At 57.8% G+C, this 138,073-nt stretch overlaps 3 protein-coding genes across 6 annotated transcripts; 2 read left to right on the plus strand and 1 right to left on the minus strand.

Annotated features, from left to right (window-relative positions):
* The first annotated feature begins 24,756 nt into the window (after positions 1–24,756).
* Positions 24,757–85,605, plus strand: NKD1 (NKD inhibitor of Wnt signaling pathway 1). The gene is made up of 10 exons (XM_090260653.1): positions 24,757–24,932; positions 25,060–25,095; positions 25,747–25,880; positions 65,842–65,908; positions 79,826–79,932; positions 81,289–81,384; positions 82,442–82,589; positions 83,002–83,086; positions 84,265–84,392; positions 85,035–85,605. The coding sequence occupies exons 1-10, from the start codon at positions 24,908–24,910 to the stop codon at positions 85,595–85,597; spliced, it is 1,389 nt and encodes a 462-aa protein (XP_090116779.1). The 5' UTR covers positions 24,757–24,907; the 3' UTR covers positions 85,598–85,605.
* Positions 85,606–102,498: 16,893 nt separating this feature from the next.
* On the minus strand, positions 102,499–111,825 carry SNX20 (sorting nexin 20). Its single transcript, XM_090259669.1, has 4 exons — positions 111,708–111,825; positions 107,981–108,118; positions 106,500–106,657; positions 102,499–105,413 (listed from the first exon to the last, which is right to left on the minus strand). The coding sequence occupies exons 1-4, from the start codon at positions 111,754–111,756 to the stop codon at positions 104,748–104,750; spliced, it is 1,011 nt and encodes a 336-aa protein (XP_090115795.1). The 5' UTR covers positions 111,757–111,825; the 3' UTR covers positions 102,499–104,747.
* Positions 111,826–118,293: 6,468 nt separating this feature from the next.
* Positions 118,294–136,990, plus strand: NOD2 (nucleotide binding oligomerization domain containing 2). Of its 4 annotated transcripts, XM_090261138.1 has the most exons (11): positions 119,646–120,112; positions 121,246–121,351; positions 123,798–125,616; positions 128,579–128,662; positions 128,876–128,959; positions 129,987–130,070; positions 131,831–131,914; positions 132,393–132,476; positions 134,255–134,338; positions 134,993–135,076; positions 136,853–136,990. In XM_090261138.1, the coding sequence occupies exons 1-11, from the start codon at positions 119,654–119,656 to the stop codon at positions 136,923–136,925; spliced, it is 3,045 nt and encodes a 1,014-aa protein (XP_090117264.1). In that variant the 5' UTR covers positions 119,646–119,653; the 3' UTR covers positions 136,926–136,990. The 4 variants fall into 4 exon arrangements, with proteins under 4 accessions (XP_090117262.1, XP_090117261.1, XP_090117263.1 ...); XM_090261136.1 differs by lacking the exons at positions 134,255–134,338; positions 134,993–135,076; positions 136,853–136,990 and adding an exon at positions 118,294–118,736 and having other exon boundaries at positions 132,393–132,637; XM_090261135.1 differs by lacking the exons at positions 134,255–134,338; positions 134,993–135,076; positions 136,853–136,990 and adding an exon at positions 118,294–118,731 and having other exon boundaries at positions 132,393–132,637.
* Positions 136,991–138,073: the final 1,083 nt, after the last annotated feature.

Raw genomic sequence — 138,073 nt, forward strand, 5'->3', positions numbered from 1 at the left:
TCTGAGCCCATAGTGACACCCGGAGACCAAGGGCCCACAGCTCCCACCTCCAGAGACTCCCCCTGCGTGGGGCTTTGAGAGGAAGGAGCAGGGAACCACTGACCATCCCTCCCCTCTGGGCTGTTCGGGCCGGGTTTCTGGCTGAGCTCCTCTCAGAAGCCTGGCTCACAGAGCCCTGGAAATGCGTGTTTGGGAGGGAAACACAGACACGCAGTTAATTGTGGCGTCCTGCTCGGCGCCGCCCTGATTGAGGCAGGTCCCGATGGGGGCCAAGATTTAATGCTCTCTTTTCTAGTGCTTGGTGGCAAGGGGACGGCCCTGTGCTCTCCCCTCCTTCTGATGTGTCCCGTCTGGCTGGCGGAGGGCCGGGTGGGGAGGGGAGCCTGGCTGGCTGGCAGACAAACGAGAAAGGCCGTCTAGGCCCCAGTGGGGGGACAGAGCTGCGCTCCCAGGACAGGGGGCTGGACAGGTGGGGGTCAGTGTGAAGGGCAGTAATGTCAATCTGGGCTCTCTCCTCCTGGGAGGAGGTGGGTGGGGTGGCAAGATCCCACTTGGAAGAGAAGCGTTAGGCCTCTCTTGGCTCTGGGGCCTTCCAGGAAGTAGAAAACGGCCCCCAGATGGCCCTGGGGACACAGCTGGCCAGGAATGCAATCAGCTCCTGATGTCTGGCTTCATGACCCCCACGATGGAAATAAAACAGGGAGGGCAGATCTGCCAAAAAGTATATTAAAAACATCATAGACTTCCTTCGGAAACCAGCAGAATTTCTTTTATTATCCACAACATAGAGTTGTCCAGCCCATTATTATAGAATTCGTTGGATCACAGAGCTGGCGGGGACAGAAACAAAATCATTCCATACTGTCTGTGAAGAAAACGAGGCCAGGAGAGAAGTGCCGGTCCCAAGATCCCAGAGTGTGGCAGACCGATACAAGCGATAGCTGGCAAACAGATGCCACCTCAAGGCCCCATGCTGACTTACTGGGGGACTGAAGGATAGGATCCTGAGTCCTTTTTCTGGCTCAGCAGAGAACAGACTCTTGATTGATTAATGATGCCTGCCACGGGCACTGGCGGAGGCGTGGTGGTACTTGTGCCAAGTTTTTGCCACCCCTGCCTGCCCAGCTGTCAGAGGGATGCTCTGGCATGGGTCCCAAAGGCAGGCGGTCTTGGAAGGCTTGGGCTGGAAAGAAGCCGAAAGCCAGAAGAGGGCTGGTGAGAGCGAAAGGAAATTGGGGGTGCTCCTCCATGAACTGCCATCGCGCCACCGTGAGGGACTGACGGTCGGGATTGTACAATGGGAGTTTTCACGGTGTTCTGTGACACTCGGGCCGTGTCTCCGCAGTCCTGCCTGTAGAGAGGGCACACACACACCGCATGGGCTTCCAGGAGCTGGCCTTCCTGTGACGACACTTCCATTGGGGGCTGAAGGTAGTCTAATCGCGTAGTGCCTTCGCAAGGGAGGAAGGAAAGTCCACTGTCCACAGAGAAGACACAGAGGGAGATCCTTTTTTCTTTCTCATTTCTTGGACTTCCTCGGGCGGAGGAGGGGCGCTGGACCTCATAGAAACCTTCCAGAAATGCCTCCCTTTGGAATTAGCGTGCGAGGGGGTTCATGTCCTCGGGACTGGCTGCCCTGCTGGGCACAGCATCTACATGTAAGGGACCAAAGATGTGACTGCTCAGAGCCTGGCCCACGTGGAGAGAGGCTGCGGCCCCTGCGGCATTTTTCTGATGTTTCTGAATCCCCACTGGGAATCGTTTTCCCTTTTCCATCCCAAATATGGGCTGGGGCTCTGGAAGGCGTGGGAGAACTAATCTGGGGTGAGTGTAAACACTTCCATGCCAGTGGCAGCCTGGCCAGCAGGAATTCCAGGCCCTCCGAGAAGTCTGCCAGCCTCGCGCTGGACTTTGGCTGGGACCCTCTGCTGTAGCTACTTTTAGCTGGGAACATTTTTTTCCCAGACTCTAGAAGGCCACACTGGAGGGTCTGAGATTTTCTCAACAGAGACCCCAAACTGACTCGTGGCATTTTTACCCTGCGTTGGCCATGTACCAGCCTGCCTCCAAAATGTCCTCTTCTGCGTGGTGGAACCTACCTACTTGTTAAGGTTCAGAGCTGTGTTGGCAAGTAAGCCTGGCTCTCTCCCAGGGTCTACCTCTTATTGACTGTGAGCCAATCACTGAACATGTTGGAGTCTGCTTCCTCACCTGTAATAGTCGTACCTACCTGGAGAGCTATGCGGAGGGCCAGACGAGATAATGATGCACAGGAGAACACTTGCTCATGGCAGGGCTTGTATCCGTCAGTCCAGATGCAGCTGTGCTGCAGTAACAAACACCCCCCAATGCTCAGTGGCGTACCACCACAGAAGTTTCTTTTTGGCTCTTACAAAGTTTGCTGTAGGTCCAGGTCACATCTCAGGGCAGTGTTTCCCCCACATGATCCAGAAGATCATATCCTGGCTCTACCATGTCATCAGGAAGCCTCCCTGTTCACTGTGACACGGAAGAAGAGATTAGCTAAAGAATTGGGCAGAACACTCTTGCTCCCAATTTTTGGCCAGAACGATCACATACCTCCATCCAACAGGAGCGTTGGGATATATAATTTTCTTCATGTCCAGGAAGGAAAAATGGACCAGATATTGGGAGCACTTATAATGCCTCTCATTAGCTTCCTGCCTTTATTTTCAACAAGGCACAGATAGATGAAAAGATAAGTGTATTTTCTCAGTTCTTCAGGAGCAGGGCAGTCCTCTGCATTTTGTAGAAGGCTTCCTCCACCGCGTTTCTGTAGTCTCCTGGGGAAGATGTTTTCCCTGGCTGTGGGAGCAGAGGGAATAAAGTCTGGGACCTACTGGGTGGCTGGACAGGCTAGTGTCAGAACCACCTGACTACAGAGGAATCGCCCTGCACCAGGCCCCCAAGGAGGGCGGAACGTGAGGCTGGCCCCTCAGCAGTTCTTTGTGGATAGGAAGCAGGACCTTCCCTGTGCTTAGCCTCAAGCCAAACATTTTTTTCGCTGCCACTCACATGACCATTTTTAGCACCCTGGTTTTACAGATGAGGAATCCGAGGCTCAGCGAGGTGAGCTCTCCTGCCAAAGTCATGCAGCCATGATGCAAGGCGGGGGGCGGGGGTTGGCTTGAGGAGGGGGTCAGGGATGCCAGTCATCCCTCATCCTTTTTGCTCATGTTACGGCCAAGCAGGCAAAACCAAGGGCGTTGTCTGCAAAACACCCAATGCGGCAGCATGAGAGAGGCCATGGCGAAAATCCGAGGTGCTCACAGGAGTTTCTTGTGGATTAAATTAATTAAATTAAGTTAAATTTAAAAAGAAGATTTAACTTTTCAGTGTAGAAGCAGCCACTGGCCCCTTCTGAGTGAAAGGGACTTGGAGAGGGTGGGAGGGATTCTGCAGAGTGAGGAGGGGGGTCTTCTCCATGCTGGGGTCTTAGGCTGGCCGAGATCAGGGTCAAAATCTCCTTTCCTTGTTACCCGAGGAACCTGAGAGCCAGAGAGGAGAAGGGTTTGCTCAGGGTCACACCACAGGAAGTGGCAGAGGCAGGTGAGAACTCAGGTGTCCTGATGCCCTGTCCCTCTCTCAGACCACTCCCCCCGCCACACCCCACCACAGCTGTCTTGGGAGCCAAGAGAAAGGGAAGTCTGTAGGCACAAAGCCGGGAGTGACACCCCACCACACTTCAGTCCCCTGAAGTCCCATTTCCTGTAAGGTGACCGATAATATGTTGTCATGGCATTGGTTAGGATTCTAATAAGACATCAAAAAAAAAGTCAAGACCAAGAGGCATAAAGCGGGGGCACCTTGCTTTCTGCGCTTGCTGCCCCTTTGCAGCAACGGCCCTCCCCAGGCTTGCGCTCCGACCTTGAACTAGAGCCTGCTCCTTAGTATGTCCTCGATCTGCCCCCTACGCCCTGAGCTTGGTTTGGCCAGGAACTGAGGTTTGGAACATTCAGGTGTGAGCAGGCAGCGCACAGGGGAGCTGGGGGGAGCTTCCCCCCCACTGGGCGTGCACAGGTGAAGTCGGCAGGTGCAGCACGCCGCGCGGGTGTCTAGCTCTGTGCGCCAGGTGGACTCCCCTCTGTGGCACCCACACTCTCTGCCCTCGGGCTGCGGCCGATGGGAGCTCAGAAGGCGCAAGAGAGCGCAGCGGGGCTGTTCCTGCCTCTCTCCCTGCCAGACCGGAGCTCTTAGCCGGTGGCCTCTCCAGACACCGCCCTCTCTGGTTCGGGCGCCTGCTCTGTTCCTTGTCCTTCTGGGTTCCCTGCTGCTGCTCATCTTAGGGTGCCCACCGCCCCTTTCTGGTTCCCCTTCCCCTGTACATGGTCCCATCACAAACCCCCTCAGTTGGGAGACGCACGTGTTTCCTGCCGGGACCTGACTGGTACAGACAGGAAGAATGGGAGTCAATCCCTGGACCCGGTCTTTTCCGAAGGTCGCGATGTCGTTCTGGCCTCTGAGCCCGGCCGCCAGCCGGGCCCCCCCCCGCGTGCTGGGCCCGTGGAACCCCGCCAGCCTTATTTATTTATTGAACCGCATGCGCGCTCCGTCTCCTCGTGTGTTTAGTGTGTCAGCGTTTCAGTGGGTTCGGACTTCAAGGCTGGGGTTTTGTTGACAATAATGAGATCACCCAGACAATTATCGTTTGATTTTTCAGTTTGCCCGAGAGGGGAGATTAAAGAAAAGTTAAGAAGCGTTGGCTGTTTCCTGTTATCCCTTTGCTGGGAGGGGTAGCGCTGGGGTGGGGGGCTGGGAGGAAGGGAGTCTTTTAACTGCTTAAAAAACGTCCACTCTCGGAGACACTCGGGCTGCCTGCAAGGGGCAGTCGGCAGGGCCCGCTTGGGGTGACCTGAGAGGCGGCAGGAGGCCCCTCCCTCTCCAGGTACTTCCCCTCTTGGGCCTCAGGGGCCAACATCCATCAGCTCCGGAATCCACTCCTCCAGCTTAAACCCGGCAGTGAGAGAGAGGAGACTGGAGTCCAGCAAACATTGATTATTATCATTATTCTTCTTGATAGGGTTATTGTTATTGATTTAGCTCTGCCTCGAACTCATTGACGTGGGATGGCTTCACTCCTCCAACCTCAGTTTCCCCTCTGTGCACTGAGGAATGACGGAAGGAGACCATCCCAACCTGCCTGATCACTGCCCCTTCATTGTGTGGCTGGGGGTTTCACACACCTGGGAAGGGGGTGTGAGAGGGCTGAAGGGACAGGCAGGGGCTGGAGGGACAGGCGGGGACTGGAGGGACAGGCAGGGGCTGGAGCCTTCTCTGCTCCTACTGAGTCCCCAGCCGCAGAAAACGAGCGTTAGCTGGGGGCTTTGGAGCACGTCCCATGGGGTCCCTGGAGAAGCAGGATGCTGGGAAAGGGCAGGGCAGGGCAAGCTGGGGGGTCTGCCCTTCCACCTTTCCATCTTGGCTTCCCCGTGGTGCGCCTCCTCTGAACTACCTCCCTGACTGACAGAACATGGCATTTAGGCTCCGAAAGACCGTCCAGAAAAGACTCCACCCCTGGGAGCGTTCTCGCCCCCCCTTCTGCACCTTAAGCCCTTTCTAGGACACCAGAGTCCCTTCCCCGGAGGTTCTGCCAGTCACTCTGCCACCACCTCCTGTCTCAGGCCCTGCCCCCTCCCCTTTTAGCTCAGCCTGCCTCTGCGGGGTCCCTGCTGCCCCTTCTCTCAGGCTGTCACTCCATGGCTCTGCCCTGCTAGGTATGGGACATTGGAAGGTGATCATCAGGACGAACCTGTATGTCACTGAAAGGGAGACGGGATCTTATAGGGGGGAAAGGGGACATAAAATGTTAAAGCCAGAAGAATGCTAGACAGACGGGGAGACTGAGGCCCAGGGAGAGGAGAAAACCCATCCCCCCGCCTGGCCCAGAGGGAGCAGTAGCCCCTCACTCAGGCCTCGAGCCCCCTACAGCCAGGACGAGGGCCGCGTACTGATTTTTTCATAAAGTTTTTCCTTCTGGGGGTCAGGCCTCCCACATTTGGTGTTGACAGGCCCGTTCTCTTATGAAATCCTGGTGACAGTGAATAGTTGCCGATTCCCTTTCTAAACCTCCTTGCTTGACGTCAAGACACAGATTTTAAAAATTGGCCCCATCCAATTGATTAGCCACCTTTGGGGCAGATTTGACTGTTGGGTGCCAGCCAAAGTCTGGGAACGCCTGCTTCCCAGCACACGGAGGAGGCGCACACCTGCGTTTGCTGAACTCCTCTCCTGACGGGCAGCTCTCTACGTGCCCTGGACGGTGCTTCCAGGGAGCACAGGCTTAGAGAAGCCAGCGCTCACAGCACCCCCCCACCCAGGCTGAAACTGCAGGCGATCCCAGAGCCCCGCCCTGGGCCCCAGTTCACAGTCCTGCCCAGCCACTCACTTCGCTTACATCGCTGCGGGTCAGAAAGGGAAGGACAAGAGATTAGGAGTGATTTTTCACTTTCTGTTGTTGGAAATTTTACAGTGAGCAGAAGAACTTTTATAGCCACCTCCAATAAACCATCTTTGTATTAAAAAGAACATAAGCCCGTAAACCTTTGCTCTCCTATCTTAAAAGTAATAATCGCTCACAGCACAAACTGGGACCCCCAGGGAAGGGCTGAGACCGGCTCCTCCTCTGAGGAAAGGGCCACGGGCAGTCTGGGACTTTGCCTTCCATCCTGGGGACCACTGAGAAGTGAAGGACACAAAGGCAGGTGGCTCGGATATCAAACACCTTTGCTTTGAGAGGCCCGGGGGGCAGACGCTAAGTCTGTCCCCTCCGGGAGCTCCACATGCTCACTCGTCACCGCACCTCCCTGGCAGACCCTGATGCCCGCCCCGTGTGAGCTGTCCTGATACATCTTCTTGGAGTGGAGTCCAAGGGCCACCTGGGGAAGCCAGTCCCAGGAGTGCGGCCATGCCCAGCCTCCCAGGGCAGCTGCGCGTGGCAGACTCCAAGGGGGTTAACTCTTCCTGTTGTTCAGCTCAAAACAGACCTGAGACTCCTGAGCATCTCAAATGACCTGAAATGGTTTCCCAAGCAACTTGGGCAGACACCCGGTGGGGTCCAGAGGCTGTCGGGGGCCCTGGGGCTCAGGCGGGAGGCCTGTGTGCCCTGCTTGGCCTGGCACGGATTCCAGAAGGGCCGCCGGTGCCTGATGCCAAGGGGTGGGCGGAGCAAGCGTGTGCGCACGGTATGGGGTGGGCCAGGCGGGGAGCAAGGGGTCCGGCCTGGGCCTGGAGCATTGTCTGCAGGGGCACGGAGGGAGGTGCTGGCCTGGGGTGACGGGGGACAGAGATGAGCAAGAAGAATGGGGTCATTCTTCTAGAAAGTGGAGCATGCAGAGCTGGGATAACTCAGGGGCAGGGGGTCCTGCTAACTGTTTGTAGGGCAGGGCGGCCTGGAGGTCCGCGCCAGCAGGTGGCCGGGGGTGGGGGGCGGGGTTCACTGCAGGAGCGGCCAGTCCCAGAGGACAGGGGCAGCAGCTGGTGCTGGCATGCCAGGCAGTTCTGCCACCTGTGGGTTTAGGACCTGGGGCCTTCCAGTCATCAACAACAAGGGGCAATGGAGGCCCACAGGGGAGCAAGGACTCTCTCTCCTTAACAAGTTAGTGGCAGAGCTGGGCCCTCAATCCAGGTGACACCGGAAACCTAAGCTTGTGTGCACACAGTGGGGCCTCAGCTTCTCCATCTGAGAAATGGAGCTAAATACAGGCCCCCTGCGGAGCTGATGCAGGCTCCAGGTGTCCCCGACTCCTGAATCCTGTCTCTGCCCCTGCTTGTCCTCTAGGCCCTTCCCAGCCTCCTCTCCTCCTGCCAGCGCCTCCCTTCAGCTTCTTGGGGACACGCATTCGTTCCCTGTTCTCCGTGTCTGGACCCTCATTCCCCAGTGGAGAATTAACCCGGCTGCCAATTCTCACCTCCATTCTCTGCGGCTGCCCTTTCTAGAACACACGTCTGGGAGAAAGGCCTTTCTTCCAGTTCCAGGCACGGCGGATCCACTAAGGAGAGACAGACGGAGCACAACTTCCCAGGGATCTGGGTGACTTGTCTGTCACCTGGGTCAGTGGCTGCTGAGAGTGGGGGGGTGTCTGTGAGGACCCCAGCATTTCTGTGCACCCACTGTGTGCCTGGTATTTTATGGTCATTTAAGCCTCATTAATAAATACCGTGAATGCCATTTATTCCCATTTTACAGATGAGGAAACTGAGGTCCGATTTGCGGAATCTCTTTCCTTTGAATGGTGTGCATACATCTAGCCTGAATCCTCCAGGTCCGCGGCTAGAGATCCATTCCATTTCTCCCTTTGACTCGACACCTTAGGGGCAGGGCCTGGTGACCTCTGGTCTGGGGGCTGGGCAGGCCTTTGTTTGACTGTCACCAGCTCTGTGGGGTCCCAGGGAGAAGAGGGGCTGCTGGATACAGTTCTGAGAATTGTAGAAGCCCCACCATAAGCAACATATAGATGGTCTCCATCACTCGAAAAATTCCCCACCAGCCCCTTTCAGTCAACCCCTGTCCCCACCCCAACCCTGGCACCATGATCGGTCTTCTGTCCCTAAAGTTTTGCCATCTCCAGAATGTCACAGAAATGGAGTCTACACTTGGGAGCCTTTTGGGCTCCTGAGCTTAGCAGAAGGCGTGTGAGATTCAGCAATGTCGGTCCACGTGTAGGCGGGTCTTTCCGTGTATGGCTGATTGCTATTCCATTATGTGGCTATATCACCATTTGTGCACTCCCAGGGGAGAAACATTTGGGTGCTTTCCAGCCTTTGGTGATCATAACTAACCTTATCGTAAATACACACTTACAGATTTTTGAGTGAGTATACATTTTCCTTTCTCTTGGGTCATACCGAGGAGCAGGATGGCGGGGTTGCAGAGCAAATGAATGTTTATAACTTGATAAGAAACTGCCAAATTGTTTCCAACGTGACAGTTGCCTTTTCATATTTGTCAGCACTTACTATTGTCAAATTTTTAAAAATTAGCCAGTCTCCTGGGGGCATAGTGTTATCTTACTGTGGTTTTAATTCGCATTTCCCCAATGACTAATGATGTTAAACATCTTTTAATGTGGTTATTGGCCATCTGTATAACTTCTTTAATGAAGTGTCCAAATCTTTTGTTTAGTTTGTTTTCAATTAGGCTTCAAAAGTAATTTATACGCTCTGGATACAACACAAACTTAAAAAAAAGAATCAGAATCTGTTTATAATGTTTAAAGAGATTTCATGTAAAAGTTGGATTCCTGGTTTTCAAAAAAAAAAAAAAATTGGAAGTTCTGGTAAGGTTGAGCCCAGCGTCCCACGTGGCAACAGTGGCGAGGCTGGGTCGGGCCGGCACCTGCGCAGGGACCGCTTCTTCCAGCCTCTGGCCTCTGGACAAGACCACGTGCTGGGTGTTGGAGTTCGAGACCCTCTGAATAATTCGTTCTCCTCCGTTTGACGCGTAATGGGTGCTGGTCGCATTGACAGCGCTCCCTAGGGCTGAGTTCAGATTTCGCACTGTTTTTCCCCCATCTTCCCCGTTGTTTCTTTCCAAACCCACGTGACTCAAACGACCACTAGACCCCTCCTTCCGCCCCTCGGCTCCTTGACGCTCCCCACCCGACCACCACGGCGTGCCATCCACACGGTAGTTACTGTAGCAGGTGCCCCCCGGAGCCGTGCGCTACCGTACAGGCTGGCACGGTCCTCTGTCCCTGCCCGGCCCGGGACTCGGGTGTCTGCTGTTGGCACACTGGGCGCGCGCATGCTGTGTGGTCGCGGCTGGACCCTGGGGTCGTCTCAGCCCTCTCGGCGTTTGAGTTCACGCTTACAAGTTCACGGCGCAGGGGTGGCTGACCCAGTGCTTCCCACTCCGTAGGGTGCGCTCGAATCCCTTGGAAGGCACGTTGGAACATGCCCAGCGCCACCCCCGGGGAACCTGATTCAGCAGCTCTCGGCGGGAGGGGCGCCCGCGAATGTGTATTTCTCACAAATTCCCAGGTGATGCGGAAGCTGCTGGGCCAGGACCCAGAGCAGGTGGCAGGGAGGGGGGAGAGTGTCCGAGTGGGAGAGGCCGATTTAGGGAGAGGAGGTCATGAGAAGGGAGAGGCTCCCCGGGACCCTCTGGCCTCAGCGTCTTTGTTGCTTTGGGCACATCCGCGTCACCCCTCTCTCCCCTCAGACACCACCACCTGGCTTGTCTGTCGTCCGGTTTCGGCCACCCCAGCGCAGCTTTGCAGACTGGACCCCAACCCACTGCCAGGAGGAAGAATCTGATTGGCCCAGCTTGGGTAAGGTGTCCACTACTGGTCCAATCAGCCGTTTCAAGGAAAGTTGTCGGGGGTGGGGATAAGTGAGGCAGAGGGGTGTAGGGGTGCAGAGGGAGTTCCCGGGGAGCCCTGCAGGAAGGTGTCCTCTGAGCAGGTGCACGGAACCCTGTGGCTCTGAGAGCCATCAGCCATCACACTTGCTCAGGTGTGGGGTCAGGCAGACGCGGGTCTTACTCTGGGCCCCACTGAGTAGCCTTGGGCAAGTCCTTGGGCCTCTGAAGCCTTGGTCTTCTCAGCTGTCAAAGGGAGAGACTAACCTGCCTCACAGGTTGCTGTGGAGAGTAAGTGATGGCTAGTCAGCAGTGTGCGCAGAACAGGCCCCCGGCGTGAACATCAGGTGTGGGGTCCTAGGTCAGGGAAAGACCCCTTGTACGGGCCATGATATCAGAATAAGAGAAGGCAAGTCCACGTTAATTCCCTTTGTCTTGTCATTCTTATTTCTTGAGTCTGTCATTTACCTCTGCATGGCTGTTTGAATGCCTCAGGACCTCAGTTTTTCCATCAGTGAAATGGGCACAATCATCCCCCCCATAACCTCCTGCCTTCTGCAGTGTAGGGCTGAGGCTCTGGAGGGGCCCAGGGATATAAAAGCAGGAACCTCAAGGAAAACAATCATTTATAGGCTTTGTTAAAAAGAAAAAAAGATACCCGAGTGGGACTGAAAACTCAAGTGCCCCAAGGATCACCAACAAACCCTTCAGAAAATTGGTGAGCTCATTCCTTCCATAGAGGCCCGATATTGCGAGATATTCTGATTTTTAAAGAGAAATTAGGAATAAAATATTCTATTCCTTTAAGAATACTTAAATATGTGATTTGTTTTAAAAATCTTTTCATATTTGCATTAATATTTAAATCAAAAATCATCATGGGATCAAACAAGACCTACCGTGCGGCCTCCGGTTGGAGACCCCTCCTCTGAGGCTGGCAGCAAGTTCGGGGTCCACTCTGACTACTGTCCCCTACTCCAGCTTTGGTCTGAGTCTCTGGTCTGCGCCCCTGGTCAGGCCACACGAGCCTCCCCCACCCCTGCCTCCTCCCCGCCTGGTGCCAGGGATGACTTCAGCTGGAAGACAATGGGGCCTTCATGTTCAAAGGCCGGCAAGACGGTTCATCCTCTGTCCTCCACAAACAAACAGGGCAGCTTTGATCTGGACGGGGGGTGGAGGCAGCAGCCCCAATTAGGAGATCAGCCCGTGACTGGGCAACAGCATGTTTGTAATAAAATAAAAGATCTAAGTGGCGGTAATGAAGGGTAATAGAGAAATGCTGTCCCTCGGGGCTCTCTCTGAGCTGCCCATTTGAAGTGGATTAACCGACTGGTGCGGGAGAAGGGACCAGGGGCCATCGCCCTCATCCTGGGTGCCCAGAGCAGGCAGCGTGAACCCGTTTCCTGAAGTTTGCCCCTTCTCCCCTTTGCAGACATGGCCCCTTCCTCCCGGAGCGACCATCCTCCTTCACTTGAGGCGAGTGAGTCAAGACCTGGGCTGTTTCCTGCTAGAAACTTTTGTTCCTTGGAGGCAGGAACCGCGTGCCTTGGGATGGCAGGTCTTCCTCAGAGTTGACACGTACTTGGGCTGGAGGCAGGGGCACAGGGAAGGCACTGAGCTAGTGCCAATGGGGGACCTGCAAGCTTCCCCAGAGCGAGGCACGGGATGGCCGCCATAGCCTGCCAGCTGCTTCGTGTCCATCCTGAAGCTGCCGCTCAGAATACGCGCTGCACCACCCACGAGATGCCATGGCTTAGGGAGACTTCCTGTGATTCCATTTTCTTCATGGTCACGTGGCAAGGCAGTCATTGGTTCTCCACTGAGGACACTGAGGGTCAGAGGGGTTGAATAATATCCCCCAAGCAAGATGGCTCAGCTGGGGACAGGCGTCCTGCTGGGCCCTGAAGCCCTACGGTTCCCACGTCCAGAGGCGACCCTGAACGTGACAGCCTGGTATTGGGTGGGCTAGGGTTTTCTATACATTAACCCATGGAATCCTTGCGCCACCCGATGAGGTGGCTGTAGTGATGGTCACCTGTTTTACAAATGCAGCAGCTGGGGAGGAGTGAGGACCTGCCTGAGTAACTCGCCCGAGGACATTTAGTAAGCAGACGTGTGGGTATTGGAGGTCAAGGAGAGGGGCCCTCAAAGCTCACGATGTTACCTACCCCGCTGTCTTACCCTCATTATTACCTTGTTCTGGCTACTTGGTCTGATGTGGGGTTTCTTTTTCTCACCTTTTAAAAGTGGTGATTCCATTCACCTGAGAAATCCCAGGGAGAGATGTATTCTGTCCCTCGTGTGTCCTTTCCATGCAGGCAGGGACTCCTGGGCAGGAACTTCCCGGATTGATGGCGACCCAAGTCACCCAGCTGGTGTTCCGGGCTCCGTCCAGGGGTGGCAGGAGAAATTTCCACCCTCCCTCCCTGCATGGAGGTCCTGCTTTTGGGGAAACCGTGAGTACTGTCTGGATTTATCTATAATACAGGAATAGAGGGCGGTCCTTTCCCTGACGCGGAATTCCTTCAGCTTTTCCTTTCTTCTTGCTATTAGCTTCAGCTAATTTGGTATGGCTTGACATCCCTTGCTTCTGAACTGCCAGTGAGTAGATGTAATGGGGATATTAACCTTGTTCCTGTCTACTCCGTGGTACTTGAAGTGAGTTTCTTAAAGAAGGCAGGGTGACTCCGAGGAGGGGGCAGTCTCCCATCCTCCTGGTAGAGGGGAGGATTCCAAGGAACGTAGTCCTAAGGTGGTGACTGATTCAGCTCTTGAAACGGGAGATCATGGAGCCTGGGAGGTTGAGTCAGCTCCTGGACAAAGCCAACCCAGGAGGCCACTCTGGAGGCAGCAGTAGAGACACTTGTGTGTTTTTCTTCTCACAGGTCACAGACTTTTGAAATCCATCAAACTTTTGAGTTAGGTTCATAAAGTGCTACCTCTGCCCATGACCAGCCTGACCACAATACTGTGTGTAAATCCAGCCAGGACCCAGGGCACAGTGAACAGGGTCCCTGGCCTCCCCAGCATCCAGAGTGCTGCAGGTGCCTCTGTCAGCGGATTGCAGCTGGCTCTCCCAGCGAGCCTAGGGAGGGCTGTCTGTTTCACTCCACGTGCAGATTCAGATGTTAATCTGGTCCAGAAACACCCTCTCAGACACACCCAGGATAATGGCTGACCAAGTGTCTGGGCATTCTGTGGCTGAGGCAAGTTGACACATGAAATTCACCATCACCACCTCCCACAGGAGCCAAGTCCTTGAAGAAGAGACCGAGAGGTGTCCCACGCCCACTGGCTTGGCATTGCTGGCACAGGGTCTGTGCACAGAGAAAGCCACGTGGCACGCGGTGGGCCACTGCAGGACTTTGCTCGGGTAAATGTGACCGCTCCAGTTTCCTTTTGTCACAGGTGCATAGGTTGCTGGGCTGGCAGGCTCTTTAAAGATGGAGCATCTTCACCCTCCACCCGCCTCTTACGGCTGGGAAGCTGAGGACCTGTCTGAAGTGGCTGCCCCGGCCCTCAGGCCCTGGTCACTTTTGTGTGTCCCTGAGGGGCAGAGTGAGGAGAAGGCTGTGTGTGCCTGCTGACGGGGAGACAGGACACAGGCAATGTGGGCTGTGTGTGTGTGTGTGTGACAGGTATATGTGTGCTGTGCATGTGTGTACGTAGGTGGGTATGAGTGACCCCTACAGAATGACCCCAGGCCAGGGATGCCGAATAGGGGGGTGGGGGCACGGGAGTTGGGCAGGGGCCTAGCAGAGTTGGCTATTTAATGAATAAAACCGCTTCTTTGGGGTCCTAATAGGGAGTGAGAGCCCCACCTGCTTCAGACACACCCACATCCACGCATGCCTCCTGGGGGCCGGCCGTGGGCCCGCTCTGCCCCCAGCTCCCGCAAATGGGTGGGGGGCCGGAAAGCTCAGCCAGGGTCCCCTGCCCATCGGCACTAGGCAAACCCAGGGTCCCGCTCTGCCGGACCGTTTCCAGCCGTGTGCCCTGCTTGGGCTTGGCCGGGCCCTTCGGGGCATAACTTCTGACATCTGCACAGGAAGGGATGTGTCAGGCTGTAGGCGGTTTCCAAACACCATCTTCCACGCCAGCATCTGCCCTCTGGCCTTGGCAAAACCAGAAAAGTGAAGACAATGCAGGAGTTGTTCACCAGTCTGAGTGCATTCAATTGAATGGACCATCCTTTCTTCTGAGATGACGTCTTTCTTCTTTTTGATATTCAAATGCCCTCAAAAGTCAAATTGTAGATGCTGTGTGTGTGTGTGTGTGTGTGTGTGTGAGCGCTCATGTTTTATGCTAAGGAAGAAAACGGCTTGCTAGTGATTGAAATGTGGTCTGAGAATGCCTGCAGGCCTCCCCGACCCTTTCAGGGGGTCTCCAAAGTCAGAACCATCTTCTTCTAATGACCTTGAGCTGTTGGGTGCCTGTTTTGCTGGGTGGACATTTGTGCCGACGGTGCAGGAACTGGTTGGGGTGCCTGCAGTGAGGACCCCCGTGAAGCAGAAAGAGAGACAGCAGCGCTTAGAATGTCCTTAAAGCAGGAACACTGATTGATTGGCTAATTTCTCCATCCTCGGTGTTGTGTGCGACCAGATGCATAAAGCATTTCTCCGGCAGGCTGAGATGTGGTAGTTCTCTTAGGAGAAGCACCTGTGCCGTTGCTTGTGTTGCCAGCTGACTTAGCTGAATACCATTTTCATGCGGGAAAAGAAAAAAAAGACTCACAGAGAAATTATGGTTTTTCACACTTGAATATTGGTAGACAATTTCTTGCAAAGGAATAAAATGTGTCTGGCACCTCAAGGAAAATAATGGAGGGTATTTATTGCCAATGATAAAATTCAAGCTTTCAAAATAACAGTGATCAATGCCTGGGACAGAATGAGCGTTCGTTAGATGCTGTCCTTCCCTCCCCTCTACACTTTATTGCCCTTCTTCCCTCTCTCCTTGGAGGAGATTAGCTGCTGGGTCCTGGCTGGCAAAGTCTCTGAGAATTTTGCTAGAAGAATAGTCCCTCCAAATACAGCAAGTTAAATAAGATAGAAACTTTTTTCTCTTGTGTAGAACGCCAAGTGAAGAAGTAGTCTGGGAGCAGGGTGCTGTTTGACTCCGTAAAGTGGCTCAGGGCTCCAGTGACTTCCATCTCATTTTTTGCTCATCCCCATAGTTGAACCTGCACCCCCACACTGTATCTATGCTCCAGCCTGTGAAAAGGAGGAAGGACGAGGTGAAGGACAAGCATACATCTCTGCTCACATCCCATGCTCATATCCCATGCACACGTGGTGGCCACACATAGCTGCAAGGGAGGCGGTAAAATGGAACGTCTGGCTGGGGGCTGTTCTCTTACTAAAACAAAGAAGGGGGACGTGGATACGGGGGCACAGATAACTGTGTCTACTACAGCAGGAGTGGTGTAGGACCAGGAGAGAAAACTGTGGGGTTGGCAACTATGTGGCACCTATTGGCTCTCAATTTCAAAGAGATTTTCAGGGGAAAGCCCAGAGAGGCTGACAGGGACTGAGCACCCAGGCACTGCTAACTGTCCTTACCTCGTCAATCTGTACATGTGATCTAGACCATGTGGTCTCAGGTTTTTCCCTAACATCTGAACCTGCTAGCTGTGGGGGGGACCCTGAGTTCTAGTCATGAAAGGGTAGAGTCATGAGGACATTCTGCCTTCCTCAGGTAAGATAATGTCCCCCTTCCCACCCCTCCGCCCCCTTTCCTTTGGGGGACTTGTGCCTTGCCATCCAAAATTGTGGTGGGTGTGGGATGCCAATCAACTCCATCTGGCCACAGGATTGGGCACCTAACTCAACGTGGGCCAACCAATCTCCTCTAGTGATTGGCCAAGGTATGTGCACATGACCCAAGGTAGACCAATCCAAACCCTTCCCCGGGATTTTTCTCACTGGCAGAAGCACAGCTAGCTTGCAGAGCGTGGGAGAGAGCAGAGCGTGCCCAGCCCTTCCCAGGCAGCCTGGCAGCAGCGAACCCTCGGCACAGGTTCGCTTCTCAGGCTTCTGCCGCCTTGCCTGGACTGGAGGGCAGGCAGGGCCCCTGTCGGCCTCATTCCCGTGTGCTCTGTACCCAGCCCAGCCCTGGCACATTGGAGGGACCTGGAATCCATTGGCCGAGGGACTGGAGAAATCATTCTGAATGCAGTGGGGGGATTTGGGGGATCTGGGCACCAGGCATCAGTGTAACACCCCGTCTTTTCCCCTTCAGGCGAGAGCTGGAGGCCTGGACAGATACCTGCCTTTCTACGCCCTCCCTGCCCCCAACGGACATTTTCTCCGGGGTAAGTTTACCCAAATAGAGGGCTAAACTAGTGACCACAGGCTGGGTTCTAGCAGGGACACATGTCTCATTGGGTCTAGACCATGACTTAAACATGTGAAATTAGTTGCCAGCATGAAAATTTGGAGATTTCACCTAGAAACCTGGATTTCCAGCTACTCTTGAAAAATTAGAAGATGCAGCAACTCCAGGCCCTCGATAGTCAGTAGCATCAAGCTGCAACTGTCCCTTTAGGCCGGGCATATGCCCCCAAGTCTGTCTGGTTCAGGTAAGGTTGTGACCCCTGGTTCTATGGAGCAAGTGGGCAGCCCCAGTGGCCCTTCGAGTCTCAGTTTTGGCAAATCCCGGCCATGCCAGGGCTTTTGTCTGTGTGATGAGGGTGCTGACCAGAGGGGACCTGTGACCCTGCTCCCCCAGCGTGCCAGTCAGTCCCCAGCGCTCATGGCCAGGCCTCCATTGGCATCCTCCTGCCCACTTTCTCTCCCTCCCCCTACTTCCAGCCCGCCCGCCAGGCTGCGGCATTGTTTTGGGATGCAAACATACACACGTTATTAGAACCGCAGATCAAAGGCGGAGTCCCACGGCCTGCCTCTCAATGGGCCCTTTGTGCAGATGGAAGCCTGTGAGGAGTTAGGACCCAGGCAGAGAGGGAGGGGCTGGGGAAGGGGGCCCAGTACAAAGATACTTGTCACCCAGAGAAGCCTGCAGACGATGATGTTAAAAGCGGCGCCAGGTGGAGGATGTACCCCAGCTCGCTGTTGGAAGATGCAAATGGAGACTTCTCAGGGCTGCGGGGAAGAAAACACGGTCCCTGTGTGTGGTTTCCATGGAAGGGGCAACAATGGCGGCCCCAGCTGCCCTGGCCGGGGGTGGGTGTGATGCGGGCGAAAGCCACGTGGAGCAATAGGGTGGCAGCGACCTCCCCTTGGGCACAGAGGCAGAGGAAACAAAAATGACTTGGTTTGGAGAAGGCTGGAGGAGACACCGTGGGGGACAGTGTTCCCTCTGGCCAGATGGCCCGTTTGCTCAGCCATTCCTGCCCGCAGCAAACATCTCTAAAGCCCCTACTGTGTGAGGCAGGCACAGGCGGGACTGACTCGGGTCCGGGCGGGTGCTCTGCTCTGCCCACCTCACCTGGGGGCGGTGGCATCCCCCCCGGGTCCCGCGTCAGCTGCGCTGGGTGCCCTGAGCGTTCCACACGCATTGTCTCCTCTGTCTCTGGGGCTGGTTTGAACAAAGACGGGCTTTCAGAGTTCAGCTGCTGAGCCAGGAATCCTGCCTGCTGGGGGTGGGGGGAGCAGGTTTGAGAAGGATGAACTGAGAAGGGACTTCTCTAAGAGGGAACCCGAGGATTGCACGGAGGTCACGAGGTCATGGTGGTGCTGAGATGGGGAGGAGATGGGCAGACATGTGTGAGGCCCTGGCTCACCAGGCCCAGGCCCCTGTCCTTGGCCCTCAGTCTGCCCTCACTCTCCAGGGGACCTCATCCCATGCCAGGCTTTCAAATGCCACCTGTATGCCCCTCCCACAGGCTCCCTCCTTCCAGCGGCTCAGGCCAACACCGTGGCACCATCCGTACCTCCCCCCTTTCCCTCTCCCCCACATCCGGTGTGTCACCAACCTCGTCACCTCTAACTCCCAGACTCACCCAGCCTCGGGCTTCTCACCTCCTCCATGGCTGCCACCCTGGTTTGAGCCATTGTCATCGCGTGCCTGGGATGCTGCAGTTACCTCTCCCGCCCGCCCCCCTTCTCCTGGCTTCTTCCTGGTTCCCGGCCACCACCCCCTAATCCAGGCTCGATTCTCAACACAGCAGCCCGGTCGTTTCAGGTCACGATTCTCCTGGAACGGCTCCCTGCTCCCTCCACTGACACTGAAGCCCTCACCGAGGCCCGTGAGGTTCTCACGACTGAGCCTTGTCACCTTCCAACCGCGTCACCTCCTCCTCTGTGAAAGCCTCGCTCCCTCCCTGTGCTCCAGAGCCACTGGCCGCCTGCTTCGCAAATATTCACACACAGGCCCACCGCAGGGCCTTTGCACTTGCTGTTCTCGGTGCCTGGACCTGCTTTCCCCGGTATCTTATGGCTCTTCCTCATTTCCTTTGAGCCTGTGCTCAAAGGCTGCCCCCTCTGCCCCCTCTGCCTAAAGTTGCAAACCCTCCCCGACACGTTTTCTCCTCTTTCCTACTTGATCATCCCCCACCCCCGACACACTACAGACACACCATATATTTCACTGGCTTACTTTTGTCTGCTTAAGGGACGAAGATGACATGACAGCCTGGTGTAAATTCTACCCTCAACAAATCTTGGCTGAATGACTTAATGGAAGAGAAACACTTGTTTCTTGGGCCCCTCTCCCCTGACTCCCTCTGCCCCTCCTCTTCCCCAGTACCGTTACTTGCTCGATGGGGAAGCACATTGTGCGGCCCAGCAGCTGCTGAGAAAGCCTCGCTCGGACTGTGGTTCACACGCCAGCCTCCTCTGGCGCTCACGCGAAATGCTGGACCGCGTGCCAGCAAGCTCCCGGGGGAGACATGTTAGTTCTGCCGAATCGAGGCTGGTTGACCCTGGGCAAGAAACGGGGGCCGGGGGTCTCTCAGGGACCCGGGGTCAGAACACACAGGCAGAACTAACGAGGCCTGGACCTGGGAACAGGCAGTGTCGGGGGTCTCGGCAGCCTCTCTGTCTGTCTCTCTCCACTTGGCTCGCGCGGTCTGCCGCTCCCCGACAGCCACTGCTTCTGCCCTCTGCTTCTTTGTCAGCCCACATGGGCTCCATCAGCTGCTCCAGTCCTGGGACCGTGGAGCCCGGTGCTTCTGAGACCACAAGGAAGAGAGCCCAGGTCCTGGGCCTCGATTCAGATTCTGCGGAGAGATGCTGATTGGTCAGGCTCATGGGTCAGGCATCCAATCAGCTGTGGCTGAGGAGTGAGAGGGCCCGTGGTACCAATATAGTAGCAAGGTTACCTTGAAGCTGTGCTCTGTCGGGTGGAGGTGGGCGCGGGAGGGGGCGGAGGAAGAAGAGGAGGAGGAGGAGGAAGAAGCTGAGCTGGAAGGGAAGGCAGGAGAGACAGGCAAACTGACCACGAGCATCATCACTTCAGTGGCTGGTTTCCCTTGCGCCTTGAGCTGTGGCTCTAAGAAGCTTCTGGCCCCGCGTGGAGCCTTGTGGGTAGCAGGTATTCCATTGCTCAGAGGCCTAGAGGTGCGGAAATCCATTCTAAGACAGAAAAAATGCCCGTCACAGACACATATGGGGGTACGCCTGCAGGGAGCCTTCCCACCCTGCTCTGGCTGCACTGAGTTTCCCTTCATTGGCCTCTTCGGTTAGGTCCCTGCGTTTAGTACCTGGAATCTCTGACTGGTCCAGCAGTTGCCAAAGTGTGTTCCACTTGTTTTAACTTGAACTTTCTAAAAAGACTTCCTTGGTCCGGTGAGTTAATTAAAACAAAAACAGAAACAAAAACCCCAGTTTAGGATGCTCTTCTCTTGGAGAATCGCGAAGCTCGGCTGCCCAATGAAGGCTCTGACAAGTCCCGCAGGAACAGGAACGTGTCTCCCTTTGACCAAGCCAGGGCTGCCCAGAGTTTCCCGTGGAGCCTTTTCCCACAGAACTGGTGTTCGGCAGAACCCGTTCGGGGAAATGCTGATCTACACAACCCTTCCTTCTATTTTACAGATGGGGAGACCGAGTGTGTTGATTAGGTGTAGGCTGACGGCACATAACTGGAAAACGAAGGCTTAAAAAGGTGGAAGTTCCTTTCTTGTGTTTGTAAAAGAAGCCTGAGAATGGGCAGCCTGGTGCCACGCTGGAGGGACTCCCAGGTGAGCTGGGAGGAGCGGGGCAGAGGAGCAGGAACGGAGGAGAGCAGGGGAATGAGGGGGCCGGGTAGGCTCCCTCCCTCCTCCAGCGTCACCTGGGAAACCTGCGTGCCTTCTGAACTTGCTAATATACCCTAGACCCAGGAGGAGTTGGCAGCACCAATGTTCAGTTCAGTCCAGTTCACATTTAGGCTCCAGCAGCTGTCATTGGGGCCTCTTCCCTCTAATACCTGAATAGAGTGGCCTGGGGACCTCACTCCTTGTTCGTCTCATCGCCATGAACTGATCCTGGCTGCCTCTGGCTCCCATCTATTCTCTTGATGATCAGTAGGCCTGTTGCCCTACTGATGATGTGCTGGGCTGTCTTTCTAATGCTTTCATTCTGCCCTGTCCCCTTCCATCCTAACTCAGAGGCGTGGTGAGGATGTTGCTGAGGTTTGGAGTAACTGAGGGTAAGACCAGCATAGAGCTGAGCGGGGGACGTCACCATTGTCCTGAAAATGAATGGGCCACCCCCACCTGTCGCTGCCTGTGCCCCTCCTGAGGCTGTATTTATTTCTCTCTTCTTAGGCTCCACTTCTCTTGAGACCCCTTTCTTCACTTTCCGGGTTGCCATCTCCAAAACTCCTGTGACTTTTCAGGCGGGACAATTTCTCTGCCCGCTCAGCCAAACCGGGTTTCCAGGCCACTGAGCAAGGCCTAGACTCACCAGGGGACTGGAAATAAGCGACTCTGGGGACTGAGCAGAAACCAGCGGAGACTTGGACATTACGTTTTTCTTTAGTACATATACCCGGATCCTATTCTTGGCGGCCTGCCCACTCTCTTGCTGACCACAACACACCCCAGCGCAGGAGGTAAGTGCTGGGTGGGGTCCTCTCGGTCTCCATTGAGCACCTCCTATGGGCAGTGCTGGGTACTGCATCTAGAGATGAACTCAGGCAAGACCCCCACCCCCAAAGCCCAGACTCTAGGAGGAAAATTTAGTTTCAGTGTTCAAAAAAAAAGGAGTGCCAAGAGAAGAAAGGGGGGAGGGGACCTTGCTTATTCAGAGTGGTCCGAGCTCTGCAGGGTAAGAAAGTCAAGGAGGGCTTCCTATAGGAAGTGACATTTGAAGGGGGCCAGATCAGATGGCTTAATCTGGGGACAAGTGTGGGGGTGGCCAGTCAAGGTGATGGGGTGTTTTTTTTCCCCCCAAACCTCCCCGCTCCACATCTGACAGATTTCACCTAAACCAGCCTTGCTAAATCTCAAGCCCCATGAAACCCATTTCTGTTATAATCTCTCTCTTATCTCTTCCTTGCCTTCCTTCCCCATTCTCCTCCCCCAAAGGATGGGAAATCTTCAAAGAAAAAGATGTGTCACTAAGTATACAGCCCAAGAAGTGGGCCAGATAAATTATTAAAACACATAAAAAGACAGTGAGTCGGGAAGCCGGCGGAGACGGATTGGCCACCCCTGGTGGATGGTGGGCTGGTGGCTCCTGGGGAGCCCCCTCCTCAGAGCCCTGGGCAGGCTAAGGCCTCACCACAAGGCCCACCTCTCTGGTTTCTTGCCCAGGGCCAGGTTGTTGTTGATGGTGGTGTGGGTGTCCCCATTCCAATACAGCAAGCGCCGGGCGCCTGCTGGGCTGGGAAGGGCCAGACTGAGGGTAGAGAGGGGCCTGTGTGTCTGGGCTGGACATTGGGGGATTTACTTCCCCCAAGACTCAAACTGGTAACTGCGGAGTTTTAGTCGTTGCTTTTATCTCCTTTTGAACTGTAAAAAGAAATTCCCGAGGGGAAGGGGGGATACTTTTTTTCTCATGAAAGAAGAAAGCCATGACCGATTTAAGGAAGTAACCAACTTTCTGAGCACTGTGAGAAAGAACACTCAGAGTTTTGCTTTGATTTCCATGCACCACCCCGGCACTGGTGGGGCGTGGGGGTGAGAGGGGCCGACAGCGACCCCAACCCCATGCCTTTTCCTTCGGGGGGGCTCTGCGGAGAGGCTCCCACTCTGCTGCAGACACTCAAACCCCCGCCTCCCTCCCACCCTGAACCTGTCAGCCTGCTCCGGCTCTTGCCTTTCCCTGTGCAGCTCAGAGGTTCTCACGCTGGCACTACTGACATTTGGGGCTGGATGCTTCCTTCATTTGGGGGTCTGTCTCCATGAGAGTGAGGACGGTCGGGTTCTGCTCTCTGATGCATCCTAGCTGGCACTGAGTGAGTATTTGTTTCTAGAGTGGAGACTGTCTCACGGCGGAATGTGAAGTTTGGACTGCGTTAGGACAGCCTGACATGGAACGGCATGGCAGCGGGGTCCACAGGCTTGAGTTTAGCTCCTCACCAGGTCACTGGCTGCTGTGTGACCTTGGACCAGGGACTTCACCTACCTGAGCATAGGAGGTCCCCGCCTTTGTAACCAAATACCAGCCTGCATCAGAGAGTGGTGTGTTGTAAGGTCTAGATGTGACTTAGACCAGTGATTTTTAACCCCTTTCACCTCATGGCGCACATAAACTACTAAATTTCTGCAGCACACCAAAAATATATTTTTTGCCGATCTGATAAAAAAATAGGTATAATTTTGACTCTTGTCACACCGGATGGCTATTGTTGTGTTACTTGTGGTCTTTTTTTTTTTTTTTTTTAATTTGGCAATTGAAGGGAAGAGGTCAGTGCCCCTGACTAAAAAGTCAGGTAGTGCATGTTTTAAAAATTCTTGTGGCGCACCAGGTGAAAATTGCTGACTCAGACCATGGCTGGCATGGTACTGGATGAAGAATTGCTGTATAAAATGGACAATAACGTACCTGCTTATAAGACTAGCCTTCATTTTCACCAAAAAGGGTGTCAAAAAAAGGAATTTTGGATGATGGATGAAGATATTTAGGACTCTGGAGGGCTATGCAGCACCTGATGTCCTTCGGAGACATGTAGATGCTCTGGACCTGTGATGGTCAATACAAGGAACAATAGCCTCTGGCTACATGTGGCTACTGGCCACCTGCAGCGAGCTTAGTCTGGGTTCAGAGCACTCTGAGCATAAAATACACAGCGAATTCCAAACATTTAGTGCATAACAAAGAATGTAAAATATCTCATTATATGTTGAATATTTCTGATAAAGTAGATTAAATTATATTTATTAAAATTAATTTCCTCTTTCAACTTTTTTTTGTTTTAACTGTGGCTAACCAGAAAATGTAGAGTTACGGTTGTAGTTCACATTGTCTTTCCATTGGATGGGGCCGCGCCAAGGAGCCGGCAGAAACGGAAGACGTAAGCCTCCACCTTACAGATGCTGAAACTGAGGCTCTCTCGGAGAATTCAGTCCAGGAAACAAAGCTGGCCTCACTCCCAGACCAGGGCTTTCTTTTCCCAGCCCCAGGCTGCCAGGTCCTAGGATGAGCTTAACAGCAGGCCCAGGACGTCCCCAGCAGAGCAGGCATTCTCTCCGAGAACCTCTAAGGTGGGGTGGAACCCCTTGATGTCGCCCTTCCCTCTGCAGAGACCTCCTCAGACAAAACAAACAAGCCCTTGGGTCTGGCAAACTGCAGCGGGGAGCGGAAACCAAGGAAGATCAAAGACCCAGTGGTTACCCCCTTCCGGGCCGCGCAGCTGGCGGCGCGCCCCGACCCCAGGCCTCCTGGCGAGGGGATCCCAGCGATTGGCTAGCAACTCCTGGTTTTCGGACACTTGTCACCGCCAGGAATGGGCTGGGTCCACAACTGGCTGGAGGATCGGTGGGGGGCTTTTCCTGGGCTCTCAAATCAAAACCTAGAGAGCGAAGCAGGGGGCGTGCCACGAGTAATAAACGAACACTTTCTGCAAAGGCAGGTCGTGGGGAGACTGGGAACGGGCGACGCAGCAGGCGTCCTCTCCAGATCTCAGTTTCATGACCTGTAAATTGGAGCCCCTGGGTCCCGCCCAGCCCGCTCCAAGGGAAAATAGAGCGGAGCGAAGGCACAGTACTGATGGCGACGGGAGCGGCTGTCCTAGAGAGGGCAGGACCCAAGAGGGTGTCTGTCCCCATGTGCCTGCTGGCCAGAGCCTCCCACCCGGGTCTCTGACCCAGGGTCTCCAGCGCCTGGCACCCGGCTGGGGGGCGCACGCCGCAGCCTGGAGGGGGCGCTGCGCCAGATCTGCAGCGCCTCGCTGCGCCCCGCCCCCAGCCCTCTGGCCACGCCCCTGCCCCGCCCCCTCGGCGGCCCGCCTCGCCTTTGATGCGCCGCGCCCGGCCAATGGGCGCGCGGGGAGGTGCGGGCCGCGGCGGCGGGCTGGGGGCTCGGCACGCCCGGGCGTCAGTCGGGCCGCGGCGACGGCGGCAGGAGCCAGTCCCGGTGCCGCCTCCGGCTCCGCTCGGCTCTGGGGCTGCTCCGGGAGGCGGCGAGCCAGGCGAGGGGAGGCGAGCCGCGGGGCCGCGGGCCGGGCGCATGGCTTAGGGACGCCCCCGCCCGCCGCGCCCCCAGCATGGGGAAACTTCACTCCAAGCCGGGTCGGTGTCCTTGCCCGCGCGCCGGCCCCCGGCCCCGCCGCCCTCGCCCCCGCGACTGCTAACTCTCTGCTCTCTTTTCTTTCCTGCTCCTGCCTCCGCCGCCGCCGCCGCCGCGCGCGATGTGCAGCCGCCGCCGTGTGCAAGCGCAGGGAGAGCCCGGAAGGTAGGGGCGCGCGGGGCATGGACCCGGGGAATGGATGGAACGGCCTAGCCCGCGGGATCTCGTTACCAGGGCCACCCCCACCCCCAGCGCTGGCCACGAGTCCCACACACCCGCTCCCGGAGCAGCCTTCGGGCCTCCTCTCTGTCCATCTACCCGCTCCCGGTTGTCCTGTGCCCCCTCTTCGGAGCCTCAACCCCTCCTCTCGCGGTCCCCGCCTTTCGCGCTCGCGGCGCCCCCTGTTCAGACTCCCAAACCCCTTCCCCCAAGATTCTGGCCCTCATGCCCTTCTTCCAAGATCTTGGCTCCTGCGCCCACTGCGCCCCTTCTCCTGAACCTCACTCCCCCTCTTCCCCTTACTCCGTGTTCAGTGCGCCCGTCCTCAGACCCTCACCCCGTTTCCTCAGCAGCCCCGGCCTCCGGGGCGCGCTCTTCTGATCCCCAGACTCTTCCTCCTTGGGTACTGCTCTCCCTGCTCGTGGGGCTTCGCTGAACCCCTTCTCCAGATTGCCTGCGCGCGTCTCTCGGATTGTGCCCCAGCTCTGCACCCCCTCCCGGCCCCATTGCCTCTGCTGCGCCGGCTCTCACCCTTCTCTCTCCGTAACTTTCGCCCCGGGGGGCCAGACTCAGGGGCTTGTGTGGTCCCGGCCCCAGGTGACAGCTTCGCTGTGAGTGCTGCATGGGCTCGGAAAGGCATTGAGGAATGGATCGGCCGGCAGCGCTGCCCAGGCGGCAGCTCCGGACCCCGACAGCTGCGGGCGGCGGGCACCGTTGGCAGAGGAACCCGGGTACGATCCCCACGCGCCCAACTTTCACCCCCAGAGATGGGTCTCCATACCCACCCACCCCAACTGGTAGCACCCTCATGGAACAGCACCTAAGTCCAAAAATCCCCTCTGCTGCCCCTGGCTCCACCAACATGACCCTGTACCCCCATACCTTGAGGAACCTTAGAGGTGACATGGGTAGCAGTCTCCTGTCTGGTGGGGGGGCAGAGGGTTTTCTGGGGGAAAGGTCCTAGGTGAGGGGGTGATGCAGGTCCAGTCTGTGCTGGGTCCGGGGAGGGGGGTGGATTTGGGGGCCTGCCCTGACTACCTTGTTTTTGTGGCCAGCATTCAAAGGTGGGCTTAGAGCTGGGGCTGGGAGAGGGAGCAGGCATTGAGGGGTGTCTGAGTGGAGCGCAGGACTGTGCTGGCCTCCGAAGGTGTTTGTACGTCTGCGGCATTTGTCAGTACTGTCTGCCCGGGAACCCCGGCAGAGCAGGCTGCCACCTGGGTGACAGAGCTTGGGGGGCGCTGAGAAGACCTGGTAGACACCCTAGGTCGGCTCACAAGGAGAGAGCACACCTCATTCTGCTATAGCCCAGGCCCGCTCCTGAGGGTCCCTGAGGTTGGAGTTGTTTCTGGGGGAGCGGTCGATGTGACAGGGGGGTGAGTGAGTCCAGGCCCAGATCCTGGCCTGGGACTGGTGTTCACAGATGTCCTCTGAGCTCCGGAGCTCTGCACGGGCTTTCAGATGGTCTGCGTGGAACTCAAGCAAGCCCAGGATCAAAGGATGAATCAACTTTTTGATGTGACATTTAATTTTTTTTCTAACTTAGAGGGGAACAGACCGAGTCTCAGGTCTGGTTAGTTCTTTGGTCTTGCCCACCGGCTGGGGAGGGGCCCGTGGAGTTTTCAGATGTGTGTGTGCTTGAGTGGTGGGACCAGGGCTGCCTCAGCGCGGTGGCGGGGGCCCGGGCCAGGCGGGGAGTCTGCGCTTGAGTGGTGGGACCAGGGCTGCCTCAGCGCGGTGTTGGGGGCCCGGGCCAGGCGGGGAGTCTGCGGCCAAAGCCGACTCTTGTGCACGTAGGAACTAACCTCTGTGTCCCGGAGAAGCTCCCATCTGCTCCGCCACCGCCTCCGCCTACTTAGCTGGGGCTTTCTCTTCCCACTTCTCTTCACCTGTAGGCTGGGATGGAATCGGAGCTGCTGTCCCCCCAGTACAGGCCAACCTTGGGGGGTGGGGGCACTGGAGTCAGGGTCCTTTAAAAGCACCTACAAACTTCCCTGTCTTCCCTTAGCATTTCTGGTTTATGGGCTACATATGTTTTTAAAGCCCAATGAAAATGATCCGATTTAGCCCTATGAACAAATAAATGCATTTGTGGCTCAAGACAGAGGCCAACTGAGTGGATTTCCATTAATCAAGTTTGGGGGTTTTTTCAGCCTGTTTATTTTTACAAAGTATTCCTGTAGAATGACATTTTTTATTTTTTGCAGTCTCCGCCCCCCGCCCCCCGCCTCCCTTTTTTCCTTTCCTAAACTGCCAGGCAGCTTGCTCCACGCTTTAGGGGAAACTTGAAATACAGTGAGGGCTTACTTCAACTGACTTTTATCTTCAAAGCCGTAACAAATGTTACCCGCATGTTTTTGGTGGGTCTCCTTGGCATCCAGTCCTGGAGGATGGGAGGGAGGAGGAAGGAAGGAGAGAAAAACAAAAGTCTGTCGTTTTTAATTAAATAGTAGTGTTCCCAGCGAAAGGAATGTGAGTCAGTAAAAGTTGCCATGGGGGGAAGTGAGGGAGGGTGGGGAGGGGGCCCCAGCTTAGGTCGGTGGCTTTGGTGAAGTCGCGGAATTGTGTTGCCTGGTTCCCCGCCCCCGGGCCGCAGGCAGCATGGGCTAGGGCTCACCCCCTCCCCTTCTTGCCCCCTGTCTCAGGGAAACACTGAGGGGGCATTAATGTTTGTTCAAAGTACTTTTGAAGATGGGAAACACAGAGCCATCGGCATGACATATGTTGGGCGGTGGAGGGTGGGCCCTGGCCCTCAAGATCCTAAGGGGAGGGAACCTCTGCTGCCTCGTAGCTGTGCTTGGTGACTAGGTTTCCACCAGCCCAGGCCCAGCTACTGAGTCTGCAGAGGTGCGGGTGGCGTGTGCCCCCTGGCAGAGGTCAGGGGAGCCCAGCGCAGGGGCCTGCAAGGTGATTTCAGGTGGTGCCTCGAGGAACATTTTTAATCCTACCAGTTACTTTTTTCTCTTATCGGAAGAAAAATAACTAGGACATGAAACCCGTGATTTCGCGGATATTATTGCTTAGGATGGAGCTCCATTGCGAGAGAGAGTCTAAAGTTGACTCCGAGGAAAAGGAGGTGCAAGTGGGCGGAACGGTGACTGTGGGAACAGGATGTGCCAAGTGGGGGAAGCACTGAGGTCCTGGACAGGACCGTGGCGGGCACCCCTGGGGCCGGCTCACTCTCTGTGGCTCCCAGCGGCAGGTGCTCCTGTTAGGTCATCAGGATGCGGGAGGCCTTGGGTTCCAAAGCTGCTCCTTCCAAGTGCCCCCACCACTACGGTGTCTGCCCAGAGGGTGCTGTACTCACCCTTCCTAGAGCCCTTCAGGATGAGGCAGGTGTGGGGGTGCGCAGACGCAGGAGGGGCGCCTTCTTGTCCTCGTCCCCCCTGACAGAGCACGTGAGTGGTTTAGTAAATACATGTTCAGAGTGTGTCTGAGTCCCGTACAAGGTCCTGGGCTGTCAGAGGGGGACCTCGCTGGCCCTAATCTCAGCCTGTCTTCCTGAATACAAAAGTGACGTCAGGCTCTGCCCCAAGAGCTTGTCACCTTGTACAAGCCGTTTTACTTCTGCGTACCTTAGTTAGCTCATCTGTAAAATGGGCGTAAGGAAATTTTCATCCCTAGCAGGGTTATGGCTGATAACTCTGCCCAGCTGGGGGGTTCACTGAGATGCTGGTACAGGGGACGGTGGGGGCCCAGATTGGGAAAGCACCTTATTTATACGCTGTAGACTCACTGGGAGGGATGCAGGCGAAGCCGTGGCTTCTGTTCTCTCCACGGGCCCAAGGAGAACTCCGGGGGCACAGGAGCACAGTGGAGGGGCATAGTGAGGACTGCAAGGTGTGCACGGAGAGCGAAAGAGGACCAACGAAGCGCCCCGTTCGTAGGCCCAGCAACAAGGTCCTCGCCAGAGAGACATGGAAAGGAGCATAATGATCTCCGAAGGATTAAGGGCGACAGTCTTGGCAACAGGAAGCAGTAACAGGCAGGGACAAAAGAAAACCGACGGGAGATGCGGGGTGTGGAAGAAACAGTGTGTGAAATCAGAAAGCTGGATGGCGTAGAGAAAGCGACAGGACGGTACTCGGAGCAGTGGCCCGGGCGGCCGCGTGCGCGCGCGCTTCTGCGGCGTGGACATGTGTGCGCACACGTGTGTGCACATGCATTTAAGACAACCGCCGCCCCAACCCCCCGTCGGCTCTTTTGTTCCTTTTCGTCCAATGCCTGAAGGGAGGCTCTGGAGCAAAGGTGGCTGCCAGGCAGTTTGGAAATTTGATGAAGGGGACACACCGTGCATTTTGTTGTTGGGGGACGGTGGGGAGCCCGCGGGTCCCGATTGGAGGCCGGCCCGGCTGCCGCCCGAGTGCCGGATTCCCGGGGAATTACCCTTGGCTGATACCAGTTGGCACAATTAAAAAGCCCCATGTCTTCACCATATGGAAAGTGTTAGGCCTCCTTACGTGGTTTCAGAGCTATGTGCCGGGAGGTAGGCTTGACATTTGAGGTAGAGCATAAATTAAATATTTGGTGTTTGGAATTAAAAGATGATTTGCTTTGAGGCTGGCAGAGAGGCATCTGGGCCTCCACTTGCTGGTATCTCGGACTTGTCCACGGAGGGTCTTCTCTGCCTGTGGCCCCCAGACCAGCTTCCGAGCCCCGCCTGGGAGCTTTCTTTATACCTGGGGATCAGGGAGGAGGGACGGGGGCTGCCGGAGCTGGGCACAGTGCCAGGTGGGGCTTCTGGTTTCCAATAGGTCTTCGTCCCTTAGGGTGGTGCGTGGTCGGCAAGGTCACGTTCTGGCTGCTTTAATGCGTCTCCATGACGTGGTCTCGGGTAGAGGCTTTGAGGAGAGTCTCGTCCTCCTTTTGAAACTTTTTTTTTTCTTTTAGAAAGAGGCCCGTTCCGTGGGTCAGGCTCTGTGCATATTTTAGTCCCTTGAACTCAGGAAAAGTCCCCCTGCATTCCCATTTTGCGTGAGGTGTAATACACCCAGGGCCAAGTAAAGGCAGGTGACCACCACTGCTGGCCCCACAAGCTCCCAGCACCTGGAGGGTGAGTCATGTCCTCTCCCAGTGGGGACATCAGAAGTGAGGAGAGAATGTGGGCAATGGATGGGCAGAGAGGATTTCTCTTTGTAGCACCACGCTCAGGGACCCACCTGTTCCCCAGAGGATTTCAAACAGCAAGGTCAAACTGTTCAGCAAGGAAAGAATCCCTTTCTGGGCAATGCACCTTCCCTGCGGCAGCCCCAGGGCCCGTAGTGGGTGCTCGTGAGATATCTCCTACATGAAGGAGAGAGTGAATGAATGAATGAATGAATGAAGGATGGATTAGGTCACCATCCCTGCATCCCTGTCCCCCCCCCCCCCTCTTCCCCAGCCCGATGGAACCGGATACAGGAGCAAATGGATTAGGCCTTTTCTTTCAGGCACTCGGCTGTTAATTACGATTCATAATGAATTGTCATTCATTATGAGTTCCCTACCTGTGCCAGGCATGAAGATACGGTACCAGATGACACAGCTGTGGCCCCCATCCTGTGGCTTCCATCTGAAAGAGCGAGCAGGTGAATGGCCATACCGGCCGGCAGCAAACCCCGTGAGAGGCTGTGTGAGGCAGCGTTGGAGCCGAGCCTGGAAGCCAGGGAGGGCGAAGGGGTGGCGGAGCGGGTGGCCCGTGTGCAGGGAGGCGCCCCGGCTCGCGCTTGTCCGTGGACATGGGTGATGGTCGGGTTAGGATCTCCAGAAGGGACTGCAGGTCAAAGTCGCTCCACAGCCTGTGGGGACTGGATGTCTCTCCTGGTGCTCAGTCCTTTTGAAAAGCCCCGCACGTTTGGGACACTTGGCACATTGAAGTACCTGTCCCTCGGGACAGGTGTGTGGTGTGGAGCCGCTGGGCCGTCAGTGTGCTGCCCGGCCTTGGAGCTGGTTGCCGTGGGCTGTCAAGGACTTGGGGGCACTCCTCCAGCTATTTGGATGGATTGGTGGCCCTCATCAACCTGTGTGGGGAGGGGGGTCAGCTGTGAGGAGCCCGATAGCTGGCCCTGGTGGGATGTGGGGGTCCTGGGGGGTGGGGCTGGATGCCCAAGGGCCAGGGCACCAGAGGCAGTGACAGGCCACTCCCAGGGAGACTCACCCGGCCCCAGAACTGCTGTGAGCCCGTTCTAAGGGACCAGGGCCCCTTGCCTTGGTTCACCAGGTGCGTCAGAGAAACGGGGGTGCAAAGGCACCCACACATCAATGGGCCGGGCCATGGCCCACGAGGCCGGCCGGCTCTGGTCAGAGGCCCTCCACCGTCCTCCTGGGCCGAGGGTTCTTGCGGCCTCGCTCGCTGGCTGTGGGTTTGCAGCGTGCTTCGGTTCAGAAACTCTTGGAATTTTTAGGTCGCTTGTTGGATTCCAAAGCAGGCGCTTCTGGCTGCCTCCCTGACTTCCCCTCTCCTTCCCTCACACATGTTCTTTCTGGGGCTCTTGTCTCTCATAGACATTCTTTCTCCTCCCCTTGCTCTCATTCTGCCCCTCCCTCCCCCCTCTCCCCGAGGAAGGAAAAAATTCAGACTCTCACAAACAAAATATCTGCCATTCCATCCGAGGGAGAACTGAGGCAGGAGCCCAGAATATCCTGGAAGGAACGCCAGCGAGAGCTGAAGGCCTCGGTTGTTTAATCTGGAAGGCGGGCTTTGATGTCACCGTGCTCGGTTTATCCTGGGAAGCTGCCTGCTTCTTTATGGCTGGCTTCAGACTCTCCACACGAAGAGTGGCCGCGTTCCTTCGGGGTGGAGGAAAAGCCTGATCACTCCCCAAAGGGCCGGCCTGGTGATGCCGCCGCCGCTGCCAAGCCCAGGTCGGGTGGAGAACCTTTTCCAAACAAGCCTTTCCAGAGACATAAGTAATTCTTTGATAACTTCCCGGGAAAGCAGAGGGGGCTGTTTATCCATGTGGGCACCAGTCACGGGGCTCTGTGAGGAAAGCCTCGGGTCCCCCCGCTGAAGTCATCCTCAGCCCCAGGGAGGTGCCACTCAGGAGCCCTTGCCGCAGGCTCTGCGCGCTGGGCTGTGCCCTGGGGGGGTGTTTGTTTAGAGGGCTCCGTGAAACGGGTCTAGGCCTCCCTTTCTTGCTTGGTGAGCCACGCGGGTTGTGGCCTGTGCGTGTGGCCTTGCGTGTGGCTGACGCCTTTCAGAGGTCTCCAGGTTGCTGGGTGGGCTTCACTGTGGTGTGGCATCAGGAGAAGGGTCCCTCCCTTCTTTGGGGCTTGGGTTTTCCAGCTGATGAGCAGGATAAAACATTTATTATAGTTTAGCAACTATCTATTGAATACACTCTATTGAAGTCATTTGTGCGTCTGTGCAATACATACTGAATACCTAGGTTGGGCCAGGTACACATTTGCTGCATCAATCGAGCATGGTCCTTGCTCCCGTGGAGCTTACACTCTAGCAGGAAGTATTTTTAAAAACAAATTACACAGTCTAAGTTGTGCTATGTGCTTTAAGAACATTTAATGGCAATCGGACCTCATCGGGGTGGCTGTTCATTCCACAAATCTTGGATCGTAGGTAGGGTGCTGGGGAAACTATGAGGATTAGGACATAGTTCCTGCCTTGGAGAACTTAGCATTTAGTGGAACTAAACTTTCCCATCTGGTTGATTTTTCTTATCTTATTGCATTGGTTCCCACCAATGGTTACAATGTTTAATAACCATTAAGAATATATTTGTTGTTTATCCAGGGAAGACAGCTTTCTTCACCTCCTGGCTTGCTGAGGTTGTTAAAACCAGGAATGATTACTGAGTTTTATCAGCTGCTATTGGGGTGCTGCTGGAGCTGCTCATTCTTCCCTAATGTACGGTTTGTAGGCGTGACTGGCATCGCTAGATTTCCTTTTGCGCCCCTGAACTCAATCCTTGTCGTGACAGACTGCTGTCTTAAAGGGTTTCTGTTCTTGATTTACTAATATTTTTTACTTTGGATTTTTGTGTAGATATTCATGTTAGACTGTTTGGCTCCTGGTGTGGGAAGGTGGATACAGAACACGGAAGACAATGTTACGGGAATGTTTGAGGACCCTCTGGGGACACTGAGCATGTAGAGCAGTGAGTGCCACGTGGTCTAGGGTCAGAGGGGGGTCCCACAGATCTGTGATGTAAGCCCCAGGGTGAATGGGGGAGAGGTGGCGGTGAGCAAGGGACTGGGAGGGGGTATGGAGCAGCCGTGTGACTGTTCGCTGGGGGGACCAGCAGCGCGTGGTGAAGATGGCCATTCGTTAGAGATGCTGATTGAAGTTCAGTTGGCTGAAGAGGGGTCCGGACCTGGGCCTGGGGCTTTCTCAGACACCTAACGGAGCTTGGCCTTTGTCTGCAGGGGAGACGAGGGTCAGGCCCTGTGTGAGGGGCCGGCAGGGCAGGGGTGAGCCCCGTGATCTGGGGAAGCTCTCGTGCAGGGAAAGAAGGAATGTGGGGGATGGCTCTCTGTTTTAAAAATACTTTGGAGGATAAAGAGGAATCAAGGGACTCTTCTCTGGGCTCAGTGAGAGATTCTGGAATGTCTACATTGGTCCAGGCACAGCACTTAGTTCTCAGCTGCCATCCAGGGGACCCTTGAGGAAGGATCAGAGACGTCGAATAGGACAGCAGGCAGAACACGGTGGTGGTTAACGAGCAAGGACTCTGGAGCTTGATGTCCTGGGTTCAAATCCCGGCTGCGCCGTTTTCTCACTGTGGTACCTAGGGCATAGTGTCGAACCCCAGGAGAAGAATAGGATGCAGTGAAAGAGATGAAAGAGTGGCTTCCGCTCTGGATGGGGAGGTGACGATAAGCTGTTGAGGCCCAAAGAACACTAGCCAGGCCATGAGAGGTTTGGGGAATGCGTCTCAGACCAGGGGTCTAGGAAGTGCAAAGGCCAGGAGGCACGTTTGCTGCTTAGAGAGAGTCTTCAGCCCACTTCCGGTGCCTGACTGAGGCCGGACTGCAGCCTCTGAGACGCGAGGGCAGAAATCCGGGGTCCCGCAGAGGGACTGGGCAGGGCCTGGGCGTGGAGGGTGCTGAGCCCTTGTCTGCTCCCCCGCAGGTCTTCCTCTCTGATTATGTGATTATTATTATTATTTTTAAAGGTTTTATTTATTTATTTTTAGAGAGAGGGGACGGGAAGAAGAAAGAGAGGGAGAGAAACATCACTGTGTGGTTGCCTCTCGCACGTGCCCCCAACTGGGGACCTGGCCTGCAACCAGGAATGTGCCCTGACTGGGAATCGAACCAGCAACCCTTTGGTTTGCAGGCCAATGCTCAATTCACTGAGCCACACCAGTGAGGGCTTATTATTATTATTTTTACTGATGTCTGTCCACTCCAGCTTCTCTCTTTTCTGTCTCGGGGGGACGGCTGGGGAGAACCTGTCAGTCGCATGGGAGTAGTCAGCCTGGAGCTGGCTGGCTGGCCTGGCCGGTGCCGCTGTGCGCCCTGGCCTTGACTGCAGAGCTGGGGCCCTGCGAGTGTGGGGCAGAGAGCATAAAGGGCCCCTGTTAGCAGGCTGGGCCTGTCCACCCTCAGGCCACAGGTGAGGCCTGGGGAAGACCACAGCCTCCGAGGATGTTTTTCTAACTCGTGAAAGCCACGTGGGCTGGCCCCTTGCACAGAAGCCATGGCTTATGGCAGCTGCACTGAGCAGGCTTGGGGGTGCTGGTTAGGGGTGCCACCCCTTGCCTGGCTTCCAGAGGGAGCCTTGTCCTGGTGCCCTTGGACCTTGACTCAGTTTTTTACCCCTCTTCCCCCAAGTGATCTACATGGACTTTAAAAGCAAAAGGGTGCTGGGAGAAAACCGCCACCAAGCAGGGACAGATTTGCCTTTTCAGTGGGCACTGGGGGCTGCCCTTCCTGCTCCCCGGCCCTGGAAACCCAGGGGCGTGCTGCCTGGGTCAGTGCCGGGCACCTGCCTCCTTCCTCCGGGCTCTGCGGTGCCACTTGCCTCAGCGCCTGGTGCCGGCTCTGTGCTGAGCCCGTGGGTGCGGTCCTGAGTGTCTGCTGCCCGCTGCGCCCCGGGCCGGGCGCTGTCCGTGCCGCTCCGTTCTCACGGCACCGTTGGGGGGCTGGGGCTGTTATGACGAGTCTGCTCCTTATCCAGGCACGCGACCTGGAAGTGGCGTCTTGCTCCAGCCAGACTCAGATCTAGGTTGGTCTGATTTGAGTGCCATCCTAAACCAGACGACATTTTTTTCCCTTAAACTATGTTACAACCCCATTTGTGCTTCACAAAAACCCATTTAGTGACCAGCATTAAAAAACGAAACAGGAAAGAGCACAGCTGTGACAGATCGTCACGTCGGGCAAGAGTAAAGGTTGCTCTGTGTGACTTCCTGTGGAGTTTGCAGACACGGACCGTGGGCGCGGGCAGCCACGTTTGCAGCTGACTAGCTGGATCGATGTAGGTGACCTGTATTTACGTCCTTGCCCAAACCCGTGTGTGCAGAGGCCCGTTATAACACGTGATCCTTCCTGTGGGTCGCCCTCAATGGCTTTGGTCACGGGTGTGGGTGCTGAGCCTGAGTGCCTGGTTTCAAGGCCCGGCCCCGCTTCTCACTAGCTGTGTGACCTTGGCCAAGTTCCCTCACCTCTCATTGCCAAAGTGGTGTTTTGTTTGTTTGTTTGTTTGTTTGTTAGCTCCAGGCCTTTTGGTGCGTTGACTTCTTGGTCAGGACCAATTCTCCCAGGACGGCCGTGCGTGCTTTCTTGCTTAGGGGCCAGGAGAGAATGGGGCAGCCGTGTCCTGGGAGGAGGACGTGGCTGAGTCTTTGGGGGCCGGACAGAGCACTGTGTTGGGAACTCTGAGCCTCGGTGGGGGTGAGGGTGGCTTAGCTAGCAGGTGTCCACCATGACCTCTCCTGGCCTCCGCTTCCTCCTCTCAGAATGTAGTGAAGAAGGGAGGGTGTTTACATTACATTTCGCTGTATCACAAGTGACTCCAAATGACGTCGTCATTTGAGGACCTGCTCCAGGCTGCGCAGGGTGCGTGGGACTGGGCGGCCGTGGCTTGTCTGCGGTCCCCTGTGGTACAGTTACAGTGGCTGGGAAGTTCGGGCCCAGCTGCAGCAGCCCCCCTTGGGCCCTGTGTCCGGGGCCTCGTTTTTCCTCCAGGGGCCTGCGCGCGTGCTTCGCTCGGGCTTCCTTGTAGGATGGTGGCCCCGGGGAAACCGGCTCGTCGTAGGATGGCGGCCCCAGGAGCGCCACCATGGAAACTGCCGGGCCTTTGTAAGGTGAGGACAGGAACTCGCAGTGCCACACTCCCTTGGTTAAAGCCAGTCCTGGGTCCCACCCAGACATCGGGGAAGGGACTACACAGGTGGGGTCACTGGGGGCCATCGACGTCATCTACCAGGGAGGGCATGGTCTCCCGGAGAGGAATTGCCAAGAGGCCGGAGGAGAAAAAGGACTGAATGCTGTTGGTTGGAGTTCGGATCCTGGCGGTCGCAGGTGGGCTGGCAGGGGCTGTCTCGGTGGAGTGATGCCGGTGGTCAGTCTGGAGTGGGTCATAAGGGCACTGAGGAACCCTTGCAGTGAAGAAGCACATACTTGCAGGAGCATCCATGGCTGCGGCACATATTTGGAGGAATGGAAGCTTCATAACAGCTTGCATATCCATCATGGGGACGGGCTTGTGAGCAGTGGTGGGGCCACTCCGTGGGTCTCTCTGCGACAGGTGGGGGGCTGCACACCGACGGGAAGGAGTCCTTGAATGAGCCAAGCAGGAGCTCAGCCTGCGAGTCATGTGGTCCTGGTTTTTGTAGGACTCGAGTCTCTTCGGGCCTGGGCATCTCTGTGTCTGCAGGAACCCAGAGAAGGATCGGGAAGAATGTCCTGTTTAAGGCTGTTCCCCTGGGGTGCGGAGGGGTGGGGGAGGGTAGGGGATCTCACTTTTCACATTATGCATTTCTACACCGTTGACTTCTTTTTCCACGAGCGTGTACTACGTCTGTGTTTTTCCGGAAGAGCATACATTTACAAGCGATGGAGCGATGAGGAGCTAGCTGGTGCAGGGAGCTCTGTGAGAAGCGTCACTGACAGAGGTAGAGCGCGAAGAGTGGGCAGAGGCTTAGGAAGGACTCAGGGTCTGGCCTGAGGACCCCCTACATCTGAAGCTCCTCGGTGCTGTGTAAATGCAGAGACCTCGGGTCCCCGTGCCCCAAAGCACCCAGAATCAGGGTGTCTCTGTACTGGGTGATGGCTGTGCTGACAGGGACCCTATAGGAAAATGGGAGGTGGGGGAAGAGCAGGATGGGGGAGGGCTGAGGCTAGCTGAGGTAGGAATGGCCCTCCCCCCACCTGTAGAGCAGGGCCAGGGGTGGGAATCAATTGAGTGGCCCTTACGGAGGAGCTGGCCCCGTCCTCTCAGTCAGTGGCTCTGTCTCCTGCGTCCTTGCTCAGGGCTGTGGCTCTTGAACTTGCAGGTGGACTTGGAGCTTTACTGACAGGCATTGCCTCTGGCCTCTGTTGCGTGGGCTGCCAGGCCTATCCTTCTACACCGGGGTGGAAGGGGATGTTGAAAGGACTCGGGGACTGGCGCTCTCTACCGGTCCTGCTTCTCTCGGGTCAGCTGCATGCTCAGACAGACTCCCCCCGGCAGCGGAGCCGGCGCCCATCGGTCTGGGCTTCCCCCTCCGGCTGGAAGAGAGAGTCCAGCCGCAGCGGGCGGGGCTCTTGTTGTTTTCATGGCTCACAGACCCATTCCAGAACCAGCCTCTGTGCCTCTGACCATTCTGGGTCACACGGCTGTCATGGAGTGAGGGCTGGGATTAGCCGCCCCCACCCCGAACCTCAAGGGCAGGGAGGTAAGGGGTGGGGGGCTTCCTAAAGAAAAACCACTGCTGAGGGCTGAGGAGAAGGCTGGGAATGCACGCTGGGTGGGCGGTGTGGGCATCTGTGCCCAGCCGGGCTCCTGGAGGAAGGCTCCCTGACCACAGCGCCGGGCCGTACCTGGTCAGCATGGGTGGGGGCCAGGCAGCCCAGCAGGTAGCTGGCCATCTTGGGAGAACCACTCCTTGAGAGTCAATCTTAGAAGAGCCCGGGTGGTTTGCCACCTCCTCCATGCAGCCCACGTGGGTCACAGCCTTTCTTCAAGCTCCTGGCCTGTCCATGAGGATCATAGATCGATGTTTCTTGACCCCCAGTGTGTAGGTAACAAATCCTTTGGGGAGCCCACTAAATTGAATGGTATCCCTCCCCTCAGATAAGTGTGCTTACACCTTTAACTCCAATTTCAAGGCACTCATAGCCCCAAGGTTAAGAGCTCTTGACTTAGTTTGTATGGCTACCTTTTAAAACTCATTTTATTAACCTGTTTCCCTAGGTGGGTCTTCCCCCAGTTGCAGGGGGCACAGAGCTTTGAACCTGGGCTTCAGATCTGGTTTATCCTGAACTGTGTTGATGTTGGGGCTTAGTTTCCCCACCTGTGAAGTGGGGAAAAGAATACCCACCTCCTGGGAGGCATTCCAAGCACGAAATGAAATGATGCACATAGTGACTTATGGCTTGGCCTGCAGTGAGCCCTCAGTGAACGGGCCCCACAGCCTCCGGGGCTGCCTATGGTCTGCGCGATCCCAGGAAGCTCATTCTGTCTGTCCGGGTGCAGGACAGCACCTGGACAGAGCGTGGATGCTTTTCATGGATGAGGAGAAGCCATCTTTGTTTGCTCAGGAATTGCCATGTGATGATTATGTTTTTCCCCTCTTCCAGACGGGGAAACTGAGGCCCGGTCGTTTTCCGTGACTTCATGTCTTGGGGTTCATTTGGGTTAGTTGTGTATGACTTTACACTCTGCCTGGAGGGCACCCCTCACTTACAGTCGGTGCCTCTTGTCGGGACAAGGACAGGCCACAGGTGACAACTCAGCTGGGTGTGACGGCTGCTTGACGGAGTCCCCAGACCCCTGAGTCCCAGCCAGTTGCTCCCCAGCCCACCTGGTGGACCCCAGGTCCAGGGTGGTGGGCACTGCTCTGTAGAAATTTGAACTAGGGCTTCGCTTTGAGAGTATTAAGCCACCAGGTCCCTGGCGCTTACAGCAAATCAATCACTGCGTTACGGAGGGACCGTCAGGGTAGACATGACTTCATGAGCTTGTCAGAGAGCCTGCCTCTTCCATGTTTCACTCTCCAAGATTTTTGACTTTCAGAAAAGGAACCGCAGATAGAGTTACCACGTTTTACAGAAATATTTTTATTGGGCAGAAGATTGCTTTATGGCGAGAGCCAGTTATTTCAGGAGACAAGCAAAGGGCCCTTTATTCCCACGTTCTGCGGGAGGAAAATATTATGCTAGGAAGCCCGCTTCTCGGACGGGACGTTGGAGAGGCCAGGCCACACTTGTGGAGTTGGGAGTGGGTGACATGGGATGGTGTGGGGGTCTCGGGGACCCTGAGCATGCACCCGCTTCCTCTTAACGCCCCTGGGGAGTCAGGGCTTGTTTTGCAGGCAGAGGAAGCCTGAGGTTGCAGAGCAGGGAAGGGAGGTGGTCAGAGCTGGGCTTTGACCTGGGATGCAGGGCAGAGAGAAGAAGGAACTGGGAGGGCTCCCCCCAGGGTGTGAGGTCTCCCACTGGGGAGACAGCAGGCCTGGGGTCAGAGCCGGCCCTGCCATCTGCTGGGGTGACCGCACCCTCACCCGTCTGAGCCTCAGTTTTCCGTGTGTAGGTGGGAGTAACATAGTTGTCAGCGGTAAATGAACCCCTCCATGGCCAGCGCTTACTCGCTGACGCCGTCCATGCTGCCCGTGGGGACTGTCCGAGGCAGGCCGGCCGGCCTTCCCTCATCCACACCCCAGAACCGGCGTGTCCTGTGGCTTCCTTTGCTGGAGCCTTCAAGTGTGCGGGGCTGTTCCCCGAGCCCCATGGGGAGACGTCCGGTCTGACGACACCACGGGCCTCCTTCCTGAGCCTGCGGCCCGTACTTCAGTGCGTGAACGGGACTGTTCTCTCCTGGAAGCGAGGGGAAGAGATACTGGCTTGATGGAACTCAAGGAGGGTGTGTGTGTCCTTTGAGGACCAAGATTTCGTTCTGTCCTCCCTCCGTCGCCGTGGAGGGAGGGCGCCTGCCAGAAGCCCTGTCTGTGTGCGCGCAGCCCTGTGCCTGATAAGGAGCCGGCTCCCCTGCCCCTTTCTCGCTGCTGACCACGCTCCCTTCCAAGTTGGGCCGCGGAGAGAGTGGATTTATTCCGTTCTCTTCCCCACCGCCCTTTCATTATATAGAACGGGAGGGAGAGTTTATCTTGGTCTCGGGGAGATCTATCGTTGCAGCTGGGGAATGGCATCCAAGTTTACAGAATGGAGTCTGGTGCCCGGAGCCTTTGGGTAAATATTTTGGGAAGTTGGATTCCGCCGGCATTAGGGCCCATGGGCTGGGCGGTGGGTGCTTTTCCAGGACAGGGTGGCTGAACTTGGACTCCGCTCGGACAGTGCCTTGCACAGGGGCTACGTCCTGAGGAATCTTAGCACCTAGAATTCCTGTCTCTTAAGACCCCCTTGTGCTGCGCCATCACCCCCCTGCCCGGACATCCATGCATAGTTTCTTCACCTATTGCAAATGCACCTGCCCCCTCTCCATCCTGTTTTCTTCCTTCTCTGTGACCTTTAAGATTCGTTCCCCACACCCCCGCTGTGGCCTTCCCCCAGGGCTGTCCCCCTGGATCCTAAAAGCCTTCACAGCGCTTTGCTGACGCCTCCTGTGTTCTGCCCTGGGTTGACCAAGTCAGACAGGTGCGCCCCAGACAAGACCCATGTTCTCAGGCCTCAGTTTTTCTCATCAGTAAAATGGGATAGCGATAACAGAACCCCCTTTCTAGGGGGAGGGTGGAAAGGGTAATGGGTGGGAAGCCTCAGGACCTGACGGACAGTAGGGTTTGGTAAATATTTCACTCCCCACTTCCTCCCAGATTATAAGCTGCTTGAGGACAGAGGCCAATGTCTATTTAGCTTTGTATCTGCTTGGGAACGTGGCGTTTTGTCTGCAATCCCTGAGATCGCAGTAGGGGGTCCTGCAAGTTTGGAGGGGTGGCGATACTCTGACGGCTCCCTGGCTGGAGAAAGTTCCTCCAGCTTGGGTTTTCAGGCTTGGGGATGATAAACACCGTTGCTCTGCAGAGCAGTTAGAACCCAGGGAACATGCTCCACCAGCGTCAGCCACTGAGCTTCTAATATATGGCTGATTTCAAAGGCTTAATCTGCAGAGAATGAATATATTATAATCTGCAGAGAACGAATATATTATAATTTGCCGTCAATAATTTTTACATTGGTTATATATAATGATATTTTAAATGGCACTATTCTAGATATATTGGCTTAAAGAACATTCTTCAAGTTAATTTCACTTTTTTAAACGGGGCTACTGGAAAAATTAAAGTTACACATACGCTTCCACTCTGTTCCTATTGGGCAGTGCTGGTCTGGAGTCCAGACCCTTCTGGACTTGCCCTGAAGGAGGCTAAAATGGGTTCCTGGGGGCAAAAAAGAAATCTCTCTCCTTTCAGGTATAAAGCGCAGATGTATATGCTGACCTACCTAAACAGATACACAGTGTATCTGTGGTGTTAAGATCTCACGGTGGGGTGATTCGGGAAAGCAGCCTCAATCAGCTCCGTATGGGGCGGGGGGAAGAGAAGGAAGAATGAGGGATCCTGCTCCAGAGACAGCCAGCCCTGAGTCAGAGCCTGGCTTTGCTCAGCTGTGTGACCTTGGGTGAGTTCCTTAACCTCTCTGTGCCTCTGTCGCCTCACCCTAAATGGGAGGAGAAATGAATGCTGCTCAGCTGTCATGTAGGTTAAATAAGAACACCCATGAAACACTTTGCTCGGTACGTGACACGCAGAAAGTAGGTAATGAATAGGACAGTTATTATGGTTATTCACATTAATATGCAATTAATAGTAATATAATTAATATTTGGCATCTGGAGGCCAAACAGGGTAGGGCTTCCACTTCTGGAATTTAGAGTGACCGTAACGTCTGGCAGCCTCAGGTTTTCCACCCGACAGTGTGTTGCTGGGGTGACTGCAGCATCTGTGCAGCGCTGTGTGCTGAGCGTAGATGTGGCCGGGCGCCCTGAGCCAGGATGGGGGGTTTCTGCACCCAGGGCTGCTCGTTGTGGCCCCCACTGGGCTCAGGGCAGGCCCTCCTGGCTGGGTGGGCATCCAGGGGTGAGAGCTGGGCTGGGCTGCGCTGGGCATCACCACCTTCAACAGGAGAGCTGGGAGGAAGGCGGAGGGGGACAGGGGGGCTACCCATTGGCTGCCCGTTGACCGCTTGACACAGACAATTGGATTAAAGGTGCCTTTTAGGGGCTTGGAACTTGTCAGTGCCATGGAGGGTGCAGACTGCAACCTTCCGGTAACAACACCGAAGTCCCTCTTCTGAGGTCACCGTCGGAGAGACACAGATGCCCAGGCTGGTCCTCCTGCGGGAGCAGGTGATGGAGAGGCGCTGGTCCTCAGCGCAGCCGGCCCACAGCTGGTGCACCCAGGGCTGATGCGCGTGGCGGCTTTGGCGGCATTGGCGGAGGAGAGCTTCAGGTGCCCGGAGACCTGGGTCTCCACGGCTTGATAGCTCCCCTTGGTGCCACTCACACACTCTAAGGTACCCTGTCTGAACCTGCCCTCCTCCTTCCCGTGGGACCCATGAGTGCTCCGGGCCTCGGCGGCTCAGACCCGGGGGCTCCATCCACCTGGTACTCAGTCAGAAGCTGGAAGGACCTTCTCCCCAGAGATGGAGAACTTGTACCAATCCTATGATCCGATTCAGTGACTCTCAGATTTGTCCCCTGCTTGCCATCCTGGCCTAAGCGCTCATCATGTCACACTTAGGGGATTCCAGCAGCCTCTGATAGTTTGATAGTTCGGCCAGGCTGCGTGTACGGTGCCAGTGGGGTTTTACAGAATCGTGCTCTGACGTGAATCCCCACTGTGACTTCCGTGACCTTTATGGGATGTGTTGGGTCCCTCCCCAAGTCTGTGAGGCTGAGCACAATTTTCGGCTTTCCCACCTCTCATCCCAGCTGCCCTCCCTCTCACCATGCGGGTTCTGTTTGAACATGTCCATCACACCCCCGCCTCAGGGCCTTTGCACATGCTGTTCCTTCTGCCTGAGATGCTCTTCCCTATACTCTGCCCAGTTCTCCCCACTCATTCTTCAGGGCTCAGCTTCCACATCACCACTTCTGAGCAGGCTTCCCGGAGGCCCCGCTCAGAACCCGTTTCCTTCCTCACTGGTGTTCTTGCTCCTTCCCTCATCCTGGTTCCTTGTCCTCATCCTCGTCCCAGTGCTCGGTACTCAGCCACCAGCGCTCAGTAGTGATCGACTCACGTGGTAACTGAGTGACCGCTCCCTTCCCGCAGCCATGACCCCCGGAGCACAGTGTGGGACACATGGCAGGACCCATTAATGGTGCAGAACGGCCTGGCTTTGCTGTTCGCTTTGGACAAGGCCGCCCCTCCCTTGGCTTCGACCATGGTGCTTGTAAATGGGGAGTAGGACTCAGTCACTTTGAAGTTGCCTCCGTCTGGGACTTCTTAAGGAATTAACCTGCGTTTTGTCTTAGACCCCGTAAGCTACCTGGAAGGCTGGGAGCTGCAGGGTCACGTGCTCCATCCCCTTCCTTTGTGCTCTGGCTGGGCAGGGGCTCGGGGTCTGCTGTGGAACCCTGGGGAACAGAAACCCTCTGTGCACCAACTAGCCTTTCCCTAAAGGTGGGTGCTCAGCACCCCCAAGATTCCTCCTATTAACCAGCCTGGGCGCAGCCTGGCACTAGGGCTTGTGCATGCCTGCCTCAGGCAGACCTGAGTTCAAAGCCAGCCTCTGCCAACCCCAGAGGGTGCTGAGGCCAGGGTGCTGACCTGCCCACACAGGAGGTGGGGTAGGACAGCGGCCCTGGACCTGGGTGAGCTTGAAACTCCTGCCTACCAGTTACGTGACCTTAAAGCAACTTCCCTCATTTTTCCAGGGCCTCAGTCTCCCAGTCTGTACGATGGGGCTAGTGTGACTCTCGCTCTTGGGGCTGGGGTGTGAATTCCGTGGACCTCATGAACCCCTGAGGCCTGGTGGAGACGTGGCACTCAGTAAGGCTGCTCTTGTCGCTGTTAATAAATATTCCTTCACGACTGCATCTTGTGAGGGAGAAGGAGGTAGGATTTGTCCTGGAATTTTTCCCCCCATGGAAAGGTGTTTGTGGTTTTCTTCCTTCTGGAAACCCCCTGCCCTCAGCACCCCCTCTGCGTCCCTCCTTTGTCCCCCCTGCACTCTAACTGGTCACCAGGTAACAGCTTCTCCCCTTGGAGGGTTGCTATGGAGACCTCCTGATGCCAAACGTACTCTGTGGGTAAGGGCATGACCTGTCCCCTCCCGCAGGCCCAGGGGCTGTGGCCACGCGGAGGCTGGGTTTGCAGTCTGGTCCTCCGCCCGCCCCTTGAGCTGCCCTGCAGAGCCAGCCAGTGCTTTCTGGGGTCCCGTTCGACCCACCAGGCCTCTGCCGCACAGGACCTCCCTGCCGGGACTGCCATCTTGGCCTGGGGCTGAGAGAGCGGCCCGTGTTGGCAGCCCTTTGGAATCTGAGACCCTTCGGTGCGCGGCATCCTGGGGGCATTAACACCTTCTCTGAGCCCCACCCCCAAGTTTATTGGGCAGCTATTCCCAAAGCCGCAGAGTAACCTGGGAAATGAAACATACGACTTCTGGGTTCAACCCCGGCGATTCCGATTCAGTAGGTGTCCGAGGCCCCTTGTGAACATGGGCCAGACCCGCCTCCGCCACAGGGACGCAGAGGGGAGGGGTGGTGCCCCGAAGAGAGTCAGGGTGTCATTACCGCAGAGGGGGCGGGGTGCCCAGCTGCACCAACGACAGCTGTTAACTATCTATATCTTGGGTGAGACCCAGGAGTCTCTTTTTAGCAGCACAGACGTGTGTATGCGTATGTCCCGTGTGTATACACATGTCCCGTGTGTATACACACCTCTACGTTTCTAAATTTCACGGGTGACTTATCCCAGCTTTTTGAAAAGAACATTCTCACTCCCATTTTACAGATGGTAAAAGTGAGGCCCTGGGTGACAAGGGACCTTCTTCCAGGACACGGGTGTTGTGTTGAGGCTGGGACTCGATATTGGGTCCTTCCTGCCTCAGGCCCGGCTGGGCTTCCCCGGACTCCCCACTGCCTCTCTTGGGACTCAGTTTTCCCACCTGTCGGTGGGGCACCCTGCACCCGCCTCGGCCACCTCCTGGGCGGGCAGCGCTTGAGCGTGGCAGCTGGTGCGCGTGAGTCACCCCTCCCGACGGAGGGGGACTCCTTGAAGCCAGGACTCGGGGCTGAGGCTCCTGGGAGGGCCTGTTTGGTTTGGGCGACATTTCCGAGTGGTGCGGGGCCCCATGGGCACTCTGTTTGAGCCGACACAGCCCCCCACCCCAGGGACTAAATTTAGGATTCCTCGGCCGGTGGCTGGGCCTCGTCTTGTTTTTGGAAAGTGTCCATTTTGTTCTTCCCCCTGCCGGTGGCTGAAGCTCAGGCACAGCCAGGGGACTGTCCTGCCTGCTTCCCACTCCCACGCTCTGACCTGAATTGATCCTGAGTGGGTCCTGCCCAAGTTCATTAGCAGCTGGCCCCCCAGGCCTGGTGCCCACGGCAGGAGGACCCGCACGCGGGGCGTGCCAGCAGCCGGGGGGGTCCCCTCCCCACCGCGCCGAAGGCAGAGGCCCGCTGACGAAGGCGCGGGCGTTTTCTTTGGCACACAGTGAGCAAATGGCTCCCTTTCCCTTTTCTTCTGAGCCCTGTAAAAATAAAAAGTTAAAAAGACCCTCAAGTTTGAACAGTAAAACCAAATACATGAAACCAAGCTGTTTCCATGAGGGGGCCACGGACTGAACACCCAAGTTTGAAACTTCCTCTCGTCGGAATTTATGGAAGGCTTGGAAACTTTCCCCTTTCCCTTTAAACATCGGAGTTGGCTCGGGGCACTCTTCACAGGCGCAGGCCCGGGGCGCGCACAGCTTGATTTAATACAGCTTGGACACAATAGGGGCTTCTGAGCCCCTCTCTCCAGAGAGACATGGAAAGTCGTTTCATGACACCACTAAGTAGGGTTTTTTTTTTCCTTTAGCCAAGAAGTATATTCTGAGATTTATTAGCTTCTCTACTGCCCTCCCCCCGGTAACCCAGATTTCCACTGGAAGTAAAGGAAGCTTGCTCAGAACAAGCTCTTTAACGAGGGGCTAGAAGGTACGGAAACCGGGCCTGGCGGGGTGTGGGCCCCAGAAGCTCGGCGGTGCCGGGAGGCCGGGGTCACCGTCTTTGCTTCACAGACCAGAACCTCGGGGTCTGGGCCTTGGGAGCCACAGCAGAAGGGTAATTGTATTGTGGGGGGACGGGGCTGATGGGGGTGAGGATGTTGGGGAGGAAAGTGGGCTTTCCTGCAGAGGGAATGTGGGAGAGGGCCTTTGAAAAGCCAGCGATGTTTTGACAGTATCCTCCAGAAGCAGCTTGGATTCCTTATCTGTCTCTGCCTTTGTGTGTGTGGGGGGGGTGCTCCTTACCAGGGATGTGGGGTGCAGTTTGGCCTTTGGGGAGCTAGGGGCCCCCGTGTGGGGACAGGCATTATGTCCTTCCTTGGTTTTCCCTCTGGATGTAGCAGAGGTGCAGCTGGTGGCCTGCACGCTTGTTTGTGGCTCTTCCCGCATTAAAAAATTATTTTTAATTCATTGGTCGCCAGCACTGAAAAACTGGACATTTTACATAAAAATCCAGATAGGAGAGGATGGAAGATCTGAGCACACCAGGTCTCCATTTGGGCACGGCCACCCCTGGGTGCACCCTGTACAGAACAGGGCTTGTCGCCAGGAGCAGGGGACGTTGGCTGTCACAGCCTGGGGGGCGGGCGATGCTGCCGATGTCTGCTAGGCAGAGGCCTGGGGCGCTGCTGAACACCCTGTGGTGCGTGGGCTCTCCCCTTCCCCCCGCTGCACCCATAGTGCCAGGGCTGAGAAACCCTGCCGTGGGGAGCCTGTGAGTTCTTTTTGGCTTCCACGTACACTCCTGGCTTCCGGAAGATTCTGAGTTCCTGAGATGGCTTGCTAGCTCCTTGACTTACTCCTGCTTTGTGTTCAAAGTTGATCCCCATTGGCCCCCAGCCCTTCCAGGAGCTCATTGGGTGGGTGGGCAGAACCTTCTCGGTGTTACAACTTATTCTTCATCGAGGTAGTAGGCATAACTGAGCACCCAGGGGTCTTCAAGTTGCCCTCTCTTTGGAGGCTTCCTGGTGGGCTGCATGTAGGAGGCGGTGGCTGATCTGACACAGCAAGATGTGTTCTTTCTGCGTTGCTGTTGCCTTGAGCTGCCCCTTGGTGAGGATTTGTTTTCTAGACCCATCGCAGTTTTCTTTCTTCCTTCTCCTGATTTGGATTGGGCAACGCTAGTTGTTACAGCAAATAAACCTTGATACTGCCGTGGCTTAACACACTAGAACTTCACGTGTCACTCACGTGCCAGTCTGCAGGAGGGATCTTGGCTGGAAGGTGACCGTTGCCCGCGCAGTGGTTTAGTGGCCCAGGCTCCTTCCATCTTTTGGCTCATTTGTCTGCCAGGGCTTCTGAATCCCCTGGTTCCAGATGGTGGAGGGGGCGTGAGAGCACGGAAAAGCCCTGCCTGCTGCCTGTGGTCCCCGGGTGCGAAGGGGGACGTGGCGCTGTGGTGCGAGGGGCGCTGGGAGACGCAGCCGCCTGCCCGTGGCAGCCCACACTGCCCGGCTCCCCTTGCAGGGGCTGTTGGCACCTGGGCCTCCTCTCCTGCCGACTCCCTCTCCTGGCTGTATCCAGCTCCATGTTCCAGAAGCTTCTGCCTGTTTTCCCACTTGAGTAGTGCCGTCCCTGGCTGGGGGACTCACCCCGGGTTCCAGGTTCCTCCCACTGCTGTGGCTGTCGGTCCCGCTCTGAGAGGCGCGTGAGACCAGCATCCCCTTTCTCGGGGCTCTGAGAAGCCCCGGAGGCCTCGTGCGGGCCCTGGTCCTCCCGGGCGGCTGGAGCTGGCCCGGCTGCAGCACCGGGCCGTGTCTGGGGCTGTGTCCCGGTCCCTTGCTCTCGTGACGCCCCCTCTTGTCCGGGGCTGCACTTGTCTCTGGGGTGCAGGCGTTGCTGTGTCCCTCCGCGGACGTCACTTTACACCCATGAGCCGCGACTGTCCATATTAACAGAGACGAAAGAGGACCCAGGCCATGTGTCACGTGGGCTGGGTGTGCGGAGGCTCCCCTGGGCCCCGCTGTGGGCATGGGCCCCTGCAGCCCAGCCTCTGTGCACAGGCGTTCTGCCTGTCCTGTCCCGGGGACTGCGCCTTCCTTTGTAGGTCTTTCCACATGGGCTTTGTTTCTAATTTTGGTTTGAGAATGGAGACCCTTTCTGGAAGGTGCCTTAGTGCTATGACACCATGATGGGTCCCCCTGCCGGCCTGGCCACTCGGGGTCCCCTCTGTGTGCTGGGCGAATAGCTCACCCCTTCCCACACATGCCGGGGCCCAGTGCTCAGGGCAGGACCTTCCCAGGGGCCACAACTGCATCTTTCGGAAGGAGAGCCGGTGCGTGTGCCAGGTGAACACATGGGACAGCGCCCGAGACAGTGCCAGCCCCAGAGCCGCCAGCTCCGGCTCCCAAGGGCGCCCTGGCCAGATGAGCCTGGGAAATAGGAGAATGAGCAGTTCACTCTCTCCCTTTGGGCAGAAGATGCAAGTGGGTGGTCCAAATCTAGCCCTCAGGAATGCTTTCTTTGACCTACGCATTTAAAAAGAAAATTAAACCAACATTTAAAAATGGGGGATGTTCACTAGGAAGTCCCTCTTTCGGGCTTCTTTTTGGATATCGGCAAGCTGGTAAGGGCGTCCCCGCCTGGCAGTGCGCGTCTGGAGTGGTGTGGCTGGGCCTTCGGACAGGGCGTGGACCCCCAGCCCCCCGCAGCCCCGTGGTGCCCGCCAGTCCTGTTTCTCTCTTCATAGCCTTTCATCATTGTTATTGTGTCTGTTTTCCTGTAGAGATAGGATTTTTTAAAATAAATATTTGTATTTCTGTCAGAGAAAATAATTCTCTCCAAGATTGGGGTGAGGGTAGGGGTGGGGAGGTCAGCCAAGATGGTTCTTTGTCTCAAGAAAAATGAGAGCGCACAGTTCTTCATGGAAAGGAGAGTTTCCGTAGGCTTCCGCCGCAGCGCCTGGCCCGCTGCGCCTGTCGGGCTGTAGCCGGTGACCTCTGCCCCACGCTGACCTATTGCTTCGCACAGGGCACTGTTTCCCAAGTGTGGTGTCTCTCCTGGAATTCTGGGGTGGGGGGGAGGTCCTCCACTCACACAAGTTTGGAAAACAGCAGATGCAACTCCCAAGTAAACAAGCTGCTTTACTGCAGGACTTGTCAGAGCCTTGATTGTGCTAAGGTGCACCGTGAGTCTCAAATAGAGGCTGGCAGTGTAACGCAGTGTTCCGTCCACTTGGTGACCAGTTGCCTAGGCCCGTCCGGCCAGGGAGCCCCGGGGGCTAGAGCTGGAGGGTTTTGTGCCGGTGCTGTCTCGGGCGCTGCCTCCTGCGGTCACTTAGCCTGTGTAGCACATTTATGCGTGGACCTGCTCTCACGCCAGGGGCCACTCAAAGATGCAGACCTGGCCTTTGCAAAGGTCTTGTCTTCTGCCGACTCCCCACTGCGATTCCGAGTCCTTCTTGCTGTGAGGGGCCCCCGCCACTTGCTCAGAAGCAACGGGGTGGAGAGAGCTGGCCGGACAGCCAGTGCCCACTCTCTGTGGTTGGTTTGTGGCTCTGGGTACTTTGTGGGCTTCCACAGAGCGGGTGATTTGTTTTTCTGATCCAGGATGGTGTCGGGCTGTTGTGCAACACCCCTCAGTGGCTGGAGCAGTGGGACCCGGGGAGGGCGGGGCCACTGGAGCTCAGGGAGTCTCCCCGAGCTGCGTGTGCTGTAAGGTACATTGCCTGCCCAGCAACGCGTTTGTATCTCTGTCCGGCCGGTGTAAGGCAGCTTCTGGACCCGATGCCAGCCTTGATCTGCGGAGCTCGCCAGGATGTTTCTGGGAAGGCCAGAGTGCATGGCCCGCCCAAGGATGTCTCAGCTAATTAGTCCATGAGAGCTGCTGGGCCGCAGATCATGAGTTTGGAGCTGTCCGCTAATTAGACCTCGAATGCGACTTTAGTTATCTGATTGAGGGCCCTCCCAGGGCTGCTGTCTCTCCAGCATCCCCTGGGCCTCTCTCCGGAAGGAGATGCTTTTTTGTCCTGGGAGAGACCTGCTCCCTCCCAGAGCCCTGCGGGAGGCTCGATCTTCCAGGCGGCCATTGCCAGGCTGAGGTCTCTGCAGAGCACACGGTAGCCTCACGCCTTCCAGACGTCCTGTGTGTGTGTGCATCCCGGGGGTCAGTGCCATCCCCTGGGCAGCTCACACGTTCCACCTGGATGGGGCCTCAGCAGGGATTCTGGGGTCCCGCCCTGCTGCCTTTGCCTTGGTGTTCACCCCAGAACTGTCTGGATCTGGTGGGAATGCACATTTGTGTAGCCAATGTGCCTGCCATGGGCCCTTCGCAGGCCTGCAGCGCGTGGAGGCAGAAGGTGCACTTCTGCTGCCCCTCCGGCTGTGTGCGGCCATGTGGGTGCTGGGCTGGGTGGGCTGCATGTAGGAGGTGAGAGGTTGTGGCGAATCTGCATGTTCTTTGTCACCTCCCACTGAGAGGTGCGGTTTATCCCCCTACCTGAAGTCTGGGCAGGTCCAGGAGCTACTTTACCCAGTAGAAGGCTCTGGAAGGAAGCCCTGAGAAGGCCTGGCAGCTTCTGCTTCCGGGCTTTTGAGAGCCCCGAGTGGTCATGTGAGCAGTGCAGTGACCTGGCGGGAGGAACCACGAGGAGAGGTCACAGGGACCGACTGAGGCTCCAAGAACGGAGCGGGAGGAAGGCCCAGTTAGCCCAGGGTCTCAGCCGAGCCCGGCCTTCCAGCTATGCCTGCCAAGCGCCCAGACACAGAGTGAGCCGTTTCGGGGGCTCCAGCCCAGCCTCCCTCTGCCGGCCGCCACACAGAGACGCAGGTTCCCCCAGCAGAGGTGACCGGCTAAGCTCGTCCACCCACAGCATCCTGAGAGGGGATGAAGGGTAGGGCACAGGGCGGTAATAAAGCCGCTGAGTTTGGGGGCTGCTGGTTACACAAAAAGAGAGCACCGAACGGAGGTGTAGGTTAACGTCGGCCTGCAGGCTATGTCAGCATCACCCCATGCGTGGAGGAGAGAGCAGGGCAGAGCGAGGAGTGGTTTTGTTTAAGGGACAGTACACAGGTGTGACAGAGGCTGGCGTCATGACCCTAGATGTGCCCGATCCCTTCTTCACAGGGTCATCAGAGGTCTAGGGTTCAGAGCCCAATCTAAATGCACAAGTTGATTGACAGCCTCTTCATGGAAAGCAAACCGTTGATTTAAATGAGCTTCCCATTCCAGGTAGTATCACCGTGCACCTGTTCCTCTCGGGAGGCTTTTCCTGTGTCAGAAGAGAAGGCAGTGAGGGAGGGTATATGTGCGCGTATATGCATATTTACTTGTATACAACTATATTTTTATATAGGTATGTGTATCTGGTTACGTGTTGCTGTGGAACAAGCCACTCCAAGGCTTGGTGGCTTCAGACAGCCCGTCGTGAGTTATTTGTCACATGTCTGCAGGCAGGTTGAGGATTTTTATTGATCTGGGCCGACCTGGGTTAGGTTTGCTCCCGCTTCTGTGGACAGTCAGCGGGTTAACTGGCTGCTGCCTGGTCTAGAAAAGAATTGGCTGGGACACGTTGAGTCCTTCATGAGCATGTCACCTCCCTCCAGCAGGCCAACCTAGGCATTTCCCATCAGCGACAGAGAGGAAGGGGGGCACCCAAGTGGCTTGTCAAGTCCCCGCTTGTATCATGTTTTGTTCTGGTCCCATTGGCTGGGGCACGTCACATGGCTGAGCCCAGTGTCAGTGTGGGAGGGCACCCCCTCGGGGTGGGGACAGATCGGGGCCCTTAATGCCACCGGCCTGCCACCGTGTACCGAGGGGTCTTTCCACTTGCCCACAGGCCCTGGACTTGCCACTTCCCGAAGGTGGGACATGCGTCCTTATTCAGCCTGCCTGTTTTCTCATCTATAAAATGGGCACACTACTAGAAGGCATGTTGCCAGGGACTGAAAAGAAGACACGTGCAAAGCGGCTGGGCCAGTGCCTGGCACAGTGACAGCCCTTGGCCAGTGTGAGCAATGATCGTGATCAGCCTGCTTACCAGTGACCTGAAGTCACAGGCACGTGGTCATTGGTGGCTACTGGGGCGGTGGACCGCTCTTCTTTGGCCTCCATGGATAAGCAAGGGGTCTGTTCCATCTGCAGAGGCCCCATGAGATGGTCTCTCCCGGACTCAGGGCAGCAGGGCCTCCTGGGACCCCAGCCCCATCCTGCAGCCCCACCGTCCCCGAGGGCTCTGGGCTGTCGTCTGTAGGTGGGAATAAGACCAGACACCCAGACCGAGGGTCCCAGACTGAGGGTCCCAGACGGCGGCTTGGTGTCCACAGGCTGGCTGCACAGAGCCGCCTGGAGAAGGGGGCCGGCCGTGGGGCGCTGCGGTGGCATTTGCCCCGCTCCCCTGCTGGGTCACGCAGGCCGCTGCACACGGGAGGTGCTGCTTTGGAGAACAGAGAGGGTTCGTTTTTGTTCCTTTTCCCTCCAAGCTTGGCCTTTCAAGGGATATTGTTCCAGGCTGGGGAAACCTGTCATTAGAATCAGATTTGGACCATGTGGTGCCTGCCACCATTCAGGCACTGAGGGGCCGACAGAGGTGGCCATAGCCCCTCGCTGGCATTTGTACCAAATATGTGGCTGAGACTGGGGCTAGGACATAGGCATTCTCAGGGGCCCCTGCTCAGGCGCTGGCAGGGCCTTGGGGGGAGCACTGGAGTGGGCGCCCCAGCAGCTGGGCTCTGTCAGCCTTGGGGAGATGTGGTCCCTGCCGGCCAAGGAATTCTGGGCCCGAGTCGGGGGAGATGAAGCTGCTTTGGCCGCGCATCCCGGGCCCTGGAAGGATGTGAGCGCCCTGGGCAGCAGGCCCGGCCGGGGCCATGGGGCCGGAATGCCGGGAACTGTGAGCTGGCCTGACTTCTGAGGCCTGGGGAGCTGGCTCTCAGTGGGCCGCGCTGCCTCCCGCCTCCCGCCGCCAGGCTTCTGCCCCGAAGGGCCTCCCTCCTCCCGCGCTGCCCCCGCCTCCCGCCCCCCTCTCTGGGCCCCAGCACCCCCGGGGCCGCACAGTGCGCCTGCCTAACTTCTTCCTCTTCTGTCCAATTAGAATCTGTACTAGCAGTAAAAATAGTGGCCAGAGCGACCGTGGCAACAGCTACCGTCTATCAAGACGCCCCCATGTGGCACAGACGTGCCAGGCCCATGGAGCCCAGCGTTTCCTGGCATCTTCGGCTGTTCCGTGAGCATGCCCAGGCACTCAGCCTCCCTTGGTGTCTCGAGGATGCTTTTGTCCACTGTGTGTGTGTCTATCAGACATGGTGCCCACTAGGTGCCAGGCTCTGGGGGGCTGTGAGTAGCTTCACGCTCCAGACAAGCACCCGGGGGTGGGCCGTTCACATGCGGGGCTGCGATTTCTGCTCCTGCGGTCAGGCGCCGCAACGTCTCCGGCCTCATGCAGGCCTGGCATGTGCCCCATGGCAGAAGCAGAAACACCCACGTGCATCCACCCCTTCTGCCTGGCAACCAAGAAATGCTAAGGACATTCACAAATGGTCATCCCTTTGCGGGGGAGGAGGGGCGGGCCATCCTTCTTTTCGGTTCCAAGCACATCTTTATACTGACCTTTATTTTTATTTATTGCACACACATTTCTATGGAGCTTCTGACAGGCCCGGCGCCGTTCTAAGTGCTTTGCAAATATCACCTAGTTTAATTGTCACTGCTGCTCCCGGAGGTAGAGGGAAGTCTAACACCTTGCCCAGTGTCACAGCTGGCAGGTGACAGCCGAGACGCAAAGCCCAGGCAGCCTGGGGAAGAACCTGGGGCATGTGCCGGCTCCTTGTGGCCCCACTGTGAGCTCCAGGCTGTTAGCACTCCACCCGCTGCAAAATTAACCGGATAGTTATTATTTTTTGAGGCGCGCATTGCGAGGTCCTTGGTGGGCGTGTCACGTAGGGATGTGCTTGTCCATTGTTCCACGCAGGGGCAGGTTTGCTGTTTCTGAGTCTGAGCTGCCCGTCTCTCTGTGGTCCCTGCGCCGCCCACGTCAGGACATTGGGGCCAGAGACCAAAGTGCTGGGCTGAACCAGGGTGCGGAACGGGGAGACATTCAGATCCACAAGTCACCTTGTTGCTCCCCCCAGCACTAGAGCTCCTGAGGCAGGCAGTCCTGAGGGACTGGCCCGTGGCTCTGAGTGGGCAGTGGCCCTCCGGGGTGGCCTGAGACAGAAGTGGGACGGAGGTCGGGGCCTGACTGAACTGGCCCCATCATGAGCCCATGGGGCTGTTGTAGCAGGAAAGCCTTTGGAGACACCTTCTTGCCCTGCCTCCCCCCCCTTTTCCAAGTAGGGAAACTGAGGCCCAATGTGAGGCTCCCCATAACCCCATGAGTCCCCTGAGCAGGGCTGGGAAGGTCGGGCAAGATGCCAGAGGGGTTTGAGTTGGTCGGCAGTAGGGAGCCCCAGAGGGCTGCGGAGCAGGGAGGGGGCCTTGTGAAACTCAGGAAGTTGTGCTGCCACCTTGTTTGGGGCGTGAGCTGCGGGGCTGGTGTGGCAAAGTGTCCTTCAGGTAGCCAACCTCAGGTGGGGAGCCAGACCGCACCAAGAAACCAGGCGGGGAGAGGCTGCCCCCTCTGCTCACACGTGGACACCCTGGGCTGTGTGTGGGACGTCGCTGCCCGGGCTCAGGTTGGAGAGACCCCGCGCACCTGTCCGATTTGCATTCTGGGCAGCGGCTCGGCTGACACTGAGGACAGAGCTGGCCGAGGCTGTCGGAGATGCTGGCCTGGGTTTTGGGCGGGAGCCAGGGCTGGATTCTGGAATAGACAACCGGCCCAGGTCCAGTCCACGTTGGCCCCAGATCAGTGAAAGCCATTACCAGGCCACCGCCTGGGAGCTGCTGAGCTGGGCGAGGCCTCCTGGGGCTGCTGTCCCCAGAGTCACTACCAGCTCTAAGAACATTCTTAGCATATCCTGGCCTGCCAGGGGCGGTGTTACCTCTGCCCAGGCCCCCTACTCCATGGTCCATGCGCCCTGCTCCACAGCTCACCCGGGATGTTTTTATCGACACAGCGAAATTGCAGGACCTGCCGAGAGGAGGGAAAGGAGGGACACATGCTTACTTTTCTGGCCACTGCCTGGGTTCCAGACCCTGGGCCAGTGCTGTCGGGCCTTCAGGGATGAGGAAGAAGTGTACGGTCCCTGTCCTCTTATTTTTTCCAGCCACGACGGGAAGACTGGGGCTCTGTAGTAACCATAATACAGAGCGCGGAGGCCCACAGTGGGCATTGCAGGCGGCCAGCAAACCACACTGAGCCTGGGGCCCCTGATGGCTTCTCCGGCTGAGGCCCCAAGTAGGAATTAGGACGTCAGGGAGCATCCTGGGCAGGGGCAGGGTTGGCGGGAGGGCAGGGAAGCAGGATGGAAGGTGTTGTTTGTGGCGGCAGGTGGAGTTGCCTGGGTTGTGGGGAGGGGTCCTGCTAGTCCATTTACCCATGACAGTTCCAGCCACTCCTGTGGCCCTGCCTGGCGGTTAATATGTCCCCTTTTACTCTCAGAAGTGTCCCAGTTTGGGCACCCCAGACACGGGTGCGAGCATCTTTGTTTTATGCCCAAGGATGTGAGGCTCCCAGAGCTGTGTAAGACCCTGGAATGAGGATGGGGCAGAGCTGGGGTGGGAACGGAGCCTGTCTGACCTGAAAGCGTGGACTTTCCCGTGCCCCATGCTCCATTCCACAGTAAAGTTTGAAGGTAGAGGCAGATGCCACCTACATGTTCTCTGAGCACAGACTTGGTGCCCAGCGTCATGCCAGGGGTGGGTAGGGCGAGGGGAGGCTGGATTGAGCAGGACTCATGCTGTGGTTCATAACAGAAAACAGGCTCAGACTGGTTAAACAAAGGGGGCAATTCAGTGGTTCATTTAATTGAAAAGCCCGAGAGCTTCAGGTGCAGTTTGATCCAGGCGCTTCGGCAATGTTGTCAGGGCGTGTTTTCTGTCGCTTCCCCTCCTGGATCTGTTTTCCTCTGTCTTGGCTTCTTTCTTAGACAGAATCTCCCTGTAAAGAGATAAAATGTTCTCCTTGGTGTCAGATTCCCACCTTCCCATCTCGTTAATGTCAGAATACGAGAACAGACATCCAGAGCTGCCTCTCTGTGGCCTGGCGTGGGTCCTGTGCGCTGACGTGTGGCCAGGGATGTGCAGAGTTCTCATGGGTCAGGCCTGGGATGTGCATCCACCCTTGCAGTCTAAGGGAGACGTCAGCCCTGGCCACACCTCGTGGAGGGGCAGCGCTTCCAGGTGAACTACAGCACACCAATTAAGTCTGAATTTCTGGTAAATATCAAATTTTTATAGAAATATGTCCCAAATACTGCATGGGACATATTTATATTAAGTAAGGATGGAATCTGAAATTCAAATGGGACTGAGCATCCTGTGTGTTTATTGGTGAGCTTATGGAGAGGTGCCTGCCAAGGTCGGTCAAAGTGTTTCCAGGAGCAGGAGGGATGGGAGCTGGGGACGGGGGCGGGGGTGTGTGTTTGTCCAAATCACAGGTGCGCACTGCAGAGGTCACAAGAGGGACCAGGAGCTTCTCTTTAGCCCAAGTCCTCCTGAAGTTACAGCCTGTGAAATCAGCCTTAGGACTATGGGTATTCGTGAGAGCGTCCCTGGGTGGGGGTGAGGTGCTTAGAAAGGGCTTCCTGTACTTGACTTAGGCCCCAGAGACAGGGAGGGGCGTCCCTGAGATGGGGGTGGGGTGAGTGGTGAGTGGGAGAAAATGCCCAGCTCCGCTGGCCTGCCAGGCAGGGCAAGGGATTGTAGCTCCAGGCAGTCTTCCTTCAGCCTGACCGTGCAGGGGGTCTGGGGTAGGATTTGTGCCTCAGAGTGGGTCCTGCCCCCCACCCCCCCCACCCAAGGGCTTTCATTGTCCTGCTCCGGGTGGTCACTGGAGTCCCTCAGGGCCACCTGGGGATGGTGGGGTGGGTTTCCAAAGCAAATCATCTTTACAATCCAGAGCAGCCCCTTTGAGAAGAACCCAGAGCCTTCCCCAGAGAGCGCGGACCACAGAGCGCTGCTGGGGGGCCGCTGCCGAGGGCCTGGGCTGGTGCGCTCCCACGGGCGCTCCCTGGCTCCCGTGGGGTTGAGCAGCCCCCATGCCTGTTTCTGGCCCCCGTGGGGACTGATCTTTTGCAGCCTGGTTCGGATGTTCTGATTCTGAATGTGGCCCTGCCACTCTTGGGCTCTGGGACCCTGGCCACGTCCTGTCCCTTTGTGAGGTCTTGGTTTCCTCGCCTGTACTCCAAGAGGTCCTTAACCCAGAGTTCACACAAAGCATCAATGTGCAGTTTTATTGGCATGACTTTTTTTTTCTGGGAGGGGATCCTCAGAGGGGTTTGGACCTCCCGCAGGTCCAAACCTCTGAGCGAGGGCTCTGGTCTGGCCCCGATGCCCTGGTACACACCGGGTGTCACATCCCAAGAGCCCTGGCCTTGCTCCCGGGAGGCCTGGGTTCCCCCCAGCTGCACCGCATTCTGGAGACTCAGTCTCCTCATCGGTGCAAGGTGGGGCTTGCTCCCTTGTTCACCTTTCTGGGCTGTTGGGTGAGTCAGAGGACCCGGGAGGTCAGGACAGGACGCAGATGGGACGGACGGAGTCCTGCCGTGATGCCTGCTTGCCACCGGGCCCAGGAGCCTCCTCAAACCGCGGCCACGTGACGACTACCAGACCCCATGGCAACAGCTGAATTCGGTGCGCGGCATGGGGGTGGGGGCAGAGCGCTGCCGTCCACCCTGCCCCAGTGACAGCCTGTTCGAATGCCCAGCTGGCCTCCTGCCATTCCTGGGATCAAAGCCTTGTCTGCATTACATGACCACAACACAGGGTCCTGCCAGCCCCCGGCTTCCCACGTGTGCACAGCCAAGAGCGGAGCGAGGCTGGCAGTTCTGGCCGTGGTCTCCTCGTGGCCTGTGTGCACGCGTGGCTGTGGGGCGAGCGGTGGGGCCTGGGGGGCGGAGAAGCCATTGCTTTCACCCTCCTTCCCAGCTGGAATCAGAAAATCGCCCACTTCCCTGGAAAGCTGCAAACCTTACCCCTGAGACCCTTCCAGCCAACCCCCCGCCAACCTCCGTGTGCGTGTCCTCTCTGAAAGTGGCGCCTGCTGGGGTGTGGGGACGAGAGCATCTCATTCCAGCTCATTAGGTAGGAGAAGCAGGAAGCCAAGCCCTCATTCTGGAGCCTGAGAAAATGTCACGCTTCCCAGGGTGTCAGCCGCACGGAGCCCCAGTGGGGCTGGCCTGTGCCCCGGGCAGGGGTGCACACCCTTTCCCCACAGTGAGGTGGCCCGTGCTCTGCGTGGGGACCCTGTTCTCTGGTTGACAGATGACAGCGCTGTCTGTCATAAGCAGCCTGGCTCATAGCCACCCTGCTCAGCAGGGCACACGCGCTGGACCAGGAGCTGCCGGCAGAGGCTGGCCCGGCCGCTGCATGATCAGAGGCACGTGACAGCCCCCCGTGGCCGCTCCTGTTATCAGCGCTCACTGAGCGGCGCTGTGGGTCCACGGCGTGCAGGGTCAGGGGCTGGTGGGGACAGGCCGTGGCAGGCAGTGGCCCACCGGGCCAGTGGCCAGGCAGGAGGGCGGCTGAGGTCACGCCATGCTGCAGGTGCCCTGGAGGCCTCCCGGGGAGGTTGAGGCATTGCCGGGCCCGCCTGTGACTAGGGGTATGGCATCCCTGCACGCAGTGGGATAATAGGGCGGGGGGGGGGGTCCAGGGAGGGGAAATAGCAGCTCCATTGGTGACATGCTGGCCGCCACGCGGGGTGCAGGCCGCCTCATCTCAGCTCCTTCCCTGCACACAGGCCCCCCCACCCCCACCCCCCGGTGCTGTTCCCGTGTCCGGTGAGGAGACGGAGCCTAAACAGGTGGAGTCGTTCGTGTGAGGTCACACGGTAGAAAGCGGAGGACTTGGCGTCAGACCCTCCAGAGAGTCACCTGCCTCAGTTTCCTTATGGGAAAGCACCAGCTCGTAGGGCTGTCGGAGAGCTGAGTGGAGCACTTGGCGCAGGCCAGGCGCTCACTCACGCAGCGCTGGTTACTACTGCCACTGGGTCCTTTACATTTGTGACCTCAGCCATGCCCGTCGGACCCCGGGTTCCCTGCAGACATGCCTTTGAACATGAGCAGGGAAATCAGTGACGCCCGCAGGAGATGGCAGAGCCCCGGGGCCGCCCAGCCTGCGCACAGCCCCCGCGCGATGTGCGCCCAGGGAGGTTGCAGTGTCCCCAGGAGCTGGCCGAGGGCTCTGCCCCAGCTCGCTCACTTGAGAAGAGGTGACTATTCTTTCAGGAAGCAGCCCCTCGAGGCCTCGGCTGGCATTTGGGAGGAGTGGGTCTGTTTCCCTGCCCTCCCCGGGGAGGAGGGGAGCCGCTCCTGGCCTGTCCCTGGAGCCAGGGCCCACGCGTCCTCCCCAGTGCCCCGCCAGCCTCCCCTGCCCGTCCTCGGTGACTGCCTGCGCAACACGGGCTTGCACGTGGCACGGGTCGGGGTCAGCTGTGGAACTCCTGCACTCTGGCTGCCGTGCTGGTGGGTAGAGTGGGTTCTAGCAGCCGGAGAGAGCCCGGGGGGGGGGGGCACACGTGACAGAGGTGCACAGGCTAGAGGCTGGGGACGGGGACACTGAGGACCACTCTCGTGACTCCTGGGTGCAGCCCTAGAGCAGGGCCGGGCGGGTGCCTGGAGCCTCAGGAGGTCTGCACTGGAGGGGACCGTGGGCGTTGCTGTGCCCCTGCCCCGTTCTAGAGGTGAGGAACCCAGGGTGGAGGGGCACTCACCCAGTGGTGCTGCTTCCTCTCCTTAAGTGACCTTGGACCAGTCACGTAATCCCCTGGCTGAGCCTTGGGTCCCCCTTTTGTAAAGTGAGTTATTGTGTGGGGCTTTGTAAGTTAGGTTTGAATAACCCAAGAGTCATATGAATATGCTCATCTTAAAAATTACAACGTTTGTGCCTGGCTGGGTGGCTCGGTGGGTTGGGGTGTCATCCCGTTCACCAAAAGGCTGCAGGTTTGATCCTTGGCCAGGGTGTGTGCAGGAGGCACCTGGTTGATGTTTCTCTCGCACCTCGATGTCTCCCCACCCCCACCCCCACCCCCAGCCCCCCTTTCCTCTTGCTCTAAAATCAGTAAACGTCCTCAGGTGAGGATTAAAAAGTTAGAACAGTTCTGATAAAGCCGAAGTTCCTGACCCCCATTCCCGTCCATCTGTCTCCTCCACCGCTCCCTGGGGGTGACCCCGGCTAGTGTGTGCCTGTGAGTGCTCTCACGGTTCGTGGGCGTGTGACATTCCCGCACGTGTGCACGCAGCGTCAGGCCCCGCCTCCCACGTGGCGTGCGCTCTGCGGGCCGGTGTTTACAGAGCTGCCTGGCTCTTCTGAACCACTGCGTGGTGTCCCGCCGTGTGGACAGGGCAGTTTCCTCTGACGAGCGTCCGGCCTGTTTCTGACTCCCGGTTTGTAGGGACAGCGTAGCCCTCGATACCTCTGACCTTGAACGCGCCTCCCTGGTGCTCACGTGTGAGTGTGGGCCCCGGGTGGACACTGAGGCCTTGCACCGCTGGGCGTCTGCAGGGATAAAATGCAGGAATATTCCCAGCACGGGGCGGAGTAAGGCCCTGCAGGGGGAGGACAGAAGGTCATGCTTGGTGTCCCCACCTTTGCATCTGACACCCCCCTTGGTATTTTGTCTCTTTGACACTAAATCCCCCTTTTACAGAAGAAGAAAATGGGGGCCAGTGGGGTTCCATGAGGCAGCCACTGTCCCTTGGGTCCAGTGGGTTCTGGGAATGGTGGGTCCCTGCCCCCCGCAGCAGAGAGTTGCTCCCAGTTGGGCGTGCCCACCGGGGCGCAGGCTTCCCCAGGACGTGGGCCGGGCTGACGTGCGCAGTGTGCTGGGAAGAGAGAGCTCTCCAGGACGTTCTGGTGCAGCTCCAGGGCAGCCTGCTCGGATGGAAGGGCTCCAGGGTGGCCGGGTCCTGCCTCCCGGCCTTCGTGTCCCCGCCTGGCCGGTCCCAGCCCCGCGCACTCCTGGGACCTCTGAGCTGTACGTGTTCTGTGCGTACCAGGAGTTGCCTTTGAAATCGTGGCACCACCATCTGTTAGCTCTTGGAGCCCAGAAAGACTGACAAAGAGCTGCTGGGGCCGGCGGCGGGGAAGATGTGAAGCTCAGGAGTATGAAGTCGCAAAGACAAAGAGGAAAAACCCCAACTGAACTCCAGCCCGCTCCCCAAGGCCCTGCTTTGATGTGGTTTCCCGTCCCCGAGACCTTATAAGGCTCGGTGCCTGCGATTCTGGGCTCGGGGCTGCGCTGGCTGCACACTCGGCGCCCAGAGGAGCCGGCCTCTGCCTGGGGCCCCGTGTTGGGCGGAGGAGGGCAGTGCGGGGATTCAGGAAGGAGGCCACCAAGCCCAACCCAGGCAGGGCACAGCCTGGCCTCAGGCTGGGTGAGGCAAGCCATCTGGGGATCCAGGAGGCCTTGGATGAGAACTTGGAGCAGAGGCCGAGGCCCACTGTCCTGGACACCAGAGGATAGGGGACCTGGGACCTGGGGGGAGCGCAGATGCGCCCAGTGATGGCGTCTTACAGGGCAATGGTGAAGGGTGTGCGCTCTGGGCCAGGCGGCCTGCCTTTAGCTCCGGCTCTGACACTAGCCGCGTGACCTTGGGCAAGTCATTCACCTCGGTGCCTTAGTTTCCTCATCTGTAAAGTGGGGATAGTAATGGTACTGCCTCACAGGGTTCTCATGAAGACTAAACGCAAAGCACTAAAAATTGCGTGCCAGCCTGGGAGCATGTTTCCGGGTGTCTGTGGGATGCCTTGGGCCTGCTGCGCCTTTCAGTGTCTCCCAGCAATGCTCTGGTGGCCGTCTGACAAAAAGAGTGAAGTAGTCAGCCCTGGCTGGTGTGGCTCAGTGGGCTGAGTGCTGCCTGAGAACTGAAAGGTCGCTGGTTTGATTCCCAGTCAGGGCACAGGCCTGGGCTGTGGGCCAGGTCCCCAGCTGGGGGCGTTCAAGAGGCAGCTGAGCAGTGTAGCTCTCTCACATCGATGTTTCTCCCCCTCTCTGCCTCCCTCCCTTCTCCTCTCTCTAAAAATAAATAAATAAAATTTAAAAGGGGGGGAGAACAGAGAGTAGACGTAATCAGCAATAACCACCGATCTCTTGGGCCCAGTGCTCAGCACTGGACGTTCAGGGGCTCACTGAGTCCTCGCGGGCACCTGAGACATTCTCAGGGCTGCCCGTCCTGGGCGCACGCTGGAGGTCAGTTCCTTCGCCCGGATAACCCAGTTTGTGCAGGCAGAGCTGGGATTAGAACTGTGGTCTCAGCAACTCCAGTTCCGTGCCCCGCCCCCTCTGCAGCCCCTGCGCGGGGTCCCCCTGTGGGGCTCCGTGCTGCAGGCCAGTCCTGGGGATCTGACCCGGGACCTTGCCTGCAGGGCCCCCGCCCAGGGCTCTGCCACGTCCCACACCTAGTGGGGAAGGGCTGTGGGGACCCTCGGAGACCCTCTGGACAGACACGACAACTTGGCCACTGACCCAGAAGAGCTGCCGGCCCAGCTGGTTTTCTTGCACTTTTTAAGGTGTGATCCTTTGTCCCTGGCCAGTGCCAGGGCCCTCGGCCACCTGTGCCCCCACGCCCACAGAGTCCCTGGTTTCACCGTACGAGCCCAGGCGGGGCACTGAAGGAGCCGGCGCGGCTCGGGGCTGTGCCCCTCATGGGCGGGGGAGCCAGAGCCGGCCACCCGGCCTCCTGGAGCACCCCCCGCACACACACAGGGCTGGAGAGAAGCGCTTCCGCTGGGGGCTCTGGTGAGGGGTCCCTGAGCGTGTGGGGAGCCATGTGAGTGACTGTCCTGAGCTTTATTTTCCTGTCTCCCATGGCCCTTGAGCATTGGGGGCACTGATTTTGTGGGAACAAACCTAATGATAAGTATACACGTCCCTTTACAATTTGTAAATCACTTTTATGAGCAGTTATTCCTTGAGAGATGGAGAGAGCAGGGCCGCTGGGACAATGAAAGGATTTGATATGTGTAAGGTGCCTGACAGGGTGCCTGGCACCTAAGAAACACACAGGGAGTACCAGCTGTTGTGCTGCTATTGTGGTGGTTTGTCACCGTGCCCGTTTGGTAGATAAGCAGACTGAGGCTCCGAGAAGGCAGCGGTCGGCCCCAGTCCGGGCGAGGGAGGCGACGCAGGCAGGACGTGAGCCTGGGTCTGGCTCAAGATCCACGTCGCCTCTGGCCTCGCGAGGCAAAGCTTGAGGACCACAGACCCCGCACAGCACGGGCCCTGGGCCGCCAGCTTGTGGGTGAAACAAACGTCTGCTGTCCTGGTGTATCTGCCGTGTTCGGAGACCGCGGGCTGAGGAGCCTTCGAAGGGTGATGGGGGCAGTGCTTCTCAGGCAGCATGGAAGCCGCCATCGGAGGGACACCTGGCGGTGCGTGAGTTGCCCTGCGAGGCATCCCGGTGGGGTCCCAGACGGCTGCGTTGTCCGCGGGTGGAAAGACACGCAGGCTCCAAGGCCGGTGTCTCGGAGGCCCCGCCAGCCTTGCAGGGAGCGGTCGGCGTGGCGGCCAAGGTCTGCACGAGCCCCGCCCACTCTCCAGAAGACCTCAGCACGTAGTGGCCTGCGGTCCCCTTGAAGACGCCACCTGCTCCTGGGAGAAAGTACCGCCTGCCAGCCTTTTGGCGGAGGTGGCCTCCGTCTCCCTCTGCCCTGAATGATCGGCTTTCAATGGCTCCTGGGGCATCCCCGCCACCTAATGATGCCACCTGACTGCGTCCCTTTCCTGTCTTGTCAACTGCAGCTCTGTTGCCACACACAACCAGCCGACGAGTCCGGGAAATGTTCGGTGATGATAATAATGGGCAGAGGAGAGGAGAGAGGCCGCCCTGACTCAGGGACCGAGTAGCCTGGTATTGAAGTCACTGGGGCACCAGGAGTCGGAATGCCCACCTGTGACCCACCTTTAAGAAAGAGTATGCGATGCCCCAGAGCGACTTGAAGGAAGAAAGAGAGCAGAGAAGACCACCCCTGGCCCATAACATGTTTAGCTGTTTGTCTTGAAAACAAAACAAAGCAGGAGAGTTGTCCCCAGCGGTGTTCTGTGGGTGAGATTGATTATACAAAGCATTTTTAAATTTCTAATTTAATTCGTGTGTTCATCAAGGTGAGCACTGGTTTTCTTTTTCAGCATCTAAGGTGCAGGATTGTTGTCCCCCTGACTTTTCAAGGAGGATGCTTTTTCTTTCCCTTTTCGCTTTTTTGTTTTCTTTTTTTGAAAAGGGAAGTTGGTGACAGCCAATGAGTTTGGGCTTTTTTAAAAATCATTTTTCATCCGTGGTTGGGAAAGCGCTGCCACAGTGAAATTATGGGCATCAGGAGGCATAAAAACGTAATTCCCCCCGAAACTCATCACTCCCCGCAAAGAGGAGCGTTTCTCAAAGTGGGTTCCTTGGAAGCCAAATCCCACGTCATGCTTTTGAGACGTAAAACTCCGTGGTCAAACGAGGTTCAAGGCCTGAAGCGTTAGCTACCACATTGTTTGGGTGTTCAGGGTCTGCTGCCTCTGTACACCCTGCAGTAAGGGACCTTGTTTAACTTGGTTTAAAATAATCTTTTTTGATCACAGAACGCTTCCTGGCAGAAAACCAATAAATACAGAAGACGGTTTGACAACCAGTCTTAGTCTCTTGTCTGGAGACATCCCGCTGGGCGGCGGTCAGACAGATGGGACCCTGGTGGGCATCCCGGAACTTTCCCAGCCTGCGGACGGACCAGGCTCCGCTGGCCTGCTGGACGTGGCAGCCTGGGCAGGCAGGGGTGGGGTGGCGTGCGGGGGTGGGGAGAGCCGGACACCGGGAGCTCACGCGACGGGGCCGGGCAGGGCGTGGGCAGGCATCGGGGTAGCTTCCGGAAGGTGTGGGTGTTGGGGAGACGTGGGAGGCATGATTGAAGCCAGAGCACGGAGACGGAGGAGCCGACCCCGGAGCCCCCCGGCCTCTCTTTATTGAATCACCCAGGCGGACGGCGAATCTGGGACCCTCTGATGGGGGAAGGGTGCAGATCTCTTCTGGAGGCCCCTGAGCAGGCACGTGGGCCCGCTCAGAGGGACAGACGAGGGACGCTTTCTGATCTTCTTCTGGGTGGAGGGCAGGACTCTTTCCGACGGGTGGGCGTGGTGCTGTGTGGCGTTCCATGGAGGGCTGCCGGCCAAGAAAGGGACAGTGACGTTTGGAGGGTGATAGGCGCCACCTCATTGGGCCTCAGTTCCCATCAGAACAGCCACAGCAGGGGCCCTGCTGCCTTGTGACCAGCCAGGCACATGTTCATGACACCACCTTTCCTGACCCAGTGCCAGGCACCTACCTGACCCCGATATGCCCTTCATGTCCCTGTCTCGTCTTCTTCCTCCAGGAGCTCGTGGGCGAGGTTTTCAGAGAGACACTCAGTGAGGAGGAAGAGGAAGACTTTCGCCTGGAAGGTACTGGAACCCATTACTTCCTTTGCAGAGGGCAGTGAGGTGGGCAAGGGGCCATCTGGTCTACCGTATGCCCTGCGTCTCCGGAAAACCTGCAGACCGTGCCGAGGACAGGACTCTGGGTAGGGCTGGGGGGTGGAGGGGCGGCTGAGGAGCACGAGGGAGGTGTGACTCCCATAGTCCAGGCCCAGAGTGGAGCCAGGCCACCTGGGCTCACTGAGGGACCTTGGACAGGGTGTTTGTCCTCAGCTTCTCTGCTGGGAGGTGATCATGGCGGCCCCCCGTGGGCCCCTCACGCAGGGTCAGGCGTGTAGCAAGCAGCCCCTAAGGTCGCTGTTGCGTTTCCCAGCTCTCCGTTCGTTCACTCCCCTGGAGCGCGCGTGAGTGTGTGCACACAGACACCCACCAGCCTCACCTCCCGCCTCTTAGCTCAAGCGCCGTGTCGAAGGAAGAATTGGGGCCCCGGAGGACAGGGCTGGCGGCCATGGGCATGCTCGCTTGTCTCTGGACCAGCCGCCGGGCCCGCCTGACTCCGCCTCTGTAGAAAGGGGACGAGGGCCTTCGCCCGCGTGGCTCCCTGAGCTGGCGCCAGGCGTGGACAGCACCTGCCGGCGTGTGCTAAACAGGGCGGCATCTGCGTTTTCTGCTCAGCCTCAGAGGAGAGGCTCCCTGAACTGGGGCCTTCTCATGGCCCTGGGGCCATCTATGCTGGGGAGGGACAGGCAGCTGGCAGGAGGGCTGGGGGGCCCACGCGTCTCTGGGGAGAATCTAGGCCTTGGGGGTCCTGTGGAGCCTTGACAGGAGAGCAGACAGCCCCAGCAGGTTCTCGAGGGCCACCTAGGCCGCCTGAGGGCTGGGACCACACCGGCCTGGACAGCTGTTACAAAGGTAGGACCTCGGGCCCCCAGAGTCCTGTCTGCCCTTTCCTCGGTTCCCCGGTGACGTGTGTGCGCACTGTCCTCTGACAAGCACTGGCTCAGGAGAGTCACTCAGTTGCAGAGGGGAAGGCTGGGGACCCAGGCATCCGTCAAGATTGGCTCCCATAGGAGCAGGTGCTCAATGTCCATAGGTGGACAGCTTCGTCCCGGCTGCGGGGCATTTGCCTGTGCGCCTGGAGGCTGCACCCAGGCGCTCCCCCCGCCCCGGCGGTCACCCTTGTCTCCATGCACGGATGCTGGGACTTGGTGCCTAGAGAAGACCTGGGGAGTCAGGTAGAGGTCTGCAGGGTGTAGACCCTGGGCACTGAGGTGACCCAGACACTGATTCCCTGGAATCCAACACTTACCCCATTTATCCATTCACTTGCTCTTGCCCGGGGTGACTTCCCAGGAAGTCCATTCTCTCGTGCACCCATTTCTCCGTCTGTTCCATCTGTCCAGCCGTCCACCTGTCCGCTCATCTGTCTGTCCATTGTCGTCCCATCCCCTCCTAACCCACACTGACCTGTGACCCAGCCAGCAGCCAGCCGGCCGTCATCTATCACCCACCGGTCACAGCCCGTCCTCTGCCCATCCAGCGCCCATCTAACCACCCATCACCCACCGCTCACCCCTGACTCCAGTTTTCACCCACCCACCTCTCCACCTCTCTCTCTCGCTCTCCATCCTTTATTGAGTCCTGGGCTGGTGTCCAAAATGAGGCCCTTCTCTGCCCACTGAGGCTCAGTCTGAAATCACAGAGCTGGTCTCAGAGGGGCTGTCTTTCTCCGCTACACACAGACAGGAAATGGCCTGCCCCCTCCGAAAGGGAGGGTCACGTTGTCCCACGTCTGCGTTTAGGGAGTGAGCCCTGACGTGGTGAAGCAGGAGGGACACCGGCCTGGGAGCCCATCGACCTGACCCCCTAACAGTTCCGGGCACCCCCTCCCTGCTGCAGTGATGGGTGGGGACGTGGAGCGGGACTCAGTGAGGCTCAGAGGGTGTGGACACCTTTCGGGGACGATGAACTGTGGTGGGGTCGGTGCTTACAAATATGGGTTGATGAACGAGGGGTAAATGCGAGGTGCCAGAGGGTCCTGTCTCCTGTCTGGGACAGGGAGTGAGCTTGGTGGCATCGGGCTGGCTCCTGCTCCCACCCCACTTTCAGCTGCATGTCAGACTTCCGGGCAATCTGGGCACCTTGCCAGTCACGGATGGCATCCAGGCCCGTTGGGGCCACCACTGATGAGGGAGGGGGTTGGGAGCCCCTAGCTTGCCTCAGTCTCCCCACTGGGGGTTGGATTAGGTTGTGGTGGTCAGGTCGTTCCATCCCTTTCTTCAAACAGAAGCTTCCCAGAAGCACAAAGTGTAAAGCAATCAGCGCAGGTTGCAGAAAGGTGCAGTCTGTGGCAGACAGCGTGTTATCTCTTGTGTGAAAAAAGGCCCCAGGCAGGACTCTGCGTTTCCTCTGTGTGTGTGTGTGAGAGAGTACATACCACACGTGTGTATTAGTGCGGAGCTAGAGGCCTGAATTGGGAAGAATGGACCAAGTGGACTGCAGTGCTAACTGCAATGAAGGTTTTCACTTTTACAAGAATGGAATCATGGACTCCTTGTGAAAGGAAAGACTCACGACAGAATTAAACAGTGAAAGCAGAAAGTAAATGAAGCAGGAAGAGAGCTCCTCTGGCTTGGGCCTGGCCGCCCTGCCCAGGAAGGGGCTGGTCCCAGCGACCTGCAGGGCGCGCTCACTGCCCCCTCCAGGTGGGCAACGGGGCTGTGACCGCCGGCCCCGCACGGCTGGGCTGGTGAGTGCAGGTGCTATGAGTCCTGGCCTCCAAGAAGCACCCACCTGGCCTGGAGAGTATGGGGGCGGGGGGCCGGGTGGGGGTCCTGTGGACTTCCCTCTGTGCTGGCCAGCGAGAGCAAGCCGGATCCTGAATCTCTTCTTTGTCTTCCTTTTGGCCAAGTTCATTGCCTCTTGGCAGGAGGGAGGGCTGTTTAAGGGAGGAAAAAAGGCCATCTGAGGCGCGAAGATAAAAAGAAGGCTTTTAGCCCTCCCAGGAGAGGACGGCTTTAGCTCCCGCGTTGTTCTGTAAAGCCGGCCCTAATCCAGCGTCTTAACTGGCCAGCTGGGAGCGTGCGGGATGGGAGATTAAGGCTGGGCTCCGTGCAGGCCAGAGGCTGCTGGGCTCCTTTTGAACTGGGGAGAGAACAAAGTAAACATCAAAAGTCCCAAGCCCAGAGCTGGCTGGGTGTGGCGGGGGCAGCACTGGTGGCTTGAGTGGGGAGAAGGGAAGCGGACCTCTCCCTCCACTGACCCAGCCAGGGATGTGAGGACAGGGGACGGTCAGCCCCACGCTTCGCTCCAGCGGGGCGGACTGTGGCCTGTGACCCGAGGTAACAGTTGGTGCCAGGCCTGTGTGGCAGAGCCATGCCACCCTGAGCAGCCTCCCGGAAGTGCTGGGTCTGGGGGTCTCCTGGCCCAGCTCAGGGTATAGCTTCTATCCCATTCTTGTCAGAGGGAAAGACCCATAAATGGGGCCCCCTTCTCCCTCCCACCGAGTGCTGCCCCGACCCTGCCCCGCGCTTGGCTGACTCCTGCCTCTTACCTCCCAGCCTCTGCCCACTGCCCCTGCTCCCACGCCAGCGTCCCCACCCCAGTGTCCCCACCCCAGTGTCCCCACCTCCAGCGTCCCCATAGCTCCGGTCTTCTGACCTCTCTGCTTGGGGGTGAACACAGGCAGAGTGCAGCCCACATGGCATTTTCTGTAGAAAGCTGACATCACAGAACCCAAAGGAGCCCTCAGAGCCACCGATGGTAGGTGACCCCTTTCTCTGGGGGCCCTGCTGCTTCCTCCCACCCCCACCTCCCGGCCTGGGCTGTGCCTGGCAGAGCCTGTGGCATCTTTGCTCCCCTGGCCACAGGGGTGGCTGTGCCCAGTGCAACTGGTCCTGTCCAGCAGGGCAGCGGTGCTGGGACTGAGACCTGGGGGCCTGTCCCAATGGACACAGCCCTGAACCCTGCCCCCCCCAGCAGAGTGCTCCCCATTATTCTGACTCTGGGGATCTGCAAGGCAGACCCTGTTCCAGCTGGGCTTTCCCGCGACTCACTCTGTGACCGTGGGTGAGCCATTTAACCCCTCTGGGCTTGTTTCCTCATTGGGGACAATCCGAGCACCGCTTCCCCAGGGTTCCTGTGAAGATGGGTCATCTCTGCACTCCCAGAGAGCAGCCGTGGTCCTGAGAAAGTGCCCAGGCAGTGTGAGCTGTTGTGATTCGTGTGGTTTCAGGGGTCCACCTTCCTTGATGAGGGGCCGACCTCACCAAGGAAGGTCCAGATCAGAGAGGACCTGTTTCCAAAGTTTCTCTAACCCTATTAGAGTCTCTGAATGTCTCCTACACCCAGTGTGTGGCCTAGGGCCTGGCATGCCGGAAGTGCTCATAAATACTCACTAGAAGAATAAAGTGAATCCCAGGAAGTCACTGAAGTCAGATGACCCTCTCCCGACCCTCTCCCATGGGCCAGCCAGCTGGACCTATGAGTTCCCTGTGGGCCCCAGGCCAGTCTGTCCAGACGCCCAGGTGTGAGGCCCAGGTGTGGGGACCAGGTGTGGGGACCAGGTGTGAGGCCCAGGTGTGAGGACCAGGTGTGAGACCCAGGTGTGAGGCCCAGGTGTGAGGCCCAGGTGTGGGGTCCAGGTGTGAGGCCCAGGTGTGAGGCCCAGGTGTGGGGCCCAGGTGTGAGATGGCAGAGCTGAGGAGCCCTGGGGGGTGTTTCAGCCCCTTCATTGTTAGTTGGCAAACTAAGGCCAGAGAGGGGGACAACATGCCCAAGGTCACACAGCCGACTGAGAACAGAACTCAGGCCTCAGGGTCCTCCTCATTTGGAGAGTACTGACTGAGCACCCGCTGTGGGTGGGGGGCCCTGCTGGGTGGGCCCTGGGTTCCCAGCTATGAACGAGGCAGGTGGCAGGGTGTTTGGGTGACAGAGGCAGCGGGTGAGTAGGTGATGCAGGGAGTGAGCACGCACATTTCCGGCAGTGGCGTTCTGCAAAGAGGCGAAACGCCAGGCAGGGCTGAGTGTGCCCCGGCCTCTGGGAGGAGGTGGCGTTTTAGCCGAGATACAGGCTCCAGGAGGGAGCCGGTCGTGGGCAGACGTGGAGGCAGAGCAGCATGAAGGGACGAGCAGAACCCCAGCCAAGGTGGAAGGAACTTGGGGCCCCGGGGAACAGAGAGGAGGAGGCCCATGGGCCAGGAGGAGACTCGGGGAGGGGGTGGGGCTGGGTGCTTGGGCTTTATGCTGCTTTTGAGAGAGAAACCCTTGGAAAGGTGCAGGCAGGGGAGGGCCAGATCCTGGCTTCGTGTGGCTTCTGGGACGGGCCACGCGGAGGGAGAGGGAGGCAAAGGAAACAGGTGGCGAATGCAATAGTGTCAGCGAGAGGCCGTGGTGTCCGTCCTGCATGGGAGCCGTGGGGCGGGGGGGAGAGGGTGTGGGGGTGCAGGGGGTGCAGGGGAGAACGGGGCCCCGGGTGCACGTCAGACTTCCTGCTTAAGGAACTAAGAAAATGGTGGTGTCACTTGTGAAGTGGACGATTTTGCAGGTGACAGTCAGGGCTTTCGTTTTCGGACGTGTTGGGCCCAAGACGCCTGGGCTCTGCCAGGAGAGAAGCTGGTGGACAGGTGGCCCCTGAGTCTGGAGTTCAGGGAGCAAGAGGGAGAGAGAGACACGGCTCCACGTGACCCCCCGGGCGCGGCGGATCCCTCGGAGGGGCTGCCGGCAGGTGGTCCCCGGGAGTCTGAGAGGAAGGGGGGGTTCGCTGGAGATCAGCAGGTCCCCGCCCCCCAGTATGGAGGGGGCAGGGGGGCCGCACCCGCGGGCTCCTCTCCCTCCGTTCAGAGCCTGTCCTGCTGGCCTGTCACTCGTGCGACTCCACTCCTCGGCAGTCCCCAGAAGCCCGCGTTTCGGCAGTGACACCAGTTTCTCTCAAGTCTGTTCTTCATAAAAGCTCAGCGTGAGCAGTGGAAATTCTGACTCCTGTCAGATACGGAGGAGGCTTTCATAGTTCCAAGTAGCTCGGGGTCTGGTTTAAAAGTTGCATTTCATCACATGTTTTACCTTGGGCGGGGACAGGGGGGAGTGGAAGGGACACGGTATTTTTAGTCCAAAGAAGGCTTTTTTTCCCTTTCCCTGTCCCTCTCCTGGCATGTCCCCCGCCTCCCTGAACAGATGTCTCCTCTCCGTCCTATTGAACCTCAAAGTAGTGTGGCTATCGGCCTTAAGCTCTGATCAGAAAAAAGGCCCGAGTGCTATTTGTTGGGCTTCCCCCCTCCTTTTCTCCCCTTCCTCTTTCCGCTCAGGCACAAGTGGCCCCTTAGTAAAATCTACAAACAGTAAAATGCAGCCTGGTGGGGGGGGGGGGGGCGGGATGCTGGGGAGACCCTGGGTGGCGTGGCTGGTCTCCGGAAGGGTAGGCATTCACCGGTGGGAGCGGCCGGAAACCACCTCAGCAAGCCCCGCATTGGGCACTTGGCTATTTTAGTGGTGGTGGCTTTTCCTGAAAAGCAGGAGCTCTAAGTGCTGGATTGTTAATTCAGGAGTCTTTTGGTTCTTTTGGATACTCTAGCCAAATTCACTTAAGCCTTGGTTCATGAATTGAAAAATCCTAGGGTAGAACTTTCCAGAAAAGGACTGGTTGGATCCACCCGCACTCACCGCCTCTGTACCTCTCCATCACCCCTCCCCCGCCCTCTGTGACCCCCTCCCCCGAAGGTGGCGAAGGCTGCGACCAGCATTAGGTGCCCACACCCCAGGAGCTCAGCCACACAGGTGAGCGCGGCCAGGGCCCAGGACTTCCCACGGAAGTTCGATTCTTGTTTAGTGACCAAGCTGGGTGTGGGTTTGTGGGTCCCAACTCTCATCCAGGTCTTGGTGGGTGGGGGGAGCTTCTTTAAGAAAAAGAAGACGCAATTCTTTTATATATATTCCACCAAACCCAAATAAACGCCTCAGCCACGCACGCGCCGCTTAGCTGGCTCCAGAGACGCCGCTTCAGCACCCGTGACGTGGCTACGACGCAGGGGAAGGAAGGCAGAACGGGAGGAGACAGCAGACCCAACCGACTGAGGATACAAACGCCGACGTTTGGAAACGGCCTCGGAGCAGCCCTGTGGACTCACTCTGGTTCCCAGGTGGAAGGGGCGTGTGCTGGCGAGGGGTGCAGAAGCTCAGCTCGTTCGCTGGACCATGAACTTGGCTGCTGACCTAGGACCAGCTGCCGTGGCCGTCAGGGTGAGAGACGCGGCGTCGGGCCTGAGGCTGCTGTGGGGTCGGTGCCCTAAACCGCACGGATCGAGGCAGGGGAGAGGCGGCCCCCCTCCGAGGAGGCCCAGGTGCTGTGACCGGAAGGAGAGCGGGGGCGGGACGGGCAGGAACAAGTGTCCGCTACTGTGGTGTGACAAGGCGGGGAGGCCAGCAGCCGGGGCCGGTGGGTGGGATTTTAGTTCTTCTGTGCCTATGCTGTCAGGTTCAAACCCTAGTTCTGTGACGTGTTTCATTTTGATGATGATGATGACGTCTGTCCGCGCTGTATCTGGGGGCCGCAGCGGGAGGGCCCAGCGAACCGAGTGACGGGTGGGGAGCACGGTGTTACCTGGGCACCCCTAACACACCTGCGCGGCGTGGAGACGTGCTTCTCAGAGGTGGGGAGGCTTAAGCTGGAGGCCTGAAGGGTGAGCAGGACTTGGAGAGACAGAAAGCGTATCCTTGGTGGGGACCACTCGTGAGGGCGTGGCAGGGTCAAAAGACAGAAAAAGGCCATTCCGCTGGAGAGACGGGGCTGGGGGCCGGAGCAGGCGCATCCTTTTCAGAAGACCAATGGCCTGGTTGTGTGTGCTTTTTTTATTTTTTAAGATTTTATTTATTTACTTTTAGGGAGAGGAGAAGGGAAAGAGGAAGAGAGGGCTAGAAACATCCATGTGTGGTTGCCTCTTGTGGACCTCCAACCAGGGACCTGGCTCGAAACCCAAGCATGTGCCCCGGCTGGGAATCGAACCAGTGACCCTTAGGTTCGCAGGCTGGCGCTCAATCCACTGAGCCACACCAGCCAGGGCTGCATTTGCTTTTTAAGCTCAGTCTCCTCTTAGGTCAAATGCAAACAGGAACACAAAGGAGTCAGTGACATAGTGGGTGTTCCCACACACGGCTCCGGTGTCTCAGCACCCACGGCAGTGCAGATCCGTGTGTCTCTGAGACCCTTGCTCCCCAAGGACAGCTCAGCACGCAAGGCAAGAAACCATTCGGCCTGGAATGCACACACGATCTCTTTCTCTTTTTACGCACAACAGATTAACCCGCCTAATTATATTTGGCATAGGCTAATATTAAAATTCATCTGCCTTCCCTCTAACAGCTGTCGGGGGGCTGGGGAGTCAGAAGCATCCTGGCAAGCCATCCCGAGACAAAAATATTTGCGGCAGATAATCTGCACGTGGACCATTGAGAAAGGACAGTGGATACGTTAGGGCAGGCGTCCAGCCTCCAGCCAGGAAGCTCTGGCCTGTGTTAAATCTTACGTTGTGGTAGCTGAGCGCCCGCCAGGTACCTGGGCCGAGAGACGTGTCTGCCACGCACATGAGCGTTAGACTCATTTCTGATCTTTGGTGGGGCTGATTTAGTCATAACTGTGCTTCAAATTTGCCTCTTCTTTCCAAGTGTAATGTCAACCAGGCCTTTCTGGATTGTGTTAAAGTAATGGGGCATTTGTTGGTACTGTTCACAGTCTGGATCTCAGCCTAAGAACAGGATTCACGAATAACACACCCCTTTTCCGTCGGCCTCTTCCCCATCCCTGTCCCCAGGCTCAGTCAGGCCAGACTTCAGGGGGCGTTGGTTGTGTGGCTTCCACGCGCCTGCCTGTGGGACTCGGTGCAGTTCAGCACTCCGTGGTGGGTACGTGTGCGGTGCGTGCCACTCGCCGCGGGCAGCGCAGGGCCAGGAGCCAGCGTGGGTGTGGCAGGCCCCTGCGAAGCCATCTGAGGATCCCCGATAGGACGGCCCACAGTACTAGATGGCATGGATTTGGCCAGCACTCTGCTAGCAATAAATAACTTCTGTGCACATTGGAAAAAGGGGCCCCTCCTCAAGACACCTTTTGTCTTCTGTCCAAAAAAGTGTCACGCACAGTCCTCAGATCTGTGCTGCCGAGCACAGCGCACAGCCCGCTTTTCCCCGCCAACCTCCCGATGACCCCGAATGACGCGGTCCCCGAGCTCCGGGGGTGGGGGCTGGAGAAGAGCCCTGGGGTGCTCACCCTGCCTGGGGGTGTTTTAGTCACGACCCCTCTTCTCGTGCTGTTTGGGTGGCACCAGCCGTCAGCAGTCCATGCCTGGTCTCCCGCGCCAGCCCGGTCCTCAGGTCAGCACTGTTTGCCAGGGAAAACAGTCCCTGAAAGTGACCATGGCTCTCCCTGTGGTGTCTGTCCCACAGGAGCCCTAGGTGCTTCCTCCCATCGGGCCCGTGGGTGGGGTGGGGGTTGGAAGTCTAGACCAGGGTCAATGTGGCCCCCGTTCAGGTGCTGCCTCTGTCCCCAGTGTCCCTCAAGCACGCTCTTCCTTCTCTCCCTTTCTCTCCATCCGCCTCCCCCCTTTTTTTTAAACTGGGGGAGGGAAGAGGGAAGAGGCTGTCTTTGATCTCAGTGGAGGAAAGAAGTCTGTTCTGTTCAGGCTTTTGGCTAACACAACAAACAGTGTTTAAAATTTAACTTTGCTTAATTAATTAGTAATTCTGTTTAATGCTGTCTGATCTCCCTCCAAAAGGTATTCTGAAGCTTGAGAAGGGAACATCAAAGGGAGCCGGGTGAGGATGGTCAAGTAATGCGTTTAGTCTGGCAGTTGCTGGGGGTGGAGTGACGCCAGGCTGGGGCGAACGTGGGGGGGCGAGGGGCAGCGTCATCCAGCAAACACAGCCAGCCTGCCCCTCCTCGGGGTTGCACCATGGTGTGAGGCGAGGCGGGGAGCGGTTTCCAAAGAAAAGGGGCTCCACCCGATGCCCCCAGATGCGCTGGAGCTGAGCATTGGTTTTAGGAAAGCAGAGCTGACATTTCCTTTCTTCCGCGGCCGCGGTGTCTGGTCGGGCAGGTGCGTGTTGCATAAGGTGCCCAGTCGGGCAGGTGAGCGGCAGGTGCAATCCAGCCTGCGTCCTGCTGAGCGGGGTGTCCCGGGGAGGGGGGTGAAGGCTGCATTTACCAAGGGCTCTGTGGACTGTGTGTCAGCGTGACTGTGCCCAATAAAACTTTATTTACAAAAACAGGCAGTGGGCGGGCCTTGGCTCATGGGGGTGTGATTTGCCAGTCCTGCTTGATGTCACCCGCAGGTACTGCAGAGGCAAGTGACAGGCTTTGCTTTTTTCCTTCTCTGTCCCTTCGCTTCCTTTTTCTCCTACTTTCTCCTGCCGTCCTTTCCTTTCCAATGAGCAGCATCTCCTGTTGTTGCTGTGACTTGCCACTGAAGAGTTGCCAGGGTCCCCCCGAAATTGTGTCCCCAAAGATTATCTCTGGGAAAACAAACCACTGGGCTGAACAGGAGTGAGAGACGGAACAGGCCCGGAGCCCGATGCCACCGCCCACCTTGAGAGCAGTGTCGTTCTCTCTGCTGAGGTTGGATCGAGGGAGGGAGGGAGGGAGGGATGGGCAGATGGAGGGGCGGTGGTTTGTTCTGCACAGGGGTGAATGTGGGCAGGTGCTGGTTTGGCGCCGCGAGGGCCCAGGTCATGCAGAAGCTTGGCCCCTGCGTCCCAGCCCCTGACTGGCCCGGACGTCTGTGAGGCTTTCTGATCCGCTCTCTGTTACCTCCTCTGGCCGCTGGGCAGGAGACAGTGAGAGGGCGACAGGCCGCCTTTGGTGTGGCTGGGGGTGCTTACTGTCCTTGTTCCTGGCCCCCAGGGCCCCGGGACAGGGTGGCTCCCGGTCCTGCTACCCATCTGTGCCAGCCCCGTTCTGGGAAGGTCCCCCAGTGGGTGTTTGGCTGGTTTTCTGAGCAGGGATGGGATGAGCGACCCGCTGGCAAAGGGAGGACATGTGAAGAGGGTGGGGGTGGGGGTGTTCCCCCCACCCCTGGCGGAGGAGAAGGGAAGAGAGGCAGCGGAGGGCCTGGCAGAGGACAGGCTGCTTCTGTTCAGGAGGCAGGAGGGGCCCCCGAGAAGGAGAGAGCAGGACAGAGGTTTCTTTTCTTTGGGTTTTATCAAGTGGAACTTGAAAGGCAACATTGAACCTGAAGGTGGTTTTCTGATAACTTCCCTTTGAACTTGAAGTTTGGTTTCGATAAGCCTGGCCGGCTTACATCTCTAGCCAGGACCTCTGCGGAGGGAGGCAGCGGCTTTGAAGACGGACTTGGCCTTTGTTTCTCTTTCCTCCTTTTCTTCTCTGCAGCCCTCAGCCCTGCGCTCTGGGGCAGCTGGGGGCCGCTGGGGAACAGAGGATGTCACAGGTCATGACAGCGCTGTGTGCCTCCAGCGGGGCAGCGCTGGGGTGGAGGGACCTTTTGGACTGGGGCTGTCCGCAGGGACTGTGCACAGCTCATTGACATGGTTTGCAAAGCCAGCATTCAGTGAGCGCTCAGTAGGCACTGTCCTCATCGTCCACACCCCGCAGAGCCCTGTGAGGGAGAGCCTGCCTCATCCCCACGTTACAGATGCGGAGACTGAGGCCCAGAGCAGTCAGGTGCATGGCCCCAGGTCACCCAGGTCCGTGGCAGGGTCCCAGTGTGAGTCCAAATGAGCCCCGTCAACCTGGACCCTCCTGCCAAACTCAGCTGCACCCACTGGAAATGCTGGGCGCCCCTGGAGCTCAGACCTTCTCTTAGTGTCGGGGATGGGGCCACACACTCCCCAATGTCTCAGACAAGCCTCTCAGCCTTCTTGCTTTCTTTTAAGTGGGGGTGACCTTCGTGTCTACTGCTTTGTGGCCTGGTAGAAGTGGCGGTGTCCCAGGGTGGTGGCATCTCTGGCCAGCAGGACACCAGCAGACTTAGGCTGGAGGAGTCAGGGCGGCTCAGGCCACGTAGGCTTGGCTGTCTTTGGGTCGTGCGCTAATGGCCCACCTGACTTCCCCGGGCTTGCCGTGACACTCAGGGGGGACACCTCCTGGCCCTTGAGGAGTAGCAGGGAGGAAAGGACTTGGCCGGACCCACTGTCCCAGAAGCAGTTAGTGTCAGTGGTCTTCCCTGATGACACCAGTGGTGAGGGTGCCCAGTGCGCCCCGCCAGGTCCCTAGTCAAGACCCTGATGGCACTAGTGAGCTGCTGCCTTGCTGTGGGGACATCGTGGTCTGGGCAGAGAAGGAAGGAGGCACTGGGGCATGGCTGCTCCAGCCCCAAGGCCCTGCTGGGGTTGGGGGGAGGGGTAGCTGTGGTTGGAGCAGTCTCATCAGTTGTGTCACCACGACCTTCCTGTCCCCGCCTGTCTGGTCTGGTGACCGGGAGCATCCTTATCTTCATCCCCTGCTTCCCCATCCTGTTCCCAACCCTGGGCTGCCTATTTTTGAAGCGATGCTTTTATGTACTTTTGTGTTCTGAGGAAACTTAGCTACCAACTGTGCTGGCCCCCCAAAGGTTGTGTGGGCAGGGGACGTTACCCCTGATGAACGGCTGGGACCCTGCGTGTGGGCTCTGACTCAGTCATAGCGAGTTGGATCCACACATGATCCTCTGGGGAGGGGCCTGTTATCCCCATTTTACAGTTGAGGAAACGGAGCCATCTAGTGCAGGGACATGACCCGCCCTGGGCCACACGCCCTGTCAGGAGGCTCCGCACCCAAGCTGAGAGCCCCTCTGCCCAGGCTGGTGGGAGGCGCCGGGCCTCCTGAACCACCCCAGAAACGGCACGGGGGCCGCGTAGCAGGAGCCAGGCTGCTGGTGTTCCAGGCCGAGCCCCTTCGTGTCCTTGCAGACACTGGGCCTCTCCGTGCCTCGGTTTCCCCATCTGGGAAGTGGAGCCAATACTAGTTACCACCTCCCAGGGTTGCGGCGAGGACTGGGGCACCATGGACAGCCAGTCGTTGGGTCAGCGCTGTGTCAGGCCTGGTGGCCTGAGAGCTGGGACAGGACAGCAGAGTCACTGCCCCAGGGCAGCTGAGTGACCTAAGGAGACGGGTGAGGGCCGTGAACCTGTCCTAGAAGGGCACATGCCCAGGCAGACCCGCGTCCCCTTCTTTAGGCAGAGACAAGAGGCCGAAGTTCAGGTTTGAAGATCTGAAGACCCTAGGAGGCTGGGTCCCAGGTCAGGGATGGTGGCTATGATGGCTGCTACTGTGGATGGCCCTCCGGGCACTTCCTGGGGGTATTCATGGGAAAATGGGGTGCACAGGTCATGGGCTTTCATGCCCACCCTCCTCACACTCCTGGGAGGACACACAAAGGACCGGGACCTTGGGCAGGGGCTGGAACCCCAGGACGAGCAGGGTGAGCTCGCTCCTGAGTATAATGTGTGTGTGTGTGCGTGCGTTCACAAGTGTGCACGTGTGTTCACATGGGCGCTGGTGCACGCACATGTCCTTCCCTTCACCGCCCTGTGGACCTGCGTGCTGCAGCTCCTCCTGCCCGTCCCCCAGCGGCTGTGTGCCGGGCCCAGGCAGGCGTCCCCGAGGAGGCCGGTGTCAGCTTGGAAGGCAGTGAGGCTGTGGCCGTGATCCTTGGGGCTCGAGTCACCCCCGTGCCCCTGGCCTGGGCTGTGTGGGCGGCCTCGGTCTGCCCATGTGGGCTTCAGGGCAGGGCAGAGACCAGAGCGGAGGCCTGAGAGGCCCACTGGGGTGATCGGGGTGGCTGCACGGGCGCACCCTGGGAGGGGGGTCCCCCTGGAGCAGCCTGGACAGCCCCAAGGACAGAGTGACTTGGACTCCAGCAAGGGCAGGGCGGGGAGGGGCCCCACACCCTGGCGGCCCTGCGGCCCCGCGTCTGTGCGTGGTGGGGCCGGGGCATGTCCTCACGCGTCTTCACTGCCTCCCCGCAGTGGCCCTGCCTCCCGAGAAGACCGACGGGCTGGCCAGCGCAGATGAGAGGAAGATGGAGAAGTCGGGCGAATCCTGCCCGGGCTCCAAGAAGCAGCTGAAGTTTGAAGTGAGTTTCCTGTCCTGCCGCGGGGCCTGGAGAGGGGTCTTCTCTTCTGGTGGCGGTTTTCGGGGCAGAACCGAGGCCTGTGCAGGTGGGAAGGCCGCGTGCCTCCCACGTGGGTGGGGGAGGGAGGGCCCAGGGCGGACGGCTCCCCTCCTCGCAAGCCAGAGCGGGTCTGTTCCTGGAGAGGAGCTGGCCGACTGGCTGGGACTGCCGCGATGAGGGCTCCTCTGAGTGGTGGGGGGACACACGTGACGGGGGTGGGGCAGGCAGTTACGCAGCCCGTGTTTGTGAGCGTCAGGCCTGAGCTTCCTCTGGAGCTAAGTGGGGAGGCCAGGGAGAAGGAATTAGGTAAATGCCGTGCGTGCGTGCATGTGTGTGAGTGGGGGGGGGTGTGCACGTGTGCATGGACATGTGTGCGGGGTGAGCGCTGCGCGTCAGAGAGCCGAGCGGGCCCTTGGCAGGGGTCAGACGGGTGTGTCACAACGGAGGGAAGGCTGACTTTGAACTCGGCGTGCGCTGCCCGGAACTGCTGGAGGGAGCTGGCTTTGAGCCGCACAGGCCGGGACAGGGCACCGTGCTGTCACACTTCTGCCAGCGTCCTGCGGCCAGGAGCCACCCCCGGGGGCATGCTGAGCCCACCCCGATGCCGGGCCAACCCAGACGAGGTGTGGAACAGGGTGGTCTGGGAGGAAAATCTTGACCATAAAGGTCGCTGGTGGGCCTTCCTTCCCAGACGGCCGGCCCTCCTGGAACTCTCTGCCTGGCGTTCAGCTGGCCCGCATGCTCCTCGCCGGTGACACCGTGCCCACGTCCCCACTCAGCGGCCCTGCGCTGAGGGCCCCTCTGGCTGTGGTTCTGCGAACCATTGTGAAGACAATAGCAGCTGCTGCCGTTAGTGGGACTTCTCTGTGAGCCAGCCAGTTTCCACACTGGTTTCCAGTTCCCCCAGAGCAGACTCTGGACATGCAACCATGCACACGCGCGCACATACACATGTGCAACATGCACATGTCTGCTGGCGTGCAGGCACATGCGCATGGTGCAGGTGTGTGCACGCACGTGTGAGTGCATGTGCGCAGGGCAGCTTCAAGTCTTTGGTTCAAGTTCAGTCTTCCTGAGGCCCCAGAGCCCTCCCCGCCAAGTTTCCTCTGTCTGGGAGGACGCAGAGACCGCCTGGCACCGCTGCGGGCACCTCTGCCCAGGCCCAACCTTCCCCGCCCAACCTGGCCTCTCCCCCGGCCAGTCATGTCATGGTCATTACCCTGCAGTGGGGAGGTGGCGGCCCCGTGACCTGGCTTCCAGGCGTTCCAGCAGCCCCCAGGTGACAGCCATGCCCGTGTGTTGTCTGTCTGTGTCCAGGAGCTACAGTGTGACGTGTCCGTGGAGGAGGATAGCCGGCAGGAGTGGACCTTCACGCTGTATGACTTTGACAACAATGGGAAGGTCACCCGCGAGGTGAGTGCGCCCGCCTGGCCCCAGCCACTGGCCGTGCCCTTGGCACAGGGGCATTGGTTGTGTGCCCGGTTACTGCTGCCCTTCCCCTCTGACAAGGGGTCCTGTCCCTAATGGTGAACGGTGACAGGGGCGGTGCCGGGTGCAGGTGTGGTGTTCCTCCACCCTTCCTCCTGCCCGTACCTGCGTGCTGAGCACCTACGGTGTGCGTCTGCCACATGCTGAGTGTGAGGCCACAGCTCCGAGCCTGTGGCTTTGACTGTCTGACAGGGAGGCAGATTCCCGACAATTATGGGAAAATTGTAAGGCGTGACACGTTCACTGAAGCAAATAACAGAGTCGTATGACAGAGACGGGCGGGGTGTCCAGGGAAGCCCCGAGGAGGAGGTGACATGGGAGCTTGAGCCCTGCAGTGTGCCAAGATGGGGACACTGGTGCCCGGCCACTCCTTGGAGAGATGTGGCTGCAGCCTGGGAGCCAGCAGGGCGGGGTGTGGGGGCTCACCAAGACCCAGAGAGAAGGAGAGGTTTGGTCCAGTGCTCATAGCATAGTTTACCTTTGGGGACACATCCACTTTCCTGTCACTCAGAAGGTGCTCATCAGCGTCCCCTGCCAGTGCTCCCTGGCCCACCTGTAAGTTCCCCTGTGGCCTCGGGCTCTGTGGGGACAGTGCCTACCCCTGGAGCTTTCTCTGGTGGCGGGACAGTGGCTTGGCCTTCACTGGACAGCCCAGAGATCTGGGGCACGGGGACCCCAGGGCACCTCTTAATCCCCAAGGGATGAGACTTTTCCGAGGCAGGTTCCACACAGCCTCCCCCGAGGGCCCTGGTGCGACTCAGCCAGTGGCCTGTGGCTGTGACCTGCTCAGTCAGCTTTCCTGGGGTACCCACCCTTCACTCTCCCTGCTCCTAGGACCCCTCCCGAATGAACCCCCGTACCCACCTTGCTGCCTGAGGTGTGGCTTTGGGGACCCGGGGTTCAGCGGGCTCTCTGATTCCTGTTTTAAATGCCCTGTGACTGAAGCCACGCGTCCTGGTTCTGCTTCCCTCCCCACGCCCAGGACATCACCAGCCTGCTGCACACCATCTACGAGGTGGTCGATTCCTCCGTCAACCACTCCCCGACGTCCAGCAAGACGCTGCGAGTGAAGCTGACGGTGGCCCCCGATGGGAGCCAGGGCAAGAAGAGCATCCTTCTCAACCATCCCGGTGAGGGGCTGCGGGTCCTGGGCGCGTTCGCTGGGAGCTGCTTTGAGGACAGGTGGGATGGGCGCAGGTCCTTGAAGGGTAGGGTTTGGACAGGGAAAGTGGAGGGCCTGAGCGGGTGGTGCCCGGGAGCGGGCGTGTGTGCAGCAGGCAGCTATAGCAGACGCCGGGCTTGTGATGGGGGTGGGCGGGCAGGGCCTGGGGCCCAGCCAAGGAGTACGGAGGGGAGGCGAGCTGGACAGGTAGCTGGGGGACCCCTCTCTGTAGTTCTGGCTCTGAGAACCCTGGGCACAGAGCCATTGGCAGCTGCTAGGGCCCGCTTTCGGGGGGCCGGGGAAACCTGGGAAGGACTGGGAGGCCAGCGGGTATGGGGTCGAGCTGCATGTCACCAGGCTGTTTCTGGGGCGGGACTCAGACCTGCAGGGCACCAGGCCCAGAGCGGAGACCAGGCCCGCCGAGGAGCTGCGCAGCTGGGAGAAGAAGCAGCGAGCCCCGCTCAGGTATGGCGGGCACGGCCGCGGGCATCCTGTGCCCCCGACCCTGGGCCTCTGAGCGGCGGCTGCCGTCCGGGCCTCTGCGGCGGGCAGTGATTTCGGGAGTCCGGCGCACAGATTTCGCTTTGTCACATAACCGAGGATGGGTCTGCATTGCTTTATCCAAATGCGTTAGGCCGGCTGTGTTTTGGAATTCTGCGTTTATTGGGTTTGTAACGGTCCTCACCGTGTGTTTCTTACGTGTTATATTTGGGGCCAGGGCGGCACCTCCGTGCTTAGCACGGGGACGTCCGAGCATTCACACCGAGTGACCTAAAGACTAGTACCTTCTCGTCATTTAGGGCATTATTTACAAAAGGTTATATGGAGAACCTTTGTTTTCAGGCTTTTGGGACCTCAGAATTGTGGATGAGGCTGCAGTTACCTTTCGCTCAGTGCTATTTATCTTGAAGGAAGGAAGGAGGCTGAGAAGAAAAGGAAGAGACTTTAAAAAAAAGCATTGGGTACCGAGTCATAGACAGTAACCGTGTTCTCTGGGACATGAGGGTCTATTAATGCCTGCTGTGAAAATGGAAAGGAAACGTCTGGGTGTGAGAAGCAGCACCCTAGGGACCAGAGGGAAGGGGGGGACACGGGACGAATGACTGGAGGGACCCAGGCTGGCTGCAGGTGCGGGCAGTTGTGCTGGGCTGAGCGGGCGGCAGGGAGTGGCGTGCGGGCAGATCTCGGAGGCCCTGCAAGGGGAGGGGCAGGGAACCCAGAATCCGCCCCCGCTCCCCGGGAGGAAGGGTCCACTCTGGGCTTTGGGGCAGGACCCAGAGTCTGCCCACCTCCACTCGAATGGCTTGGGGGCTTCTGCGGCCCACACCCTTGGGGAACCAGGCAGGAGTGGCAGGACACATAATTCAAAGGCTGGCTTGGGACGTCCTTAAGTTTTGGTCAGTAACCCCTGTCCCTTGCTGTGGGTCTGTTCAAAGCCAAGTCCCTCCCAAGGCCTCCCAGGAGGCCCAGGGAGGCCAGCCAGGCAAGGGTCTCTGTCCATTGACAGGAAGATAATGGAAGGAATGGGGGCCAAGTACAGAGATGACCCCCAAACCCCCCACCGCCGAGACCCAGAAGGAAATGAACAAGGGTCCAGTGGGACTTGTCCACCGCCCACCTGTGCTCTTGTCTTCCTGCGACAGGTTCCAGGGTGACAGCCGCCTGGAGCAGCCTGGCTGCTACCACCACTGTGTGGACGAGAACATTGAGAGGAGAAACCACTACTTAGATCTCGCTGGGATAGAAAACTACACGTCCCAGTTCGGGCCCGGTAAGGCGGGGTGAGGGCAGGGGGCCAGACCGGCAGGTGGCTCCGGCAGGTGGCGGCCACTGTCCCCCTGGGCTGAGGGACGGCGTAGCTTGGGTGGGACAAGGTTAAAGATGTTATCGGAGGAGAGGCCATTGAAACGTAAAAGATACGGAAATTCTGTCACACATGGACGGACGCCACGCAGCATGTCGCTCTGTCTTCCTCAGCTGATGTCTGGCTCTTGCTCAGCGGAGTGCAAACGGAGCCCGTCCCAGCTCCCTTCCCCCGCCCCTCCCAGGTTCCGTTTTTCTGTGGGTTACCCCTAGAAGTGTAGGAGTACGCCCGCAGGTATCCTTGGTGCCCCGTGACCTGACAGGCACCCGCCTCTGTCTCCCTCTCCTTCGCGGCACGCTAGGAGGGAGGATTATTTTTAAAGCCCTAACAAAGGCGTAGTTCTTCCCACTTAGCAGATGGCACCGTTCCATTCCCCGGCGGTTTCCTCCAAGGACTGGGGGAGGCGGGGGGCGGGGGCAGACGGGGGCGCTGATGAAGAACAGCGGGCCTTGGGCCGGCTCGGAGCCCGGGGACGGGACGATCTCTGGGGCACAGCGCAGCAGCACGCACGGAGGTGCCCCACTCACTGCCTGTCGCATTGGCTCCTAGGCTCCCCGTCCGCGGCCCAGAAGTCAGAACTGCCCCCCCGCGCCTGCAACCCCACGCGGTCCCGCTCCCACGAGCCAGAAGCCGCCCACGCCCCGCACCGAAAGCCCCAAGGCGCAGACCCGGGCTCCTTCCACTGCCCCGACGCCCCATTCGCCAAGGTCTGCGAGGTCCAGCAGCGGCTGCGGGGCGCCCAGGACGGGAGCAAGCACTTTGTGAGGTCCCCCAAGGCCCAGGGCAGGAGCGTGGGTCTGGGCCACGTGGCCCGAGGGGCGAGGAGCAAACCCCCTCCGGGACCCACGGTCCCCGCGGCGGCCCCCTCCGCCCACCTGGCCGCCAGCCCGGCCCTCCTCCCCAGCCTGGCCCCCCTCGGGCACAAGAAGCACAAGCACCGAGCCAAGGAGAGCCAGCCGGGGGGGCGGGGCGCCCTCGTGGGGCGGGAGCACGTGAGGGAGCTGCCCGCCGTGGTGGTGTACGACAGCCAGGCCGGCCAGGCGGTCCAGAGACACGAGCACCGGCACCACCACGAGCACCATCACCACCACCACCACTTCTACCAGGCCTAGCCCCGTCCCGCCCCGCCCCGCCCCGCCCCCGCCGCAGGAAGGACCCCCATCCCCGAGGCGTTATTCTTCTCTTAATTATTGTTATTATGATTATTGTTATTAATAATTATTGTTACTCCACGAATATTCAGCTAGCCTCCGTGTAGAAGATACATGGGGACACAGAACTAAACTTTTATTTATATGTTGTGGGGACTGCCTGGCTCACCCAGGAAGTGGCTCTGGGTTTGGAGGTGGCCCGGAGATGGCAGAGGCTCCCTGGGGTTCCCAGCTGTGGTTTCCACGCAGGCCTACACCCTTCCCGGCCCCGCCCCGCTCTGGGAGCCCCTTGGCCAGAACTCTGCCCACCCCCTCCCAGAGACCCTCGAAATCTCCGAGAAGATAAACAGCTGCTACCTCTTAGTATTATTCTGATTTTATTTTGCCCTTAACTGACTGTAACATGCTTCAAGGATGATTCCAGCGGGCTGTGGACACGCCACCCTCCTGGCTGCTGTGTTTTCCTGTCCCGACTGCGGAACCTTAGCTGTCCTTTCGGGAGTCCTCATTCACGTCTTCCCAGTGGGATCACGCCCCGGCCCCGAACGAGTCCCGTCTTTCCTGCCATGCGCACCGCGGACACACACTTCTCCTCTCCCTCCGTCTCCTCGCGTCTTTAGAGAGGCGCACACACCTTTAAAGACTGCCCCTGCACCCAGCCTTCTCGTTGTGGGACCCTCCGGAGCGGGAACCGACCCCGCGGACAAGCGGGGGTTTCCAAGGCCCGACGGCGGTGCGTTGCTGGTTGTGACGGAAGATGTGGAAGCCTGGAGCTCTGCCCTTGGCAAAGACATGCATACCGACGGGGTTCTCTGCCAGCTCTGCGTATCTATAGCTAGGTGCCGTCTGTCCATTTCTATGTATCTTTCTATAAATATACACTCTCAGGTACCTTTCCGCGTGTGCCGGAGTCGGTGTGTGCCTCTGTGGACATCTCCTGCGCCCAGGGACTCCAGCTGCCGGCCTTTCTGCTGCCTGGTCTCCCGGCGGCCGCCCCCTTTTCCAGACCCTCTGGTTTGGGTTCAGTGTGGTTGGTAAGAGTTAGTTTCGAAGGCAGTGGGCGTAGTTGATGTCACCATATTCTTGGATTAGCGACTAGTGTGCCTGGGGCTGAATTAATACACTTAACCCTCAGGACAGCCTTACACGGCAGCCAGTGGGAGCTCAGGAGGCATGTTGGGCTCAGAGAGGTTGAGTAACTTGCTTTAGATCACACAGCAGATGTCAGAGCTGGGGTCCTAGTCTTCCCTGTGGTCCCGTAACCACTGAAGGTTAACCACTGTGTCTGGGCTTCTGACAGCACCCAACTGATGGGAATGTAACCAAGACAGGGAGGGGATGTAACCACGCCAGCGTGCTTCGTCAGCATGTGGGGGCCGCCGGCTCTCTGGACCACACAACCAAGTGGAAAAGGGTCTTGCATGAGGGAAAGCCCAGGGGAGGATTCTGATTGGCTGGGCTCAGAGCTGATACCCATCCCTGGACCAATCGCTGTGGCCCAATGGGGTCACATGGCCAACCTGTGGCAAGGAAGCAGGTCAGGAGAGGAAAGATGCTGAGCAGACAGGAGCTACTGGCGCCCCAGGCCCAGAATGGTTGCAACCGTGGAAACGAACCAGGAATTGGGTCCACGCGGCAGCTCTCTGTGGCCTGGTGGCTTTAGAGCGTTTCCTCAGCCTCTGAGAGGAGGTCCCATGCGGCGTGCCCCGGCCCCACGGCTGCCAGGAGTCTGTCGCATGGTAACTGGGGTTTATTGTAGAAATCATTTTGAAAAGTAGCAACTTGCACATGTAAAAGATTCAAATATTGGATTGGCCAAAAGGTTTAATTTTTTTCTGTAAAATAAAAGGCACATGTGTCATTTTCATGAATAACTTGATTGATCTGGATATTCTGAGTATGTCGGCTGTCTCCTGCCATTGGCTTCTAGTGGGCAGAGGCCAGCGGGCTGCTACACACCATCCAACGCGTAAGACAGCCTGCAGCAGAGAATTATTTGGCCCAAATGTCAATAGTACAAGAAACTTCACAGACCGCTTCTGACACGTTCGATCAGTCACAGCGCCTTCTCCATACACAGCACAGACCTTTTTTTGCGCATCAGTTGCGTTTTTTACCTTCTTCGAAACAATAAAGCATAATAGGCCGAAAATGTTGCGTCTCTTCTTCCATCTTCAATATTAAAATGGCTACCCAAAAATTCACCAGATTTGACTTCTCTTAAATGCACGCTGATATGGCAGTTGTCACAGTACACTCTAACAAAATTGTTTCGAATGAAGTTCAAGACAGCTAAGCACTACTAGAGCCATCGTGTAGAAAAAACCAAATGAACTTTTGGCCAACCCAATAGAACAAAGATGTGGAGTGAAAAGTACTTCCTTCCGGGGCACCTTCGAGGGCCGTTCAGTGCATCAGGAGGCGGCTGGGAGTGCAGACTTGGGGTCAGGCTGCCTGGATTCCAGTCCTGACGTCCTCTCTTCATGCCCTGGGGTGCTTTCCACTGTGCTTCTCAAGCCTCAGTTTATCAAGGGGGATTGTAAAAGCCTCACCCCCCAGATTTACGGTAAGAGTTCAGTGAGCCTTGGGAGCATTGTAGAAGTGTTAGCTGCCATTATTCACAAGAATAAACGCATTTATATAAGCTCGCTCCCCATTTACATTTTGTTAATTTTTTAGAAGACTTTTTTTCAGAGCGGTTTTAGGTTTACAACAAAATTGAGAGGAAGGTAGGAAGATTCCCCCCTACCCCCTGCCCCCACACAGGCATCACCTCCCCATTATCTATGTCACTCGCCGGAGTGGTACATTTCTATGTATTTATTTTTTACCAAGAATGAACTAAAACTGACTTATAATCACTCAGAGCCCATGGGTTGCCTGAGGGTTCACGCTTGGTGTTGTACGTTCTGTGGATTTGAACAAATGTGTCATGACATGTAGGCACCGTTCTAATACAAAGAATTCTCACGAAACACTAAAAATCCTCTGTGCTCTTCCTCTTCATCTCTTCTGTACCCCCAGATTGGTTCCTTTACGCAAATATTTCAGACACAGTTTGGAACAGAAAGTCATGTCACCGTGACTGTGAGCTCCCCGGATTTCATAAACGCTGATGTCCTGCGATATTCATTTCAGATCTATTTTTAAGAAAGAAAACATTGCAGTTCCTGCCTAATCCCCCTCCCGCCCCACCCCTTTATTTTTACCCAGGGGGTAGCATCGTGTTCATATTTGGGCCCTTTCTCTCTGTGACCCACGGTCTTTGGAGGTTGGCCTCCCTGCGTGGGGAGGCTCTGGGCCCTTCCCACTAACAGCTGCTCAGACCCCTGCTGCTCTGAGGCTGTCCCCCCCCCCCCCCCCCCCGCTGGCCAGTGGGCCTCGTCCTAGGCCGTGGCGCGCCCCTGCGCCCGGCTTGCCACGGTGCCCACCAGCAGGAGACAGCGGCAATGCAGAACTGCTGAGTTCAGGAGCACGGCTGATTTCCGTTCTGACGCCCCTGTAAGCGACCTCTAGAAGAAGCTGTGCCAAATAATTAGAAGTTGAAGGAAGAAGAGAGAAAAAGGGAGGGAGTGTTGGGGGTGGGGCGCCTACAAGGGGTCAGCCATGCTCCTTGGCGAGGCTTCCAGCGCACCTTCCTGCAGCTGGGGCGGGTGAGTTTCGTCTGGTTGGCAAATCTCCTGCCCCCCAATCTGGAGGAGCTGCCACTGCTTCCGGCCCCTGAGCTCTGAGCACCGGGCTGGCGTGGGGCCCCGAGGTTGTAGGGGAGACTGGACTCCCGCCGCGCACCCACGTGCACACTGGCCCCTGCGGGTGCCCGGATGCCGCCTTTCCACCGACCTATCCCTGGGCACTGTGGCGTCTGGGCTGTCGAGGCAACTCTTGGGTGAGGCTGCAGCGCCCGCGGCCCGCTCTCATCTCCTGGGGGCTGTGAGGGGGCACGTCCTGCCCAGACAAGCCCATGACGCTTTCTGACATAAGAAAGAGTGGGGAGCAGTTTCTTTTGCAGACTGCCCTTCTCTGCGTGTGGATGTCAGATCACTACTGGGCTGGAGGGAAGGCCTTCTCAGAGGGGCAGGAGGGAGAGGCTGCCTGTACTTCACACCCCAGCACCAATAACCCGGCTTCTGAGAGGCCTGTCAGCGCTCAGGGAATAAAAGGGACCCCTGAGATGGGCTTCGCACCAGCGAGCTCTGACGTGCCCGCCCCTCCATTGAAGGGAGGGCTCCCTGCCACCCTGCAGATCCCCGTGTGCCCCCAGGTTCTGTACAGCTGTGCCCTGGCCCAGCTCAGCCCAGGACCTGCCTTCTCAGCCCATCTTGGTCCCCAAGGCTCATGGGCTCCGCCAGGGCATCGCCCCTTCTCCCGACGTGCATGTGGCTTCTCACCGTCAATAGGGACAGTCCAGCCACTCGCTTTACTGACTCCTAAATAAAGGGTGTGCCCAGAGCCCCTGCCCCCGCCATTCATGTTGTCACTTCCTGCACTCATCTTCTTGTTCGGGGCTCTGATCTGGCTTTTGGTCTTGTCACCTCCCAAACCCACAGACCTCTGAGCCTGAACCCCCTCTTCTGAAGGGTCACACCCTTGCATTTTTTTACTGGTTAGTGTATTGCCTGCAAAAGCTTTCTACATAGCAGCTTCCTTGGGCGTGAGAGGGGGACTGGGGCTGAGACCCATGTTCTAGGAATGGAAGGGGACCCTGGGGAGGACATGACAGAGGCTGGCCTGGACTCCCCGTCACCAGCCCCCTGACCGGCCCGTGGGCGCCTTCGCCTCTTCACGTTGTCCCCACAAAGTAGAAGAATCCCGGCACCTGCAGTTGAGACCCTCCAGAGGGAGCCTTGAGGTGGCGGGGTTGGGGAGGCCCAGCCAGCCATGGTCGTCCTCAGGGCACCTCGGGGGCATCTGGGCAGGTGTGCTGGAGCCCCCCCTCTGAGGAAGCTGATATGCTGGTCTGGCCTAGGGCCAGGCATCAGGATGTTTCCGGCCCCCCACGCCTTCCTGGGCAGCCGGACTGAGAACCCAGAGCCCTGAGTTTCCCCCAGATGACCTCCAAGGGCCCTGGGAGGGGATTCCTAACTTCGAGAGTCATCGGATCCTCCCAGGAAGCACGTTAAATGCAGGGACCAGGCTCCCCCCCAGAGTGGGATTACTTGGGTGTGGGGGGTGGAAGCTGGGACCAGTGCTTCTCACAAGCTCCCCACCCCAGGAAGTGGGGCTTCAGTGGGACCCTACGGCTGAGAACCGAATGGGCTAAGCCTGCGTGAAGCGGGGGGAGCCCAGGGGAGGCAGACAGAGTTCCCCTACCCCTGCCCTACTGGGGACCTCCAGAGAGCTTCGGGATGTTGGAGCAGATGGCCGTGACCGCACCAGGGGACAGGGCTGGAGTTCAGCACAGCCCTCCATGTGCAGGCTGAGTCCTCCTCCTCGCTGCCCAGCCACCGGGGCCCTCAGTTACCTACCGACCCTCCCCTGTGATAAAATGACAGGCCCCTGAAGAGAGCCAACTTTAATTTAGGGAGACTCCCAGGGGTGTCTTTCAACAAGGGCAGGTTTACCCTGACCCCTTCTGCCCTTGGCCCTTTCGGGAGAGGCTGATGGCCTCTTTCCAATCTTCCCACTTGGCTTTTCGGCCCTTGCTCCCTGGGGAGGCGGCCCAGCCTGGCCTTGGGGTACAGGGGCTTGGTGTGACCACCAGCAGCAGCACTGCTTTGCTGTGCTGTAGACCCAGCTTGGTTCCTGAGCTTCTGGGCACCCTACCCTGTGTCGGGGAACTTGGAACTGCTCCTCCTGTCGGAGAGGCTGGAGCACTCAGGCGCTGGGGGTGTAGAATCAGTGGTCACTCTCACCTGAGGCTGAGCCCAGCCCAGCTCTCAGGCCCCTGCTGCATGCAGGCTGTGGCCTCAGCTGTCCAGTGGCGGCCGTGGGGATAGGCCGGTGCAGCACGAAAATGCAGAAAGCGTGGCCCTGAATGGACCACAGACAGAACGCGAGTGAAGAACATGACCACCGACGCAGGGAGACCAGCCCTGCCTTCTTGGGTGTCAGCTGGGGACCTGCAGGTCGAATGGCTCAGAATTCCCACTGCTCCACGCGTCACTACCACCGACCGCAAGCGCGCCAGGAGTCCTGATTCGGGGGTTCCAAATCCATCGGAGTGAGCAGGTGAACTCATAAATAATCTGTGACTAATCAGGAGCGCCTGCCCGTCCTTGTTTGTGCCTCTGACTGTTTAATGAACATCTGTTTCCCTCAAAGCCCTGTGGCGGTCACCAAAGATTACTTTGTCATCTCAAAGGCTCAGCGCAAATCAGTGCGTGCGGAGCATCTGCGGAGTGCCTGAACGACACGCATTCCCGGCCTCCCACCTGGCCCCCGCGCTTGGCACAGCCCTGTGGCGGGGTTCATGGAGACAGACGGAGATCGGAACATGCTGGGGATGTGCTGGGTAGCATGGAGGGAAGGGGAAGTGCCCTTGGACTCGGCCTGGGGCCTAGCACAGTCCAGGTCCTGGGTGACTGTGTGGCTCAGTCCCCTGGCTAGATCCTTTCCAGATGGAGAGGGGCCGCTGGCCATCTTTAACCGAAGTCACCGACCCCATTTCCTCTGACTCTGTCCTCAAAGAGCAGCATCTGGTTGTGATTTGGCTCAGAGATTCCTGGCCCAAATATTCTAGAGTGGTCCATGTGGCCATTTTCCCCTCCCTCCTCCCTCGTTCCCTCCATCATTCCCTCCTTCCTTGGAGGATCTGAGTACCTCAATCAGCCTCGCTGTGTGGCTTAGTTACTCCATGTCAGTCCCTGGGGTCTGACCACCTTCTGTAGACAGGGAGCCGCCCAAATAGTATGCTCGAGGCTTGGGAAGAGCAAAGGACAGCCCAAAGCTGGAACTCACTGCCCAGAGAGATAGTGCTCAGACCCAGCTGGCCTTTCTCTGGACTACACCTTCCCAAGTTCATCTCCAGAGCCCTCACTCCATCTGTACTTTAAAATATTTACTGATCAGCTGCTCTGTCAGGAACCATGCTGAGCATGAAATAAGACATCCTCCCTGCAGGCCTTCGCAGAGCTGGCAGCCCAGTGCGGGGACAGCTGCCACACGCAAAATGACCTTGTCCACTGTGATCACTCTGGGGAGAGATGGGAGGGAACAGCAGGAAGCACGGTTGAGGTGGGGCACTGGAGGCGGCCTCTCCAGGGAGTGATGTTCAGGTGGAGACCTCAGGGAGGCAGAGGAGTCAGCCAGGTGAAAAGCTAGCAGAAGCAGCTGGTGCAAAGGCCCTGAGGCAGAAGGGCGGGTGGGCCATTGGGTGAACCCACAGAGGCCCGTGAGGCTGAATGGGGACAATGAGGGGGGAGCCCAGAAACATCGACAAGCTGGACGGTCAGCAGGGCGGGTGGGACAGGACGTGACTGACTGTCCGGCCACTTAGTGGAGAAGAAATTAAAAAGGGCAGCCTGGAGACGGGGCTCCCCCCGAGGGGTGCCCCGCTGGATAGGAGTTGCTTGTGCTGTGCCTTCCCATGAAAGTGCCCAGGATGCACGGGGGGATTGGGAATACCTCCCCGGGCCGTGGAACAACATTCTTCTGAAGTGGGGGGAGGGACAAAAAGTAAAGCTGGGAAGAGCCCCGGAGAGAATGAGGCCCGCGTTTCCTCCCCGAAGGGGCTCAGTGGGCTCAGGAAGGCGGAAGGGCAGGGCTGACGCGCGGCCCCGGGCCAGGAGAGGGGAGGCAGGCAGGCACGGTGTTGGCTTAAACGGGGGGGACTGAAAAGGCCCCTATGTTCCCACTTTGTGCTTTGCTTCTCAGACAGCCTGGGACCTTTGAAGTCGCGGGCCCAGTGGGGAGCGGGCTTCTGCAGAGACAAGATGCTCGTGGGGGCGGGGGCGGGGCCAGGGGGCGGCGGGGACTCTTATTAGGCATGCTCGAGCAAAAAGAAAGGCAAATCCAATGATAATGTACATCTGTTTCAGGGAATTTATAAGCTTTGAACATTTTTTATGGGCAGATAAGTGGGTCCTTTTCTTACCATAACTTAGAACTTCAAAGCTGAGTGTGTGGATAATGCAAATTGCTGAAATATGAGATTTTCCCTACAAAGAGGTTTCCAAAAAAGACAAGGAGGAAAAAGAGAGAAGGAGAGAGAGCGAGCGAAGGCTAATTGGTGCCACAGTCTTTTATGTACACGACACACACGGGGCAGAAATTGATTTTTATGAAACAAGAAATGGATGGGAGAGACGGGGTGAGGAGGAGGGGCCGCGGGGCAGGTGTGGGGGCTGGGACGGCCCCCGCCCCCTGCCCTGCAGGTTAGGCCAGGCTGTGGGGTCAGCCCTGGGAACACAGCCCCCCCTTCTAGGAGCCCTCGCCCTGAAAGGGGAGGACACGGTGAGTGGGCACAGGGATACTTCAGAGCCAGGCAGGTCACCGTCTGCGCGGGCGCTGCTCCAGCCAAGGCCCCGGTGGCGCTTCGGGGCTGGATGGAGTCCGGGGGCCTGGGGAACGCAGATCTCCCGCCGGAGAGCGGCTCCGTGGGGCAGGCGCGGTCCTGGTGGGCGGGGCCGTCCTCGGAGGCGCCACCGCTGGGTCAGGGGTCCCAGGTTCTGCATCTGCGACCAACCCCGCCAGGCTCAGCCCTCTGTGCTTTTCTGGTGTCGCTTCCCCCCCCCCGCCCCCCCCACCAAGTAGCCTGTGAGGTCAAGGCCAGGGACATAGGAAACACACAGTATATGCTGGTGGAATGAACGAACGAACGAATGAATGAGCGAGTGGGGCGGGGAGGGCCACCGGCTCCACCTTTCACTGCTTCCTGGGTCCCCAGCCGAAGACTCGGCTGGGAAGGGAAGAGAGGGGCGCGTTTGCTCCTTGGGGTTGACGCTGATGTCTCTTCACGCCAAGGTGATTAGTCGAAGCCAGTCTTGTTTTTTCAACTTTTTAATATTTACAACATAACCCAGTATGAGTGTTTGAGCTTGTCAAGTTCTTTTGGCATTACAAATGCGAAGTTTTCTTTTTATGTTTTTGCTTTTTTTTTTTTTTTTTTTTCCTTTCTTCCCTCCCCTCCGCTCCTCTCCTTCCTCCAGTTGGAGCGGAGGGGAGGGCGGGACAGGTGATCTGAGTTTACAGAAAGCTGCGACGGGGCTTCCACGGAGTCCGGGCGCCCTTGGGACGCAGGCAGACAGGGAGGACGCGGCGCCTCCTTGTTCTGGGCCCTTGGAAACGCCGGGTGCCGGAACCCCACGAGAGGCAGCATTCCCTGCAGGTAAGCGCTGCCCGGGCAATGCTCACAGCAACGCAGGGAGGCGGGCTTTCTCCCGTGTCCATTGCACGGGTGAGGGCGGTAAGGCCGGGAGCTTGTGGAATTCCTTGGCGTCATTTGACCCACTCGGGTTGCAAAGCCTGTGCTCTGTCTGTCTGTCTGTGTCTTCTGCACCCTCCCCGCCCCGACCCCCCGAGCGTGCCCCACCGCCCATGAAACGGGCTGTGCTGGGCAGCACACTCGCTCCGGTCCCATGGGTGGGAGCGGGTCACATGGCCACGCCCCAAGGCAGCGGGGCAGGAGGACCCTCCACGCCAAGGGGGTCGAGGAGAGTGGACATCCGCGGGACAACAGTGCCGGCTGTCACACGTGCAGGCTCAGGGGGACGCCCGGTCTTGGGGAGTCGGACGAGCTGAGCCTCAGTCCTGGCATGGCCGCAATCTGCTCTGCGGTCTAAGGAATTCACTTCCGCCCTGTGGGCCTCCATGGGCTCATCTGTGCACCGGGGTTAACGACACCGTACGGCGCTGGCTAGTGTGACTGGGAGGGCGCTGCCCTGGACTGCAGGCGGTGAGGACAGGGCTGTGCACAGCTGACAGGGGTGCCACCCCCCCCTATAGATTAGATCAGTCCCATCTGACCTGGGGTCCCGCGGCCCCAGCCTCACCTCCGCCATCATCCCCCAGCCCCCGCCCCCGCTCAGACACCCCGTGGAATGCTCTGGAGGCTGGAGGTGGCTTCCGGTCTCATGACGGAGGGTGGGGTGGGGGGTGCGGGGCATCGGGAGGGCCAGAGGACCGGCAGGCCTTCCCGCGAGCTGTCAGCCTGGTGTCCGGTGCCATTGCGGGTGGGTGGCCTCAGGTGCAGGGGTCACAGAAAGAGAGAATACAATTTCCTGATAAAATAGAAGAGCCGATTAAGTTAACAATGGCTCGTGTGGCTAGTTTGAAAATGATAATTAATAGGCATTAATTGCGTATTTAGAAGTTGAGCGTGGCGTGCGCATGGAGCTGCTGTCAAACACGGTGACTCCCGTGCTTAACAAAGACGGGGCCCAGATGGTCCCACAGCCCCTGATGAGAGCGCCACGAGGGGCTGCTGTGAGGACGCGGGATGTCACTTGCTGTTGTGCTCCTCCTTGCACGACATCCTTTCCGAGAAGATGCTTATCATTAGTACTTTCATCTTCGGTTAACTAGCATATGGCTCCGGCTGATTAAAACCCCCTCCTGGTTTCCATCAGCAACTGGGGATCAGGTTTCTCATGGTGGCAGCGGTGGCCTTGCTGGTCCCCTGGTAAACTTTTCAGCCACAGCTAAGTCCGGGGGAAGAGCGGTGAGGTGGGGGGCTTGGAGCTGACCCTGTCCATGTCCCGGGGGCTGGCCCTTCTGGAACAACCCGAGCCAGGAGCCGGTGCTGGAATGCCTCGGAGGTCAGGCTGGGCTGGCCTGAGTGGTCTTCAGGGACGGGCCCAAGGTGGCTCGAGGCCAAGCTGGGCTGACCTTGGCCATGGCTAGGAGGTGTGCTCTCAGAACCCCTCCTTCCCGTAGGAAGCGTGAAACATCGAGGCAAACTCTGAGGGGCCACTCACCAGGAGGAGGAAGAGACAGGAATGTGGACTTAGGCTGGTGTTTGAACCTTGGGTCCGCCACCCAGGCTTCAGCAATCCGAGACTCACTTGTCATGGTGACTGGAGTTACTGCACTGGAGTTAGGGACAGAGGGAGGGCTGTGGTCAGGGCTCTGGCAGGCTGGCACCTGGTCCCAGCCCGTCAGGTTATAGGCCATCTGGTCAACCCCTGCCCAGCACTCACGGGCCCCGGGCCATGCCCTCCTCCCTGTACGCCAGGCCCGCAGGCTGCCACATGGGGTGGCCTCGGGAGGAGGGTCCGCGGAGGAGGCCGAGGCAGTGCCCTGCTAGGCACTGGCCGAGGTGGCTCTCCCTTGCCTTGTACCACGCTCGTTTGAGCCTAGGGGAGAAGCCTGCGGCTTGGGAACAGGAAACCCCCATAGCTGCGCCCTGTCTCCCTACCTGTCTCCTCAGCAGTAAATCGCCCGCGGTCTTCGCTGAGCATACTGCATTTACGGACCTGTCTGAGCCAGCGGTGCTCACCTGGAGGGCTCACTGAAACACGACTGTCGGCCCCCCACCCCCAATCTGATTCAGGAGGTCTGAGGTGGGGCCTGAGAGGCTGCCTTTCTAACAAGTTCCCAAGTGATGCCGATACTGCTGGTCCAGGGAACCCACTTCGAGACCGCTGGTTTGGGGCACCTGTGGTCCCAGGCCTTGGAAGACCAGCCCCTCCCCAGGGCCACCTAGCCTTCACATCGGTGCCCGTCCCATGTGTCCTAGTCCCCACCCCTCCAGCCTTCCCCTCAACCTGCTCCCAGGGTCTGTAAGACACTGGGTAACTGGGGAGATTCATAAAATGTCCAAGCTCCTTGTGACAGGTCTTCTCCCTGACCTCTGGGGCTGACAGAGTACAGCTCTTCTCTTTGTCCTTGAAACACAGCACCTCGGATTTGGAGGCAGCCATCTAATCAAGACTCTTTCGGCTGATTAAGTGGCCAAATCCCAATGCAACCTGGCTTATGCGCAAAGGAGGGCCTTCAGGCACGGCTGGATCCAGGAGACAGTCCATGTTGCCAGTACTCAGTCTCCCTGTCTCCTCGACACAAGGTGGAGGGTGAAGTGCTGCGTGTGTGTCAAGATAAGGAGAGTCGGAGTGTCAGATGTCTCTTGTCACTGCTGCCGCAGTCCCCGGGGCTGCCAAGTTCAAGGACAGTGATACGGGCTGCAGGGGTCACAGGGTGAGGAGGACTTTTGATCCATCTTCTGAACTGCCCCTTGAGAGGAAAGACGCCCACGCAGAGACAGCCCAGAGGCGTGACCATCCCACTTGAGCGAGCCTCGGTTTCCCCGCCCAGACTTGTGCCTCTTGCAGAGGCGCCTCCCACGGCTGTGTGCATGAGGCCGAAAGGGGATGAGGCTGTGCCTAGAAATGGGGGAATGGAGGAAATCACACGTTCCCAGTCCTTGGGGGCACTGCAGCGAGGGAGGTGCCCGAAGACACACGTTCACATGATAAAAGGTGACCATGAAGTGGCCACGTTTTGTCACAATGAGAGAAAAACCTCAACTCAACATGTTAAAGCCGAACAATGGAGCTGACTGCTGCCGTGTTCAGGTGCAGTTCGATCTAGGAGCGTAAGGCCATCGGGCCCCAGCATCTGTCCGTGTCTCCCCCCATCTGTGGCTCTAGTGCCCCCGTCCCTCTTGAACAAGCTCCCGGCAGTTCTAGGCAGAGCCCCAGGATTGCTGCTCCGTGGTTCTGACCAGCCCACATGCCCACCGTGCAACCAGTGGCTGGGGCTGGGAGAAGGCCCACCCGATGCCACTCTGCCAGCTCCGAGTCACACACCAGCACCCCTGAACCAGATGAGGGTGGAGGGGGGGTGGTCACCCTAAAGCGAAACTGGGTACTCTGCCCAGAAGAAGGGGAAATGCATGCTGGGGGGCCCACCCAACCCGTGTCACTACTTGCGCCAAATTATCAGCCTGCCTGAGTCCCTTCTCCGCCCCTGCCTGGAGCCTCTACCCTTATCTCTGCAACCCCCCCCCCCCCAGTCCTAAAGGCCACCCAGCCCAAGACGCCCTGGGGTCCTCCCTCCTCGGGAGAAAGGAAGCAGGCAGCAACCACATGCTCTCAGTAGTCTCGCTGACGTCCTTTATCACCCATCAGGGGAACGAGCAAGTCCTCTGATCACAGCAAAAGGGGAAAGAGTGTTTAAGACGCAGCCCGGGAGGGTTTGCTGGGCACCGGGTGGGAAGCCGTCTGTGCTGTTTTCAGAGCAGAAACACGGGCCTCGGTCTCCAGACTTGCCTGTCGGAGGACGGTTCAGGGTTCGCCTGCAGCTTGGGCTTCTCAGTGTGCCAAGGAGCCCCCGAGGCCTCCCCCAGGGACTTGTGAAAGGGGGTTTCTAGGGGGAGAGCTGCAGCCCAGACTGCGATTCACCATGAATCATGGGCTGGGTTCAGCGTCTTTGCAGATGTGGTCACACTGGATGGGGATGGGCCCAAGTGTCCTCATAAGAAGAGGAGAATTCAGACACACACACACACACACACACACACACACACACACACACACACACACTGAGGGGAGAGGCAATCTGGGGACAGAGGCAGAGATGGGAGAGCTGTACTTATAAACCAAGGGACAGCAAGTGTTGCCAGAAGCCACTAGAAGCCAGGAGAGAGTCAGAGGGACAGGCATGGGCCTGCTGGCACCTGGATTTCAGACTCTGGGCCTCCAGAATGGTGGGAGAACACACTTCTGTTGTTCTGAGCCACCCAGTTTGTGGGTTGGTTACAGTATCCCTTAGAACTGGTAGAAGTGCCAAGCAGAGAAACTGAGGCCCAATAAGAGGAGGAGCAAGTCCAGGGGCAGCCGGTGCCCACCCCACCCCAAGCACATGGGCATGAATCACCGAGGAGTGTCTTCTCAAAGGAGAATACCCAGATGCTGTTTCCAGAAGGAGCCAGGAAGCCCAACCCAGGAAGAGTGGGCACGTGACTCCTGGCTCCTTCCTTGGCCTCTCTGGCTCCTTGTGGGCCCGGGGAATATTCTGGAGCTTATTATCACATCTGCAGACACCTGTAGCCTGTCCGTCACCCCAGGAGGGAGAGGAGGTGGTGAAGAGAGAGCAGAAAGCTACCAGGGTGGCTGCTCTGCAGGGCTGTGCAGTGGGGGGCAGGGGAGGAGTCGAGGGAGAGGATCCCGGAGAAGAGTCCAGGGTCCCCAGTGGACCCCAAGCTACAATAACAAAACAATAAAAAGGACCCTGATCTTTGGTGACGGAATAATTCTTAGTGACTAAATGAGAAGCCAAGTGCACCATTTTTAAATCGATGTTTAAAGAAAGGAAATCAGGTGTATGCCTTCCTTTTGGAATGAGTGCTTTAGGGCCTGAATTCTTGGAACCAAAGAGCAAGCCCGGGGTGGGAGGCAGGAGATCTGAATCCAGGTCTCAGCTCTTCTACTCCAGTGTTCTATGACCTTGAGAGTTCCCCCCATCAGCACACCGTCCCTTCTGTCACATCCCCCCGGCCAGGGTCCAGGACAGCCCACATGGGAGGGGTGGGGAAGCTGACCTTGCCTCTCTGCCGAGAGGCACCGAGATGCCCCAGGGCCGATGGCACGTGGGAGGGATGAAGAGCTGGGGCCGCCCCTGCAATTTCCTACATGCTTATTTTAGCCCGCACCCGCGAGGACCTCCTGCCCCACTAGCTGATGCTAGTCCCGTGCCGGCCTTCCGTGACTTGTTCTTGTGCGTTTGCTGTCAGAGCCCCACGCTAGCTGGGGGGTGTGAAGTATCTTCGTCTCCACAGTTCACTTGTCCGCAGCCTGACATTCATGTAGACACTGCCCCCCGCCCCTGCCCAAGCCCCTGCAATGAGTTAGCACCATGAGGCAGCACAGGCTGGGGGCAGAGGCCTCGGGTTCAAATTCCGGGTGCCGCAGTACTTGGTGCGTAATACATATCAAGTTCATCTCTGCATCCTTTTATCCAAATGTTTTCATTGTGAAACATACCACACACTGAAGAGTGCATGCAATGTCAGTGTGCGACTTAACACATCATTACAAAACAAATGTCCTTTTCACCATCTCCTAGGACCAAGAATAGAGCACTCCCATTCCTGGAGACTCTTCACTGCCCCCCCCAGCCCCTCCCTCTCCCAGGGTAATAGCCACCACCGGATTTCAGGGTACCCCTTCCTGCCTTTTTCTGCTTGTACTCTTAATAACCACTGTTGGAGAGTTTCTCTTCTCCATCGTTATTAAATTGGAATTATACAGGCTGTGCTTGCTTGCTTGATTGATTTTAAAGAGAGAGGGGAAGAGAGAGAGAGAGAGAGAGAGAGAGAGAGAGAGAGAGAGAGAGAGAGAGAGAGAGATCTCTTATCCCACTTACTGATGCATCATTGGTTGATTCTTGTATGTGCCCTGACTGGGGATCGAACCTGAAACCTTGGCATGTCTGGATGAAGCTCTAATGGTCTGAGCTACCCCAGTCAGGGCCCAGGCTGTTCTCCTTGTGTCTGGCTTCCTTCACTCCATCCAGCTTGGGGGATTCATCCACTTCCTGGTGCGTAAGTACACTTTGTCCTCACGGCTGTATGATATTCCTGGGTGTGATGGTACCACAGTGTACTTACCCGTTTCCTTGTTGAGGGGCACCTGGGTTGTTTCCAGTTGTGGGTTATTGTTGACAGTAGCCCTGCTCTGAAATCCTAGTTCATGATTTGGGTGAATGTCTGCCTGTCTACCTAAGGGGTACATTCCTCAGAGTGGGTGGGAGTGCTGGGTCACCAGAGTCTATGTCTGGCTTTAGCAGATGGTGCCAAGTGGTTCTCCCAAGCGGTTGTACCAGTTCGCCCTGTGACAAGCAGGGGACATTTCTCCATTCTTTTTCCTCCCACGTGCTCTCCCTCCTCCAGCCCGGGGTTCACTCAGTCCCCAGGGGGCCCGGGGTAGGGAGTGGTGAGAAGTCCAGGCCCCAGCAGTCCTCTCCCCTCCCCCAGTCCAGCAGGCAGATGGACAGGAAGCCCCCAGAATTTCTCTGTGCCCCCAAAATGTGGGAGGTGGGGTGAGGTCTGGGGAGCAATGTTGTGGGGTTCTGGGGGTGCCCACTCTTCCCGTTGGAAAAAAGACCTCTTGCCCTAACGAGGGAGCTTAATCACGCCCTCCCTCTCCCCTAGGAGCCAGCTGGCCACAGCACGCAAGGCTCCGGTTCCGGAAGGGTCTGTGCACCTCTTGACTATTTTTAGGGTCCCTGTTTTGTTAGGACTCGCGGGTTTCACCGGCTCCCTTCCGATCGCCCGAGGAGGTGGACGGGGTGGCAGTGCGGAGGCCTCCTTCCGTCTCTGGGGCCTCTGAGCTGCGGGGAGAAGCTGGGGTGTGTGTGCAGAAGCCGAGGCGATGGGGTCCTGAACCCCACCTGGGGGTCGCCCGGGACCCCAACCAACACTGGCGGTGGCGTGGTGGGGGCATTTAAGGAGGCGGAGAAGCATGAGCGCTTTCCCAGCAAAGCTCTTAAAAAAAAAAAATTCTAGCATTAGTTCAAGTCCCTTTGAACGGGTTTTCAGTCTTTTTTTCCTTCCTTTTTTTTTCTTTTTCGGGAAATGCTCGATTCCACTGCCCGCGCACTCCTTGGCTCCAGCGCCGCCCGCGTTGCTCTCTGAGCCTCCGGTGGGGCTGCGCCATCTGCTGGTCCCTTTCTGAACTGCAGGTGCCGCTTCCCTCCAGAAGCGCCGGGGCGGGGCGGAGGGAGCCTCGTTATTAACCTTAAGGATATCGGCGATGTACTTACGTAACTCTGCGACAGTGTTCATACTCACTAGGAACAAAGAAATGCACATCAGATGAGATGAGCCTCTCATCTGTCACATGGGAAATAGTTGTAAAATGCTAACATCCAGTGTTATGAAATGTTGGGAGTACATGGTCATCTCCCACTCAGCTGGTGGATGAGTTAAAACAGGCTCTGGAGAGAGAGAAATTAATATTATCGAAGTCATTAAAACTGTCTGATCATGAGTCAGAAAAATCTCTGTTAGAAATTGTTTTGGGAGCACACAGATACAGAAAGACATTGGTCACGGCGTTTGCTGCTTTGTCGCCTGAAATAAGGAAACTCTGGAACGTTGCCAGGCAGTAACGCAATCAGGGTACATACATTAGGATACAATGAAACCAAGAACAATAGCACAGAAGAATATGTTACCGGGAAATGCTCATGAAATATTGATAAAATGTAATCATACTTTACTTTTTCATACGCGGATACATGTTAATTAATGATGGATACATTTATCTAAACCCACAGCATGTAGAACACCAAGGATAAACCCTCGTGTAAACTCTGGACTCTGTGCGATAACAATGTGTCAGTGTATTTGTGCATGGGGGGAGGGGGAAGTGGGAAATTTCTGCACCCTTTTCTTAATTTTTCTATGACCCTAAAAAACCTGCTCTAAAAACTAAAGTCTATTACATTTACAAAGCGGATTACCAAGCAATATAAGACCTATATCCGTTGTAGGCTGGGTGAGCAATTGTGATGGCTGCACTCTGGGGCGGTGGCGGTCCTGCCCGGTCTCCTCAGGAAAGGACACGTGGGTGTTCCCTGCGTTTCCTACAATTGACAGCTTCACAAGAACCCTGGAGGAGGTCCTCTGGGTTTGCAGGGGAGGGCACATGCATGCCTGGAGCCGCTGCAGCTATTTTGTCACCAGGAGGTGGGAGAAGGCAAAGCTGAGGGGAGCGGAAGTAATACAGAGAAAGGGAAAGTGAGGAGGAGAGACTGGGTGACAAGGCTTGAGGTTTTGGATCTGGCTTGGCTTCAAGCTGGTCTGTTCCTAGACTTTTCTGATAACCAAGTCCTCCCTTGTCAGATGAACCTGGCTTTCTGTCACGTGACACCAACAGGGTCTGTGTGCCCCAAACTCAGGCTCCTCAGCTGGTTTGCTCGGAGTCTGTTACTGGGCATGGTGGCAGCACAGATGCAGCTTGCCAGGTGTCCCTCTGTTGACACCTGGGACCTTCCTCTCAGTGGGCACAGCCAGAATGGGGGCTACCTCCTTGGGTCCCCAGGGATGGAGGAGGTTCCTGCCTCAGGGTGTTTCTGCTTTCCCTTTGCCTAAAATCCTCCCCTCCTCATCTGCTATGGCCATTGCCTTAGCCTCCCCTATGGCTCTCTTAAACGCCTCCTCCTCTGAGAAGTCCTCCTTGATGATCTGGCTGACGGAGACCATTCTCTCCCAGCTCCTGTCTGTTCTGTGAGTGGCTGCCTTCTAACATATCCCTTCAGTGGGGGCAGGGACCGGGTCTGCCTGTCTTCATAACCCACGGAAGCCATTCAAGGGACAGTTGCCTTATAAATGAAAATCTGCTCCTAGACAATGAATTATATCATCCTAACCAGAGGAAGACTGGCACCTTCCCTTGTTAAAAATGCCTTATGAGCCCTGACCGGTGTGGCTTAGTTGGTTGGGTGTCCTCCAGTAGAGTGAAAGTTCGTTGGTTCTATTCCCAGTTAGGACACGTGCCTGGGTCGTGGGTTTGGTCCCCCGTTGCGGCTCATGAGAGAGACAACTCATCGATGTTTCTCTCTCACATCAATGTTTCTCTCCCTTCCCTCCCCCATCTCTCTAAAGAAAAAATGCCTTATGACGTGACTGCCTCTATCCATCAAAAGATGACAGGCACCCCATCCCAGGGCCCACGCTGGCCTTGAGGAGCAGGAGGTGACTTTTTGTTTTGTGAGTTTGTCTACACACTAGGAGGGAAGACCAGAATGCTTAGGCTAACAGGTGGGAATATTTGCTATTTGCTTAGGTAGCAACTTTGAGCAGGAAGGAACAGACAGAATAGACCCAGGACGGCTTTGGAGAAGAAATGGATTAAGCTGTGTCTGTAGTGAGGTGTGGGGTGGGATGGGCTGGTATGGGGATGGGGATGGGGGAGCCTCCACTCCAGCTACCTGCAAAAGCACCTGCGAGCTGGAGCCCACTCTCCAGCGTTCCGGCAGCTGGGTCGGTGGTTTTGAGACCCAGGGAGCCTGGCATCTCAGGGACACAGGACGGGCACAATCAGGGGCTTCTAAGGACGCCCGGGAGAGCTTCAGTTCACCACGGAGTGGGAAATGGAGGGCCAGAAGAGGGGCTCGTCCGAGGTCACCCAGCAAGTGGCCCAACAGGGCTCCTCCCACCCAAGAGGCAACCCAGACAGCCGGCAGAACAGCGGTGGCCGCAGGTCTGCAGCGCACCTGCCTGAGCCGCTCATCAGAGGTACTCCCGCACGGCCAGTTCCTTCAGGGTGAAGTCCCGGGCGGCGGGCTTCCGCTGCTGGCTGCGCTCCAGTCTCCCCTGCAGCGCCACGAAGTCCTTGCCCAGCGCGTAGGCCAGGCTGATCAGGGCCTCCAGCAGCGGGGCGTAGTAGCGGTGCCCCTCCCGGGCCTGCAGGCGCTCCAGGGCACGCTCGCCGGCGGCGAAGGCGTCCAGGGGCCGCTCGAGCGCGCGGTGGCACACCAGCACGGCGCAGAGGGCCGGCACCGCCGTCGCGGGGCAGTGGCCCGTCAGCTTCTGCTGCAGGGGCAGCACGCGCACGAGGATGTCCAGGGCCCTGGCGTACTGCCCGGCCCGCAGGCAGCCGAAGGCCTCCTTCAGCTCGGGCCGCGTCAGGAAGTCCACGAACTCGCGGGACCTGCGCACGCAGCGGATGGAGTAGAGCAGGCTCAGGTACTCCTTGAAGGCCCGCTTGCGCTCTAGGATCATCTCCTGCGTGAAGTTGCCCACCAGGTGCTTCTTGGGGAAGGGGACATCTTCGATCTCCTCCCGGAACGTCTTGAGGAGGCTTTTCTGGAGCATCTGGAAGTCTGAATAGCGTCGTTCCAGGATGGCTTTGTCGCTGTCAAAGCTCCCTGTCTGGATGACGACGACCTGGTACACCTGCGATGCAGAGAGGGCGGGCGCTGAGTACGTCCCGACGGAGGGTTTGAACTGCCAGAGGAGCCTGGCCGTAGCGTAAAGCATGCCCCGAAAATGGAGCGTCCTCGTACACCAGCCTGCTTTAAACCGCCATTGGGATCGGCCGGGCTGGAAAAGCGGATCAGGACAAGAACCAACCCAAGAATAACTAACACAGAAACAAGGAGGCCCCTGGGGGGTGGGAGGTGGGGGAGAAAGAGCACAGGAAGGGGCCACGCAGGGGGCGGGGTGGTCTAAACTGGGCCTGGGGTCTCTGAAAGGGACGCACGTGCTCACTGTGCTCTCCACGTGTGAAGCACTTGGAGAGGCTTCAGCTCCTGTTCCGTTCTCTTTCCAGAGGACTCTGACAAAGGGGGCAGAGTGCCTGGGTTCTAACTCCGGCCCCACCTGGGTCTGGTCTAGCTGTGTGGGCTTAGGGAGTTAATGTAACCTCTCTGGGCCTCGCTCTGGTGAGGATTCAATGAGCGGATGCACGGAAGCCCGGCAGCAGTCCTGAGAGAGGTGGAGCGTGGCGCTTCCCTGGTCCTCCACGGGTCCCTCGGCCCAGGCTACAGTTCCACTCTCACCAAGCGGGCAGCCCCAAGTGCAGAGCTGTCCCCTGGGAGCCGGCTGCGGTTGAATAACAGTGCTTAGCTTTCCTTGTATGTACTTTTACAATCACCTTTTTTTTTTTTATGCCACGCGATGCTGGTGTTCCCTCTAAGGTATTTTTTTAGAAATAAATATGTTTAGCGTTTTTTAGAAAGTGATCCAATTTAAAGGAAAAAATTAGGTGAATGGTAATATACATGGCACGGGGAGGTGGTAAGAACGGTGATGGGTCGCAGACGACGAGGACTGGGACGCACGGGACTGATGGCTAGCTGCTCCCTAGGATCCGGGACTGGGACTCGTCCGTGTCCAGTCCTCACGGCACCTCGCACAGAGGCGGGCATGAGATCTTGCTTGCTCACCCCTGTCCCGGAAGGGCTCTGCAAGTTCAAGGGCGTGAACCCATCGCGTGGCTGGGCACGCCGAGGCGCGGGCAGGGGCGGAGGCGGTACTTACCACGAATTTGGAGACCTTCCTCTCCTCGATGCGGGCCGAGGCGACCTCGAAGAGCAGCTTGACTGGCTTCCAGCAGCCCTTCTCGTTCCTCCAGTACTCCTGCAGCTCCCGCGTGGTCATGCCGGAGCCGGGGCTCGGGCCGGGGCTGCCGTCGGCGTCTGCGGGGACAGCACCCGTCAGGGCCTGCTCCAGGGCCGTGCGCATGGGGGCGCGCACCTGGGGAGATGGCTGGCTCTGCTGGGGCCGGACATGGATTCCCAGAAGAGCCGCGACTCCCCCTCCCCTGTGCTCCGCCTGGCTCAACCCATCCTGCCACAGGTAACCGGAACGAGCCTCTCGTCCCCAGGTGCGTTCGCTGGGAAACGCAGAGTGTGTGGCATCGTGCGCTTTGGGCTTGCAGGTCGGCCACTGTGGAACCGCAGGCAGGGACAGCGGGACAGTGGCTTGCTCATCTCTACACTACCTGCAACACTGCCTCGCGGTTGTCGGTTGTCACCGGCCTCCGGAGCACAGGCCAGTCACCCCTGACTGTCCATGTGCAGTGCTGATTCTTGCACAGACACCCCTTCTGTCCCCAATGCCACCCTCCTCCCACCTCACTGGAGCCCCTGGCCACTCTGAGAATCCTGGCAGAGAGGAGAGTCCTCGTCCGCCAAAAATACACAGAATGCACGAGTCACCGTGCCTTTTCTTCCAAGGCACACGGGTCCCAGGGGCCCTTTTCCCATGTAGCCTTCGAGACCCAACCCTCACGGCACCTCATGGCATGAGAGAGGGACCCGCCCACCTCGCCCTGTAGCCTTTCCCGGGCATCTCAAGGTACCTGTCACAGCCCTGCTCCCCGACTAAACGTGAGGCCCAGCATGCTCTTTGATTTGTTCCTATGTCCCCAGTGCCCTGCATGGAGCGGGGCACAGAGCCGGCCTACAAGGGGGCACATCCCAAGCCCATGGCAGGAGTGAGGCAGTACCCGAGCCGGCAGAGACTCGCTCCAGGAGAGAGCGCTATAGCAGCTGCCCTGATGCTCACGGTTGGGGACCGTCCCACTGGCTCCGGAGGACGCCTGTCTCCGGCAAGGGTTTTGTAGTGGCTTGTCACGGGGAACCCCTCAGCCATGAAGGATGGGACTGGTGGGTCATAGCCTGGCCTCCTTGCTTCCTGCAGAGGGCCGCTCGGAGGGATGCTCCCCATAGGCTTCCAGAGGAGCCCCGTTGGAACTGAGCTGTTACCCGGTAGTCTGTTCATGGACACCCCACGTGGCTCCCCGCCCTTCCTTCCTTTCCCCGCTGCTCTGCTCTTGCCACGGGGACCACCTGGCAGATACACCGCTTGCCCGGAATCCCTGTCTGTCTCGGCTCTGGGATACTCGAGCTAAGAGAGCGGCCCGGTTCTCTTGTGGCATCTGCCCAAGTGTCCACAGGTGCATTTCAAATGTCCTTACCCTTCTGTCCCACTGACCAAGCCCCACTCCTCAAGCCCACCTGAGTCCCCTTCAGGTCCTGGAGGTGGGAGGTCCGGGCCACTGGCTGACACTTCCTGCTTGGCCCCTGCCAGGCTCCAGGCTCTGGGTCCTCTCCATCCAGGGCTCCCAGGGTGCTCAGCACTTGCCATGCTCAAGACTGCCAGGGGGACAAGAGAGAACAGTGAGTGCCCACTCATGCTGGGGTCCCTGGTGGGTCCTGGGATGCTGAGGACCCGCGCCACATCCCCAGGGCTTAGCCCTCCACGGCCCACCTAGCCGTCCGCTCAGCTGCCGGATGCTGAACTGGGGTCTGGCCCTTTGCTGGACTGATCAGTCCACAACTGGGCAGATCCTTTCTTCTTGTCAGGATCCTTATACTATTGAGCTGCTATGAATTTTAAATAAGGGGACTACAAGCAAAGGTAACAGCTTTAGTGATGAGGTGGAAGAAAGATAATGGCATGTCTGGAAAAGTGTCCCCAATCTTCCTTTGATATGACATTTGTAAACGAGCTCTCAGTGTCTAGAGCAGAGATCCTGGCCTCTGTATTTCCCATCTCTCTTTATCACTGAGCAGACATTTACTGACAACTTCTTAGACCCACCTCACAGTTACCCAGACTCTTCACATCCACCATCTTATTCAATAACCACAAAACCGTATCATGACTCCCAAGAACAGACGTGGGTTAGCCCCAGGTCGCATGGCCGGGGAGGGTGCCCAACGGGCCAAGCCAAATGCTGGTGACGTGCCCGGCTGTGCCCTCTGCACGCAGCGCCTTCTCCCTCGCTCAGTCTGAATCCGTGTGCGGTAGGAGTTCTGACTCTGGTTTGGTTTTTGTTTTTTACAGAGTCAAATTCTTACATTTTGGAGCTAGCCAACTGGACTCAGTTGACATGATCCCAATTTTGTTGGCAGCATCCAGAAGCATCCTAGTCTGGAGCCGGTCAGACATCTGCCTTCTTCTCTCCACCAGGCCTGATCGAGGTGTTGACCTTGGCCGTGTCGCTGCCATGGAGCTTCTCCCCAGCCTGTCTGAGCGGGTGCTCATTGGACTTGACCTCCATAGTGAACACAGGTGTGCTGTCATCTTCTGTCTTCTTCATGGCTGACTCGGGGGTCAGGGGACTGTGATGATGGCGTAGAGGTCAAGCTTGTTTCTCCTGGGGGGGCCCTCCAAGGATGTTCAGGCTGCCTGCAGGGCTGCAGCGTCTTTGGCTGTCAGAAGGCGGGTGGTGTGAAGACCTTTTTTATTTTGTTTCTGTGGATGATCTCAGCACCGATCTCTTTGCCTCCAGAGCCTTGGCTTTGGCTTTGGCAGGGGCGGGACTTCCTTCTTTGTTTTGGGCCCCATCCTTGTGAAAAAGTTAAATCCCCATTTTATGATAAAGGAACTGAGACTTTGAGATGCTGGTGGGTGGTGGGCAGGATGCTGACGCGGACTGGGCTGACCTTGGAATTCCCCCCCTGAGTGCCACCCCCAACCCCGCTCAGGGGCGGGCAGGAAGCAGGATTCCTGGGGCTCAGCTGGAGCAGTGACTGTCTGGGATCCTCAGAGGGGCGTGAGATGACCCAGAGCCTGGCAAGTTCCTTAACTTCTCTGTCCTCAGTTTCCTATCGGAGGGGATCCTACCAGAACCCTCCTTTCTGAGGCTGGTGTCCACGAGAAGCAAGCATCAGCTCAAGACCCCCCACATGCCTGGCACTGTGTCATGGTCCCTCTCATGATCTGATCTGGGATAGATGCTTCAAGAAATAATTGAGCAATAAATGACTCTACATCAAAGTATACATTGGAATAGAATTTTCAACATCTGAGACAAACTAGGGAAAGGGACAATGAAAGCATTAGCAGAAATTCAAAACCAGAGAGGTCCAGGTGACCTCACCCCCTTTTGAACAGGATCTGAGGAGGCCACAGGTGGGTCACAGGGGCGGAGCTGGGCTTGAACTCCGGTCCTTCGGATTCCAGGCTTGGGCCTGAACCCTTGCACTGCCTATGGCCTGGACAGAGGTGGGGCCAGGCTGCTTGAACAGCCCCAGCTCAGTTCCTGAGTGTGGCCAGAGCCCATCCCCATTCCAGGGGTGAGGACCCCCTGGAGCGGGCCTGGCCTGGGGGGAGGGGAGGCCAGCTCGGGTCCAGAGCCCACGTTTCCAGGGGACAGCTCTCTCTGAGTCAGGTCAAAGGAACCCCAGGCTGTTCTCCCGGTGGCTCTGGGCAGTTGTCCAGTGAGGCCGGGACCCTCCGCCCAACCTCCCCTCACACAGACGGGAGACTGGGGCACAGAGCAGGGGCACGCAGTGTGGGGTGCACACCTCATTCATCTCTCATCTCCCCTTAAGGAGCCAAGCCTTCCGTCCTGACCCACAGTGGGGCCATCGGCAAGTTATTTAGTGTCCCCAGGCCTTGGTTTCTCCATGGAGATGTCTGTGCTGTTGACAAGGTGATGGATGGCTCGGGGCAGGCCCCCTGCCTCCTGGAAGGTGCCCAGGCATGACAGCAAGTGGTCTACACGTTTTCTTATCGGATGGGCTCCTGGTGGCTGGGATTCTTGGGGCCCAGTGTGTCCTGTGGGCACCCCTTGGCACCTGCCTCAGTCAGCTCATCTGTAAAATGGGTGATGGCGAGTGTCACGGCCTCACCGGTCCCAGCCCTTCCAGCCCTGCCGTCCTGATCAGGCAGCTGGGGCCAGGTCAGAAGCAGGGACGTTTGCCCAGAGACCCTTGGAGACTCCAGGAGTGATGGCCTTGGCTGGATCACTGAGTAAAGGCCTGGGAACGCAGAGCACTTTTACTTTCAGAATAAAAATCCAGTTCAGCAGCCAAAGCCATTAAAGAGGAATGGAAAGGAATCCGAGACAGCTTCCCGTTCCTTGCGAGGCCTCAGTTCCCTCATCCGTGAGATGGAAAAGCTATCCAGTCATTGCAAAAGCCCTTTGGGGATAGCCTCACATGGGGGTTGGTGGGCCTTCCCCTCCCCTCTCCACACCAGGCATAGCCAAGATTTCTCAACTTTACAGCGAAACACTGCAGGTGGCCGGAGGCCTGCCCTCGGCCCAGGGGACAGAGCAGCTTCCCGGCCCCTCCACTGTCCAGCCCGTGTGCCACCAGTCTGCTCCCTCCCCAGTGCCCCGGGCATCCCTCCTCCCGCCAAGGGCCCGTGTCACATCCAGTCCTCCTGGTGGCCACCCAGGGCCCCCTTCACAGCCTGTGCTGCTTTTTGGAGGGACTGCAGAGACTGGCCATGAGGGTGAGCCTCCAGCGGACCCGGCCTCACCTGGGAGACAGAGGTCCCGGACATGGGGTGGGCACCCTCCTGAATGTGAGTCTGCACTAGAACTTTCTTGGGGTGGGGGGTGGGGAGCAGATTTCCTGACTCCCAAGGTCAGAGAGTTCAATCTAGCAGGTCTGGGGGCGGGGAGGTGGCGGTTGTCACAAGTCCCCCGGGACTACGCTAATGCAGGGTTCCCTGGCACCACGTTTGAGAAACACAGGTGTGGTGACCTAGTCCCCAGGTTGAAGAGGGCTTGTAGAAGCATCGGCCACTTGAAAGGAACTGAGGCTGCAGAGGGTTGAGGACGGCTCCCTGCTCTGTCCCACGGCGCCAAGGAGAGCCCCACATACGCCACCACCAGGCCTTCTCCGTCCCACCCTTCCCCAACAGGTACGGGGGGGCGGGTCACAGGAGGACGGGCTCAGGCCGCCAGGTGGCAGAGGCCCACCAAGCGTGGGATCAAACACTGACCTCCGACCTGAGGCTTCTGCTCTGTGGTGTCCAGGGGTCCGGTAGGCATGTCCTAGGGTCCTCTCGGCTCTCCGGTCCAGCTCCTGGGGAGCAGCCAAGCGGCAGTGGCTTCCCTAAGTTCCCCTTTTGAAAACAGGAAATGGGGTTGTGACCTGCTCCGCGTCGCCCCTGCCAATTGGCTGGGGAAAGAGGTGCAGTGAACCAGCACACAGACAGCCCGCGGCTCCGGGGCGGTGGCAGGAGGGTCCGGGCCAGGCCTCCCGCCCCACAGCCTGGCAGGAGCCCAGCTGTCCCTCTGAGTCCTGGACAATCTCTGGCCTTCGGGCCTTAGCTCCCAAAGCTCTCTACTGTTTACTGCCCTGCTGCGAGCTAGGCATGACGGGGTTCTTCATGCCCCGTTCACAGGCGGGGCAGCTGAGGCCAGGAACACAGAGCTGGTGGCACCAGAGCCAGTGTGGGATGTGGTCCCGTGTGGTGCCTTTCACTGGGCAAAACTGTATCCCACACCCCCGACAGAAGGAACCACGGAAGCCAAACCTCTGGGGGTGACGTGGTTCGTGGCCACCAGTGCTGTGGCCTTAAGGGCAGGCGGTGGGGACAAAGCAGAAAAATAGAACCTCGGAAGTCCACGCTGTGTCTTCCAGCTCTGATTCCGCCCCTCCCCATTAGAGGAAGTCACTTTTCTTAGTACACAAGCCACCTGCGGACAGACCCCAAAACACAGGAGTTCCATTTTACTCATTTTTTAAATTTTCTATAAATTGAACCACACAGAGGCACACGAGAGGCAACCGATCAATGTTTCTCTCTCACATCGATGTTGCTCTCCCTCTCTTCCTCCCCTCCCCTCTTTCTAAAATTAAATGCTTAAAGTCTTTAAAAAGAAAAGGAATATGCATGTAGCTCTGGTTAGGTCCAGGGGAGCCCCTGAGCGCTGCCCGCAGGTGCTTGCTGTGGCCCGGTGACATGGGCTGTGTGCACAGTGAGGCTGGGGCTGCCTCTCCCTCCTGTCCTCGGTCCCGTCCTGCAGCTTTCCAGGTTTCTGTCCCACTCTCTGCCCGGGACTGGAGTCCGCAAGACGCAGGGGTAGAGAGGCTCTGGGCCCTTCTCTCCAGCTCTGCGAGCCTCTCACCCAGCCGCCGGTGACCTCGGGGAGGAGTGTGTGAAAGTCACTGCTTCCTCCTCTGGGGGCAGGAGACGCTCTTTGGAAACTCCCGGACACCCCGGGGCGTCTGGCCTGAGCAGAAAGAACCTAGCTGGACCAGAGTGATCTGCCAGGAGCTGGCTTCTCTCTGCAGCACGGAGCTCAATGTGGTCACGAAGCTCTGAGTCTACAAGGACAGGCAAGTCCCCACTGTCATGAGGTGGGGGGACACAGAAGTGAACTCCCCCCCCCACTGTAGTACTGGGGCCAGATGGTGAGAAGGGGCACTGGGGTGTCAGGAAAGGAAACGCTGGCGTCTGGGAGTCTAGGTGTCTCTGTTAGAACTCAAATGGCCTGAATCTTCCAGTGGCTTCTGACTGCGTTCGGAGCAAATCCAGACCCCGCCTGAGGCCGGCCCCCTCCCAGCATCACTTACACAGCAGCACCACGGACCCTCCCCCAGCCTTCACCCACGTGCCCCCTTCAGCCCGCAGTGCCCTTCTCCGGGTCTTCCACAGCTCGCTCTGCCTCATCCTCACGTTGCAGCTTGGCTGTCTCTCCCTGCTCAGCCTTCCCTGACCCCCCACCCCCACCCCATCCAGAACTATCGTGGCTTTGCTTATTTGTTTGCTTGTTACAGCCAGTCTCAGACTCATGATGGTGGGGACTCTGTCATTCTGTCCCTACGGCTGGACTTGCCACAGTGAGTGTTCAGTAGCTGCTGTGCGAATGAATGAATGGGTAAAAGAAGTGAATGAATGAATGAATGAATGAGTGGGTGATGTAGTGGCGACTGGGACTGTGGCCCCAGCTCAGCCCGGACTCGCTCTGTGCCCTGGGCAGGCCTCCGCCGCTCTCTACATTTCAGTTTCCCTAACTGCAATATGAAATTAAATTAAGGGTCCTCCTCGCACCAGGGGGCATGTGACACCGCCACTCTGGGTCTCCGACAGGCTTGGGACACCAACACTCACAGATTGTTTTTTGTAAATTCGGCAAGAATTGATCACCCTGACAGATGAGCCTCCATCCATCTGGCAAAGAAAACCCAAACCAGTGAGGTGTTCGTGAGTGATACAAAATCCAGTCATGCTGATGTTCTCTCTCCGCAGCTGGGTGTACACGTGGAAGCCTTTTAGGACTCTCAATGGTCCTTCTACCATGGATCCAGCAATTCCACCTCTAGGTATACACCCAAGGAAAATGAAAACCCTACCTCGAGACGATACCATGGTCTTTTGGGTAAGAGACCAAAACCAAAGACAACAAAGAAGAAAATATATAGTATGTTGTGTGCAGATAAGTTCTATGGAGCAAAACACAATCTAAACCAGGGAGAGGGGCAGCCATGCAGGAGTCTAGAGGAAGAGCATTCTGGGCAGAGAGAACAGCAAATGCAAAGGCCCTGGGGTGGCGGCAGGTCTGGCATGTTCCAGGAACAGCAGCAGGTCAGTGTGGCTGTCCCAGAGTGAATGAGGGAGAGCGTAAAGAGGGGGTCCCAAGAGGGTGTGGGGTGCAAATAGCAACCCTAAAGCCCTTCCTTGGCTTTTACTCAGAAACGGGAGTCGCTGGAGGGTTTCAGTAGAGGAGTGACACGTGACTTGACTTTATTTTTATTTTTATTTTTAACAGACTCACACTGGCTGCTGTTGGAAGCATGGCCGGCAGCTAGGACCTCTTGCTATAGCCCAGGTAAGTGACGCCGGTGATGGGGACCCAGGGTCATGGTGGTCTCGTAAGAAGTGGCTGCATTCTGGATGTATGTCTAAGGTCAATCTGGAGAATTTGCTCTCAGGTTGGCTGTGAGTCTGAAAGATGAATGGGCTGAGTCTCCCAGGTGCTCTCTCAGCTTTCCCAGGTAACCTCCTCTTATTGGGCATTTAGGAGCCTGTTAGAGAGAAGCTGGTGGAGAGCATGTAGGTAGATCAGTACACCATCTGGAATGGCTTTCCTGGGGTAGCTTCAGTCCGTCTAATGCAGCAGTTCCCGGCGCCAACCTACCACGTACTACCTGTGCAGGTAATTACCCGGAGGCAGTGTGAGGTGGTGGGTAGGGCCCTAACTCCGGTGCCAGGTTCCTGGGGGCGAATCTCGGCTCGCGGTCACTACTTGGGGAGGTTAATGAATTCTCCTGTGCCTCAATTTCTTCATCTGTCAGTTAGGGATAATGATAGTCTGTCCCTTGGAGACAGGATTAACTGAGTTAGTGTATGTCAAGCCTGGCCCATAGTAAGCATTATGCAAATATCAGTTCGTTTTCTTTAAATTGACTTTACTTTTAAAAAATCTCCAAATACAGGTGTTTTAAAGGGAACATTTACATGAACGCCGTGGATGGAAAACTAGTGTTCCTTGTTTGGAATAATAAGGAGCCACCAGTGAGAGGTGTTTGAGCCCCGTTATACCAAAACTGAGGGCCTCAGCTCAAGCAGCAGGATCGAAGGGAAAATGAAGCAAAGAGGACACACCTGATGTGTAATACATGCGCCCCGAGTCACGCAGCCAGGAAGGGTGGTCCTGCCGTGCAGGAAGCGGGGCCACTCCCAGCAGAAGTGTGGCAACCCGGGAGGCGGGCTCAGCGTGGCGGGGACAGAAGGGGCGTGGCCTGCCGGGCAGGTGGGCGGGGCCTAACGCGGGGGGCGGGGCCCGGCAGGGGCGGGCCCGAGCGCAGGAGCCTTGGAACCTGCAGCGGTGGCCCCGACCACAGGGAGGAGTCGGGTGCTGGTGGCCCAGACTGCATGCTCCAGTGCCCAGCGTCGCCAGGAGAGAGCGGGAGCCCAGCGTCCTGCCCCCGGGGACTCGGACAGCTGGTTTCGGAGCCCTCCTGGCCGCCGGACTCAGGAAGGGCTGCTTCGGTTTCCTCCAGAAGGTGCCAGGCTCTACGCAGAAGGTAGACGGAAAGGGGGCATCTCGGGTTGGGGAGCCCCCTGGCGGGCTGTGGCTATGGAAGATGAGGAGGTTTGGGGACATTGGTAGAACTTCTGGGCCCCATGAGCTTTTAAGATGTAGTGAGCCGCAGTGATTTGGGGGTGTCGGGGACTGTGAAGGGGCAGCGAGCAGGATGGAAAGTCCTGAGGCACCGGCCGGCCTGGGAATGAGGAGGCCAGGCTTCAGGTCTCAGCCAGGACTACTCTCTCGTCTCTCGGGGCCTCAGTTTCCCCATCTTTTCCATGCATGCCTGGGTGACCTCTGACCATTCCTGCATCCTGGTAACCCTTTTGGGGCTCTCCTGCCCCCGCCCCTTGGTGGGTCCAGAGACCCCTCTTCATCCCCTCATCGCTGCCAGACAGGCCCACACCAGGGTCTGCCCAGTGTCACATCCTCTGTGCCATTGTCCTTCTCCTTTGCGCCTCATGTTCGGGAACCCCCATCTGACCCTCCTTCTCCTTTGTGCCTCATGTTGGGGAGCCCCCATCCAACCCTACTTGCTTCCCAGAAAACTAAAAAGCCCCCCAAATTCCCTGGGGAAAGGCCTCCCTCAGCTGGATGCCTGGCCCTCAATTGGTCCTTGTTCTGTCCCTCTGTCTCACCCTCGGGCTCCTCCCTGTTGTGGCTTTGGTCTCCCCATGGGCTCTCTCCTGGCCACAGGGTCCGTGGCCCACAAGGGGAACCCTTTGGCGAAGAAGACCAGAGTGACGGTCCCATTGCTTCTGCTGTCGTGTCCCAGTCACTCTGCCCACGTTTGTTGGTTACTCAGGTCTCCTTTGCCAGTCTGCACACTGGGATCTGAGGCTGGCGGGGACCCCACCCAGTGCAGGTCCCCTCTGCCGTGTCTGCTCAGCAATGGCAAACCCCTTCCTAATGAGACACTTTTCGGAAGTTGGGCCTCCCAGGGCCCCCCTCCCTCTTTGGCCTGCAGGGACTCCGGCTGAGCTTCCATCTCTGAAGCCAATCTGCTGCTCAGGGCCCACCCCGAGCCAGGCTGGCTGTGGTCTTAGGAAGGAAGGCGGTGTCGGGACCTGGGCTTGGGTTTGGGGATTAGGGAGGGATGAGTGGGTTACCCTTCCCTTGGCCCCGTTTCAGCAAAGAAGTGCCCCTTTCTCCAGGTGGATGGGCCTTGCCTTCCCTAAGGAAAGACTGTAAGGACCCCGAGGTTGTAGTAACGGAAGTGGAGAAGAAAAGGCAATGATGATTTAGCCTAAAGAGAGGAAGTTCAGCAGAGGATGAAAGAACAAGAGGCAGGCTTTCAGGGACAGTTTTTATTAGATGATGGGCAGACATCTGTTTTCTTTCTCTCCCAGTTTAAAATGGAGCAGGAGAAACTTAAATTAGACATAATAAGGAACTTCCTGAGCTGCTTCTGGAGGACAGCAATGAAGCCAGGTCCTCCCTCCTGGATGTGTAAGAGGAAACACCACAATGCCTGCTTGGAGACAGGATGGTGGCCAAATTGGTCCTTGGGGATTCTCCCTGCTCTGAGGTTTCTGGCCCAGGGCCCAGGGAGGAGATGGGACTTTCCGGCCGCCGGTAGGAGAACAGTGTCAAAGGTTACAGTTTTGCCTTGCCTTTCCCTCCCGGTGTCCACAGAGCCCTGACATTACTAGTTGGGTGTGTGTGGCTCAGCCATCCATCGGCTGCCCCAGACCTGGTACGTTAGGGAAGGGCCCTGCTTACTTGTCCCTGGTGGGTGAGCATACCCGTGGGCATGTCTCAGGTCCCCGTGGAGGTCAGGGTGGATACACAAAGCTTTCTGCCAGAACTGCCCAGAATTACCTAGTTCTAGACAACCGGTTGGTCAACTCTGGCTTCCGGCTCATCCTTCTGGGGTTTCCCCTGGCAGGTCTAGGCCTGTCAGTCCTGTGTCACCTGGCCTAGCTTTTCCTGCTCAAGGCCTGCCCGAGGTGACTTGGCCATGCCTGCTCACCCAGCCTGATGAGCTTGGAGGAGGGAGAGGACGGTCCAGACTGTCTGGATTCAGAGGAGAGAGCAGGTGTCCACCTTGGAGGGGAGGAGCAGGCATCATCCCGTGTCCTGTTAACTTTACAGTTCTTCCATTCCCAGCTGCCCTCATGCCCTGCAAATGTGGTGTCGGGGGGAGAGCACTGACCCCATTTCTGGGTTATGCCCTCATGGGAGGTGGGTGGTTCTTTTTCCCCGGGGGTGCTGGTGGGGGGCTGCTGTTTGCACAGCTGAGAACCACTCCAGGGTTGAGCCCAGCGCTCTTCCTTCCTCCTCCTGTTCTCTCCTCTCCCTTCTGCCCTTCTCCACTCCTGACCCCTCTGCGTGGCCGTGGGCACAGAGAGGTGGCCGCCTTGGCCAGGGAGAACGGTTTTCGGGGCTGGTTTACTGTACCCTCTGCACTGGGGATGCCCTCCTTCCCAAGCGGCCAGACGCACAGGCAACCCTGCTGCCGTGGTCCCCTCACCCAGCCAGCGCAGGGCTTCTAGATGGAGAGCTCTCCTTTCCCTTACCGTGGCGGGCATGTGACGACAGGCAGAGAATGTTCCAGCCCCTCCCCTCCCTCGGTGGGATTTTGATTCAGGAACTTTCCCACCGTGCCTCTCCAGGGCCCCACCTTGTAGCTTCAAGATGCCGTGATGAATAAGACCCAGGCTTCAACGGGGGGCCCCCGGAGGGCGTGAAACACGTGACCCGTAGGAAAGACACCAGATCACCGAGGTCCTGGGAAGGTCCCTGACTTATAAAAAGAAGCAGGCATCCCCCCTGCCTTACCATGCACACACCCTTTTACTTTCATTTCCTGCAGTCCGCGTCCCCAGGACCTGTGACAACCACAGAATGGGCTCTGCTGGAAGATTCTCTCTGCTGCTCGGGCACCCTCCCGGGGCTTGAGCCTTCCAGAGGCCACATTCCCTCAATTCCCAGAACCCAGAGGCTGAGGCCGAGCCCAGCGCGAGCCGTGGACAGAGGCGAGAGCATGTAAGGTCTGATGGGGAGGGAGGTGAGGACCTGCGGCAGTTGGGCAGGGGACAGTGGTGACCGGGAGTCAGTGCCCTCTTGAGCTTTGAAACTACTGAGTTTGCGTGACAAAATTTGCTTCACTTGGGCTGGCTCTTTATAGCAATGTCTGGGTCTGCCTCTTGGGGTAGCAGAGGGAAAACTATACAGGCAGAGTCGGACCCCAGTGGGGAAGCCAAGTATAAGGGAATTAAAGGCGTGCTTCCAGAGTTGTACCGTCTGGGTTCAAATCCACCTCATCCGGCTGTGAACCCTTGTGCAGGCCACCTAGCCTCTCTGTGCCTTGGTTTTTTCATCTGTAGAATGGGGCTGGCCACAGCATCTTCAGATCTACTGCAGAGTGGACGGGAGGGGTAAATGACTTCAGACGGGAAACCGCTCAGGAGGATGCTCAGTACCGTGTAGGTGCTTCATGAGTACTAGCCATGATTGAGGCGGGAGCTGCTGGGGCCTGAATCCAGGCAGCGTGGAGGAGCCCTCCCGCACAGCCGCAGAGAGAATTCATTTCCTGGTCCCTTGGCAGACATCATTCTTCATATTGGCTCAGATTCTTTTCAACTGCAGAAGCCTGGGATGAAGCGTGGACACGGGAGCCAGGGGTCTTGATTTAACTCCTGCCGGCTTCAGACGCTCTGTGGGAGCTTGAGCCAGTTTCTTGCCTCCCCTGGGCCTCAGTTTGCACATCTGTACAATGGGGAACTTGGATAGGGAAATGTCTGAGGGCAGAGCCTTGGCTGGCTGGGACCCAGGGTGGAGTTCGCTGGACCCCTCCCCGGCCCTCCGCCCACGCGCCCCCCTGCTTCCGGAGTAGCCCCGCTGACCGCACCGTCCTCCGCAGGTTGTGAAATGTGTGCTGACCTCACTCTCCTCGGCAGGTTGTGAAATGTGCACGCAGGAGGCTTTCCAGACGCAGAGGAGCCGGCTGGTGGAGCTGCTGCTCTCTGGGTCCCTGGAGGGCTTTGAGAGCGTCCTGGACTGGCTGCTCTCCTGGGAAGCCCTTTCTTGGGAGGACTATGAGGGCCTCAGCCTCCTGGGCCAGCCCCTCTCCCAGCTGGCCAGGCGCCTCCTGGACATCGTCTGGAACAAAGGGGCGTGGGCCTGCGAGCGGCTCATCGCGGCGGTGCAGGAGGCACAGGCTGACAGCCAGTCTGCCATGGGGTGTGGCCGCTGGGACCCCCGCACACCCCACCCGGCCCGGGACCTGCGGTGTCACCGGCCAGCCATCGTCAGGAGGCTCCACAGCCACGTGGAGGGTGTGCTGGAGCTGGCGCGGGCACGGGGTTTCATCAGCCCGTACGAATGCGATGAGATCAAGTTGCCCATCTTCACGTCATCCCAGCGGGTAAGGCCCTTCCGTCCCGGGTGATCAGACTTCACAGGAAAAGGGTGCTGCTTAGTCACCAGGACTCATTTGTCGCCGTGAAGGCAGCCCTAGGGTGAGACATGGGTCATGGGTTTCCCCTGAGGAGGCGGCCGAGCGGGTAGAAGCTGTTGCATTTTGTAATTGCCCTGCTTGTGCTGAGAGGCAGTGCTGCGTGGCGGCCGAGGGCTCGGGGGCTGGAGTCAGGCTGATGCAGGTGTCTCCGTGCAAATGCTCCAGCCCTGACCTCTCCTGCCTCAGTTTCCTTGTTTGTAAACGCGCAGGCAGCTTCTTAGGAGACATCAGTGAGTTGATTTGTGTGACGCTCGGAACAGCGTCTAGCACATAGTGGGTGCTCTTGAACATCACCATGGGCTGCTAGCAGCTCGTTACCATGACATTTCATACTGCGCACTTCTGTGCTGTCTCTTTTCAATGAATAGCTCAACAGGTCAGAAAAAGTCATTAAATTAAATCTGCACTTAACAGTTAATAGAAGCACATTATATACTCATATAGTTCTGATGTGAAATGGTGTTAGGTCATAGACACTGGGGGTAGGGATATATCTTAGCCTCTGACAATGCCATTCCATAAGAACACAAACGTGTCTATCAGGTGTATTTGAACCTCTTTGTTTTATTCTCCCCCAAACAGTGACCCTCAGGCCTTGTGTGACACAGATGGAACAGTCATTACCATCCCACTGTATAGACCAGGGATTGGGGCCCAGCAAAGCACTCTGAGTAAGCTCACGGCTGTCAGTGAGAGGCCCGTGCTGAACCTGGTGCCTTCACTTATTCATTCATCATTCATTAAGTCATTCATTTATGCAGCCAGAATATATTTAGATGCCTACTATGTGACAGGCTCTGTCTGGAAGCTTATTGTGCTCACGGTGCCTTGCACATAGTAGGTCTTCATTAAGTACTTGTTGATGAGATACATGAATTATTGAATGAAGGAATTGGACTTCTCTAAACTCATGTTTGTTGTCTGGTTGCTTTTTTGGGGGCCTCTTATCATGCCTATGAAGTCACAGGAATCGGTAGAGCCCTTCCCACACCTCTTCATTGGCCCTTCTGGAAAAATAATGACTTTCGCTCTCCCCATAGGCAAGAAGGCTCCTTGATCTGGCCACGGTGAAGGCCAATGGGTTGGCTGCCTTCCTTCTACAGCATGTTCAGGAGTTACCAGTCCTGCAGACCCTGCCTTTCGAAGGTATGTGTGTATGTTCTTCTTCGTCCACCAGAAAAGGAAAGAAAGGGTGTGCTGGTTCCTGGTTCAGAGCAAAAACTCCAGGCGGAGACTCGCCCGTTAGACTCCCACTTACTGGCTGTGCAAGCCTCTCTCAGACCCAGTTTCCTCATTTTAAGGAGCACAGCACGCCTGTCTCACTGGGCTGCTGGGAGGATTAACCAGATCAATGTGTAACATGAAGGTTCGCTTTTATTATTTCCAGAATGATCTCAGGAGCTCCTGTGTAGCTGAGGGCTGAGGGCGGGTGTTGCTTCCTGGCCAGACTCTCATTATCTGTACCAGAAAGGTGTGGACGCACTTTGAGATAGGGCCGGTCTTTTGTTTGTAAATGCATCTTCCAGTTACAGCCGGCAGGCAACAGTACCTGAGTTTCAGGCGGACAGCGTAGTGATTAGGCGTTGAGACGCCTTGCAAAGGGCCGGAATCTCTTGATCTCTGCTGTGTGGCTATCCACTATCGGAAACTCTAGAACCTAGTGGATTTCAGTAAAGTGGTAGCGCTCATTCACTAGGTCACCAACCCCGCTCCGGTGTCTTGCCAGGTGCTTTGTTTACAACCTCTGTCCCCAGAGAAGTAGGTGTTGTTTTCTCAGCTTTACAGGCGTGAAAACTGGGGCCAGAGGTCCAGTGAGGAGAAGAGGAGGATGGGGCTGGTTTTAGACAGTCCCTGTCTTCGCTTTCTGTTCTCTTGGGAGAAGAGATCATCAATGGTAAAGAGGAGACGTCAGCGTGGTGCTGTTTGAGTCTTGTTCCCCTCGGCACTGAGGGCCCCTGTCTCTGCATGGTGCTGGCGGATGGATTTGTCACCACGGGCCCTGGGAGGGATGGCTGGAAGGCTGTGCCGGGCCCCTGGAGTGCACATGCTCACCTGAGAACAGGGCACAGACCTCAGCGCACAGCGCCCGCTAGCCCTGGGGTAATGTTTGCTGCTGACGTTAGCAAGCACCGCCGGCTGCCCACGCTGCGTCACCCTGTGCCACGGTGCACGAGTCCCCCAGGTCACGATCCTAGAGGTGACACCTGGCGTTTTGTTTTTAAAATGAGAGGTTTGTTTTGTTTGTTTGTTTTTCCTGGAGAATTTTGCTGTCATTGGTGGTGGCCGGAAAGCCAGCACTGGAAATCAGAGTATCAGGAATAGGTATGTTTTGTGATCTCTGTCCAGTGCTCCTGGTGCACCCATAAGGCATTAAGAGCCACAAAGGTCATCAGTTCTGGGGACAGAGGGGGAAACGCAGCTACAGGGCATCTCTCTCCTTTATGTGGCTCAATCCAGTTCCTGGGTGCTGAGAGCACTCTGGGAACATTGCCTGCTAGCCTTGGGGTTGGGAACACAGGGGCCGGAGCTTGGTAAGGGGACAGTGAGGCCGTGGTGGGGTGAAGCATGGTCTGACAGGAGAACTACCCCCTGACAAGGAAGTGGTTTGCTCGGGCATTAGGCTGAGAAAAGGAAGGCAGCAGTCATACTGTGGACATGCCCTACGTGTGGGACCCCAACTGTGGAGGGTGGGCGAAGAGGTTGGGGAATGGGCCTTGATCAGGAAGTCTTGTCCAAGGTGCGCCCAGGCCGAGGCCATCCCCCCACCCCCCAGCCCGATAATCTGGGATAATCCCCCCATTCGAGGTTTTGAATCACATCGGTCTAGTCCTCTTGGCAAGTAAGGTGACGTAGTCACAGATTCCGAGGGTTAGGATGTGGACATCTTTGAGGGGTGCGGAGGAAGCCATGGTTGTGCCTAAAACACACCCACTAATAATAATACTAATAAACACGGTCGTTTGAAAGTTTACTGTGCGTCAGGCAGTCTTCTACATGCTATTTTATCTCGGTTCCTCCTGAAACACCCCTTCCAGATGTGGGTTGTCCCCATTTTTACAGATACGATGACCGAGGTCAGCAGAGTGGCTTGGCCAGGCTGACAGCAGGCTCCGGTTTCAAGCTCAGGTGTGCCAGACTTGGACGCTGGGCCCGTTAGCCTCATACCTTCTGCTTCCCTGTGGGAAGGTGCAGCTGAGCCTGACTGGTGACGGGGTTTCTCTAAGGCTGCTCCGTCTGCACGGACAACGAGGGTCTTCTGGTCCGGCCCTGGGCTCCTTCCTGCCGTCAGTAGCCGCAATCGCACTAACTCCTGTCTTTAGAGCGCTTTTGTGTGGGACACTGAATAAAGCAGTTGCCATGAATGATCTCAATGGACCGCTGTAAAACCCTCTAAGGTAGGGACCCCCCCTTGGTTCCGCTTCTCAGGGGAGGAAGCTGAGGCTGAGGAAGGTTATGTGTCCGACCTCGCAGTTCAGAGCTGGTGCATGGGGAACCTGCGGGCTGTTCTCTCCCACCTGTGCCGGCACGCTGCCCCTGGCCGCCCCGTCTCTGCCCGGGTCCCACCTCATTGGCCTCTTCCTCTGTCTTCCAGAGGACGCTGCGTGCAGGAAGTACATCTCCAAGCTGAGGACCACGGTCTCCGCTCAGTCCCGCTTCCTGAGCACCTACGACGGGACAGAGAACCTTTGCCTGGAGGAAATCTACACGGAGAATGTGCTGGAGCTCCGGACGGAGGGGGGCGCGGCAGGACCACCGCAGCCGGGCCCCGCCGCCCTGGGCCTGGAGGAGCTCTTCAGCACCAGCGGCCACCTGAACGAGGACGCAGACACCGTGCTGGTGGTGGGCGAGGCGGGCAGCGGCAAGAGCACCCTCCTGCTGCGGCTGCTCTCGCTGTGGGCGGCCGGGCGGGACTTCCAGGAGTTTCTCTTCGTCTTCCCGTTCAGCTGCCGCCAGCTGCAGCGCGTGGCGAAGCCCCTGTCCGTGCGGACGCTGCTCTTTGAACACTGCTGTTGGCCCGACGTGGGCCAAGAAGACATCTTCCAGTTCCTCCTTGACCACCCTGACCGCGTCCTCCTCACCTTCGACGGCTTTGACGAGTTCAGGTTCAGGTTCACGGACGGCGAGCGCCACTGCTCTCCGACCGACCCCACGTCGGTCCAGAACCTGCTCTGCAACCTTCTGCAGGGCAACCTGTTCAAGAACACGCGCAAGGTGCTGACCAGCCGCCCCGACGCCGTGTCGGCCCTCCTGCGGAAGTACGTGCGCACGGAGCTGCGCCTCCGGGGCTTCTCCGAGGACGGCCTGGCGCTGTACCTGCGGAGGCGCCACCGGGAGCCCGGCCTGGCCGACCGCCTCCTTGATCGGCTCCGGGAAACCTCCACCCTCCACGGTTTGTGCCACCTGCCCGTCTTCGCATGGATGGTGTCCCAGTGCCACCGGGAGCTGCTGCTGCAGGGCGGGGGGTTCCCGAAGACCACCACGGACATGTACCTGCTGTTCCTGCAGCACTTCCTGCTGCACGCGTCCCCGCCCGAGGCGGCCCGCCGCGCCCTGGGGCCCGACCTGCTCCGAGGCCGGCTGCCCACGCTCCTGCGCCTCGGCCGCCTGGCGCTCGGGGGCCTGGGCCTGAGCTGCTACGTGTTCTCGGCCACGCAGCTCCAGGAGGCGCACGTGGACGAGGAGGACGTTTCCCTGGGCTTCCTGGTGCGCGCGCCGAGGGCCGGGCCCGGGGGCGCGCCCCCGCTGGAGTTCCTGCACGTCACCTTCCAGTGCTTTTTCGCCGCGTTCTACCTGGTGCTCAGCGCCGACGTGCCGCCGTCCTCGCTCAGACACCTGTTCCGTTGTCCGCGGACGGGGTGCGCCCCCCTGGCCAGGCTGCTGCCCACGCTGTGCGTGCGGGACTCGCGCTGCAAGGAGGGCTGCGTGGCGGCTTTGCTGCGGGAGGCCGAGCCGCACAACCTCCAGATCACGGCGGCCTTCCTGGCGGGGCTGCTGTCCCGGGAGCACCGGCGCCTGCTGGCCGCGTGCCAGGCGTCTGAGACGGCGCTGCGGCGGCGCCAGGCCTGCGCCCGCTGGTGTCTGGCCCGCAGCCTCCGGAGGCACTTCCACTCCATCCCGCCGGCCCTGCGCGGGGAGGCCAAGAGCATGCACGCCCTGCCCGGCTTCGTCTGGCTCATCCGGAGCCTGTACGAGCTGCAGGAGGAGCGGCTGGCGCGGGAGGCCGTGCGCCGGCTCCGCGTGGAGCACCTCAAGCTGACGTTCTGCGGCGTGGGCCCGGCCGAGTGCGCCGCCCTGGCCTTCGTGCTGCGGCACCTCCGGCGGCCCGTGGCCTTGCAGCTGGACCACAACTCCGTGGGCGACATCGGTGTGGAACAGCTGCTGCCTTGCCTGCGTGTCTGCAAGGCTCTTTAGTGAGTGTTGCCGGGCGATGCCCCGTCCAGGCGCAGGGGCGGGCACACCTGCTGGGGTCCCAGGCTCCAGGCCCAGCCCCAGACGGCCCCCTCTTCTGTGCAGCCCTGGCCGTGTCCCTTCCCCAGTCTGGGCTTCGGTTTATTTTATTATTTTATTTTTTATGTTAGTTTACGGTGTACAGCACAGTGGTTAGACAATTATATAATTTACAGAGTAAACGCCCTGATGATTCTAGTGCCCACCTGGGTCTTGGTCTAAATGTAGGATAACAGCCATAATTTATAGGGCGGCATGTGGGACAGGCGTGGTGCCACCCTTCCCAGAATTGCCTCTTTTAGCTACACGGCCACCCTGGGCTGTGGCAGGGACATTCTCTTTCCCTTTACCCTAGCGTTGAGGCTCAGAGACGTGACGTCACTTGTCGAGGGTCACGCAGGAAGTGGGAGAGCTGGGAGTCACAAGTCATGTCTTTCTGGTTACAAGTCCCCGCCCCCCATGAGCATCCTGTCTGTGGATGGGCTTCCGAGGCTCCCGGACAACTCTGAAGTCCCACGCAAGGTTTTGTGTCATCTGTGTCTGGGTTAGGAACTGCTCCACATCAGAGGCGACCTGTGCCCCATCAGAAACTTGAAAATTCCAACAAGATGGGAATTGCGGGGCCCCAGAGAGGAAACGTGGCTGTAGAGTTTCACCTGAGCTTTTGCTCCTTACGTGGTGCTGGGTCCTATGAGGCGTGGGCATCACCCACGCTGCCTTTGGCCCCGTCTGAAGGTGTGAGGTTCCCCGTTTGGGAGGTCGCTGCCCCAGCACCCATGGGCCTTTCTCCCTGTCTTGGCCCAGGCTGGCACAGAGGGTGTGCCCAGGTCTGGTGGTCAACACTTGGCAGGCTCCCCAACTTCCCTTTCAGCCTTGAAAGGGGATGTCCTGCCTCCTATTTATAACCCCAAGAAAGCAGAAGTTAAAATCTACTCCCCGCCTCTCAGGCGTCTGACCCTTAGCAAGGGACAAACCTTTCCTGGAACGTATTAGGATGACGTGCTTTCTCTAGGCCAAAGCGGCAAGAATCTTATCTTTGTGGAGCAAACACACAGGTAGCTACTAGAAACTGCGCAGTGACCTCCATCCCTTACCTAGGGACCGTGGCCCTAAGTGTATAAATACGATGTGATAAGATAACCGATAGCATATATAGTTAATATGCATATTACATATAATGAGTATGTATCGTAAGTGTGACTGTATCAGATGACACACTTAAATTGGGTGATTTGAGGAGAATTTAATAAAGGGAGTGTTTTCAAAGGCTTGGGCAGGTGTTAGGAGGAGCGGGGCCTTGGGGCTGGCGTTTCCAGACCAGTCTGTGGGAGCTGCTACTTCATAGGAAGAGGCACATGCATATTTCTGGACTATGGAACCGTAGTTCTCAAAGGGGTCCTTGAGCCCCAAGAGGTCAGGACCCACGGGCCTGGGTGATCCTCACAGAGCCATCCCTAAAATGAATGGAGCTTTTCTCCTTGGTGAGGAAGGCCCATGTGGTCCCTCTCCCCGCTGGGCTTCCCCCACCCCCAGCTCGGAAGGGCCGGTGGGAGTCTGGGCGCCTGTCTCTGGTTTCCGAGGAAGCTGAGGCTGGTCCGGCCGGACCTAGTCCTGTGGCTCAAACTCTCAGGCCAGAGGGGTTTGTGGCCATGCCGATTATTGGGCCCGTCCCCAGCGCTTCCCACTCTCTAGTCTGGGGTGGGGGCCAGGAATCTGCATTTAAGCCACGCTGTGAACACCACTGGTCGGTGGGAACCAGCCTGATGTTCTGTTAGCAATGACAGTCCTTGCCCAAGGATTGAAATTGCCAGCACTGTGGGGGCGGGGAACAAGGTTGCTATGTGGGCATTTCCTGAGAGAGAGAGAGAGAGAGAGAGAGAGAGAGGGAGGGAGAGAGAGACGGGGAGAGAGAGAGGCGCCACAGTGCCACAGGCCTCGTTCCCACCTGCAGTGTCTCCATGCCAACCGAAACCCTCCGTCTCCGGGAAACCTGAACACAAAGTGCCCTTATATGGGTTTCTTTAGGCCCTGGCTCTGACTCTGGGGTGGGGGCTTTCCAAGTTTTTGACTGCGACCCACAGTAAGAAAGAGATGAAACAAAAACTTCTCAGAATGACTTTCCCTCATCACCTGGGATTCACTCTGCTCCCTCCTCCTCTCCTCTTCCTTTTCCATTCAACAAGGGCCGCTCAGGGCCTCCCAAGTTTGTCTGAAGACGAAGAGTCCCACACATGGGGGTTAAGACACACAGAGCCCTGGGCCCTGCCCCACACGCTCTGAGTGGCGGGCTCCAGGTGTCGGGGAGGAAGTCTGCATTTTAGGGGTGCTTTCAGATCTTGTGATCGGGTGAGCTTTGGAAACAATGACCCAAGAGGCGTGTCAGGGGGCCCGCCAGGTGGGGTCTGGCCTGCAGGAGTGACGTTCTCGGGGGGAAGGGCTGGATGGTGGGGCCTCACCAACCACAGCCCACCTGCTGGTTTCCCAAAGCATCGGCCCCCCGGTCTAACTGGTCTACCATCTGCTGGCCTAGCTGGTGGCACGTCTAGTTCCTCCACACCTTTGCCACGGAGCAGCTCCTTCCCACCTCGGAACCTTCTAGGAGGCTGCGCTGATGACCGCTTCCCCTTCACAGCTGGGAAGGGTGCCCCGCCCCCCCCAGGTTAGGTCTGTGCCTTCCCGAGGACCCAGCGTTCTTTAGCAGGGACTCTGGGCCCCCAGTTCCTGAGCCAACCCCCACGTTGTGCGTGATGTCAGCATCCTGGCCAGGGATGGGGGAGCCTCCGCTCTTCCATCTTGGCGGTGTTTCCCGGAAGCACAGAGGCTGGCACTTTGGGGGCGAGTGAAAGTCTCTTTTGAGGTTTTGGTCACTTTTTTCCCCCTTCTCAAGAGCTCGGTTTTCAAGTGTATTTATTTGGTGTCTTTTAGCCTGCGAGACAATAACATCTCAGACCGCGGCATCTGCAGGCTCGTGGAACACGCCCTGCACTGTGAGGCGCTGCAGAAGTTAGCGTAAGTCGGGCTGGGCCGGGCCTTTGGGCCCCGTGTCCCCAGCCTTATTCCCGGCCATGGCCCCGGGAGCCTCTGGGAGCTGATGGGCTGGGCAGGTGTGTGCTTGGCCGCAGGGTGCAGGTGCCTCTTGTCCTGAGGGAACAGGCTGCCCTGGGTGGGGTGGGCCCCGTCCGTTGTACCTTTGCTCCACGTCTCTCTCTCCCAACTTTCCAGTTTATTCAACAACAAACTGACCGACGGCTGTGCGCGGTCCCTGGCCAGGCTCCTGGAGTGCAGGCAGAACTTCCTGGCTTTGAGGTGAGCCTCGACTTCCCCGTTCATTGGACGCTGTCCTTCTTCCCCACGGCTCCACCAGTTGGGGGCTGCAGTCAGACGTGGAGGCTGGGCGTCCAGCTGATGGAGCTTCGTTGTTCAGAGCCCAGGGGGCGCGGAGCCAGACCGCCTGAGGTTTGAACCCAGGATCCCTGCGATTTGGATCCTCACTAGCTGTGCGGCCTTGGGTCAGCCCACTGCGTGCCTCTTTTCTCCTTCTGTAAAATGGAGAGAGTTGAAACGGCTGCCTCCCAGGCAGGGGTGATGAGCAAGGGAGTTAGTATCCATATGCCCCATATAGTAAGTGCTTCCCATGGGAGTGGAAGACCCTGGGGAGCCACGGAAGCTCTCAGCACACTTATCTGTGTCAGTCCGCTCTTCCAAGGAGGGATTCGATGTGCCAACCGTTTACCTATTCATCGGGAGAGGGGCTAGCAATACCTGCCCTGCAGGATCCTTGTGAGTCGGAGCGGCGTAGTGTGAAAGTTCTTTGAGAAAACGAAAGCGCGCTATTGTTCCAGGAAGCCTGGGCTTGCGGTTGAGAGTTCTGGGGGCCTCTCTGAAGTGTCCAGATTTGGGCGGAACCCCCTCCCGCAACCCCTGCCAGAGGGCTCAGCAGGTCCCCTCCTCGCTCCCCGTCCTGGGCCTGCCAGGAAGCGGGCCCGCACTACCTGCAGCGCGGTGGAGCCAGGAAGGCTGCAGGGGGCAGAGCTGGAGGGAAAGGGGGACAGTGAGTCACCCAGGCTCCCCTGGGACACTGCCCGCCAAGGCCTCTGCCTCCTGCGGGTCCTGCCCACACCAGTCCCCCTGCTCGCCCCGTGCCTGCGGGAAATGGGGTGCTGGGTGCTGGTGGGTAAACTCCCCCAGCCCGGACTGGCTCCTGCCTCCTGCCCCCGCGTCCCCAGAGCAGTGTTTCCAGGGTTCTCTGTCCCCACCGCACTGTCCCCAGCAGACCCCGACCGTCGGTGCCCACGGCCCGCGCCGCCTCAGCCTCCTCTGCCTTCCCTTCCAGGCTGGGGAACAACCGCATCACGGCCGCGGGAGCCCAGGTGCTGGCCCAGGGGCTCAGGGCCAACGCCTCCCTGCAGTTCCTGGGGTACGTTGGATTTCGGGGCCCGGGCTGGGTGGAGGGTTTTGGGGCAGGCGGAACTCTGTAGCCCAAAGGCCCCGGGGGCAGCCCAGGGCAAGGCAGGGAGACAGTGGGTGGCCCATGGCTGCCTGGTGCTTGCTTACCCCTCAATAAACAGGAAGTTCAGGATGTCGGGGGCGGGCAGGAAGCCTTCGGGTCCTCGTGGGTGCCGGGGCTGAGCTTCTCACCTCGGTCTGCAGAGCGCCGTCGCCTGGCCCCCGCCCCAGGCGTGAGCAGGACCCACAAACCAGGCATTTTCAGAAGCTCCCGGAGGAGGTGCAGCCCCGGCGAGGCCCGAGGACAGGGCAGGGCAGGGGAAGGCTGGAGACCCGACCAGTGGGGTGATGCTCCACGGATCCTCCCTAGCTCCTGCCCACTGGAGGGCAGGCCAGGCCTGCGAGGGGCGGGGGGCGGGGGGGGGGCAGGAGGCTGGGAGAGCAGTTCTCCCAGCCCCAGGGCCCCAGAGTGGAGCTTCCTGCTTGCTAGGCAGAGCGACAGCCCCCAACACTGCTCCGTGCAGTCCCCTGCAGCCCCTCTCCTGTCCTGTCATGCCCTGGTGGGCCCATGTGACAAGAACTGGGGGTTTGAGAACCCAAGGCTGTAGGAAGACAGAATAACCGTAGGACCATGTGCCCATTTCACAGGCAGGTGAGCTGCCCCCAGGTGCAGCTGGAGCCAGGAGCGTCGCTGTTACTGGGGACGCCAGCCCCTCTTCCAAGCTGCCTTAGTAACTCAGAGTCTAGTACGGGGGGGTGGCCGTAGCCCTCCGGAGCGCCTCCCTATTTGAGGTCCCATCTGGCACATCCGGTTTATCTTTCGACACGTGTTTATGACGGCACCCGTGGGGGCCATGCCCCGTGCTAAAGCCCCCAAACGCCATCCTTGGACGCAAACTGTTCTGTGACTTTCATTTTTTCCTCAACCATAGAGTATAGACACCTTTTCATCTCAGATAACCCCGTTGTTTAAAGAACAGCTAGCTGCTCAGTGTCCCGCTGGTTGGGTGTTGTGATCCATTTCACTGGTCTCACGTTGCGGCCCCCTCGGGTGGTCCTCGGGATTTTTGCTCTTACAGCATCCCATCCTCGGGGCACAGGGCGGTGTTGGCACATAGACAGAGCTTGATCAATATTTCCCTAAGAACGGAAGAGCCGTGGACATCTTAGTTCAGCTCTCTTTGCTCATGTGGGCACACACGTGTCCAGGCTAACTCCCCCGGTGTCAAAGAGCTGAGTCACAGGGATGAGCTGGGCCGCAGCGTTGAAAAGAGAGGTGTTCCCAAGTTTCAGGGGGTCTGATGGGCCAGAAGGTAAAGGAGCTGGGCAGCAGGATGAAACCAGGCGTGTTCAGGGATAACGAGATAGACCAGTTCTGAGCAGTCTCAGGGTAGTTGAGAACTTACGAGTCCAGCTATCAGGAAGCAGATCCAACCTAAATGTCAAGAAAAAAATGTCACGGCCGCGTGACTTGCCTTTGGGAGTGAGTTCCTCTCCCCTGAGGGGATGCGCTGGGGGTTCTTACGTCTGATTTAAAGCAGCTGAAAAACCTGAGTGAAGGCAGGCTCCCTTGGCTGGGACCTCGAAGCCCCCCTGAGACCTTTCTGGGACTGGGGGGGGGTCCTGCCCCCCTGGCCGGGGCCAGGGATAGGAAGGGTACTACCAGCACATGTCTAGGACACATGGCAGGTCCTCAGTGACACTGTCTGTGGACTCTGTTGGCCTTCTCAGGTTCTGGGGCAACAATGTGGGCGACAAGGGGGCCCAGGCCTTGGCGGAAGCCCTGGGCGACCACCCGAGCTTGAGGTGGCTCAGGTAAGCTCCAGCGTCTGTCCCGTAGCTGTCACGGGGCAGCCAGCCTGAGGAGGGAGGAGCCTGGGCCAGTTCTGAAGGTCTCTGAGCTTCATATTTACCCACCCACGTTAGGCAGTGGGACGAGAAAGAAAGACCATTGGATTCAGAGTCAGGACACTTGAGTCTTTCTGGGTGACTTTGGAGATGATCCTTCCCCTCTCAAGGGCCTTGATTCCCTGCCTGTAAGTTGGAGATCTTGGGCTGGAGCCAATACATTTTATCGGAAGGACCCACTCTAATGCACCCCGTCGGGAAGGGTTCTGAGGCAGCTTCTGGGCTTGATGGGAGGGAGCACAGTGAGCAGTGACTGGCGTCTGAAAAGGGGCGGAGTGGGAAGGGGGCCATGTGTGCCATGCTTGCCCTTCGTGGCTGGGCTTAGCCCCGAGCCCCGCCTTCCCCCCCCGGCTCTGACACGTTCTCGTCCTCTGGTCACATCCAGCCTGGTGGGGAACGGCATTGGCAGTGTGGGTGCAAAAGCCTTGGCGTTGATGCTGGAAAAGAACATGGCCCTGGAAGAACTCTGGTGAGTCTGGGGGAGTCCCTGCTCTGGGGGTGGGGGGCCGCTGGCCGCCCCTCTTCATCCCTGGGCCTCCGCTGGCAAGCAGCTGTGTGGACGAGACAGAGGTGTGTGACTGAGTGATCAGGTCACGGGATCCTGGGCGGCTGAGGCTTCGGGAACCGGGCACAGAGGTGCTCACTCTATTTAATTACATTGATGGGTTTGTGGGTTTGGGGTCGGCCTCCATGCGGCCTCATGGTTGAGCGCAGATTCCGGACTCAGACGGGCTGAGCTTCGAGGCTGGCTGCGACCTCTGAATCTCGGGGTTCTTCAAGTGGAAAACACTGGCCTACGAATGAAACGAGGCAATGCCTGTGAAGAGCTTAGTGTGTGAGTGCTTCAGCATGTTCCACGGGGTCGGTGGCGGTTTTGCTGCTGTGACAACAGCTACAGTCAACTAGGCCTGTGACCGCTACTCAGGTTTCTCCTTTCAAAGTGATGGCACCCTGGCTGGTGTGGCTCAGTGGGTTGAGCGCTGGCCTGTGAACCATGAGGTCGCCGGTTCGATTCCCAGTCAGGGCACATGCCTGGGGTGTGGGCAGGGTCCCCAGTAGGGGGTGTGTTGGAAGCAACCACACATTGATGTTTCTCTCCTATTTCTCCCTCCCTTCCCCTCTCTCTAGAAATAAAGAAATAAAATCTTAAGAAAAAAAAACGCAAAGTGAGTGGGGGTGGCTGAGAACAGTGGGTGTTAGGGTCGGGGCACTCTGGGAGGCGGAGTGGAGTTTGGGGGAAGGTCAGAGGTGAACTGTGAGTCATCCTCACACTGTTGACCTGGAACTCATTCCAGGTTTTCCATCCTCCCGATGCCACCAGTCTAGTCTCACAAGTCCCGGGCAGGTATCAGGGAGATAACATGCCGATTTATTCAGGAAGCAGAAGGGCACAGAAACCTCTGAGCGTTGTCCCAAAGGGACACCCTGGCTGTGGGCAGGCTCACTGGCTCCGCCCATGTCCCGTTGCCGATACCCGGACTGGGTCTGCCCTCTCGGGACTCCTTGTTGGAGGAGCCCTGGCTGCGAGAGCATCCCTTACGACCTCTGTAGGCTGCGGGGGAGGGAGGACCTCCGCCTGCAGTGTGGGACTTGCTCGTCCATGGACAAGCGCGGACAGCCCAGGGTCAGGAGCACGGTTCCATGAGGCCAGCGGGGGGCTGGGCTCGCTGTGTTCTGTCACATCCTCAGTCTGTGGCCACGTTCCCGTGGTCGGCTGCCTCACGATCGCAAGAGGGCTGCCGTGCCTACCACGTTCTGGTGTGTCCTAGGATCCAGTCTGCGTGGCCGGAAAGGGCAAAGGCGCAGGCCAGCTGGTCGCTCCCCACTTTGAGGAGCATTCCCAGGAGCCCCACCTGCCAGCGTCCCCGTACGTGCCCACTCATGGCAGTGTGGCTGTCTCCCAGCTGCAGTGGAGAGTGGGAAATGTCACTTCCGTTGTTTGTTGGTTGTTTTACCAAGCAAGGGCTGCCCCAGACAAAACCAGGCCTCTGCTGATAAGAAAGAAAGGGAAAATGGGTATTGAGTCCCTGGAACATGGGGGCACTTGGGTGAATTCTCTCCCCAAAGTGTCCCTGGAGCAGAGACCGTCACCCCCACCTCATCTGCTCACTGTATTTGCAAATGCTGACTTCCGGGTGTGGGTTTCCTGAGTGTGGAGGTGTGGCTCACCTTCATGGACCTCGTCTTCTGTGATGAATGTTAATAAATGTTACTGCAGCCACTGAGCCTTCTCCTTCTTCTCCCCAGCCTGGAGGAGAACCACCTCCAAGACGAAGGTGTATGTTCTCTCGCCGAAGGACTTAGAAGAAATTCCAGTTTGAAAGTCCTCAAGTAAGGAGCCCGTAAGAAGGAGTCGGGACAGCAGTGACCAGCATGGGGAGGGGGGTTTCTGAATTGGAGACCTGGGCAGGCGCCCAGCCCGGCGAACCCCCACGTCCTGGCTTGGCCCTGGCAGAACGTGGCTGGTATTGCCAGGCATCCCCGAAATGCAGGCAGAGGCTCCCAGGCAAGCTAGCCCCAGCAAACCCCGGTGGGAGGGCCGTGACATGGTTTAGAATAAACCATTCTTTGCTGGGTTCTCATACGACGTGAAGTGGATACTCTTTTAGGCCCATTTTAAAGATAAGAAATTGGGGCTAATTTGCTTGCGCTCAGGAGGGAAGTGGTGTAAGTTGGATCGGACCCAGGAAGTCCGGCACTAAAATGCGTGTACGTAACAGCCACGCTGTAGCACCTTCCCCAGGGAGTCACCGCTTAATCAGGTGCACGACTCCGGTGGACGGAAGAGAGAGGAGTGCACGTCACTTTAGGCTTCGAGCCTTGGCTGATGAGCTCCTTGGAGACCTCAGCAGGAGAGGGCCAGGTCGGGGGGGGGGGGCAGGTGGGCTTCAGCAGGCTGGCCAACTCCCAAAGCGTCCTTTATTGGGACAGGCCAGGAGGAGTGCCGAGCACCCGTGACGCTCACCACTGCATCTTCCTCTCCAGGCTGTCCAACAACTGGGTCACCTTCCTTGGGGCACAAGCCCTCCTGCAGGCCCTTGAAAGGAACGACACCATCCGGGAAGTCTGGTAAGGGCCCTGGGAAGACCTCTCCACCGCTCTGAGTCTCGGTTTTCCAATCTGTAAAATGGGGCGAGGGGAGAGAGGAGCTTGAGGATTTCTAAGGTCCCTTTTGGCTCTGAACGCCCGTGGCAGTCTGCATGTGATGGATGTAGTTCTTTATCTGGGAAAGATGTCTTCATGGCTCTGAGCAGGGACCAATTCTTTTATTTTTAACTCATGAGTATGTATTTGCAATGGCACTGTTCGAACCAGTAGTGTGGTGGAAGAGTAACAGAGGAAAGAACCCAGCTCCTGGCCTCCTGGGTGTTACATCTGCCTTCTTAGGTCAAGGCCACGTGTGAGGCCACGTGTGAGGCCATGTGTGACTCAGGGTGGACGTTACTCAGGGTGGGAACTGTTGTACAGGGCGTCCAAGTCTTTATACCTAAAAGCCATATTCTTTCATGTATTTGAAGAAAACGATTGAGTCGCAACTTCAAAGGCTGATCCTCCTTCCCAGGGACGCAATTATCACTCAGATAATGAGTAGAAAGCTTCCCCCTGGTTTAACACACCGTACGTGAACGATGCTGTGATGTTTCAGACCCAGAGCTAGGAACCAATGCAGATGCACCTCAATTTACCGCGGGGTTGCGTCTCAATAAATCCATCGTGAGTTGAAAGTGCCATTCAGTCCGAAATGCGTTGAATACACATAACCCACCGAACATCCCACCGTGGCCATAGCCCGCGTTAAACGTGCGCAGGACACTTACATCAGCCTCCAGCTGGGAAACGTCTTCTATTGCTCAGCGTCATGAGAGAGTCCCATCCCACAGTCGCTAGCCTGGGCAAAGGTCAAAATTCAAAGGGCGGTTTCTACTGAACACATTTCATTTTGCACCACCGTGAGATCAAAAAATTACATCAAACCACTGTAAGTTGGGGCCCATCCGTAGTTTTAAAACTAGGAGATTCCTCCATAAAAATCTATGCTTTAGAGTTTTCTCAAAAAGAAAGAAAGAAAGAAAGAAAGAAAGAAATTAAAAGTGGACCCCCCACTGCAAGCGCCAGGAATGAAGCAGAGCAGAGGAAGGAGCGACCCCACTGTGCAGGGCAGGCTGGCCCGGGGCTGACCGCACACCACCCGGCTGCTGTCGGGGACCCCCGGGCTGCTGTGCGTCACCTGCCCCATCCCAGGGGACCTTGTGAACCTGCTTTCAATATGCAGACTCCTCCCTCCCTTGAAACGCATATTGAGGCAGCGGCAAGTGCAGGTATCAAGCGGTGAATTTAAAAATAAAGAGTTCTAAAATGTGCCCTGTGATGGAGAGGCCGTGGGCTGTACGACTGTGTGATCCCTGTGCCCTGAGAGGTCCTCGGCCTCGGGCAGTGCGAGTTTCTGTTGTTGTTTTTTATTTAAAATCATCGCACAGCCCTGATGCATGTCACGCTGTGTGTCTGGGGGCAGCAAGCCAGCAGCCGGTGGGTGTTTGAAGGGCTCTGATGTTCATTTCCCGTGGGTGGCGCTGGGGTCAGGGGACACCTGGTCCTGCCTGTCGCGTCCTGGACCGGTTCTGCTGTTGCCTTGAAAAGGATGGCCAGCCGGCCGGGCCCAGTGTGTGCTCTGAGCGCAGCCCCTGAGCCTGTCTGACCAGGCACCGTGACTCGTGAGCTGCCCCGGGTTCCCCAGCAGACGGCCCCCCCAGGGCCGCGGCAGGCTTTAGAGAGCTCGGCTTCCCTTAGAAAGCAATGCTGTGGGTCTGTTCTCACTGCAGCCTCTCTTCGCTTTACCCGCTTCAGGCTCCGAGGAAACGCTTTCTCTCCCCAGGAAGCCGAGGAGCTCAGCCGCAGGGACACCCGACTCCTGCTGTGACGCGGCCCCCGGGGGTCTCAGGCTGTGTGTGAGCCCTGGGAGCGGCGTCTGCTTGGCCCCGGAAGCTGCCTACACCTGGCAGCAGCCCATGCAGACGGAGCCCTGTCCTGCCCAGGGTCCACGTGGGAGGCCCCCTGGGCCCCCGGCGGAGGAGGACCATCAGCGTCCTTTAGAGTGGACGTTTCCCAAGCCCACTCTGGCTGTGAAGCTCTTCCCAGGGGCTGTAGAAGAGGAGCACCCCATCTGTGTCACGGGACCAGCCTCCTGCAGACATGACGTGCCAGTGGGCCCACGAAGGCTACTGGTACTTGTTGGCATGGAGACCTGCAACCCCACGAGGGGCCCCTTTCCACAGCTCTCGCAGCGAGGGTGGTGGTTCAGGAAGAAACTTCCTGCCATGTCTCAACTCACGCCCCAGCCATCCAGCTGCTCCCACATCTGGCTCCGACACTCATCCTGGGCCCTGCACCTGGCGCTTCGATGTGGTTGAGGATGGCGAGTATCAGTGTTCTCAGCTTTGATGTGCCCCCCAACCCCCACCCCAGGATGGGAGGGGCTACAACGCCCCCGCTCTCCTTTTTGGTCCTGAAGACATTATGGGGAAGGGACACAAGACAGCCATTTAGTCCCCACGATAGTGTAGATTTGCAAGAAGAAGATGACCTCACCACGGCTGGTACCACACGTGGACTTTCACTTTTGGTGAAGTGAGTTGCTCGTTGGTTAAGCCTCTGGAATCAACTCTCCATCCAAATGCAGCTTTGAAAAGTGAATCTGTGCCAGGACTTGGAACGGCCCCACCAGCTCCCCACGTCGATGCCATGAACCGAGCTCTGACAGCAGACTTCCAGACTCTGTTCCTAAGAGACGGTTCCGGGTTGTGTGCGCCAGAACGCTTCAGGATGCAGAGTTGTGGATGGGACGTTTACAGGGGCGAATTCGAAGGCCCTTCCTTATGAAGCAGGTGTTTTTCTAGATTTTTCAGGATGATGTGTGTGTAGCCTTGGTAGACTGTCCAGTGCTGTGCAAGTGTTATTATTTTAAACATTGTTATTTGTGAAAACTGGTTAATATTTATCAATGACTTTGCTTTTTTCTCACAAGTTTATATTTTTATAAAAAAAACACGAGCAAATAGTCACCGAGGA

This window comes from Furipterus horrens, unplaced genomic scaffold (genome assembly GCF_987537825.1).
Source record: "Furipterus horrens unplaced genomic scaffold, mFurHor1.1.pri manual_scaffold_13, whole genome shotgun sequence".
Classification (NCBI taxonomy): domain Eukaryota; kingdom Metazoa; phylum Chordata; class Mammalia; order Chiroptera; family Furipteridae; genus Furipterus; species Furipterus horrens.

Excerpts from the sequence above, each read along its gene's own strand:
- NKD1 (XM_090260653.1), top strand. The coding sequence starts at position 24,908 with ATGGGGAAACTTCACTCCAAGCCGG. Across the intron at positions 25,096-25,746 it reads GCGCAGGGAGAGCCCGGAAG|GTGACAGCTTCGCTGTGAGT; the intron begins GTAGGGGCGCGC and ends TCCCGGCCCCAG. Across the intron at positions 81,385-82,441 it reads ATGGGAAGGTCACCCGCGAG|GACATCACCAGCCTGCTGCA; the intron begins GTGAGTGCGCCC and ends CCCCACGCCCAG.
- SNX20 (XM_090259669.1), bottom strand. The coding sequence starts at position 111,756 with ATGCCTACCGGACCCCTGGACACCACAGAGCAGAAGCCTCAGGTCGGA. Across the intron at positions 108,119-111,707 it reads GCAGAAGCCTCAGGTCGGAG|TCTTGAGCATGGCAAGTGCT; the intron begins GTCAGTGTTTGA and ends TCCCCCTGGCAG. Across the intron at positions 105,414-106,499 it reads GGAAGGTCTCCAAATTCGTG|GTGTACCAGGTCGTCGTCAT; the intron begins GTAAGTACCGCC and ends TCTGCATCGCAG.
- NOD2 (XM_090261138.1), top strand. The coding sequence starts at position 119,654 with ATGTGCACGCAGGAGGCTTTCCAGACGCAGAGGAGCCGGCTGGTGGAG. Across the intron at positions 125,617-128,578 it reads CGTGTCTGCAAGGCTCTTTA|CCTGCGAGACAATAACATCT; the intron begins GTGAGTGTTGCC and ends GGTGTCTTTTAG. Across the intron at positions 128,960-129,986 it reads CAGAACTTCCTGGCTTTGAG|GCTGGGGAACAACCGCATCA; the intron begins GTGAGCCTCGAC and ends CTTCCCTTCCAG.